The following is a 144,179-nucleotide window of genomic DNA, read 5'->3' on the forward strand; positions in this document are numbered from 1 at the left end:
AACCGATGCGCCGCTTCCGCGGGGAACAGGCGGACTAGGTGCTCCGCGCGCCTAAGTGGGTGCTGCTTCTTTTAATTGCGGTTCGACTAACCCTGAATTGAAATCCAGGCGGGCTACTGACCTCTAGCAAAGGTGAAATAGTAAAAGGGAGGAAACCTTGTGCATTTTGTATCACGAAGAAGATGCAGTAAGAAGCGCTCAACTAGTTTCTTTCGTGGGATGAATACGGTGTGAGCAGAGACGTAAGATTTGCACGAATAAGGGAAGAGGAGAACCTCTTTCTGCTGGCAGTGGTGTGTCCTCCTTCTGTTTTTCCAACGATCTTCTTGTTGTTCGCCGAAAACCAGAAGTTGTGGAGGACGGTGCAGCCTTGGACGAACCCATGGCCAAGTTGTTGAGTGTGGTGTGGTGGCCGTCTGTCGGCGGCGGGGAAGCAGATCCGAGGCGGCGAACGACGGCGTAGCGGGAACAACTCCGGTGCTGTGGACGGTTGCGACCGTGGATCCGCAGCAGTGAGGCGCAGGACGGCGTGGTCGGAGTGGTTCTGGTACGGCACACGTCGGCATCGGCGTCGTGGAGGCAGCTCTGCCTCGACTTCAGCTGCTAAGTCCTTGAGGGCGTTGCGGTTGTGGTTGCGTTGGACGACGACATCGGGGTACCGGCTCCGGCGTGATGGAGGAGGGCGGCGGTGGATTGGCCGCTATGGGGTGGAGGACGGAGGAGGCTGGGGTTTCGCGGCTGGTGGAGAGGGCGTTTTCGCGCCCATGGAGTATGAATGGGGAAGCGGAGGGAGGCGGGGAACCAAGGGGGAACAATGTTTCGGTTTGAGACGCGCTTGTTTGAAATTTGGGGAAAGTTACAAACTTTGCCCCCATCTAAAATTTCAGACATATTGCGGGTTGGGGGTAGGACAGTCATGTCAGGTGTCCCAAATGTGGGCGGGATAGATTTCGGCCGAGCGCATGGGTAGGCGTCCACGGCGTATGAATGCTTCTCGGAGGCGGTTGAGACAGGCGTCTTGGTGAAGTTACAAACCTACCCCGGTTTAGACCTTTGGACATCGGGCCAATAGGCTACACGGGCCAGACTCAGGACAGTAATTTCCTACCACCAAAATATTAGTCTCGCACGGTTTCGGGTGACCAGAGGCCTATTTGGCGCTTTGTTCAATATTTGGGAGCAGAAGCATTAACGTTTTCGGTTCTCTTGAATTGAACTTTCAGGATTTGTCAAACTTCACAAATCTTTACTCTTGAAAATCCTAAAGCTACGATTATTTTGGAATGGAGGGGGTACATTTGAATATACATTGTACACGAGTATATATTAAAAAATATGCAACTTACCTCAGTTCATGCATGGTTCCAGATATAATCTCCTTGGTTGCAAAAAAAAGTTAGATATGTGTATGAATATATATAGCATGTTCAAACTCACAACAAAGATTGATGCCCCCTTTTACATCTGATTTACAAATGCCATTATCTCGGGTTCAAATAGATGAATGCACTTCCTATGAATTCGAATCTTCGAAACCCCCTTTATGTTGAATTCGACATGTATTCTATTTCGTAGCTAGCAATTTGGAATGTATCCATACAAGTGACAAATGTATAAAGTGCTTCACACTAACAACATGGAGTGCACTAATTAATGTTTATATATGAATTGCAAAAGCATCCATTGCCTGTATTTCAAACCGCTCTCACTCTATGGATCGATAATATGAAATAAACACATGCACATGCTAGAATTCAATAGAGTATGGGTGTCTGATAGACCGATTTTCGTCCATACGCAATTTGCAAAATTCATGATCTCATCCAAAAATAATAATGCCATTTACATTTTATTTAATGCGTAGAACCGCCTTTTACACATAGATGCACTATGCCTCGCCCCGTTCTCACAAACGCGTTATATATCTCTCTATCTAACGCATAAGTGCACACACTTTATATACATCGGCATTTCTCTTTCACACATGCTCACAATCTCTCTCAGGGTGTCGGGGTGTCTCACGCACATGCTCTTTCTGTTTCTCTCTCTCTCTCTCTTTCTGACTACTATGTACCACTCTTTTCACTAATCTCAGTTGGAAAACACTATTTCTCTCACATGCATATATACACATGCACGGTCTCTACTAGCCCTCTATACGCACATATATGTGCCTATGTGTCTCCCGCACGCACATTATCTTTAGGCCTCTCTCGCACACATTGCCCCCCCCCCGACACACCTCTCTCTTAGTAGTTGGCAGATATGATTTCATCATATCATTCGGTAGGATACCCCTGGCTGTTAGGCTGGATGGTAATACGAGGCAAAGTTTTACCCTAGTTCGGATTGGACCCTTGCAGTTGAAGAAAGAGCCTACTCCTGGTACTGTATATTAGTGATAGGGGTGTGTATAAAGTACACGTGAATACCAGGCATTGTGCGTGTGTGTATACTATCAACGAACTAGCCCCCAAGCTTGTATAACATACTAAGGGCCTAGGGTTACAAATCATATATAGTCAGCTTATCACCAGTGGGGATAGAGTCCTCCGCGACTCTGGTAGCTTCGTGTTGTACGCCGAGTCCTCCACATGGGTCTTCGTATAACACGTCTCGGTCCAACCTATATGTGGCGCAGGATGGAACCGACCCATGAGTCTTCATGTTGACCCACCACAACTAGAAATGATGTGCCCACCACACCACACACGCAATCGGCCACTAAGAAAATAAGCATATACAATAGTACAACGGTATCTAGCTCACGATACGTCTCCATATTTTGTTAATGACACTGACGGACTTTGCATTTGATGCGTGCTCCGTATTTTGTTGACGACACTTACGGTCATTGTATTTGAAGCGAAAGCACGATATGGTCACTGGACTTCAGAATAAGCTCATCACGGTCACCACATACATTTTGTCGTGCTAACCAACATGTGGTTGGATGGTTAGAGGACAGTGGTTTCTTGAGCCCATCAAGGTTAAAGTCCCGGTGCTCGCATTTATCTTGTGTTAATTTCAGTATTTTCCGGCGATGTACGTTCAGTGGGAGGAGACGCTCCACTCGACTACGAGGCACCTATGGTGACTTCATAAAATCTCAAGATCATATATGCTGGCCCACTCTCTCGAAGGTGCTCATAGGGGTAGGGTTCACGTGTGTGCGCTTATAGCGGTGAGTGCTTGCGCGTATATATGAGCCCTTGCGTCTGTACCGTGTTAAACAAATACATATCATGATTATACGGTCACTGGCTCACCCGTACAACTCCGTATTTTGTTGATGACACAATCAATTGACCAGTCAAACGTTCCACGCGGCTCAACTAGTGTTGCACCATCGGGGCGCGTAACCGTGGGGCCCACCTGTCAGCCCGTATATGAAAGAAAGAAATGGTAGTTTGAGTCTGTACTGTGTTAATAAAATAGGAGTACATTTTAGGGTGATCATACGGTCACTGGCTCACCATACAGCTCCGTAATTTGTTGATAACACGATCAATTGACCAGTCAAACGGTCCACATTCAGCAGCGCACATTACCATAGGGCCCACCCGTCAGCGCGTATATGAAGGACAAATGGTAATAAATTAGTGGTTGGTGGGTATTCGAAGTCGTGAGACCTCTGGTTGGCAGTCACCGGCGGTTGGGGGCATTCATTGGGCGGTGGGGTGGGGATCCCGGAAGAAAAAACTGGGGGGGGGGGGGGGCTAGAGGGATGGCCGGTGCGGCGGTGGACCGGCGGTGGGGAGTGGTTTCGGGGAGGGCAGGCCGGCCGCGGGCGGCGGGGGCTGGCGGTTCGGCCGGTGGTGGCTGGCAGCTCAGGGGGGGTGGAGTTTGATGGTAAACTGGAGGCCCTTGATTTCGTATCCAACGGCTGGAAAATCTAATGACCAGAGATGAAAAAGTCAGTCGACTAACGTGTAGCCTCACCCCGCACGTACACATGCACGCACGCATGTAGGCGTGCAACACTGACACGTACACACGCACGCATGCTGGCGTGCAACACTGACACGTACACATGCACTCACGAACACACGCATGTACGCACCCATGCATGCAACACTGAAACGTACCCTTGCACGCACGCAACACTCGCACGCCTGCATGCACACAGCACACGACGCAAGACACACGCTCAACCTATACGTGCATGCACCCTTTGTTAAGGACATGGATTGTTACGGGTATTAATCAATCTTATCTGTGATAAGCAGAACATTGATGTTTGCAGCGGTCTTTATGAATCACAACGTATCGAACGGGCTATCAACATAGTAGGCTTATCTACATAAAAAGATGACGTCACACTCAATGAACAATCATCGGTTTATGAAATGCCCGCTTCTGACCGCCCTGGCCCACCAAAGGTTCCTCTGCTGTGCGCTGCCTGCGTTGGGTCACTGACATGCAGGCCATGCACCCAAAGAGCCCACACATCAGTGGAAGAACGGCGCGGTGTCCTAGGTCAGAGTCGAGGGTGCCACTCGCGGCACGCCCGGCTGAACACGCCTCCGTGCCGCATTCAAATGCCTCCATGAAACCCGCCCGTGTGGAAGCCGAGAAACCCACTCTGGACACACGTCCATTCATGACCGGGCCGGCGTTAAACGCAACGCCGGCCGAGCTCTTCCCGTCCGCCGTCTATTTAATCTCCTATTTAAACGAGGCCAAACGTCGGCCAAGAATCGCACACCTCCGCCGCTCCCCTATCACCTCCACCATTTTGTCCACTCTTACAATGGCTTACAAAGAGTAGTTATTCCGCATCCAAGCTGGCTGGGTAGCCCGCCGGATACGAGCTATGCAGCTCGCTGATCCACCTCCCTCCCCTCGCCCGACGGAGCCAGTTGCCGCCCCAAGCCGGCACGCGGTTCAGCAACTCGCCGCTCCAGGCTAGCTCGACAAGGAGCGGCGCACGGGCGTCGTTGCTGGCGTCCACGCCGCGCCTCGTACCACGTCTCCCGTTTCTGTGGCCGAGACTCCCATTCCGGCGGCCGCGCCATGCAAGCAGCGACAGAAGCCGGGTGCGCGGAGAGCGACGAGTCGGTGGCCAGCGCCTCCACGTCCGCCGCCATCATCGAGGAGAAGTAGAACACGGGAGGCCGCCGCCGCTTGGGTCCCATGAAGGCCACCGCGGAGGCGACGCCGGCGTACACAACAGGTGTCTTGCCGGATCCTTTTGTTGCGAGGACCTTTGTCGACCCCGCATGGGCTCCACGGAAGAGGGGAATGTTAGGATGAACTCGAGCCGGTGCCGGCCATGGCGAAGTAGTGGCCGGTGATGAACTCAAACCGGTGCCGGCCACCATCATCTTCGGCACCAGCCAATGATATCAGTTGGGCAGTGGGGAAGCGAGCCGTCCTTTGCGCTGAAGCATATACCTCCGGGGCTCCCGGCAGTCCGGTGATCGTGCTGCCGGACATGAGGAACACAAATCAATCGGCGGGCGACCATTTAGGCCAGGTGTTATATACCTGTGTTGTCCAGAACTAGCACTGCGTAGTTCATTTGAATGTAATGAAATCCGTCATGTTTGTATGAAAATCCGGTATTTTATATGATTTTCGTCGTTGTTTATATGAAATATCAGTTTGTCTACGTGTTTGCGTGAATTTCGTCCGGTTGGTTGAGTTGTTGTCATAATGTGTGCGACTACGGTTGGATGGCGTAATTTGCGGGTCACCGGTCGGTCTGCGGGTGGCTCGGGCGGCGTTGTGGGACAAAAAAACACAGCTCGTGCGAGCTCGTCCCCAACGTGCGCGCTGGAGGATGCATGACAGCATGAGCACCCGAGCCATTCCTCGTTCATCGGTGGCAAAGGCACTGGTGGACAAAAGGGTCGCCAATATTTTGGCTACCCCGGGCAAGATCCAAACAGCCCCTCCCAATAGATTCAAATCCCTCGTTTGCCATGGAATTTTGCCATGTGTTGTTTTCATGGACTAGCAAGATGCCCGTGCATTGCACGGAACATCAAGATGCATTTTTTTACAAACTCCCGCATGCATGCAAGGGATAATTAATGTCCTCCTTTGCTAGTACCACGAGGCAAACACCATTAATATTGCACCGATTAGTGTTAGTGGCCTTGTATATCTGCAAATTGTAATTTTGATAGTGGCCCCTTGTATATAAAAATGGAGGGAGAAAGATGAGAGATAAGGTGAGGAGGAGTGGGGCGTGGTGGTGACTGGTGGTCGGATTGGGCAGAGGCATGGGGATGGACGGCGCATTATGTCTAGGTTTGTATCTCTCTCACACACACCCACATAGGTGGGGGGCGTGGACGAAGAGAAGAGGTGCACACACGGCGCACGTACTCCCGTCTCTTTCCCAACCACACCCGCGCGGGTACACGGTGGAGCTCATTTCTGTACGAAAAAGGCAGCCCACGTGGTAATTTGGCACGTGTACTGGTTGTCCACTTGGTGGAGGGAGGATCGTCTACCACGGGTGAACAAACAAATTGCGACTTGACGCGTTATGTTAAATTAAAAAAAGAGGCAAACCATGTGGGGCCTACCTTAGAGGCAAGGCTCTATACACTGGAGTACTTTTGATGTGTCCCATCAACTCGCAGAACGAGGAGAAGCTTCCTTAGTACGCCGTCTCCCCCGCCCACGGGCGCGGTGGCTCGCAGGATGAGGTGAAGCTTGCTTACGAGTAGTAGTAGTAGTACTACTACTACTACTGTACGCCTTTACGCCCGCTCCCTCGCCCACGCGCGCGGTGGCTCGCAGCACGAGGAGAAAATTTTACTACTCCCTCCGTTTACTCCTCGTCCCTACTACGTACTTTGGTTAGTACTCCCTCCATTTACTTATACAAGGCCACTATAAAAAAATACATTTTGCATCTATATAAGGCCACAAATAGTAATTGAGACAAAAGTTACTACTCCCTCCTTTCCAGTTTATGGCTCAATTTCAAAATCTCTCCAACCAAGGTAGATGGTGAGTGGTCGAATTAATTTCGTAGTTTGCACAAGTAATTAGTACGCTCGTTTTTCTCAAGAAGTTATGTTTACCGAGGCATTAATTAGAACGAATGCATGAATGACCACTAAATTTCCATGAACTTGTACATGCATTGGTTAGTTTCCTCTTGACACTGCTTGCGTCGGGTGATCTAACGCACCTCGAAATCCAACATGTAATGGTACTACTACTAGTATAGTAGAATTGAAACTTATCAAACGGAAAAACGAATGTTTTTTAGATGAGCCCTATAAACCCTAGTGGGTACGTACTCCGTAAAAACAGATTTTCCCAAAACTAAGTCGCTCCCTTTCATGAATTCTGTAGTATACTCCTGCGTCGACGCTCCCTTTCATGAATTCTGTACTTCCTGTCGCCGACATGTGGGACATATAGCAACCGGGTCGACGTGTCAAGCACCAAATAACAGTGCAGAACAGCAGGGGGACGCACCCCACTCGTACCGGCCCAGTAGTAGTAATGAGCAATGAGACGTCAAATCACAATGCCGCACCTTCCCAGACGGACGAAGCAACCATTATTTCACACTTCGGTTTGCCATCATCTCAAACCACGTAGTATTGCTTCTGCCTCAAGAGGGACACGCGCATCGCCTTGGTACATCATGACACGTGGGACCGCATGACAGGCCATGCTCCCCCCCCCCGATCACTCGGTAAAATCACCTCATTTTTACTATACTTCCTCCGTATCGGTTTACTACATGGCATGCACGTCGTTCTAGGTTGAGAATTTAACTGGCTATATATGTGATGAACAGTACTCTAGCCTTTTAAAAAATGTATACTTTTGTATAGTAGTACTATCGATGGATTGCGCCATGGAGCAAAAATTGAAATTAAAAAAAAGGTGGTATATATAGAGAGCGCTCGTCGCCAAATTATGCATATAGTACTATTAAAAAAGCTAGTACGTGCTTAATTGGGGTGCTAAATTCTATTAAAGAAATACTAGTAGTATGTACATACTGAAGAGTTAAAGTAACGAGAAGAAACATAACATAGTTCTGCTGGGGGCTCAGCACAACACACCCCTCAAATTAAACTTAGCACACCTGAAATTAAACTATGCAACTAATCCGGTAGACACTGCATTAGAAGTTTAGAACCACCATGAGCAACGACACTGCCACCTTACTCGGAGTCCTCATCCACGTCCTCGACTTCGTCCTTGTCCCTCTTCCTCTTGGCCGATACTTCTTTGCTTGAACCGCACACTTGGCTGTTGCTCTTCATCCAACCCTTGTAGATATTGAAACAAAGGTAGCCATCCATTGCAGCGTAGTGGATGTGGTCTATATCTAGTACATTCCGCTGCCATGCATGACGATGAAATGTGTAATGAGGTTTCTCCAGTTTACGGTACGAAGGATGAACCATGGCTCCTGCCAGGGTCAGCATTGAAGGCTGACGAGAGGGCACCAGCCGATTCTTCTGGAGGTCGAAGGGGTTGCCTACAACGAGGCCTATCCGACCCAGGACTTCTTTGTCGTTCTTAAAGTCTACAGTAATGAATTTCAGTGTTTTGTCCTTGAGGAAGTTCTTAAAATCCTGGCACTCAACGTCGGCATGGCATATGTGGTAGACCAAGCAAATGTTATGTACGCAAACCTGGATCACGGCGGGCTTCTTCCTCTCTTCGTCCTTTAGATCCTTCTCTCATCCCAGGACTGTGGTGTACTCAACATCTAGCCCAGTGATCCACTCATCATCTGAGTTTTCGAACATGCGTCTGAAGCGAGAAAGGCATCCTTTCACCATCGCGGAAGAACGGGTGCAGATGACATCGAACTCATCGCCGGTGATGGTTCTAACCTTGTACTCACCGCCGATCGTGGAGATTTGGGACGGCATGGATTTGGGAGGAGGGTTAGGATTAGTGGAACTGCCGTAATGTGAATGGACGGGACGACTAGGAGCGAACCGCCGTAGTATTGAAGGACGTGCGGGGACGAGTAGGAGCGAACTGCCAGCGTGCGAACGGCAGGGTAGTGGCTTTCCATTATCCCATGATACGGGCTTCTGAGAGCCCTTGGATCTGAGATCGAACGGTTGCATGGCATGATTCTAGACCTATGGGTGAATATCCTATCCTGGAGGGTTATTCTGCAAATTTTCAGCAACTTAGCATGCGACCGTTTGATCTAAGATCCAAGGGTTGCCAGCAGCCCGTATCATGGTCGCGCCTACCACGACTGTCGCGTCGCTCGCGCGGTCGTGCCCTTGGAGATTTAACACGGTGCGTTAGGCTATCTGATGTTGGCATGTCATACATAGTCATCACTTAGTCACTCATACTACAACAAGGTTGGCTATAAGGTTGGCTATAAGTGTAATTTTTTATTCCTCTCTATCTCTTTCTTTGTACTCCCTCCGTCCCATAATATAAGAACGTTTTTGACACTAGTGTAGTGCCAAAAACGTTCTTATATTATGGGACACAGGGAGTACTAGTATTTATTGCATTTGCCAAGGAGTGACCTCTTCCAATGAAATAGTGTTGCTAAGTTTGCTTCATTTAATTAGCTATAGACTCAAAATTGTCTTTTCACCTAGGTACACGTGCTTAGCACCGTTTCTTCCTTGGGTCACCAAACTAGTCTCTCTCTTCTTGATTAACTTGCCACATCAGACTTTATGCCTATGTGGCAAGCTTAAGCACCTGTAGGAGCAAGTAAAAGTAAGTACAATAGTGCGCTTTACATGGCATTTTTGCATATGTGGAGGAAAGAGAGGCAAGGAAAAAGTGGAGAAGTGGGCTCTCATGCAAGAGCCAGCCTCTACTACATGGTGGAGCATTGGGAGAGGCACCTGTATGGAGGTGGTCAGGAATCGGGAGACTCACGCCGGTCGTAGCGCCGCAGTTAAAATGATAATGGCAAGTCAAATCACGGGGCCCCACCTGTCCAGCAGTAACTCGCTGTCAAATCACACAGCCCTACGTTTGCAACAGCCTACTCCCTCGTCTTCTCGCGTCTCTGTCGAACCGACTAGGCGGAACTGCCCCGCCTACCGTGCAGGAAAAGCCCCACCCTCGACTTTTAAATACAACTACATCCGCTTAAGAATCCAATTATATACTTTTTGTGACATAGTAACTCATATTTAGTTAGTCAAATGGATGACCTAGAACTACGTGCAGGCCCTATAAACCGAGATGCCTAAAAATAAAAAAACCGAGACGGAGAGGGTAGTTCAGCATGTATCTTTTTAGATCAATATAGTCAGGATTCACCAAGGAGCAAAACCAAGTGGTAGGCTGCTCCTGTCGTGTTGGCGTAGCAACTCAAGCAGGGTCAGTCCGCACACGAAATGGCGACACACTTAACAGGACCCCTTTGGCCGACATGTGGCTCATCCATCGTCTTGTTCCACGTGCGATGCACCAAATTACAGTTCGGAGCAGCGGTTGGAATTGGAGGCACCCCGGTCGTAGCGCCGCAGTAGTAGAAAATGAGCGATGAGGGGTCAAATCACAAAGCCCCACCTTTCCCGCATTAAGCTGGACGGACGAAGCAACCATCATTTCACTCTAGGGCACAAGAGCATAAAGAAAAGAGAAAACAATGATGCGTGCGGCAGCTACCTAGGGCACCCTAGGGTAGGCGTCTCCACTACAGATCCTTTTTTTAAAGCGCCTCCACTACAAATTGGCTTCTCCCTCGTCCTCTTGAAGAAAATCGATGATGAGTGCGGCGGTAGGGTTTGTAGGAGTACTACGGCGTGCGGGGCCACGTCGTAGTAAACGGGTTCGAGTCGACGCCTTAGATATGTGTGGGCCGCTTGGTTTTACGGGAACGAGGCAGCATTTTGGGTTCGGGGACTAGTGGAGATATAGTACGTACAAAAAATTGTGGACGTAGGTTCGACCGAAAGGCAATGAGGCATGGGCCCTGCATTTTGATATACCCGGGGCCGCGTGAAATTTGCTACTCTACTCAAAACTAGTAAGGTACACATGTATTGAACGCATGAGATTTCGAAACCAAATTACGAATAAATACACACTATAGCGTGTAAAGCTTTGAGTCATATATGCATGATGTAGATGTTCGTTTAGTTCTTATAGTTCATCTCATTCAAAATCAATTAGTTTTATAAAAATGTTAAGATTCATGGGGTTGTGCATTGTAAATCATAAAGTAAAAAACAAATAATGGCAATTCATTTAGAATAAATAATCAATTATGATACAGAAGATTCTAGAACAAAGGAGAAGTGCTTGTGTTTTGAGGTTTGTGCATTATGCTTAAGTTCAACCATGGAGTCTTCTAAATTGTACATGTGGCGGATCTGGTTGAATGTTGATGATATCCAACGGCCAGTAGTGCTCGGATTTGCCTATCTCTGCACTGTCGGGTTAGCTTCATCCAGCGACCATCTTTCAAAGTTATTGGCACACTATATAGTTCTTGTGCCATAATTGCATGTTTTGGAAAAAAGCTACTAGTGGGTTGTACTATCTATTTGGGAATAGAAGATGTATACATGGAAGTTGTAGGGGAAAGAGATGACATGGAGCATCTCAATTCCTATGAGTAGGGATTGGAAAAGAGATGTCATTTGGTTCACATCATAGGAACTTTTCTATTGAATCTAGAGATGACATGTATCTCAATTCCTATGAGGAGGGATTAGAAAAGAGATGTAATTTGGTTCATATCATAGGAACTTTTCTATTGAATATACACTAATGTTTATTTTCCTTTGAAATTAAGGGAGTATAGGAATCCATTCATATGAATCAAGTGGCTCTAAAGCTATAGAAATGATATCATGTTTATTTCCTTTGAAATGTGGAGTATATGAATCTATTCCTATGAACCAATTGGCTCTAAAGGAAAAAATCCTATAAAAATCATATCATATAGAGTTCCTATGATATTCTTCGACACTAAAAGATGCTTGAAATTGATGCGGGTGATACAATGGTCTTTCTTTGTAGACTCCTCACCCATCTTTATAGTTACCTCTCGAAGATGAATGAAATGATATATACATGGTATTCTACATGTGCAATTTGGTACACGAAAACTCGGTAAAAGTTTGCGAGGTTCGAATTTTCAATAAAGCTATATGCACTGCATTTTGGAACGGAGGGAGCATACGGCAGTTGCTAACACTCACGTGGAAGATTTGTGTGTAGGAGGAGTGGTTGTTTTGTTAAATGACATGGCAAAACTGACACTGTCGGATGCCGATCTAACGGTTCTTACGGCGTTCGTCAGGAAAAGGCATGTGGCGAACGTTTGTCGGATAATGATTTACGGACAAATGCATTGCATTGATATGTGCCCCCCTCTCTCTCACGCACACGCACCCTCACAAGTCACGACTCTCCCGAGTCCTCTCGCAGACTCGCACGTCGCACCCACCGGCTATCTGCAGGTAGACGTCACGCACATATGTGCTCTTCACACCCTACCCTCAGAACTTCTAAAAAACAAAAGACGGCGCGCACATTTTATTTTAGCTCACACGTCACACACTTATACTATTACTCTTGCGGCGAACGTTCTTTGGGCATAGTATATTGTACTCTCACGAAGAGAAGCGGTGCACGCACGCACTAGTTCTCTCACACCCACTCACGGGTACACGTAGGAGCACATTTTTTTGAAGCTGGTACAACAAAATCACTCCACTATATATAAAAGCAGGAGCCTTAGCGCTTGCTTTACTAGGGTTCCTCTCGTTCACTCTCTCATGCTCTCCAGATCTAAGCAACACATAGGCGGCCACACTCTCTCTCAGCTCACGGCTGGTCACAAATCCGGCCGGACAACTTCGACCGGGGCAGGGGTGTAGGTGCATCGTTCACGCTGTCGTCGGCGGCGAGGGAGGAGACCAACGGCTGCCCGCGCGTCCCGATCGGCGGCCGTGCCGTTCTCTCCGAGAGAGCGCCGGCTCGGGAGGGCCTCCGACCCCTTCTTCCTCCCTGCGGTATTGTGGCCAAGATGCGGCCTCCCGACGCCGTCTTTGCCACATGCCGACGACCCTCAGGTATATATTCCTTCAAAATCTGCCTTGCTCTACTGCCCCAACTCCCTTCGTGTGGATCCTTTTCTACTTCCGTCTGCTGTTCCAAAGCCACCTAGACTTCTACTATTATTAGAAGTAAAGCTAGTTCATACAGTCGACTCAAAGCGTTGGTTCAAACAGGGAAGAAAGTGGGAAAGTTGTAGCATGAATCTAGGACTTGGTTCTAAGAGGAAACGGGGGAAAGTAGTAATATCTGTCACTGTTTAAATAACTGTATTTCGTATTTGCGCAAACAGGGATGTCTGTCTCCGTATCGTTTCTATCCGCGCAATCAAAAGCACACACCTCAGTTTTAGTACAACTGCGCAAGATGAGATGGCTATCCCTCGTTGCCGTCGTCTAACCTCCCGTCTTCAAGGTATCCCTACATTGGTACTAGTAACTAAGGTAGAATGACCAACGCAATCTAAAAGAAGCTGATTCGTACGTTTTACTTCCTGATTGCAGTGCAGGGACGAGCGAAAACAACTGCACCCTAGTCCGGAATGCACTTTCTACCTGTTCATCCATGGACCGAGGACTAGCTGGCACGGCTGCACGGCGGTTTTTTGGGCAGGTGCGCGGACAAGAGGCATTGTGGTCTGCTTATTTCTGCAAATAGCGGTGCTTAAATTTAGTGGAATGCACAAGCATTTCAGCTGGTCAGTACACTGCATGGTTCAGTTCAGCATTCCAGCTGAGACCACAATTATAATTGGTTATTCTAGAATGAGAGAACCTAACCTTGAATGGTGGCAACAATAAAAAACTAGAGTGAACTCCAGGAAATTTAAGCCTGCCGGGAGGCCCTTTGCTCAGAGAAGCCTTGCTTGTTTTTTCCTGATTTGTAAACCTTCTCACAACTTTGTCTTTTGCTGTGAACTAGTATATGTTTGTTATGTTCTATGAATCATTGAGATGTATAAAATTTCTTAACTTATGCTTTTCAAGTTTTTTATGAAGACGAGTTTAATGTGAGTGTTCCACATGAGCGCTGGACTAGTGTGTGAACGTTTGGAATTTATTACATTGTGGCCTCAATTAACTGCATGAACCACTGTAACAACATACATAGTTGATTATATGTCAGACAGCAGATTGTTGATTGTTAGCTGGTCGATAGCCTAGTGTTGAAGCGAGCTGAGCCAATGTGCCGTGTTTTGCACAACTGCTTACAAGTGGGGTAGCACCAACAGTGTTTACAAGTACTTATGTATACGTCGGCGCACGGTTCTCGAACGAGTGCTCTATTTCATCAAAACACACACTGCTCGTAGGATAAACCATGACAACTTATGTCTTACCATGCCATATTCATGAAAAAACTAGTGAGGACGCATCTGTTTCGGCAACAATTACGATGGTTGTCACATGATTCACGGGCACACAAAAGTAGCAGCAGTTCCCATAGGCGGATTCAAACAGAGTACTAGCCCCAGAGGGGTCGATAACAGGCAAGGTTCGGATAATTAGACACAATCCAAACTACTATTAAACACTAGCTGGGGCAACTATTTCATGCCTCGATCTAATTTGGGCTGGACACAAGACGGACCTTGCCATGAACATCATCGAGGACGTCCCGCAGCAGCTCAATCTTGTGAACCTTCATGAAGACAACCTTGTGGCCTTGCCACTGATAAACTTGTTTGTGGAGGCATGCCACGTCGTCTTCCTGCGTAAGCTTGACAAGAACAGTATGCCTCACAAACGAAGGAGTAGCTTTGAACTTCTTGTGCTTTAGTACACCCTGGACAACACGCCTGACAACAGTGAGGCTGGAATACAACTCTTCATTGGTATAACCGCAAATGGCTTCCAGGATCCAACAGCCTAAGAACTCTGTTTTCCCAGTGCGTATATTCAGGTCGTCCGCCTCATAGTGAGTGACATGTACAACCACACAATCCTTGTCTGCATCAGGGCTCTAATTGAAATAGAAACAAATTCTGAATTACTTTTCAGTATAAGAAACACAACTTATTTAAACCACTATGTATAGCATGGCATCGAAGCTAATAAAATTTTGCATTATTAATCACCACATACTTCCTTTTCTAAAAAAATCACCACATACTTAGATGAAAAACCACAATCGAGATCGGCAAAGAAGGAAATCACCTTGGGCAGCTCAGCGGGGGGGACACATCCTCGAAGGGGGAAAACTGCTCGTGCAGTGCCACGGGGGCTGGAACCTCAAACGGGGCGTTGACCATCTCAGTAGTGGCCGTGAGCGTATCTGGGGTCGGCTCGGTGGTTCCCTCCATCTTCTTGGAGCTCTCTGTCTCGTGGGGATCAGCCTCCCGCGTCTGCTCCAATATCAGCAGATCTTTGCCTGGTTCTCCTTGGTCCATCATGAAATCGACGAATACTAGGAGACCACTGAAAGGAAAACACAATCGCAATGACAATGAAACAAAAAAGAGAGTGAGGATCGGTTACTGCTTTGCAAAAGTTTTTTTTTTCTCTGAACGAAAATATACCAACATCACAGATCCGCTTACCTTCCCTTCGTTCGGAGAGAAGAACAGTGGCAGATGCGAGTGTTGCCTTTCTTGAAGATGGTGAGGGAGAAGGATAGTCCGAGGGAGAAGGGGATTCAGCGAAGAGTGAAATGATGGTTGCTTCGTCCGTCAAACTTAGACTGCGGGGAGGTGGGTTTTTGTGATACGACGGCTCGTTACTGCCGCGCTACGACCGGGGTGACTCTCCGCCTGCATACTGCCTTCTAATTTGGTGGATGGCATTTGGGCCCGCGCGCTGCATGGCCCGCATGTCGGTGAACAAAAGTATAACGGCATTCAGTAGAGGGAGACATTTCAATGACCTAGGAGGAGCCAGAAGCGGTAGAGTGTCTCCACTTTACTAGTAGTAATTGTTTTTCTGGGTAGCTGTAGAGTGTCTCCACTGTACTAGTAGTAATTGTTTCTCTGGGCCCAAGACAAAACAGCCCATCCACACTAGTAAATAGTAAAATCAATTCAAAAGCCCATCCACACTAGGTGCTCTTCTTCCTCCTCGCTCCCACCCACCTCACGTTAGCTCGCTCCACTCATACCCCCAAATTCCTCACCTCACTCCTACAGAAAACCCCAGCTCCCCTTCTTCCTCACTCCTACAGAAAACCCCCAGCTCCCCTTCTTCTTCGCTCGCACTACAACTAGGCTCGTCATTCGTTACTCTGCTCAAATCCGTGAGCGCGACGCGACGCCCTCGAGGAAAATGGAGTCGGCTGACCCCAGCACCAAGAAGATGAGGCTCCCGCCAGCGGCGACGCCTCTTGTAGATCCCGCACCCGGCAGCGCGGGGAGAAGCGGCGACCCCGCCCCCACCGGATCCCAAGAACCTGTAGAATCTCGGATGGACCGCATCAGCGATCTCCCGGACGCCGTCCTTGGGGAGATGATCTCGCTTCTCCCCACCAAGGATTGCTGCCTCACCAAGTCGGTGGCACCCTCTATGGCGCGTCGTGCCCCTTAATCTCGACTGTCGTCAGCTATCTCTCTTCAATGATTTTGAAATCCCCAGAGCCATTATCTCCTCCCACCAGGGCTCCGTTCAAAGCCTCTGCATCCCGTCATGCTACCTGAGCAAGCATACCATGCCCTGCACGGTGGACGCCTGGCTGAAATCCCCTGAATTCACAGAACTACAGCTGTTTGAGTTCTACTATTCCCCTGGAAATCACATACCACATACCGAACGCCATGAACTTGTGCCCTCAGCACCGATGTCCATCTCGCGGTTTTCGTCCTCTCTCCACACCGCCACCTTTGCGCTGTGCTACCTACCAGACAATCTGGTACTAAACCTTCGACTCCCATTTCTCAAGAAACTTTCACTTGTGCGGGTTCGTATATCGGAGGCCTCATTGCACAGCATCATCCACTCCAGTTGCCCTGCGCTGGAGTGCTTGGTGCTTGTTTTCACAGTTAGAATCGGTTGTCTCCAAATAAAGTCGCCTAACCTTGTAAGAATTGGAATTTCTTTTGACGGAAGGCAGCTCATCATCCAAGATGCCCCTTCACTTCAAAGGTTGATCCTTGATTCTAGTTATTCACCGTTGCAAATAACCGTCCTCTCTGCGCCTAAACTGGAGACCTTGGGTGTAATACATGATCTCTGTGCTCATTTCAATATGGTGTTTGTCTGCACAGTTCTTCAGGTACTTTATATTATCATCTACACTTGTAACCATAAGCTGCATTTTAAATTTCTGCGCATAATTTATATATCATCTTGGAGTACACATTTTGTACTAATATTATGTTCTATGCTCAATGAAGAGTTTCTCCATGGATGGCCTATCAATGGTGCTGGATTCTGTCAAGATCTTATATATCCAAATGAATAGTTTTGATCTGAACAAGATTATTGGCTTGCTGCAATGCTTTCCATGTCTGGAGAAGTTGTATATAAAGGTGATAATTTCACGCACATTGGAAGCCCGCATATAGTGTACTAGAATTAACCGTTCAGTTGTTGCTCTTTCGACACTCTTCTTTTAGACCATAACTATTTTCAATCTTCATGTCTATTTAGGCAACAGGACGGGGTAAGAAAGTTATAACCAATCGGTGGATTCGTAAGCATCGGGATTTTCTCACTTCTCATGAGATTCGATTGAAGACAATAACGCTAGAACGATATGTAGCCAACCGTGCAAACACAAGATTTGTCACATTCTTCCTGCTGAATGCGAGGTTACTATTGTCCATCAGGCTTAAGTTTATCAGCACCATGGTTTTGACGGATGGGTATGTCGAAGAGCAAAAAAAAGGGGTTTCAGGTGGGCAAAAGAGCTTCTGAACGTGCCGGGCTTCTATTTACAACATATTGTGGTCATAATCCAGTAAACTTTACGACCCAAGATGTTCATTCTATGGACGTGACCAATCCATTTGACTGTGACTGCCGAAAACAGCGCTGGAGTTAGATGTTGTTGCCCTTTTCAATCTGGTTTTTTTTTGTAAACCTGATGAACAATTAACCCTCGTGCTTTTGTACAGTTTGTAAGCTGGAGTTAGATGTTCCTGCCCTTTTCAACTCGGTTGTGACTGTCATATTTTCTTTGAAACAAGGCAAATGGCTTGCCATTCGTTTAATTTAGAGTGAAATATTGTAACAAATCCCAACCAAGGGAAATAACATCGCTCTCGCCGGCTGCTTGAGCTCACTGTGCATTACAGAAGCCAAGTGATTAGCCCCCACCAGCACCCACAAACTTATTTCAAACTAGCACCTCAAATGGGCTGTAAATTTTCATAGGAAAGGCTGCATGACCGTGAACGATTTGGATTCTGACATTTGGGACCCGCGAGGAAATAGCCTATCCAAGGTGGTGTCGACTTACTAGCCAGTCAACAAACGATTCTGCCTACCAGCCGTTGGATTGACATCAACATCTGTCGTGTATCTTCTATCTCTTGTCTTCTTCTTCCTCCAGCCGCCCAAACCAAACCACCCTGTCAGCTCCGCCTGCTCCATCCTCCCATGGCTGGCTGCACCTCCGCCGCCCTACCGTACGTACCCTCCAACGTTGGCTAGTCCCTCCCTCTATTCCCCCACACGTCCTGTTATTCTCCGGCAACGTCAGCCCCAACACGCACCCGCGCCCGAACCAGTCAACCCTCGTACTCCCCTCCGCCTGCGACTGGACCGGCGCATCTTCAATGACTCCTGTTCGTTCCGTCCGAGGCCTCGCCGTCGTCCTCCACCTTGCGGCCTTGGTTCGCTCGCCGCGCGCGGTGCGCCGCCCTCTTGCATTGTCAATGTCGTCAACAACTGAGAGGAACAAGGAGATGACTGTACATGGAGAGGATGACAGTAAGGACCCACCAGCGTCATGGCAGTACGCAAGCAAGTGCCTCTATAGTATAAGCCCAAAAATATGGTTCCTCCTAATGGTTGGACATCTGGGGCTCACGCCATTGTCAACATAGTCAATAAACGAGAGAATTACACTACGAGAGGCTGACACCAGGGACCCAGCAAGTCGCGCAGTTTTTTTTGAGGAACATGCAGTTGTTATTTATACTAGTTTTAGCGACGGATCAGGGTAACAACGGGGCTGTGCGGGGGCTGTGGCCCATCTAGCCAGGGTTTTATTTATGTTTACCACATCATGAGCCCAGTTGTGTTTTTTTCTTGCTGAAAATGGCTAGCCTAGTTCTATTTTTTCTAAGAAATACCCAAACAAGGCCTACTTGCTTTATCGGCCCTGCTGGGCTGCAAATCTTTCAAGACGAGGAGAGTTTCATTCGGTTTGCCCAGAAATGGGTTGTACATTTTTAAAACACATCAAACCGGGAATTAGTTTCAATTTTTTTTCATTACAAGATCTTAAATTCCATTGATTTTTATGCGTGGACAATTATTTGGATTTTATATTTATATAAAATATTTTTCAAAATAGTTTGAATGTGAATCGATATTTCTGGATTAAAAACAGTTGACCGCACCGAAATATGCAAAATTTTGTATACTTTTTAACCGTGGCCACAATATGGGGTGTAATGCTAACAAAAGGAAGATGGGCTCCAAAAAAATTCTTAAGAATTAGCAAATGGGCTGTACATTATTAGAAATAATGGCAGATGGGATGTATGTTGTTTTCCATAGATTTGAGGCTGACTTGTGCGCCTACTACAGGTTGACGCGTATGCTTTCATAAAAAAAAGGTTGACGCACACACAACGCCCTGTCAACTTAGTCAACACACGAGAGCAGTGACTGTTGGATGTCCATCCAACGGCTGTCGTGCTTCTTCAATCTCTGCTCTTCATGCTCCAGCCGCTCAAACAAGCGCCGGCGGGACTGCCTGCTCCCTCCTCCCGCGACCGGCTATGCTGCCGCGCAGGCCTCACGGCCCCACCGTACTCCCATCGCTGGCCTAGCCATCCCTCTACTCACCCACACATGATGTTATTCTCCGGCGACGGCAGACGAACCAGTAAACCCTCGTACTCCTCCGCGTGGGAAACAACTGCCGAGTATTCCCTGGCTCCATGTCGTTCCCTTCCTAGGCCTCGCCGTCGTCCACCGCCCTGGTGCTCTCGGCGCGGCCTGGTCAACATGGTCAATGAACGACATCCATCAGAAGTGGACTGTACGTGGAGAGGCTGACAGCTGGGTCCACGGCCGCACGCAAGGAAATGCCTCCTTATTATCCGCAAAATAATGATTCCTCCAACTGACAGCTAGGACCCACGGGAAGGGCCTCTGTATTTCACGAAAAAAACGTTCCCCCCACTGACAGGTCGGACCCACCAGCTATATCTTCGCACGCAAGGAAGTGCCTCCTTATTACGCCCAAAAAAATGAATACCCCCTGCTAGCTGGGACCCACCATATTGTTGGGCTGACTTGTGGGCCTACTAAGTTGACGGGGACGGAGGGCTTTGTCAACTTAGTCAATACTCCAGTGACCGTATGATGTCCATCCAACGGCCATAGTGCTTCTTCAACCTCTGGTCTTCTTGCTCCAGCCGCACAAAGCAGCGCCGGTCGTGCCGCCTGCTCCTGCCTCTCGTGGCCGGCTGTGCTACCGTGGAGGCCTCACCGCCCCCGTACTACTCCCACCACTGGCAAGCCATCCCTCCACTCACCCACACCCCCTGAATGTGAGTCGAAATTTCGGGATTAAAAACAGTTCAGACCGCACCGAAACATGCAAAATTTCTTATAATTTTTTAATCGTGGCCACAATATGGGCTGTAATGCTAACAAAAAGAATATGGGCTCCAAGAAAAACCTTAAGAATTAGGAAATGGGCTGTAAATTATTAGAAATAATGGCAGATGGGTTGTATGCTGTTTTCCACAGATTTGAGGCTTTCCTAAAAAAAGGTTGACGCACAAGCACTGACTGTTGGATGTCCATCCAACGGCCGTCGTGCTTCTTCAATCTCTGCTTTTCCTGCTCCAGCCGCTCAAACAAGCGCCGGCGGGACTGCCTGCTCCCTCCTCCCCGCGGCCGGTTGTGCTGCCGCGCAGGCCTCACCGCCCCACCATACTCCCATCGCTGGCCTAGCCATCCCTCTACTCACCCACACCTGCTGTTATTCTCCCGCTACGGCAGACGAACCAGTAAACCCTCGTACAGTCGTACTCCCCTCCGCGTGGGAAACAACTGCCGAGTCTTCCCTGCCTCCGTGTCGTCCCCTTCCTAGGCCTCGCCGTCGTCCACCGCCGTGGTGCTCTCGGCGCGGCGTGGTCAATGTGCTCAACGACCGACTTCCATCGGAAGAGTACTGTGCGTGGAGACGCTGACAGCTGGGTCCACGGTCGCAGCAAGGAAGTGCCTCCTTATTACGCGCAGAATAATTATTCCTCCACCTAACAGCAGGGACCCACCGGACGGGCCACCGTATTTCCCGGAAAAAACATTTCCCCCCTGACTGCTGGGACCCACCAGCTACACCTTCGCACGCAAGGAAGTGCTTCCGGGCAAAAAAACAAAACGATTCGCCCCCCTGACTGCTGGGACCCACCAGCTACATCTTCGCACGCAAGGAAGTGCCTGACAGTCGGGACCCACCTGGTCGAAGCGTACGTAGCGTTGTCATTCTGGTCGCGAACGTGTACGTACATATATACTGGTGGATGTAGAGGCGCACACGTGTCATAGTAGAGGCGCGCACGTAGCATGTACACGTACGTACAGCGGCCAGGGTGCAAGAAAAAAATACGGCCACGTATGTGTACATACGGGCGGGGTCTCGAACGCCTACTCGCGCATACGTACGGCGAGGGCTCGTTGACATGGATGGGTCGGAACAGAGAAACAGCGTCATCGTCGTGTTCATGGGGAGGCAACGGAATGCGTCGTGTTCATCGGGAGGCAACGGAACGCGTGGGAGCCAACCGGCTGGGTCGGAACAGAATGCGTGGTCGTGTTCATCGGGAGGGCTTGGACGGAACAGGCGATGGAAACGAGGCCTGGCGTACCACAAATCGGAGGAAACGGCCTTGTGTTCAACCGGCCACGTTCGAAACGGGATCCTGTTCATCGGGAGGGGTCTGGCGTACCGCAAAACGGACGAAACGGACCTCCTACGGTCGAAACAGGGGTCGTGTTGATCGGGAGGGGTGTGGCGTCCGCAAAATGGACGAAACAGACCTCCTACGGTCGAAACGGGGGTCCTGTTGATCGGGAGGGGTGTGGCGTACTACAGAACGGATGAAACGGACCTCCTACGGTCGAAACGGGGGTCCTGTTCATCGGGAGGGGTGTGGCGTACCGCAAAACGGGACTCCACGGGATACTGTTCATCTCCACCGTCGACCTCCTCCAGCCTCCACGGGCTACCGTCGACCTCCTCCAGCCTCCACGGGCTCCTTTTCATCCAGCCTCCACCACGCGCTACTCCACTGGCTACTGTTCAACCACCCCTCCACGGGCACCCCTCCACCATCTACTGTTCATCCCGCCCTCCACACCACGGGGTCCTGTTCAACCACCCCTCCACGGGCACCCCTCCACCGTCTACTGTTCATCCAGCCCTCCACACCACGAGGTCATGTTCAACCACCCCTCCACGGGCACCCCTCCACCGTCTAATGTTCATCCAGCCCTCCACACCACGGGGTCCTGTTCATCCAGAGGCAACGCCACCGCTCACTGTTCATCCAACCCCCCCCCCCCCCGCAACGCTCACTGTTCATCCAATCGATCGGCTTCAGTTAGCAGCAGTAGCGAAGGAATCGCTCGATCGGGTTCAGTTAACAGCCATCGATCGATCGCTCGGGTTCAGTTAGAGCCCAACGCCTCGCACACACGCGCGTACGTGTACGAGAGAAACGCGCATCGCTCGGCCCCCGACCTCCCACCGTAACCGGGAACTCCCCGAAATTTTCCTCCCCCTCGCTTCTACCATGGTTTTTTCCGTCATGGACGGCCCAAAGAATGTCATGCAGCTGCGTCTCCGGCCCGCCCAGGACGAAAAGCCCATTTTCTGTCATGATTTTTTGTCATAGAAGTAGGATCCCACCACATCTATGATGATACCGGGTTTTGTCACAATTTTTTTGTAGTGAGGTTTGATGGCTCGTTCGATCATCTATAATGATGCTGTTTCAGGGGAGACTTTCTCCCCGGCCAAATTTTCGTATTCGGTGGCTTCGCACTGCGTGCCAACTCGATTGGCCACCTTGAGCAGATCGACAGCTACGCCCCTGGTCATCAGATCAGTTTCGGGAACCTAAACTATGTCGCCGATATCCGAGGAGACTTGATCTTCGAAGGGTTCATGGCCCCGACTGCCGCTCTGGCCTTAGAGGAGCAGACTACCAGGTCCGAAGACGGGAGTTTAGATCCCATCGGACTCCCTGAAATTATGGAACCTGCTACTTGAGATCTGAAGGGGACTACGTCACTAGCAAACCCAAAGATGAACCAAGCTCCCCTTGTCGCTATAGTGCCGGACTCTCCCTCGGACTCTAAATCTGAACTCTCGAGGTCCGCGTCAAGCGGGCGCAGCCAGGAGGCTCTCACCCCGATCAGCCCTGCAGACTCTCGCTTTTCTGTCCAAACCTCGCTCCTAAACGAGGCTCTGGACTTAATGCGATCCCTCACCATTACACAGGAATCGCTTCCAAATTACGCCCAGCACGGACTAGGGGCTGAGAGCGGGGGATTTTACGTCCCACCCACCACCCACTTCATAGCCACTGTCGAAGATCTAACCGACATGCTGGACTACGCATCCGAAGACATTGACGGCATGGACAACGATGTCGGAGACGAACAAGGCCAAGACCCTCCGTTTACCGGACGTTGGACGGCCACCTCCACATATGACGTGTACATGGTGGACACACCCAAAGAGGATGACGACGACGGCAAGAAAGATCCGGTTGAGGACAAGCCTGCTGAAGCACCTCCGAAGCATCGACTTAGCGGCGCCGCTCAAAATCGCGTCACGAAAAAGACAGCAACACCGGCACCGGAGACAATAACACTCCGTAGAATGCCGAAGACCCCGAAGCCCCTGTCGAGCCAACATCCGAACATGATGATTGGGAGGATGGGCAAGTTAACCCCGATGATCCTGTCGGGAACGAGGACTCGGAGGATAGTAACTACCTACCGATCTCCGAAGAGGATGGGAGCCTCGGTGACGAAGACTTCATCGTGCCAGAGGAACCCCTCGAACAAGAGCGCTTTAAGCGCCGGCTAATCGCCACTGCGAGAAGCCTAAAAAAGAAGCAGCAACAGCTTCAAGATGAACATGATTTACTCAATGACAGATGGACTAATGTCCTGGCAGCCGAGGAATACGGCCTCGAACGCCCAACTAAGTGTTACCCGAAGCGCAAGGTACTACCACAATTTGACGACGAGGCCCTTGAGCCAATACCGCCAAAGCATAAAACTGCTGACGAACCCGACCGACCACCACATGGACGGGACAGACCGGCTACTTATGCCGAACACCAGCCTGCGCCACCCTGTCGTCGAGGCAAGGAGGCAATGGCCTCGGGCTACACCTATGCAAGGACCTGCAAAATAGAGCCGGTCAGACAAGATCAATCTATGGACCGAGGGGGCGTGCTCCAACGCGAGAGGACGGCCATCAGGCCCGTGACAGGCACAACCTCACCCGGGCCGAAAACCGCATACGGACTTCATCCGAACTGCGCCGTGACATTGCCCGGTACAGAGGCGTCGCACACCCCTTATGCTTCACCGATGAAGTGATGGAACATCAGTTCCCAGAAGGGTTTAAACCCGTGAACATTGAATCATACAATGGTACAACGGATCCCGCAATATGGATCGATGATTTTCTTCTCCACATTCACATGGCTCGCGGTGACGACCTCCACGCCATCAAGTACCTGCCCCTAAAACTCAAGGGGCCATCACGGCACTGGCTGAACAGCCTCCCAGAAAACTCTATTGGTAGCTGGGATGACATGGGGGATGCCTTCAGAGACAACTTCCAAGGTACCTATGTTCGGCCTCCAAACGCCGATGACCTTAGTCACATAGTCCAGCAACCCGGAGAATCAGCCCGGAAACTCTGGACCAGGTTCTTAATTAAAAAGAACCAAATTGTGGATTGTCCGGACGCCGAAGCCCTCATGACCTTTAAACACAGCGTCCGATACGAGTGGCTCGCCCGACACCTCGGCCAAGAAAAGCCGAAGTCCATGGCAGCCCTTACCGCACTTATGACCCGCTTTTGCGCGGGAGAAGATAGCTGGCTAGCTCGTAGAAGCAATAGCACCAGCGACACTGGCACCTCCGAAGCCAGGGCAATGGCAAGCCACGACGCAACAAGCACAAGCGTCAAAGCAATAACGAAGGTACCGAAGACACGACGGTCAACGCCAGATTCAGTGGATCTAAACCCGGTCAACGAAAGAAGCCATTCAAAGGAAACAGAGATGGTCCATCTAGTTTGGACAGAATACTCGATCGGCCTCGCCAGATTCATGGCACCCCCGATAAGCCTGCCAATCATACCAACAGAAATTGTTGGGTCTTTAAACAGACGGCAAGCTCAACGCCGAACACAAGGGGAAAGGGCCGCCCAGCGAGGACGACGATGAAGAGCCTCGCCCACCGAACACAGGGGGTCAGAAGAAATTTCCCCCCGAGGTCAAAACGGTGAACATGATCTACGTTACTCATATCCCTATGCCATAGAGCCAGTCGCCCCAAAATTTAATCCGTGGTCAGCTTGTCCGATCACCTTTGCTCGCAGAGACCATACGACCAGTATCCGTCATGGAGGTTCGGCTGCATCGGTCCTCGATCCAATTATTGACGGATTCCACCTTACGCGAGTCCTTATGGACGGCGGCAGCAGTCTCAATCTGTTTTATCAGGACACCATCCGTAAAATGGGCATTGATCGATCAAGAATCAAGCCCACTAAAACCACCTTTAAAGGGGTAATACCCGGCGTAGAGGCCTGTTGCACAGGATCCATAACGCTGGAAGTCGTCTTCGGCTCACCGGATAACTTCCGGAGCGAAGACCTGATCTTCGACATCGTCCCGTCGCGAAGTGGCTATCACGCACTACTCGGACGAACCGCTTTCGCCCGTTTCAATGCAGTCCTGCACTACGCTTATCTAAAGCTCAAGATGCCTAGACCATGTGGCGTTATAACAGTCAATGGAAATATGGAGCGCTCCCTCCATACAGGAGCATACCGCGGCCCTCGCAACCAAGGTGCAGGGTCGCCTCGCTAAGCCGAATACTACACTGGCAGTCAAGCCCCCGGACACTATTACACGAGTCCGGTCTACCCTGCAGAACGACAGTCCGGCTCATCCAAAGCTAGATTAGCAATTCGGCCTCCATCAATGCCCCAGCCTGATAGCGGCATACGTACCGCGCTTACATAACTACGCGTTAAAAATACCATGGGCAAGGACGGACGCATGCTAAACATAAGGTCCACGGTACGGCTCGACCCTATCCGAACCTCCATATTGTTCCACCTTTTTCTTCTTGTTTTTATTTTTCAGGTTCTTTACAACCCACATCAATTTCTGGTGGTAACAAGGCCCCCCCTTCTAGGCCCCTTATGCATACTCGATTGTTGACCCTCTCAAAGGATCATATACCAAGGCGAAAAGCGGCGCAGATGTGCGGCAGAGTGTCCAAAGGATCTTCAAGATCATCTGTTTAATTTTAGGACCTGTATACAGCTTTCCCTTGTCCTCGGCATGTAAAATAGCCGTGATGCTTATCACATCTTCTGTAAAAATACGTTTTGACGTACCAATCAAACTATAATGGAAACAGTTTCACCCAACCCTGTTCGGTCTTGGCTTATTTTTAATCAAGTCCGAATTGGCGTATACACCTTGGTACGACTTAAATCGCCAGGGGCTCTATTCCAGCCATATACATATCCTCAACAATAGAAAGTCCGAACACTCTCAGAGTACACTTCGGCGTCCCGAATACTGCATTATATGCATCGGCTCCTAATCACGTCTTTGGTTAATAGTTGGGTTGTCCGGCTCCTGTGCTTGCTACCTTACGTTCCGTTTTCGGCTAAGGTGGTAAAGGGAGAACTACTGTGATTGTGTTTCTGGCTGGCCCGGTCAAGCACCTCAGTAGAGAAAGCCGAAAACTGACTGTCGTGATGCGGCGAGAGCTGGTCAGCAATTCGGCGACTTATTAAATCTCTAGCGATTTCTTCTGTATTACACGAAGGTCTGGCTTTTTTCAGTCATGCGTCTAAGGCATCTAAGTTCGATAGCCGCATACGCACCAGGGGCTATCTTACAACCCCATTGTCAAACTCCTATGGCTAAGTGAGAGTGGTAAAGCCACATAGTCCGATTGCCTCGTTCGCTACACTGACACCTCCTTTATGGACCAAGACGTTGGGTTAACGTGTGGTCATGTGCTATTCCGAACACCCCCGTAGTATCTACGTGAGGGCTGAAGCCGACGACTGGCAAACTCTCAGGGATACAAACAGCCGCACAGGAGGAACAACACTTTTAAAGACAAACAACATAAATATATTACAAAGCTTTGATTTATACAACATCCGGGCAGTTCAGACACATTCACTCGAACAAGATGTCCTTTGAGCACTGGCCCTCTATCAAGCGGGCACCTTCCAAAACGTCTTCAAAATAGCGCTCCGGCGTATGGTGGACCTTGCCTCCGGGCGGACCTTCAATGGCCACGCTGGCGGCCTTCATCTTGGCCTAGTGCATCTTGACACGGGCACAGGCCAGCCGCGCACCTTCTATACATGACGACCGATTGACCGCGTCAATACGGGGCAGTGCATCAACAAGTCGCTGCACTAGGCCAAAATAGTTGCTCGGAACGGGTTCGGTTGGCCACAGCAGGACTATGACGTCCCTCATGGCTGATCCGGACATCCTATGCAGCTCGGCCCACTGCGCCATCTGGTCATTCAGCAGTGCGGGGCGCTCCCGGGCCATGAACAAGCACCAGAATTGCTTCTCCGTCGCATGCCCCTCCTGGGCCTGGAAGAACTGCGCGGCGTCAGCAGCGCTCTTCGGAAGATCCACAAAGACATCTGGAGCACCCCACAGTTGCGTGAGTAAAACATATGACTGATTGCCGAATTTACTCTGTAGAAGAAAGGGCTTACCGGCAGCTATTTGTCCGGCTTGCTTAATCTCATCGCGCCCCGCTCGGGATTCGGCCCGTGCCTCCTCGGCCTTTTTAAGGGCCTCGGCAAGGTCGGTCTCCTGGGCTACTTCGGTCACCCGCTCCTCGTACTTGTCGGTGGCGTCCTTGAGCACCTGCTCTACTTCGGTCACCCGCTCCTCGTACTGGCAGCGGACAACCTGTTCGGACTTCAAGTCCTCGGCCGCTTTATCAGCGGCCGCCTTGTTCACCCTTGCCTGCTCCTTGGCCTGGGTAAGTTCACCCCTAAGGGCCTCAACCGCAGTCGCGCTGCCTGCAATCGTACACATAGCAGCGCATGAGCTTTAACTCCAGATGTACGGGCATGAACGAAATGTTTTAATAACATACCCTGTGCCTCATGAAAACCCTTGTTGATGTGGACGAGATCCTCATCGGCCAGTCCCAGCTTACGCTTAAGTTCGGATACTTCGGCGGCCTGGGCGGTCGCCGCTAACAGTGAAGCCTACATTTCAACATATGAAAGTATATTAGCTCCTGCGAAAATTATTGATCCTCTGTCTGCCCCCCTTTTTAACAAAAGGGACGATCAGAGTCTCAGGGGCTACTATCCAGGAATATTACATGGCATACCTCGAAGCCTGTTAGCAGGCTAGTGAAGGCCTCATTCAGTCCGTTCTTGGCGGACTGAACCTTTTCAACCACCACACCCATCAGGGTGCGGTGCTCCTCCACGATGGAAGCACATTGTAGTGCCTCCATCAGTGTATTCGGCGCCTCCAGATTAGCGGAGATTGGCACGGGAGTTGGCACTCCCCCCTCCCTCGAGGAGGGTTGCTTATTCGACTCCGGAGCCATTTGGGTTTCCGGAGTAGAGTCCGGGTGGTGGTCGGACTGGTCTAGACCCCCGTCGTCAGCCCTCAAGGGGATTGTCACCCCCGTGTTTTCGGCGGCTGGAGTGTTACCTTCTGGCGCCGTTTTGGTGGCTTCCCGTACCACCTCGCGCCCCGGAGAGGCCCTTCGGGACAACACCTCGGTGTCGTCCCTGGAGAAAGGCGGGGAGGCTCGCGAAGGTGACTCGCTCTCTATCATCCTCGGATCCAAATAGTTCCCCTCCGATGATTGTTGGGGAAGACCGCGGGCCGGCCTACACCATTCAAAACATTAATACCATAATCATGAAAACCGGACTTATGTATGACATCTTTGGATACTTACGATTCGGCAAGGGGCTTCGGCCTAGGGCGCCACTTGGGGATGGCCTTGGTGTCTGAATCCGAGCCGTCTGGGAGGGATATTTTTCCCCTTTTGGACGCCTCCACCTCTGGATCTTTAGAGGCCGCCCTCTTCTTCTTCTTCCCCTTCGGGGAAAGGTTGTTGTCACGTTCCTCCTTCTCTTCGTCTTCATCCTCCTCGGAGGAGTGGGTTTTGGTCTCTCCAGACACCGCGTCCGAAGTACCTTTGTGACGGAGGCCATCTTTGGCTTCCTTGTTCTTCTTCCGGACCTTTTTCTTTGGCGCTTGATAGGGCGTCGGGACCAGCATCCTCATTAAGAGAGGATCTGCTGGGTTTTCAGGCAATGGAGCTGGACATCTGATCCGTTCCACCTTCTTTGTCCAGCCCTGTTTTGCAGGATGGAATTCTCAGTGCATCCCCTCTTTTGATTAATGAACTATGTTATGTTCGGAAAAGTAGCACTGACTGGGGAGGCTGGATGATTGCAGTCAAGGCCGATGTCTTCAGACGTCCCTGGCCACGACTTTTGAGTCTTGAAAATTAGCTTCCAGATCGCTTCATGCATCGTGCTGAAGAATCGCTTCAGGGTCCGTGGCCCTTCCAGATTGAACTCCCACATGCGGAGAGGCCGGCGTTGGCAGGGAAGAGACCGGTGGATGAGCATCACCTGGATCACATCTGTGAGGCTGGTGTTCTTCTCTATGATATTTTTGATGCGCTTCTTCAACATCAGCACCTCGTCGGATGATCCCCAATCCAGACCCTTGTTGGTCCATGACGCAAGCCGCAGCGGGGGTCTGGATCTAAATGCAGGGGCAGCCGCCCACTTGGTGCCGTGGGGTTCGGTGATGTAAAACCACTCCTGCTGCCATATCTTGACGGTCTCCACAAAGGCCCCTTTGGGCCAGATAACTTTGGGAAGCTTGCTTATCATGGCACCGCCACAATCCGCGTGTTCCCCGTCGACCACCTTCGGCTTCACATTGAAAATTGTGAGCCACAGGCCAAAGTGTGGAGGAATGCCTCACACACGACGATAAACGCCAAGATGTGGAGGAAGGAATTCGGGGCCAGATCATGAAAATCTAGCCCGTAATAGAACATGAGACCTCGGACAAAGGGGTGTAGGGGAAACCCTAGTCCATGGAGAAAGTGAGGGAGGAATACAACCCTCTCACCGGGTTCTGGAGTGGGGATAACTTGCTCTTTGGCAGGGAGTCTATGTCTGATTTCCGCTGTCAAATACCTCGCTTCCCGAAGCTCCTTGATGTCCTTCTCTGTCACGGAGGAGGCCATCCACTTGCCTTGCGAGCCGGATCCGGACATGGCTGGAGTAGTTTGTGGCGAGGGGAAAGCTTGAAACTTGGGCGTTGGAGCGCGAGGGCGGATGGGCTGAGGAGGGAGAAGGTGTGGGTTAAAAGATGGATCCTTATCTTCTTATAAAGGCAGTGAATATCGAGCGCACCCCACGAGCCTTAAAACTCGCCTATTCCCAAGGGGTCCTGCAAACGGCACGGTTGGATTACCCAAACCCGTATTGATGAGAATCCCGCAATAAGGGGACACGATCTCTGCTTTGACAAGACATGTCAATGAGGACCGCGCCTCGAAACGCGAAGCGGGAGGCTAAAAACGGTTCAAAACAATAATAAGGCCAGAACACAACGCCTCGCCGGGAAAGCTGTCAGAAGACTTAACCTATTTTTGTTTAAGTATTTTGCCCTTGTGGTTCAGGGTTGTAGCTATTATACAGAGCCGGATATAGTTCTTTTAATCAACTACTTTGAAGTATTCGGAGGAGGAACCCGCCTTCCAATGCCGAAGACAATCTGCGCGCCGGACACATCGTCATTGAAGCCTGGTTCAGGGGCTACTGAGGGAGTCCTGGATTAGGGGGTCCCCGAGCGTCCGGGCTATGTGACATGGGCCGGACTGATGGGCTGTGAAGATACAAGATAGAAGGCCTTCCCCCGTGTCCGGATGGGACTCTCCTTTGCGTGGATGGCAAGTTTGGCGTTCGGATGTGAAGATTCCTTTCTCTATAAACCGACTCTGTATAACCCTAGGTCCCTCCGGTGTCTATATAAACTGGAGGGTTTAGTCCGTAGAGGCAATCACAATCATACAGGCTAGACATCTAGGGTTTAGCCATTACAATCTTGAGGTAGATCAACTCTTGTAACCCCTATACTCATCAAAGTCAATCAAGCAAGAAGTACGGTATTACTTCCATTAAGAGGGCCCGGGTAAACATCGTGTCCCCGCCTCCTATTACCTTTGATCTTCAGACGCACAGTTCGGGACCCCCTACCCGAGATCGGCCGATTTTGACACCGACAGTCTCCCTTCGAATTTGGCCGTTGTGGGATCCCTTCCCGCCGTCATTTTGGGGGAAGAGGACCAAGGCCACTATAATTATGGCCTAGCCACCACCATAGGGACGGGACAGACCATCCTCACCCTCACTAGCTCACACGAGCACAAGAACACACCCTCCTGAGGTTGTTCTTCCACTGTACCAGTTCATCCTTAGCCCACTTCGAGGCAAATCCACCACAAAGTAGGAGTAGGGTATTACACCGCAAGGTGGCCCAAACCTGGGTATACGTCCTTTTCCCATTTCCTTCCAGTTCATTGAGCTAGGTTGTGGGATCGATGGAAAGACAGACCGGGGAGGTTGAGTTCTTCACAGGCACCCCAGAGTTCAAATCTATCTTGGGTCTGCGGAGACCCAAATCCGACATTTGGCGCGCCAGGTAGGGGTGCGTCGAAGATTCACCTCTTTTCCTGCTACACCCCGCCCGCGCCGTTCGGCTCTCATGGCGGGCATCGTTCCCCCGACCGTACCGCCGAGTGCGTTCGGAGGCGCCATGGGCCTCCGGGCTTTCACCCCCGCCTTGCGGCGAGTGCAGTGGACGTGTCACGCCCAATATGCGATACTATCCTAAAGAGACTCGAAGGTCCCACCAAGGATAGAACCGCATATTGACACGCTTTTGCAAGGTGGATATCATTACATCAACAATACATAATATATGGGGATACATACAATAGGCATACAAAGCCACACGAATACATCAATACAACATACATAAGATCAACATCCGACTACGGATGAAACACAAACAGAAGCTCAAACGACATCCACCCTGCTAGCCCAGGCTGCCGACCTGGAACCTATCCCCTGATCGAAGAAGAAGCAGAAGAAGAACTTCACTACAAGAAACATCGCTCTCGCGTCATGATCATCGCAAAACCTGTACCTGCAACTAGTGTTGTAGTAATCTGTGAGCCACGAGGACTCAGCAATCCCATTACCATGGGTATCAAGACTAGCAAAGCTTAATGGGTAAGGAAGGGGTAAAGTGGTGAGGTTGCAGCAGCGACTAAGCAAGTATGGTGGCTAACTTACGCAAATAAGAGCGAGAAGAGAAGCAAAGGAACGGTCATGAAAACTAGCAATGACCAAGAAGTGATCCTGAACTCCTACTTACGTCAAACATAACCCAAAAACCGTGTTCACTTCCCGGACTCCGCCGAGAAGAGACCATCACGGCTACACACGCGGTTGATGCGTTTTAATTACGGTCAAGTGTCGAGTTCTCTACAACCGGATATTAACAAATTCCCATCTGCCACATAACCGCGGGCACGGCTCTCGAAAGTTTATACCCTGCAGGGGTGTCCCAACTTAGCCCATTATAAGCTCTCACGGTCAACGAAGGATATTCCTTCTCCCGGGAAGACCCGATCAGTCTCGGAATCCCGGTTACTAGAAATTTCGACAATGGTAAAATAAAACCAGCAAAGCCGCCCGATGTGTCAACAATCCCGATAGGAGTCGCACATATCTCGTTCTCAGGACACACTGGATAAGCGAAGCGTACAGGTACCGACGTAACCCAAGTTGCCAAGGGATGGTCCCGCACGGTGCTCTAGGTTGGGCCAACACTTGGACAAGCACTGGCCCGGGGGGGTAAAATAAAGATGACCCTCGGGATGCGCGACTCCCAAGGGAAAAAAAGGCTAGGTGAGGCAAATGTAAAACCAAGGTTGGGCCTTGCTGGAAGAGTTTTATTCAAAGCGAACTGTCAAGGGGGTCCCATAAATCACCCAACCGCGTAAGGGACGCAAAATCAAGGAACATAACACCGGTATGACGGAAACTAGGGCGGCAAGAGTGGAACAAAACACCAGGCATAAGGCCGAGCCTTCCACCCTTTACCAAGTATATAGATGCATTAATAATATAAGAGATATTGTGATATCCCAACATAAACATAATCCAGCATGGAGCAATCTTCATCTTCACCTGCAACTAGCAACGCTATAAGAGGGGCTGAGCAAAGCGGTAACATAGCCAAACAACGGTTTGCTAGGGAGGGTGACAAAGGTTAGAGGTTCATGGCAATTTGGGAGGCTTGAAGAGCAAGTGAATAGGTAGCGCAGCATAGCGATAGAACGAAGCAACTAGCATAGCAATGATAGTAATGAGATCCAAGGTGACGGTCATCTTTCCTGAAATCCCGCTAGGAAGAAGAACGAGTCCATGAAGAAGAAGAAGAAGCCACGAAGACGAACGAATCCTCACGATCGCAACGACACGGGAACTATCGAGAAGAAGCACACAACAAGGTAAACACACCAGACATGAACAAGGCATGATGCTCAACCAAGTATGATGCATGACAAGTCTATATGAAGCTACTCATGACAAGAGATGATGCATACAAGAGCAACACATCAAAGCAAGTTTAAATGAGGCCGGAAACAACATATAACAAATCCGGTAAGTCCTCATATGCAATTTTTGAAATTGGTCCAGAACTGAATAAACCTTATGTTCAAGTTGTTAAACAGCAAGTTAAGATGCACCAAGTTGATCTACACGAAATTCTAGTCAAGTTACATATAAAGTTCATTAGATTCGGAGCTACGGCCTAGAAGATTGAGCAAAACAAGTTAAATATGGCATTGATGCAAAATGCATACAAACATCAAGCAAACACCTCAAAACAAGGATACAACAAGGTAGTATGAAACTACATGCAAAACTAAGCAAGTTTCATATAGAGCATGCTCAAAACGGAGCAACGGGGCAACACATACACTCCAAACAACATGTAGCAACAATCTGTCCAAAACAGCAACTAGGCATCTTGCAATCATCAAAACAATATGCTAAAGCAACTCAACATGAAAAAAAAGGCATGGACGTGATGTACAGGTAAAGCATGACAAAACATGAACACTGAGCTATCTCCAGAAATCACTAGAACATGCTCAAAAGGACATCGCAAGATTGCAAATAATAACAGGTCACAGACTTGGCAGAAATTACTGAACATGGCAGAAATAACATCAGGTTGCAAAGTTTAGAGCTATTAAACAACATGCTACAGGAACATAACATAGCAAACAAAGGCATGGCATGAATCTAATAATTGCATAGAAAAAAAGTCCCTTACTGAACATTAGCTAAAAAGGTACAGAAGATATGATGGCACCCATGTAAACATAGCAAGTTATATGACAGATTCAGACTTGGTGAAAATAACAGGACATGGCAGAAACAACGATAAGTAGGCATGTTGGTGAGTTTGAACCACTCACTACATAGCATTACATGGCATGGCAAGGTAACGAGCAGCAAGAAGGCATAAATATGAAGCTAAGCATGGCAATAACATAGTCATAGGATACATGGATCACTAGTAACAACCATGGCAAAATTGATTAACATGTAAACAATCTGCCAGGAACATTTTATAACAAAAGTAGAGCAGGATAACAACAAGCTACAGCATGCCATAAATGCAGAAAAGGGCATGGATGGATAGAGAATAACATGTATAACAAAACATCCTTAGTTAACATCTCTAGATTAAACATAGAATGACTTGTAGCAGTAGGTTTACATGGCATCACAACATAACAGACTCAGACTTAGCAGAAATGACTAAGTCACAGAAATCAGCAACATTACGGAGGCTACTTTACATCCTTGTGCTAGTCACCACAGAGATCACAAAAATACAATACAAGAACCACTGTAAATATGGCATGATGTAGTCTAAAACACATGTAGGGCTCATGCTCATAGGATGGACACACAAAATGCAATGAAAAAGACAAATCACCAAGTTCTGAAAACAGACAGCAGTTAACAGCACATAGCACTCTTGTAACGATGATTATGGCATCAAGATGAACTCTAATGAACATGACCCAATGGAACAAAATTAAAATCATCTCACAATGAACATTTCGATATATCACACGCACCAATCGGAGCAGCATACATGGAGATATAGCATGATGAATAGTGCACCAGAATGCATGATTTTTGGGACTTCGCAGAAATCACCTCGAGGGGGGGCGAAGTCAACGCGGGTCAGAACTGGATCGGATCGGGGGCTCGCCGGTGCGGGCTTGAACTGGCCGGAGTCGGGAGAGGAGAGGGGAGGCCGGCGAGTGGCGGCGCTCGGGCCCTGCAGAGAAAGAGAGAGAGAGAGAGAGAGAGAGAGAGAGAGAGGCAAGAGGGAGAGGGACGACGGGGAGGCGCGACCTGGCGAGGTCACCGGCGGCGGGGCTCCGGTGGCCTGCCGGGGAGGGAACGAGGCGCGAGCGCTCGGGGCCACGCTGGCGGCGGGGCGACCCGTGGAGGCGAAGGCGGGGTCCGGTGAGGGGCGGCGCCTTCGGGCGGAGGGCGGCGCGAAGCGGGGCGCCTCGGGCCCCGATGGGCCTGGAGGGCCAGCCCCGGGCCTGGGCGGGCCGCGGCGGCGCGGGGCACAGGGGGGACGCGGGGAGGACAGGTGGCCGCCCCTGGTTGGCTCTAGGCGGCGGGGACGGTGGCGCTGGCCCATTGGACGGCGCCAAGTGGCGGACCTGGAGCGGGTGGCGCGGAAATGGAGGAGGGAGGAGGCTGGCGGTGGCTGATGATTGGGGGTGCGGTTTTCGAGGAGGAGGGAGGAGAAGGCCAAAAATGGCAAGGGGGCTGCTATATATAGCAGGGGGGCTAGGGTTAGGGGATTTGCTCCATTTCGGAGCCGTTCGATCTCGATCGGACGGTCCGGAGCGGAGGGGGGTTAGGCTGGGCCTAGGTGGGCTGTGAGAGAGGCTCGGGCTGAGAGGAGAGAGGAGAAAATGCAGCCCGACACGGTTTTCGGAGACCGAAAACGTCCGACGCAGGTACCGGAAGCGGTACCGCTATACGTTTAACGGTTGGGCAGTCAAACGGACTCCGAATGCGACGAAACCTGGCAGGCGGCCTACCTACACTAAAATAAGACCGCATGCCAACTTACATCCCATTCTGAGAACATTTTTATGCCACTTATAAAATAATATTTCGGAGGTGCCGCGGGTGCGTGCGAGTGTGTCTGGACTCCGAACGGACAACGGAGAGAACCGGGAGGACCCGAACGGATGCAAGTTTTGAAAAACATGCAGATGAAATGCAGATGATGACATGGCAAAATGCAACACGCAAGAAAATGACATGGCAACGACGGCGAATAACTTGGTGACACCTGGCGCATCGGATCCGGGGCGTTACAGGACGTCCAAGTTCAGGCCGGAGCTGCCGCCTCGATACGACGGCGCGGCGGATCCGGACGGATTTCTCCAGGCATATATGGAGGCTGTTTGGGCGGCCAGCAGCGTCGATGAGGCCATGGCGAACTGGCTACCCATGGCCCTTACGGGTGTGCCGCACCCTGGCTCCTGGGCTTGCCGGAGTCTTCAATGGCCTCCTGGGAAGAGCTACGTGGCCTCTTCATCGCGCGCTTCGCGGCGCCAGCGCCCCACGCCATCGCGGCCCTCCTTGGCGGCTCGCGGGCGCCGGCCTCGGACCGCCATGTCAAGTAGTTCTTCCGCCAGACGGGCGCCGCCCACGCGCAACGGGGAGCTCCTCCGGGCTGGGTGGCGCCTAAGGCCGACCTCACCTTCGACTCAAGGGACCACCCCGTGACAAAACAGCCGGTGCTGGCGCGCTCCCGATGCTCTGCACCCCCACCATCTGCAACGTAGCGGTCACCAGGACCCTCATTGACGGCAGCGCCAGCCTCGATGTCCTCTCCGTGGAAGCATTCGTCCTACCCCATGTGCCCCACGGCCGGCTCCGCCCCACCAAGCCTTTCTCCGGGGTCGTTGACGGCTCCACCTGCTCCCTAGGGCAGATCCACCTCCCTGTCACCTTCGGCACCCGCGACAACTACCGCATCTAGCTCATCGACTTTGACATCGCCCGCATCGGCCTTCCATACAATGCCATTCTCGGTTACCCGGCCTTGGCCAAGTTCATGGCGACAACCCATCCTGGCTACAACCTCATGAAGATGCCCGGAAGCAGCGGCATCCTCACTGTGGTGGGGGACACCAAGGATGCACTCTCGGCCCTCAAGCTCGCCTTCAGGGCCACGGCGGTCGCGCGGCCAAGCGGGGAGGGAGCCCCAGAGGGCCCGGGGGCTGCACCAGCAAAGAAGAAGCAGTTGTTCTCTCAGGATCGGGCCAAAACGAAGCAGATGCCAGTCGATGAAGACGGAGGGTCGGGATCCACCTTCACCATAGGCGCCGGCCTCCCTCCGGACCAAGAAGAGGCGCTGGTCAGCTTCATCCGCGCGAACAAGGATGTGTTCGCATCGGAGGCGGCGGACCTGATCGGGGTCCCACGTGGGGTAATCGAGCACCACCTGATGGTATGCCCCAACGCATGCCCTGTGAAGCAGAAGGTGCGGATGCAAGCCCGGGAGAAGCAGTCATTCATCGTCCAGGAGACCCACAAGCTGCAGGGGGCCGGAGTCATTCGGGAAGTGCGACACCCAGATTGGCTCGCGAACCCGGTCATCGTCCCCAAGAAGGGAGGCAAGGAGCGCATGTGCGTTGACTTCACCAACCTCAAAAAGGCTTGTCCTCAAGACCCCTTTCCTCTCCCGCTCATCGACCAAATCGTCAAGTCCACCGCCGAGTGTGATTTACTATGGGCGTGTTTGGTTGGTTGTGTTGCACCTGGCTCGCACCTCACATACAAAATTCGATGCGTCTGGTAGCCTGTGTGGCGTGCTAAGCCTGGCCCGCCCGATGCAAAAGTAGCCCTCTCAGCCAGGCTGAGGGGAACGCAAGAATCGGGCGTTTCCCAGAGTCAGGACAACGCCTGCGCCCGCGTCCTGACTTAAACGAAATGGTATGTGAGATTGCTCCTGATGTTTTCTAAAATTACATTGAAATTGCCACCGCAACCTTCCCTATTGCTCTTTCCTCTTTCTCTCTCTCACGCGCCAGATCGGATCGAGCACACCAGCCCACAGCCGCCGCCGCTGCCTTCCAAGCTCGCCTGCTCAGCAGGGAAGGCTTTGATACGACGCAGACATCGGGGGGGAGGTGGCAAGGAGGGGCTCGGCCGCCGGGCAGGCGAGGCGTCGAGGCGCATGGGAGGGGCACATCTTCGTGGTAGGGGAGGCATCGAGGCGTGCACCCTGCTGGAAGGGAAAGCGATGACGCACGCGGCCGTCGGACACGGGGAGGCCGGCAAGTTTCCATACGGAAGAGCACCACCACAATGCTCGGCCTCGTCGACGGCCTCACGGGCAGCGCCAAAGTGCTTCTCATGGCCGCCTTCAATTCTCCCTCTCCTGTCCACCAATACGTGTTGCAGGATGGTGAGGCACGGCTGTTGCCGCTTCCTTGCTAGAGCCTGGCATGGGAGGCGCTTCCTCGTCGTGCTTTGGGAAGTAGCTCACTAATTCTCTTGTACAACCTACGAAACATGCATCTCAGGTCCACCTCTCCATAGCTTACAAGCAACCAAACAAACATCTCAGTTCCTCGTTGCATTAGATCAGCCTGGCTAGACTCAGCCAGCATGGTAGATACGATGCAGCCTGGTATGACCTAGGCAACCAAACACGCCCTATGCTTCCTGGACGCCTTTTCGGGCTATCACCAAATCAAGATGGCGGTGCAGTACGTTGAGAAGACGGTTTTTCTGACCCTGTGTGGGTGTACTGCTACACGTGCATGCCTTTTGGGCTGCGTAATGCTGGAGCAACCTTCCAGCGGATAATGCACATCGCCTTCGGCCAGCAGCTCGGGAGGAACGCCGAGGCGTACGTCGACGACATAGTGCTGAAATCTGGGGAGGCGAGAATACTTATCGAGGACCTGGAGGAGACTTTCGCCAGCCTGAGCAAGGTAAACCTGCGGCTCAACCCAGAGAAATGTGTGTTCGGTGTCCTGTCTGGCAAGCTGATGAGCTTCCTGGTGTCGCACAGAGGGATTGAAGCCAACCCAGAGAAAGTCAAAGCCATATAAAGGATGAGTCCGCCGCAAACCTTCAAGGAGATGCAGAAGCTGGCAGGCTGCGTGACCTCGCTCGGGCGCTTCATCTCCAAGCTGGGGGAGCGCGCTCTCCCTGTCTTCAAGCTGATGAAAAAGAAGGGCTCGTTCGAGTGGACTCCAGAGGTTGACGCGGCCTTCCAATACCTCAAGAAGTACCTCGCCAGCCCACCGGTGATGGTAGCGCCGTGCCCCCTTGAACCTTTGGTGCTCTACCTGGCCGTCACACCTCACTCTGCCAGCGCAGTGCTAGTGGCGGTCCGCAAGGAGCGCCCGATCAAGGGCTCGCGGGGCAGCACCTCATGCCCGATTGAGGCGCCGCGGCCTCAGGACGACACTCCTGAGGCCTCGCCCGCCCCACCAATCGGCGCGGCTCCTGAGGATGGCACCCACGAGGCCATGGGAGCCCCGACAGATGACAAGGATCCTGAGGCCCCCCAGCCTCGGGAGGAACTGGACCACACCAATACATCCACCCTCGTCGAACACCCAGTGTACTTCGTCAGCACGGTGCTGGGCGATGCACGGGCGCGCTACCTACCCCATGCCGCAGAAGCTGTTGCTCGCGCTCATCATTGCCTCTCGAAAGCTAAGCCACTAGTTCCAAGGCCACCCCATCAAAGTTGTCTCAGCTTACCCCCTGAAGAGGGTGCTCTGGAGCCCTAACGCCGCGGGGAGGGTCGCCAAATGGAACATTGAACTGCAGGCGTTCCAGTTGGAGTTCAGCACCACCAAGATCATCAAGGGTGCAGCCCTCGCCGACTTCATGGTGGAATGGACTGACTTCCCCGACCGAGAAGTGGGCGAGGACCGTTCCCTATCGTCCGGAAGTGAAGCACCAGACGGTTGGGTGATGTACTTCGACGGCGCATTAGCACGACAGGGCGCGGGCGCTGGAGCCGTGCTCATCTCGCCCACCCAGGACAAGCTCTACTAGGCCGTGCAACTCTGCTTCTAGCAAGGCAAGAAGGTCTCCAACAACATCGCGGAATATGAAGGCCTGATTGCCGGCCTCAAGGCTACGGCAGCTCTGGGGGTAAGGCGCCTCACCATCACGGGCGACTCGCAGCTCCTTGTCAACTTCTCCAACAAAGCATACAAGCCAAAGGACGAGCACATGGAGGCCTACCTCGAGGAGGTACGCAAAATCAAGAAACGATTCTTGGGCCTGGAATTGCAGCACGTGCCACACGGCATGAACAAGGAGGCAGACGACATCGCCAAGAGGGCGTCTTGGCGACTACCTCAGGAGCATGGCGTCTTTGAGGAACGGCTTTCCAAACCATCGGCAGTTCCCCCCGCTGCGGGACCGGCACCGCCTCAGGAGGAGCTTCCCCCAGCACCCCCCTCAGGCGCCCCAGCTTGCGGCCCGACCTCGGGAGACCGCCTGCTCCTCGCACTTGAGCCTCAGGAGGGGTGTTGGACCGAGGAGTTCAAGGCGTACCTGCTACAGGGCACCTTGCTGGAGAAGGAGGAAGACGCAGAGCGTGTGGCCCGCCAGGCCATTGCGTACTGCATCCAGGACGGTGAGCTCTACCGGAAGCGACCAAACAATGTTTCTCTACGATGTATCTCCAGGGAGCAGGGATGCGAACTGTTGGTCGACATACATGGCGGGGACTGCGGGCAACACTCCTCATCGCGCACCCTCATGGGCAAGGCATTCCGCAGTGGATTCTACTGGCCCACAGCGCTCAATGATGCCACCGAGCTGGTAAGGTCCTGCAATGCTTGTCAGTTCCATGCCAAGCAGATCCACCAGCCTGCTCAGGGCCTCCAGACCATCCCGCTCTCATGGCCGTTCGTGGTCTGGGGGCTGGACATCCTGGGCCGTTCCCTCGAGCGCCTGGGGGCTACCGCTACCTCTACATCGCCATCGACAAGTTCACCAAGTGGGCGGAGGTGGAGGCTGTCCGCACCATCCCGACCGGCTCGGCCGTCAAGTTCACCAAGGGCCTCGCGAGCCGTTTCGGGGTCCCTAACCGCATCATCACCGACAATGGCTCGCAATTCACCAGCAACCTTTTCAAAACATATTGTGCTAACCTTGGAACACGGATATGCTACGCTTCGATGGCACACCCTCGGAGCAACGGCTAGGCTGAGCGCGTCAATGCAGAGGTCCTGAGAGGCCTCAAGGCAAGGACTTTCAAGAAGAAGCTCGAGGCCTGCGGAAGGGGCTACCTCAATGAGCTCCATTCCGTGCTATGGTACATCCGCACCACCGCGACCAAGCCGACGGACGAGACTCCATTCTTCCTCATCTACGGAGCTGAAGCGGTTCTCCCTCACGAGGTCAGGCATCGCCTCGCGTGGGTCTTGGCGTTTGACGAGGCACACCAGGACGCATCGCGGGGGATGGACCTCGTGTTGGGGGAGGAACGTCGCCGCCAAGCCTCGCTCCGAGCAGCGAGGTACCAGCTGGCGCTGCGGCGGTACCACTGCCGTAGCTTCCGCTCCAGGACGCTCGAGGTGGGTGATCTCGTCCTGAGGCGGGTGCTCTCCAAGGAAAGGCTGCATAAGCTCTCGCCCATGTGGGAGAGCCCGTTCAGGATCGCCCGCGTCTCCAGGCCTGACACCACGCGTCTGGAGACGCGGGACGGGATCCCCATCCAGAACGCCTGGTGATGGGGAACGTAGTATTTCAAAAAAATTCCTACGATCACGCAAGATCTATCTAGGAGAATGATACGTCTCCAACGTATCTATAATTTTTTATTGTTCCATGCTATTATATATTCTGTTTTGGATGTTTAATGGGCTTATTTATACACTTTTATATTATTTTTGGGACTAACCTATTAACCGGAGGCCCAGCCCAAATTGCTGTTTTCTTGCCTATTACAGTGTTTCGAAGAAAAGGAATATCAAACGGAGTCCAAACGAAATGAAACCTTCGGGAGAGTTATTTTTGGAACGGAAGCAATCCAGGAGACTTGGAGTAGACGTCAGGGAAGCTTCGAGGTGGCCACGAGGCAGGGAGGCGCGCCTGCCCCCTAGGCGCGCCCCCACCCTCGTGGGCCCCTCGTGGCTCCCCTGACCGACTTCTTTCGCCTATATATGTCCATATACCCTAAAAACATCGGGGAACAGAATAGATCGAGAGTTCCGCTGCCGCAAGCCCCTCTGTAGCCACCAAAAACAAATCGGGGCCCTATTCCGGCACCCTGCCGGAGGGGGGGATCCCTCACCGGTGGCCATCTTCATCATCTCGGCGCTCTCCATGACGAGGAGGGAGTAGTTCACCCTCGGGACTGAGGGTATGTACCAGTAGCTATGTGTTTGATCTCTCTCTCGTGTTCTTGATTCGGCACGATCTTGATGTATCGCGAGCTTTGCTATTATAGTTGGATCTTATGATGTTTCTCCCCCTCTACTCTCTTGTAATGGATTGAGTTTTCCCTTCGAAGTTATCTTATCGGATTGAGTCTTTAAGGATTTGAGAACACTTGATGTATGTCTTGCATGTGCTTATCTGTGGTGACAATGGGATATCACGTGATTCACTTGATGTATGTTTTGGTGATCAACTTGCGGATTCAGTTGAATCTATGCATAGGGGTTGGCACACGTTTTCGTCTTGATTCTCCGGTAGAAACTTTGGGGCACTCTTTGAAGTTCTTTGTGTTGGTGGAATAGATGAAGCTGAGATTGTGTGATGCATATCGTATAATCATACCCACGGATACTTGAGGTGACATTGGAGTATCTAGGTGACATGAGGGTTTTGGTTGATTTGTGTCTTAAGGTGTTATTCTAGTATGAACTCTATGATAGATCGAACGGAAAGAATAGCTTCGTGTTATTTTACTACGGACTCTTGAATAGATCGATCAGAAATAATAACTTTGAGGTGGTTTCGTGCCCTACCATAATCTCTTTGTTTGTTCTCCGCTATTAGTGACTTTGGAGTGACTCTTTGTTGCATGTTGAGGGATAGTTATATGATCCAATTATGTTATTATTGTTGAGAGAACTTGCACTAGTGAAAGTATGAACCCTAGGCCTTGTTTCCTAGCATTGCAATACCGTTTACGCTCACTTTTATCATTAGTTACCTTGCTGTTTTTATATTACCAGATTACAAAAACCTATATCTACCATCCATATTGCACTTGTATCACCATCTCTTCGCCGAACTAGTGCACCTATACAATTTACCATTGTATTGGGTGTGTTGGGGACACAAGAGACTCTTTGTTATTTGGTTGCAGGGTTGTTTGAGAGAGACCATCTTCAACCTACGCCTCCCACGGATTGATAAACCTTAGGTCATCCACTTGAGGGAAATTTGCTACTGCCCTACAAACCTCTGTACTTGGAGGCCCAACAACGTCTACAAGAAGAAGATTGTGTAGTAGACATCAAGCTCTTTTCTGGCGCCGTTGCCGGGAGGTGAGTGCTTGAAGGTATATCTTTAGATCTTGCAATCAAATCTTTTAGTTTCTTGTTTTATCACTAGTTTAGTCTATAAAAGAAAACTATAAAAATGGAATTGAGTTTGCCTCATACGCTTCATCTTTTTAATATCTTTCGTGAGAATGATGGAAAGGAAAATTGTGCTCAAGTGCTAGAAGAAGAAGTCTATAATGTTTGGCACTAAATCTTTGAATGATGAGCATGATTGCAATGTTGTTAGTATGAACTCTTTGAATATCCATAGTACTAACGATGATTGCACTAGTCATGATGAGAATGTCTCTTATAAGCATGTCAATTTTTGTGGAGTGCATAGAGCTTGCAAGTACACACCAATTAGGGAAAATAGATTTTGCAAGAGGCATAAGTATTTGGAAACTAGATGGTTGCAAGAAAGGCTAGATGTTTGTGCTGAAAATTTAAAATTTCTTCGCCATACTTGTGAACTTTGCAATGAACATGGTCATTTAAATATCAAATGCAAATTGTTTCATGATCGAATCGTGTCCAAAAATTGTGATGACTTGATTTCCCTTGCACATCATAATGAACTTAGTTTGCTTTTGGGTTATGAAGAAATGAAACGTAAAACTAAGCATATTCCAGAATATAACCTTGAGAAATTCCTCGATATTGATCTAGAAGAAATTTATATGTATTGTGCGGTGAATTGCATTGAAAATCCTTAAATTGCCAATTACATAAAGAAAAGAAAACAAATATAAGATGAAGAGAATACTAACGAAAGGGAAGAGACTTCCCAATATTCTCCTATTATTTCTTATGATGAATCAGGTAACGAGGAGGAGCCTTCTATTCAACCAATCTCACTAATAAGGAGCTCCAAAAAGAGGATTGAACCCACACATGATGTGAAGAAGAAAAAGAAAAGATGGAGAAGCAAAGGTAGAAAGGTATCTCTCCCAAATGATGTTGCTCCTATTACTCATTGTGATGATGATAATTGCTATACTATTGGTGCTATCCATACTATTAATGATGAGAGTGATTATGCTTATGATATGAAAAGGCCCAAGCTTGGGGATGCTATGTTTGATGAAGATGATGTTTTTGAGAATATATTTGCTGCAATTAATGTTTGTCCCAAGCTTGGGGATGCTACGTTTAATAAAGATGATATTTTTAGTCTCCCAAGTTTTGATATGCAAATTTATAATGATGAGAACAAAGTTTCTACTTATGATTATTATTGTGATGAAACTTATGCTATAAAAAGTAGTGATGATTATTATCGGCGAGAAGTTGCAATTCCACCTTCCGGGGGCGTCGAATGTGCAGGGGGGAGATCGAGGTATTTGCTGGGGGAAGCGGCCATCTTAGCTGGGAAGATCCAGAGGGTGTCAGCTAGGTCAATGTGCTCGCAACGAATAGGAAATACTTCAATCTTGCTGATGGTCGTTCTTAGACCAGTGGCATCGGCGAAAACATCAAGGATGTGGTGGATGGCTGATAACTTCTCCTTGTTTGGGTGGCAAACATTCCGGCATCATCTACGTATAGAGGAGTTCTTAGTCTAGCATTACGAGGCTAAACAAGCTTAAGAACCCCCAAGCATGGTGGGATGGGGGCGGAATCCCGTTAAGAAAAACGCGAGAGGTCAAGGATGACAGGAACAAAGAAATCCAGTCGCGCATGTTCTGGCCAAAACCCAGAGCTTGCAACACCTCAAACAGGTACGGCCAATCGACTGAGTCGAAGGCCTTAGATATATCGAGCTTTAAGAAGTGGTTGGGTTCTTCTTTGTGTGCAAAGCTTTGATAAGATTCTAGACATGGAGGATTATCGTGAATGCATCGTTCCTAGATGAAGGCACTCTGCCTCTTTGGTACTATGTTGCCAAGCTCAGACCCGACTCTTGGCAAGGAGCTTGGAGATGCCATGGATCAAACTCATTGCTAGTAGTCACTCATATTTTGCGCATCAACAGACTTAGGGAGTAGGACAATATTGGCAGAATTGACGTCGTTTGCATAATCGCAGTTCGAGCTAGCAAGGTGCTGAATGACAGTGGTGAGATCATTTCGATAGTTTTCCAAAAAGACTTTAAGAAGCTCCGATAAAGCCATCCGGACCGGCGCCTTGACGGAAGGTAACTAGAACACCGCCTTTTTTATCTCCAACTCGTGGAAGGGGCATCTTGTTTATGATTTGTCTAAGGCGAAATATTTATATTTAAATCATTTATGATGACAAGCAAATGATAAGTAGTGTAGAGTAGAATAAAATGGACTTGGACATTTGTGGTGGGTAATTGGGGATGCCCTAGATGAACACCATGGTGAAAGGTGCTCATATCATTTGTCTACCCACCTCCCAAAGTCCCAACAGACAAATGGAGATACACATGTCTCTTCTTCCTTTCATCGGTATGAGACAAGAAGCAATGCTAAGATGCAACTTTCGCCACTCTATCAATCTAAGGAAAGAAGCACAGCGTGTGAAGCGCTGCGACCATTTCTTGTCAGCGAGAGATTCTTTGCAAGCCTGAGCTCTTCCATGTTTCCCTCAGCTTCAGTTCACCTCCCCAGGGAATTCTTCGTTTCTTGCGGAGACCCAACGCTACCAAAGCATCTCAGGACGTACTAATCCAATCCCTACAAGAACACGTAAACAGAACGAGATAACAATCACGTCCGCCTCTCGTCCTCGTCCCGACCGACCCAACGGCAGCAGCAAGCAATCTGGCCTGCCGGGACCGATGGGCTGCTCCTCGTCGAAGAACCTCGACGAGGAGGAGGCCGTGAAGACGTGCCACGACCGCCGGAGCTTCGTCAAGAAGGCGATCGCGCAGCGGGACCTCCTGGCCTCCTCCCACGTCGCCTACCTCCAGTCGCTCCGCCGGGTCTCGCTCGCGCTCTTCTACTGCCTCGCCGAGGACGAGCACCTCTACTTCCTGCAGGACACGGCCGCGCAGTGCACCCACCGCCCGTGCTCGCCGGAGAAGAGGGCCGTCCTCCTCGTCGTCAACCGCCTGAGGCAAGGAGGGGCGCCCGTGCACCCGCTGGTGGGGCGGTGGGACGGCGAGGCTGGAGCTCCAGAGGCCGCCGTGGTTGATGGGTTCTTCGGCGTGGATCCTCGGCTCTTCCGTCCCCCGGCGAACGACGTTCCGGTTTCCTCGCCGTCGCACCTGCCGTCGGCGTGGGACGTGTTCTGGGTCGACCCCTTCTCTTCGCTGCCGACCGATCGCGTGGGCTATGTGAATCACAATCACGGCGTCGAAGAGGTGAGGAATGCTGATCAAGAAGATGGTGAGATGCTGGAGCTGGAAGAAATAAGCGAGGATGGCAGCAATGGTGAAGACGAATCAGAGAAGGAGGAGGCGCATGGTCATGAGCAGGCAGAGAGAGCGCAGGTAGTAGTGGCGCCAAGGGAGGAAGAAGAGAAGAGGGTGGTGGGTGTGAGCAAGAAGCTGAGGGTGCGGGCGAGCGCCGAGGTCGAGCAGCAGAGCACCCCCGGCCGATTCACCGTGTTCGTCGACAGGCCGCCGGCGAGCGTGGCGGAGGCCATGAGGGACATCAAGGGCCATTTCTCGAAGATCGCCGAAACCGCCGCCGAGGTCTCGGTGCTGCTGGAGGTCGTCCCCTACCAGAAGAAAGGTAAAGTCTGAACATCTGAATTATGCCCTGTCATGTCGGTTGCTCTTCTTCAAACTACTAGAACAGAGTGAATCATTCAGGCATGTGGTAGAGCTGTAGCATTGATCATTCCTATCTTGTACATAGACAGTTCGACCACCTGCTCAGAGAGGGGACGTCGAGGGGGGCGACGGCGACGAGCAAGTCGGCACCCGTGAAGCCTCGCCGGAGCCATTCCAGCTCTTCCAGAGCCACAAGGAGAGCCTCGACAGGCTCTACGCGTGGGAGAAGAAGCTCTACGAGGAAGTCAGGGTTCGTTCGACCGATCACACGCGCTTCTCTCCGAATTCCACTCCAATTCTCGTATAATCGTCAGAAGTTCAACACCGGTTAAGATGAAGTTGTGATATGAAATGTATTTCCAGGCAGGGGAGCGCGTCCGGCTGTCGTACGAGAAGAAGGTGGCGCAGCTGAGGAGCCAGGACGCCAACGGCGCGGAGCCGTTCGCCATCGAGAGGACCAGGGCCGCCATCAGGGACCTCCGGACCAAGCTCAACATCTCCCTCGCCTCGGTCGACGCCGTGTCCCGGAGGATCGTCGCCGTCCGCGACGACGAGCTGCTGCCGCAGCTCGCGGAGCTCATCCGAGGGTAAGTGTATTTATTATGGCGTGCTCTATCGATTCCCAAGATAATGGTGACGCCGCAGGTGTTTGATTGATGTTCCTCGTTGCTTTGCTGTTCAGGCTGGCAAGGATGTGGCGGGTGATCGGCGACGCGCACCGGGTGATGAAGCGCACCGCGGACGAGGCGAGCGCGCTCCTCTCATCCTCGGCTGCCGGGGCGGAGGGAGGCATCAGGGGCCCGCCGCCGCCGCCGGGGCCGACGCGCGCGGCCACCGCGGCGGGCGCGCTGGCAACGGAGCTCCGCGGCTGGCGCGCGGCACTGGAGGCCTGGGCGGAGTCGCAGCGCGGGTACGCGGCGGCGCTCTGGGGCTGGGCGCGGAGCTGCGTCAAGGACGGCGAGGACATGCCGCGGCTGATCGTGGCCTGGGCCCGCGCGGTCGAGGCCGTGGACGTGGACGCGGCGACCCGGGCCGTGGAGGGCGTCGCCGCGGAGGCGGCGGCCATCGCGGCGGCCGCGAGGCGCCGCAGCAGCAGCGCCGAGGAGGAGCCGCCGAACGAGGAGGAAGGGAAGCGGAGGGTCTGCGTCGGGCTGGCGGCGGCGCTGGGCGCCATCGCCGAGGCCGGCGGCCTGGCCTCCGCAGCGTACCGCGAGCTGGTGGCCGAGATGAATGACAGGGAGCGCGAGGCAGAAATGGCGGGAAGGGACGACGAGCCGTCCATCCAAAACAATCCACCGTAGCCTGTAAATGAAATGGCGGGAAAGGGAAGTGTACCGTGTGTAATCTGTAAATGAAGCTTACCACTGACTGACAGATCACAGTTAACTGACATGGTCTTACGTACCATTACATGTACTCTGGGTAGAAAGTTCCATTACATAGCTACTAGGCACCCCGAAGACGCAGAGTTATTACCGACTGACGCGACACGAGAGGACTCTGAAAAACTCAAGTCCATCAAGAGTTTTCATCAGCTCAAACACTTCGACATAGGTAGGTACGCAGACAGGGAGGAACGTGCATGGCTTCACTTGGACATGGCGCCGTTGGAGCTGGAGTCCCAGCCCCAGACGTCGACGGCGTCGGCGCCGCCGCCGTGCTGCATCCGGCTGCTGTGCTCGAGGCTCTCGAGGCTGGCCATGCTCTGCATCGGCGAGCTCTGCACCTGCTCAGCCGGGGACAGGCTGCCGAAGCAGGCGTCGTCGGCGCCGCCGGGGAGGAAGTCCAGACCGGCCAGCACGTCCGGGACGCGGCACGGGTTCAGCGCCGCCGGGGACAGCCCCAGGTGGCCCAGCCCGCACGACATCGCGCCGCGCGCCACCATGTCCTCCGCCAGCTTCACCTTCACCCGCAGCGCCTCCACGTCCGACTTGAGGATCCGGTTGTCCGTCACCGCCGTCGTGAACTGCTGGTTCGCGTCCGTCAGCTGCTTGAAGATCGACGCGTTGTCACCCCGGAGCTGATCCACCTGCAGCTCAGCCATTCACAAGTCAGAATGAACTCAACTGAACCTTGAAAATTACTAGTCAGTACGCACGCCATAGTGTAGCTTACCTGCGTCTCCAGCTCAACCAAGTGAGCTTGCTTCCTCTTCCTCGACCGCCGCGCCGACTCCCGGTTCGACACCATCCTGTAGTAATTGGCAAACAAGGGTTTATGGTTTGACCAGTGAATGAAGAACAGAAGGGGAAAAAGGCATCATGGCTCGTGTTTCTTGATGTACCGTCTCATCCTCTTAACGTCCGTTGGGTTCGTGCCGTTGTCGCACAAGCCACCGTCGTCGAACATCGACTCGCTGTCGGAGTCCGAGCCGCTCGTGCCTCCGAATGCTTGGCTCTCTTTGATACTCAGATTGGTGGCCGACGTGGGACTCGCTGCTGCTGCATAGATAGAGAATTCAACAGTCATGTGTTGTAACTGAGTCTGGTTTAGACGCAACAGCACCTCACATCATGTGCCTCAGTGTGCAGTTTAGTACTGAAAACCATCGCACACAACAGTAAACCATTCTTCTTCTAAACACAATCATATGAACTCACTGAAAACTGTGGAAGAGGAACTATGTTGGGTGTGTTACCATAGAATGACGACTGCGACTCGATTGTCGTGGAGACTGCGGGATGCCGTGCGCCGAGGTTCGGGGACTGAGGCCACAGGTGATTCTGAATGGTTCCATTGAGGGCCTGCTTAATTGGGGAAAAAACGAAAGAAATTCAGTACAGTGAAAACAATCGCCCAATGGAGCTCTACATCAGAACATCTCATGCATAGCAAAGCTGTATTATTCGTTTGCATCTTCTAGGAGTACTACTAAGAAAAGCAAGCTCAAGTCCTCGGTCGGTGACAGTTATAATGGAATGTTGAAGCATAATTCAACTGTTTGTCAAATTTTGGTAACTGTTAGTTGAATTTCAGCCAGAAGTTTTGGTGACACTTGACTATGGTAGACTGTAGCAGAATTCAGATGTTTGACAAAATTTGGTAATCTTTTGGTTGAATTTCAGTCAAATTCAAACACAACTTTTGGTGCTGGCCGAATTGAAAAAGCCAAAATCACCATAAAAGCCACTGATTTCAGTTGATGACCGAAATTCGAATGAAAGAAAAGAAAGACTGAACACACACACACACACACACACACACACACACACACACACACACTCCTAATTTTGGCATATGGGAATCTTTCAGCCACCTCCAAAATATAGTCATTTCTTTCTCAAGGATGTTAAGCATGTTGCTAAGAAGAAAAGGCTAGGCCGCATGGCCCGCATCACATCCACAAGCCGCAGGTGATTAAATTAATTCTAGTCGGCACACGGCAGGGATCATGCAAGCACCATCTCATGACATCAAGGGAAAAAATATATGCTTGTGTCGCGTATGATCATCAGAAATTCCAAACATGCCATGCCATAACCATCCAAAAATTCTGTACTATGTACGCGCCACAGTTTCATCAGCTCCTCTGCTGCGCTACGTACGTTAACAAGAGGAGATCGATCGAGGACGACGGACTCACCGAGTCGGCGAAGCCGAAGGCGCTGGAGAGGTCGGCGGCGGAGAAGAGGCCGTAGGGACCATTCGCGCCCGCGGCGGCGCTGCCGGGCTTCTGCTCGGCGGCGAGCCCCCGCCCGCGGATGAAGGCCTCCAGCTCCAGCTCCGACGCGCACTTCTTCATCGCCGATCGCTCGCTCGCTCGCTCGCTGCGGGGAGAGTGGGGGAGGGAGCTGAGCTGAGTTGCGGAGGAGGAGTCTGGTGGGTGCTCCGGTACGTGGCGTCGGCGTCCGGTGCTTTTAGAGGGGAGATGCCGCGGTGAGGCGGAGCGCTGGAGAAAAAGCTCTTTTCGGCGGTCGATCGATCGATCGATCAATCGGATAGAAAAAAACCAAAGCGAAGGAAAGGTGGCTGGCTGGCTGGAAGGAGTGAAGTCGGGCGTGGAAAGCGGTTCGGCTCGTCTATCGGACGCGTTCTTCCGGATATCTACGACTCTGCCACTCGACCGGCCGTATCCAGGCCAGACACGCGGGACCATGGATTTTTTTGTCTGAAGGATCCTAGTCACCGCGAAATTGCGAGGCAGCGCAAGAGGAAGTGACGTCCGTGCATGGGTGTCGAGCTCCGGTGGGTTCCTTGCTTTGAAGGAAATAAAAACATTTTATAAAATATTTTAAAACGCTCTAGAGCATCTGCAACCAGACTTTACAAATTTTGACCCACAATATGGCACTCCTCATTTCTCTGCCTCCACAGCCGAACCCTCGCATCAGAACCTTCGCGATCAAATTGCATTTTTGCGGCGTCCGTGCCGGTTGTCCGTCTCTACCGAGGTCAAGGGCTCGTGGATGACGTCGCGGAGGAGGTCCTCACCCGAGTCGCCGAGCGGCAGCGGATCTGAACAACACGCTGCTGCCGGACCTAGTGGGTCTGGTCACTTGGTCAGCGCGGCGAGTGGCCCGCGCCTATTACTAGGTTCTGCGGGGACGAGCACCTAGCGGCGTCTAGGATGAGCAGGAGTTGGAGGTGACTGGCGCCACTGGCCACTCGTTGCCTCTTCGAGGAGGGCGCGGAGCATGGGCTGCCCCTCCAGGCCATCGGGGAGGGCACAGAGCTCGAGTGCACGCCCCTTATCCATCGGCGAGGACCGGCGGACGGTGATACGTAGGGCGAGCTATTCGTTGTTCAAGGTGGAGCTCGAATCCAACATGGCGGCGAGGGCATCCCAGCCGAATGGGGCCAGCCTAACTGCCGGAGCCGACAATGGTGGTGGGGGAGGGGAACAGACAGGAAGGGGACGAAACGGAGAGGAACGGCCGAGAGGGGCGGCGCCAGCGGCGAGTTGCACGTTGTGTATGATGTGAAGCTACAGGACACGCATGACAGCACCATGGACACTAGCGAATGCTAGCGGAGTGCGACTAGAGTTGCATGTCCAACTTCTCCTGCACGGCGTATGCCACATCGGACATCAGTGGTTTGGCTGAGTTTGATTGGCACGTGCTTCATCGATAGCGAGGAGCATGTGCACTCGTAGAGGCCCATGATAGCTGAATAAAACTGTTGCTTATTATTGATTTGGTGCGGCATACAAGAGTATATAAGAGGGTACAAACCGACTTGGGGTAGGGGTACAAAACTGACTTGGACTAGAAGTCGTATACCATAATGACTACTCTAACATCCCCCCGCAGTATCAACGGCAGGCTCGACGACGTTGAGACTGAAACAGATATCTTGAAACGGCTTAGTAGGCAGTGCCTTGGTGAAAATGTCAGCAAACTGAGCCGTAGAGGGAACATGAAGCACCCGAACCTGACCAAGAGCAACCTTTTCACGAACAAAATGAATATCAATCTCAATATGCTTTGTGCGTCGGTGTTGAACTGGATTGCTGGTCATGTAGACTGCTGATATGTTGTCACAGTAGACAATAGTGGCCTGCTCAATAGGCCTGTGTAGCTCGGAGAGTAACTGCCGAATCCAGATTGTATCTGCAACGGCATGTGCCACAGCGCGATACTCAGCCTCGGCCGACGAACGTGAGACTGTAACCTGTCTTTTCGAAGACCAAGAAATCAAATTGTTACCAAGAAAAACACAAAAACCGGAAGTGGACCTTCGAGTGTCAGGACAACCAGCCCAGTCTGCATCAGAGTATGCGGTAAGCGAGTTTGGAGAAGAATTATTGAGGTGGAGACCATGATTGAGAATTCCTTTTAAATACCGAAGAATGTGTTTAACATGATTATAGTGAGGAACCCGGGGATCATGCATATAGAGACATGCTTGTTGAACAACAAAAGAGATTTCAGGACGAGTAATGGTGAGATATTGGAGAGCACCTGTTAGGCTACGATAGAGAGTAGGATCGGAAAAGGGTTCACCGGTAGCCGAAAAAAGTTTAAAACTAGTATCGACAGGAGTGCGAGATGATTGACAGTCAAGCATACCAGCACGATTAAGAAGATCAAGAATATACTGGCGTTGGGAAAGAAAAAGGCTGGAGGAATCTCGAACAACAGCAATGCCTAAGAAATGATGAAGGAGTCCTAGGTCAGTCATAGAAAATTCAGATCTAAGAAGAGAGACAATATGATCTAAGAACTTTTGAGAGGAGGCGGTAAGAATGATATCATCGACATAGAGAAGTAAATAGGCAGTGTCAGAAGTTTGATGATACACAAAAAGAGAGGTGTCGGAGAGAGATGGAGTGAAGCCTATTATTTGAATGAAGGAGGAGAAGCGTTGAAACCAAGCTCGTGGGGCCTGTTTAAGACCGTAGAGAGATTTCTGAAGAAGACATACATGAGTTGGAAAGGATGGATTTTCAAAACCCAGAGGTTGCTGGCAGTAGACAGTTTCTTGAAGGGAACCATGGAGGAAAGCATTTTTAACATCAAGTTGGTGAATGGGCCATGAAGAGGAGACAGCAACACTAAGAACGGTGCGAATGGTGCTAGGTTTAACAACAGGAGAGAAGGTTTCTTCGTAATCAATTCCTTGTTGCTGAGAAAAGCCACGACAAACCCACCTGGCTTTATATCGTGAGAGGCTCCCATCGGAGTGGAACTTTTGGCGAAAAATCCATTTGCCAGAAACAATATTTGTATTGGGAGGACGAGGAACAAGTTGCCAGGTGTTGTTTTGAAGTAAAGCATTATATTCTTCTTGCATGGCAGTGGCCCAATTGGGATCAAGTAGAGCAGTTTTGTAATTCTTTGGAAGAGAAGTGAGAGATACGGAGGTATGAAGGTTTAGGCGGTCTTGGGGTTGATGAAATCCTGATTTGGCCCTAGTACGCATGCGATGATCATTAATCGGGGCTGCTATAGGAATAGCACGAGGGGGTAAGGTGGGTACTGGTGAGTCCGGCGCAGCGGAAGAGTCGGACGAAGGAGTAGGGCTGGGTGGTGGAGTGGGAGTAGGGCTGGGTGGTGGAGTGGGAGTAGGGGCCGGGGGTGTTGGGGAGGGAGCAGGGGTCGGGGGTGTTGGGGACGTCTCGGGTGGGGTGAGTGTATGGTTGGGATTGGCTATGGTGGGTGTTAATGGTGGTGGTGATAAGTTGTGTTCGGCAGGTAGGGTAGTATATAGTTGGAAAGGACGGGGAGAGGGGGTGTTTGCGGAGCTAGGGGTGTTGGATGGTGTAGTTGTTGGAAATATGCCCTAGAGGCAATAATAAATGGTTATTATTATATTTCTTTGTTCATGGTAATTGTCTATTGTTCATGCTATAATTGTATTGTCCGGAAATCGTAATACATGTGTGAATACATAGACCACAATGTGTCCCTAGTAAGCCTCTAGTTGACTAGCTCGTTGATCAACAGATAGTCATGGTTTCCTGACTATGGACATGGGATGTCGTTGATAACGGGATCACATCATTAGGAGAATGATGTGATGGACAAGACCCAATCCTAAGCATAGCATAAAAGATCGTGTAGTTTCGTTTGCTAGAGCTTTTCCAATGTCAAGTATCTTTTCCTTAGACCATGAGATCGTGCAACTCCCGGATACCGTAGGAGTGCTTTGGGTGTGCCAAACGTCACAACGTAACTGGGTGACTATAAAGGTGCACTACGGGTATCTCCGAAAGTGTCTGTTGGGTTGGCACGGATCGAGACTGGGATTTGTCACTCCGTGTGACGGAGAGGTATCTTTGGGCCCACTCGGTAATGCATCATCATAATGAGCTCAATGTGACTAAGGCGTTAGTCACGGGATCATGCATTGCGGTACGAGTAAAGAGACTTGCCGGTAACGAGATTGAACAAGGTATTAGGATACCGACGATCGAATCTCGGGCAAGTAACATACCGATTGACAAAGGGAATTGCATACGGGATTGATTGAATCCTCAACACCGTGGTTCATCCGATGAGATCATCATGGAACATGTGGGAGACAACATGGGTATCCAGATCCCGCTGTTGGTTATTGACCCGAGAGGCGTCTCGGTCATGTCTGCATGTCCCCCGAACCCGTAGGGTCTACACACTTAAGGTTCGGTGACGCTAGGGTTGTAGAGATATGTGTATGCGGAAACCCGAAAGTTGTTCGGAGTCCCGGATGAGATCCCGGATGTCACGAGAGGTTCCGGAATGGTCCGGAGGTGAAGAATTATATATAGGAAGTCAAGTTTCGGCCACCGGGAAAGTTTCGGGGGTTACCGGTATTGTACCGGGACCACCGGAAGGGTCCCGGTGGTCCACCGGGTGGGGCCACCTATCCCGGAGGGCCCCGTGGGCTGAAGTGGGAAGGGAACCAGCCCCTAGTGGGCTGGGCGCCCCCCCATGGGCCTCCCCCCATGCGCCTAGGGTTGGGAACCCTAGGGTGGGGGGCTTCCCACTTGCCTTGGGGGGCAAGGCACCCCCTTCCCCCCTTTGGCCGCCGCCCCCCCCCCTTGAGATCCCATCTCCAGGGCCGGCGCCCCCCCCCCAGGGGGCCTATATAAAGGGGGGGAGGGAGGGCAGCAACCTACACCTTTGGGCGCCTCCCTCCTCCCTTGCTACACCTCTCCGTCTCGCAGAAGCTCGGCGAAGCCCTGCCGAGACCCGCTACGTCCACCACCACACCGTCGTGCTGCTGGATCTCCATCAACCTCTCCTTCCCCCTTGCTGGATCAAGAAGGAGGAGACGTCGCTGCACCGTACGTGTGTTGAACGCGGCGGTGCCGTCCGTTCGGCACTCGGTCATCGGTGATTTGGATCACGGCGAGTACGACTCCGTCATCCACGTTCATTGGAACGCTTCCGCTCGCGATCTACAAGGGTATGTAGATGCACTCCTTTCCCCTCGTTGCTAGTATACTCCATAGATGCATCTTGGTGAGCGTAGGAAAATTTTAAAATTATGCTACGATTCCCAACAGTGGCATCATGAGCCAGGCCTATGCGTAGTTACTATGCACGAGTAGAACACAAAGAAGTTGTGGGCGTTGATGTTGCCAATTCTTCTTGCCGCTACTAGTCGTTTTTTGTTTCGGCGGCATTGTAGGATGAAGCGGCCCGGACCGACCTTACACGTACGCTTACGTGAGACAGGTTCCACCGATTGACATGCACTAGTTGCATAAGGTGGCTAGCGGGTGTCTGTCTCTCCTACTTTAGTCGGAACGGATTCGATGAAAAGGGTCCTTATGAAGGGTAAATAGAAATTGGCAAATCACGTTGTGGTCATACGTAGGTAAGAAACGTTCTTGCTAGAAACCTACAAACCACGTAAAAACTTGCAACAACAATTAGAGGACGTCTAACTTGTTTTTGCAGCATGTGTTATGTGATGTGATATGGCCAAAAGATGTGATGAATGATATATGTGATGTATGAGATTGATCATATTCTTGTAATAGGAATCACGACTTGCATGTCGATGAGTATGACAACCGGCAGGAGCCATAGGAGTTGTCTTTATTATTTTGCATGACCTGCGTGTCATTGAATAACGCCATGTAAATTACTTTACTTTGTTGCTAAACGCGTTAGCCATAGAAGTAGAAGTAATCGTTGGCGTGACGACTTCATGAAGACACAATGATGAAGATCATGGTGTCATGCCGGTGACGAAGAAGATCATGGTGCCCCGAAGATGGAGATCAAAGGAGCATAATGATATTGGCCATATCATGTCACTATTTGATTGCATGTGATGTTTATCATGTTTTTGCATCTTATTTGGTTAGAACGACGGTAGTAAGTAAGATGATCCCTTATAATAATTTCAATAAAGTGTTCACCCTAACTGTGCACCGTTGCGAAGGTTCGTTGTTTCGAAGCACCACGTGATGATCGGGTGTGATAGATTCTAACGTTCGAATACAATGGGTGTTGACGAGCCTAGCATGTACAGACATGGCCTCGGAACACACGCAATACACTTAGGTTGACTTGACGAGCCTAGCATGTACAGACATGGCCTCGGAACACGGAGGACCGAAAGGTCGAGCATGAGTCGTATAGAAGATACGATCAACATGGAGATGTTCACCGATCTTGACTAGTCCGTCTCACGTGATGATCGGACACGGCCTAGTTAACTCGGATCATGTTTCACTTAGATGACTAGAGGGATGTCTATCTGAGTGGGAGTTCATTTGATTATATGAACTTAATTATCATGAACTTAGTCTAAAATCTTTACACTATGTCTTGTAGATCAAATGGCCAACGTTGTCCTCAATTTCAACGCGTTCCTAGAGAAAACCAAGCTGAAAGATGATGGCAGCAACTATACGGACTGGGTCCGGAACCTGAGGATCATCCTCATAGTAGCCAAGAAAGATTATGTCTTAGAAGCACCGCTAGGTGATGCACCAATCCCAGAAAACCAAGACGTTATGAACGCTTGGCAGCAGCGTGCTGACGATTACTCCCTCGTTCAGTGCGGCATGCTTTACAGCCTAGAACCGGGTCTCCAAAAGCGTTTTGAGAAACATGGAGCATATGAGATGTTCGAGGAGCTGAAACTGGTTTTTCAAGCTCATGCCCGGGTCGAGAGATATGATGTCTCCGACAAGTTCTTCAGCTGTAAAATGGAGGAGAACAGTTCTGTTAGTGAGCACATACTCAGAATGTCTGGGTTGCACAACCGCTTGTCTCAGCTGGGAGTTAATCTCCCGGATGACGCGGTCATTGACAGAATCCTCCAGTCGCTTCCACCAAGCTACAAGAGCTTTGTGATGAACTACAATATGCAGGGGATGGAAAAGACCATTCCTGAGGTATATTCAATGCTGAAATCAGCGGAAGGGGAGATCAGAAAAGAACATCAAGTGTTGATGGTGAATAAAACCACTAAGTTCAAAAAGGGCAAGGGTAAGAAGAACTTCAAGAAGGACGGCAAGGGAGTTGCCGCGCCCGGTAAACCAGTTACTGGGAAGAAGTCAAAAGATGGACCCAAGCCCGAGACTGAGTGCTTTTATTGCAAGGGAAGTGGTCACTGGAAGCGGAACTGCCCCAAATACTTAGCGGACAAGAAGAAGGCCGGCAACACCAAAGGTATATGTGATATACATGTAATTGATGTGTACCTTACCAGTACTCGTAGTAGCTCCTGGGTATTTGATACCGGTGCGGTTGCTCATATTTGTAACTCAAAACAGGAACTACGGAATAAACGGAGACTGGCGAAGGACGAGGTGACGATGCGCGTCGGGAATGGTTCCAAGGTCGATGTGATCGCCGTCGGCACGCTACCTCTGCATCTACCCACGGGATTAGTTTTAAACCTCAATAATTGTTATTTAGTGCCAGCTTTGAGCATGAACATTGTATCTGGATCTCGTTTAATTCGAGATGGCTACTCATTTAAATCCGAGAATAATGGTTGTTCTATTTATTTGAGAGATATGTTTTGTGGTCATGCCCCGCTGGTCAATGGTTTATTTTTGATGAATATCGAACGTGATGTTACACATGTTCATAGTGTGAACACCAAAAGATGTAAAGTTGGTAACGATAGTCCCACATACTTGTGGCACTGCCGCCTTGGTCACATTGGTGTCAAGCGCATGAAGAAGCTCCATACAGATGGACTTTTGGAGTCTCTTGATTACGAATCATTTGACACGTGCGAACCATGCCTCATGGGTAAGATGACCAAGACTCCGTTCTCCGGAACAATGGAGCGAGCAACCAACTTATTGGAAATCATACATACCGATGTGTGCGGTCCAATGAGTGTTGAGGCTCGCGGAGGATATCGTTATGTTCTCACTCTCACTGATGACTTAAGTAGATATGGGTATGTCTACCTAATGAAACACAAGTCTGAAACCTTTGAAAAGTTCAAGGAATTTCAGAGTGAGGTTGAGAATCATCGTGACAGAAAAATAAAATTCTTACGATCAGATCGTGGTGGAGAATATTTAAGTCACGAGTTTGGTGCACACTTAAGAAAATGTGGAATAGTTTCACAACTCACGCCGCCTGGAACACCTCAGAGAAACGTGTGTCCGAACGTCGTAATCGCACTCTATTGGATATGGTGCGATCTATGATGTCTCTTACCGATTTACCGCTCTCATTTTGGGGTTATGCTTTAGAAACTGCCGCATTCACTTTAAATAGGGCTCCGTCGAAATCCGTTGAGACGACACCGTATGAATTATGGTTTGGGAAGAAACCTAAGCTGTCATTTCTAAAAGTTTGGGGATGCGATGCTTATGTCAAGAAACTTCAACCTAAAAAGCTCGAACCCAAGTCGGAAAAATGCGTCTTCATAGGATACCCTAAGGAAACTATTGGGTATACCTTCTACCTCAGATCCGAAGGCAAGATCTTCGTTGCCAAGAACGGGTCCTTTCTGGAGAAGGAGTTTCTCTCGAAAGAATTGAGTGGGAGGAAAGTGGAACTTGATGAGGTGATAGTCACCCCTTCCGAACCGGAAAGTAGCGCAGCGCGGAAAAATGTTCCTGTGGTGCCTACACCGACTGGGGAGGAAGTTAATGATGATGATCATGAAGCTTCGGATCAAGTTACTGAACTTCGTAGGTCCACAAGGACACGTTCCGCACCAGAGTGGTACGGCAACCCTGTCCTGGAAATCATGTTGTTAGACAACGGTGAACCTTCGAACTATGAAGAAGCGATGGCGGGCCCGGATTCTGACAAATGGCTAGAAGCCATGAAATCCGAGATAGAATCCATGTATGAAAACAAAGTATGGACTTTCACTGACTTGCCCGATGAGCGGCGAGCCATAGAAAACAAATGGATCTTTAAGAAGAAGACGGACGCAGATGGTAATGTGACCATCTACAAAGCTCGACTTGTCGCTAAGGGTTATCGACAAGTTCAAGGGGTTGACTACGATGAGACTTTCTCACCCGTAGCGAAGCTGAAGTCCGTCCGAATCATGTTAGCAATTGCCGCATACTATGATTATGAGATATGGCAGATGGACGTCAAAACGGCATTCCTTAATGGCTTCCTTAAGGAAGAGTTGTATATGATGCAGCCGGAAGGTTTTGTCGATCCTAAGAATGCTAACAAAGTATGCAAGCTCCAGCGCTCAATCTATGGGCTGGTGCAAGCATCTCGGAGTTGGAACATTCGCTTTGATGAGATGATCAAAGCGTTTGGGTTTACATAGACTTATGGAGAAGCCTGTGTTTACAAGAAAGTGAGTGGGAGCTCTGTAGCATTTCTCTTATTATATGTGGATGACATATTATTGATGGGAAATGATATAGAATTCTTGGAAAGTATAAAGGCCTATTTGAATAAGTGTTTTTCAATGAAGGACCTTGGAGAAGCTGCTTATATATTAGGCATCAAGATCTATAGAGATAGATCAAGACGCCTCATTGGTCTTTCACAAAGTACATACCTTGACAAGATATTGAAGAAGTTCAATATGGATCAGTCCAAGAAGGGGTTCTTGCCTGTATTGCAAGGTGTGCAATTGAGCACGGCTCAATGCCCGACCACGGCAGAAGATATAGAAAAGATGAGTGTCATCCCCTATGCCTCGGCCATAGGGTCTATTATGTATGCCATGCTGTGTACCAGACCTGATGTAAACCTTGCCGTAAGTTTGGTAGGAAGGTACCAAAGTAATCCCGGCATGGAACACTGGACAGCGGTCAAGAATATCCTAAAGTACCTGAAAAGGACTAAGGATATGTTTCTCGTTTATGGAGGTGACGAAGAGCTCGTCGTAAAGGGTTACGTCGACGCTAGCTTCGACACAGATCTGGATGACTCGAAGTCACAGACCGGATACGTGTATATTTTGAATGGAGGAGCAGTAAGCTGGTGCAGTTGCAAGCAAAGCGTCGTGGCGGGATCTACATGTGAAGCGGAGTACATGGCAGCCTCGGAGGCAGCACAGGAAGCAGTCTGGATGAAGGAGTTCATTACCGACCTAGGGGTGATTCCCAATGCGTCGGGCCCGATGACTCTCTTCTGTGACAACACTGGAGCTATTGCACTTGCGAAGGAGCCCAGGTTTCACAGGAAGACCAGGCATATCAAGAGTCGCTTCAACTCCATTCGTGAAAGTGTTCAAAATGGAGACATAGATATTTGTAAAGTACATACGGACCTGAATGTAGCAGATCCGTTGACTAAACCTCTCCCTAGGGCAAAACATGATCAACACCAGGACGCAATGGGTGTTCGATTCATCACAATGTAACTAGATTATTGACTCTAGTGCAAGTGGGAGACTGTTGGAAATATGCCCTAGAGGCAATAATAAATGGTTATTATTATATTTCTTTGTTCATGGTAATTGTCTATTGTTCATGCTATAATTGTATTGTCCGGAAATCGTAATACATGTGTGAATACATAGACCACAATGTGTCCCTAGTAAGCCTCTAGTTGACTAGCTCGTTGATCAACAGATAGTCATGGTTTCCTGACTATGGACATGGGATGTCGTTGATAACGGGATCACATCATTAGGAGAATGGTGTGATGGACAAGACCCAATCCTAAGCATAGCATAAAAGATCGTGTAGTTTCGTTTGCTAGAGCTTTTCCAATGTCAAGTATCTTTTCCTTAGACCATGAGATCGTGCAACTCCCGGATACCGTAGGAGTGCTTTGGGTGTGCCAAACATCACAACGTAACTGGGTGACTATAAAGGTGCACTACGGGTATCTCCGAAAGTGTCTGTTGGGTTGGCACGGATCGAGACTGGGATTTGTCACTCCGTGTGACGGAGAGGTATCTCTGGGCCCACTCGGTAATGCATCATCATAATGAGCTCAATGTGACTAAGGCGTTAGTCACGGGATCATGCATTGCGGTACGAGTAAAGAGACTTGCCGGTAACGAGATTGAACAAGGTATTAGGATACCGACGATCGAATCTCGGGCAAGTAACATACCGATTGACAAAGGGAATTGCATACGGGATTGATTGAATCCTCGACACCGTGGTTCATCCGATGAGATCATCGTGGAACATGTGGGAGCCAACATGGGTATCCAGATCCCGCTGTTGGTTATTGACCGGAGAGGCGTCTCGGTCATGTCTGCATGTCCCCTGAACCCGTAGGGTCTACACACTTAAGGTTCGGTGACGCTAGGGTTGTAGAGATATGTGTATGCGGAAACCCGAAAGTTGTTCGGAGTCCCGGATGAGATCCCGGACGTCACGAGAGGTTCCGGAATGGTCCGGAGGTGAAGAATTATATATAGGAAGTCAAGTTTCGGCCACCGGGAAAGTTTCGGGGGTTACCGGTATTGTACCGGGACCACCGGAAGGGTCCCGGTGGTCCACCGAGTGGGGCCACCTATCCCGGAGGGCCCCGTGGGCTGAAGTGGGAAGGGAACCAGCCCCTAGTGGGCTGGGCGCCCCCCCATGGGCCTCCCCCCATGCGCCTAGGGTTGGGAACCCTAGGGTGGGGGGCTTCCCACTTGCCTTGGGGGGCAAGGCACCCCCTTCCCCCCTTTGGCCGCCGCCCCCCCTTGAGATCCCATCTCCAGGGACGGCCCCCCCAGGGGGCCTATATAAAGGGGGGAGGGCAGCAACCTACACCTTTGGGCGCCTCCCTCCTCCCTTGCTACACCTCTCCGTCTCGCAGAAGCTCGGCGAAGCCCTGCCGAGACCCGCCACATCCACCACCACGCCGTCGTGCTGCTGGATCTCCATCAACCTCTCCTTCCCCCTTTCTGGATCAAGAAGGAGGAGACGTCGCTGCACCGTACGTGTGTTGAACGCGGAGGTGCCGTCCGTTCGGCACTCAGTCATCGGTGATTTGGATCACGGCGAGTACGACTCCGTCATCCACGTTCATTGGAACGCTTCCGCTCGCGATCTACAAGGGTATGTAGATGCACTCCTTTCCCCTCGTTGCTAGTATACTCCATAGATGCATCTTGGTGAGCGTAGGAAAATTTTAAAATTATGCTACGATTCCCAACAGTAGTAGTGCGTTGTGAGAAAGGAAAAATGTGCTCAGCAAACGTGACATGACGAGAGACATGAACGTGTCCGGTGTGAAGGTCGAGACAGCGATAGCCTTTGTGCTCGTCAGAGAAGCCGAGAAAAGCACATGGGATAGAGCGTGGTGACAATTTATTTGCAGAAGTGGCGTAGGCATTGGGAAAACAGAGACAGCCGAAAACACGAACCGCGGAGTAGTCGGGGTGGGAAAGAACGAGGGAATAATAGGGAGTAGTGTTGGGTTTAGTTTTAGAAGGTCGAATATTTAGAAGGAAGGTGGCCATGTGTAGGGCTTCAGCCCAAAACTTGGGAGGCATAGATGATTGAATGAGGAGAGTGCGAACTATATCATTGAGAGTGCGAAGAGAGCGTTCTGCTTTACCATTTTGAGGGGAGGTGTAGGGACATGAGAACCTAAGCAGGATGCCATGTTGTAAGAAGAAAGTACGATTTTTAATGTTATCAAACTCGCGACCATTGTCACATTGGATAAAGCGAATTGGGAGGAAGAAGTGAACAGACACATAGCGTTGAAAATTAAGGAAAAGAGAATGGACCTCGGATTTGTTGCGTAGAGGAAAAGTCCAGACAAAGTGGGTGAAATCATCTAGGATAACAAGGTAGTATTTAAAACCCGAAACACTTGCAATGGGAGAGGTCCATAAATCACAATGTATTAATTCAAAGGGATAAGTGCTACAAGAACTAGAGGAACTAAAGGGAAGACGCACATGTTTGCCTAATTGACAAGACTCGCAAAACACAGAATTATGAGAGTCCCTATTACATGGTATGGTAAATTCACTAAGCATAGAAGCTAAGACGGCGGGGTTGGGATGGCCCAAGCGACGATGCCAGAGATCGACGGAGGCCAGCATGGATGTTGGAGGGGTGGCGGCAGGAACTCCATTAAGAGAATAAAGATCACCGGAGCTATTGAAGCGAGCGATCTCGGCCTTGGTCAGGTAATCCTTTACAGATAAACCAAAAGGGTCAAATTCAGCCGAAACTAGATTGTCGCAAGTAAATTGGCGAACAGAGATAAGATTTTTAATGAGGGCGGGTGCAACTAGAACATCGCGAAGTAAAAGAGGTTTGGTGGAAGAGGGAAGTTGAGCCTGACCAACACAATATATAGGAATAGATGATCCATCTCCAAGGATAATGGAAGGGAAAGGAGATTTAGTGCAAGAAGATAACCAATTACTAGATGCAGACATATGACTAGAGGCCCCTGAATCAAAGATCCAATCCGTATCTGAGTTTCCTTGTGCAGCAAAGTTATTCATGGCCTGGAGAAAGGCAGCTTGATCCCAGCTCGGCGTCGCAGGTGAGGGTGGCATCGGAAGCAGTGCCGGCGGATACGATGGTGAAGGCAGTAGGGCCGGCTGGGGAGTGTAGTAGGCATTGGCCGGCTGTGGTGGGGGTGGCGTCGGGAGCAGGGCCGGCTGAGGTGTGTAGTAGGCGCCGCCGTCGGTGCTGTAATGACCATAAGGAGCATACGTCGGGGCGGCGTGATAGGCATTGGCCGGCTGTCGGGGGTTGAGAACACTGGGAGCACCAGTAGGCGGCCGAAGGCCGGGTTGCCAGGCACTTGAGTATGCCGGCGGAGCACCGAGGGTGGACGGAGCGGACCAGGGCATGGGCCATGCTTGAACAAGCCCCGTCCAAGGATCATGAGGAGGCCGGCATGCAACCGCAGATGGAGTATTGGTGGGTGGTGCAGGACTCGGTGCTGGTGATGTCGTAGGCGGAACCGAATGAGTCGACGGCGGCCTGTAGATAGGGTTTTTGCCGCGGTAGTTCGGACTAGGACGCCAGCCTGGGGGCGGTTGAACAGATGACGATGCGGACGGCCTGGCGGCAGGAGCCGGCCTGGAAGGCGGCGCTGGTGTAGACGACAGAGGAGGACGAGCCGCAGCATGAAAGACCTTGGGGCGAGAGTCCTTGCGAGCTTGTGTTTCCGCCGCGAGTTGTAGCAAGGAACGAACTTCAGCGAAGGTAGGAGGGGGCCGTATCATCGGTATGAACGAGGCTTGCTTGTCAGAGTCTTCGCTGAGGCCGACGACGACGATATTGATTAGCTGTGAGTCGCTAACTGTATCGCCGAGTTCGCGGAGCTCATCACCAATGGTCTTAACGCGCTGGCAGAACAGATTCACCGGGGCGTCTCCTTGCACCATATTGCGAAGCTCGGTGTGGAGAGCATTTTTCCGAGCGTCGGTGTTGCTTTGGAAGAGCTGACGGAGGGAGTGCCAGATGTTGGCAGCGGTGGCGCCGTCGTGATCGAGCATGTTGAAGATCTCGGTGGTGATGCGGGTGTAGAACCACTGGACAATCGCGAGATCGTCTTTCAACCATTGCGGATCGTCGGGGCGGGGAAGACAGTTGGCGGCGACATGCGAGTGCAGGTTGCAGCGGCCGAGGTGGAGATCGAAGAGATGTCTCCAATGGTAGTAGTTGTGGGCGGCGAGATCAAGAACTATGGGGATGTAGGGGCTGACGTCGGAGATTGTGTCAGCAAGAGATATTGGTGCGGCGAGGATGGGTGCAGGGTAGTTTTATGGAGGTATGGTGAGGGCCGAGAGAGAGGCGGCCGCGGCGTTGGCAGCCTTGGCGATGAGTGCGGCCCGGCGCTCGAAGTAGCCGGGCGGCGGCGGCGGCGGTGGCGTTGGCGGAGTCATACCCTAAACTCTGGGACCGGTATCTGATACCATGATAGCTGAATAAAACTGTTGCTTATTATTGATTTGGTGCGGCATACAAGAGTATATAAGAGGGTACAAACCGACTTGGGGTAGGGTACAAAACTGACTTGGACTAGAAGTCGTATACTATAATGACTACTCTAACAGCCCACGCCCTCATCCGTGTTCGCGGCCTCAACTACTCCCTCCGTTCTTAAATACTTGTCTTTCTAGGCATTTTAAATGACTATCACATACAGATGTATGTAGACATATTTTAAGTATAGATTCACTCATTTTATTTCGTATGTAGTCACTTGTTAAAATGCCTAAAAAGACAAGTATTTAGGAACAGAGGGAGTAAAACACTGAGGCGGAGTTCAAGTCGCCTCGACGTGATTGACGAGCATATTCAAGTGTAGAGGCGCAAGGACCGTGGCAGTCAAACCAGTGATGTGTCAAGATTGGTCAAAACCACTATCCAAAGCAGTATGAGAAACTAGAGTTATCCGGTTTGAAAGTTAAGGGCGGTTTGAAAGTTAAGGGAGTAAGAGTTGCCGGTTTTTTAGTTGACGGACCATCCTAATACTTTTGAAAAAGTCAAAAAGAATAATTCTTCCCGGCCCATTTAAAACTTCTTACAGATTTTATCCAACGATAATGATTTTGTAATGAGTTATGTAAAGTTTGGTTTCAGACCCGCCGGACTGCATTCTGCGTGTAATAGCGTCAGAAACTCCTGATGTTTTTGAACAAAAAAACTCAGTTTTTATCCTAAGAAAATATAAATATCTGTGGAGATGGTAGGAGGTGGGGTTTATTAATATTTGTGTTTCTACAATGTACTAGCTTTATTACAATTTTTCCAAAACAAAATTATTGTAGACGAGTCTAGACACTCTGCACGACACAACGACCCTTTTCCTTTCGAGAAAATTTGAACCCAGTGAACGTTCCAATAGCTGCTTCACGTCTAGGTTCACAGAAAACACATTGAACCCAGTGAACGTTCCAATAGCTGCTTCACGTCTAGGTTCACAGAAAACACAGCTCGCTGGCTCCTACTACATACTACTTCCTCCGTTTCAGAATAAATGACCCAACTTTATACTAACTTTAATACAAAGTTGGGTCATCTATTTTGAAAAGGAGGGAGTACCACATAGTAGCACACTCCGTTTCCGAAACGACTGTAGTATCTTTGATGTCACCTTTCTTCCACGCACGACCGACGTGTATATCTTTTTTACGCCCCACCCCCGCCCCACACGCACGTAACGCGATAGAAAAGAAAAGATGCCGGTCGACCGAGGGCATTCTCGGCATCCGCATCCGATGAGATCGCCAATGCCCCCGCTAGCGACCAAACTCAGCGAAAAGACGAGGTCGGCGGGGCGAGCTGGACACCACGAGGACGGACCACGACGTCACCGGTGCAAAAGCCGGTGCACAGGTGTGAACGAACCCAGCGACAGCGAGCGGGGCATTCCGGACAATTCTCGGCCGCCGAGGAATGGGAGCTGACTCGGATCCGCACCGACCTCCGGGGCCGCGAGGGCCGAGCACGTGGACTCCTCCGTCCCCGGCCACCTGATTTTCCTACCCGACCGTCCACTGACATGCGGGCCGGAACTGGTGGGGCTAGACATCCATTGAGACGGGTGGGCTCAGGCGTGGGGGCAGAAGAGCGAGGCAGCCATCGCATTGGCCATCACCGGCGGGAAGCAGGTACGCGTCAGCGTCCCCGGATCCTCTGCGGCCACGCGGACGCAGAGACCCCTGCTGCGCGCGCACGTGTTGCGAGGCTAGTGGAGGGAATCAACGGCGCGGTGCAGGCTTCGGAGACCGGGGCCGCGGTGGAAGGCCGCAGAGGATCCGGTGGGAGGTGGAGACGGGACGGGAGCGGTGGACGGGGGACGGGGGCGTCCGAGTCAGGTGACGCACTTGGCCGAGTTGGCTGCTTTGTCCTCTTGCCCCCCTCTCGCTCGCACCGTCGCACGTCTCACCAAACCAAACCCCTCCTCGCTCTTGTTTATTTTGGATTGGATGGAGGTGCCTCGTGTGTCTCTTTCATTTCCTTAGCTGATGCTTCGTGGTCTAGAAGCCTTCGGCGACACGCATCCGACGCAGGCAAAGTGACAAGGGAGCGTGAGTGTGCGTGTGTGGATCGGTGACCGTCTGCTTGACGCAATGTTCCCGTTGACGCAAGCTTTATGTCGTGTAAAATAAACACGGCAAGGGCTCCTCTGAATCTCAAATCAAAGGAATTCTATAGCATTTTTGAAGGATTCAAGTCCTTAGGAGTTTTTCCTACGCCGGCCTTTGATTTATAGGAGAAAGTCCTTTGTACCACGTTTCATAGAAAATCGAACATCCACTCTAGCCTTTTTACTTTTATTTTATAATTTCTTCTTTTCTCCCGTGGCATCAAACACTCATTGCTAGTCCCATAAGTTTTCACTGGGCATGCCACTTTAATCCTATACATTTTCTATTCCTAAATCTTTGGAATCATGCGGATCAAAGAGACCCTAAAGAGGTTGCGTCATTTAACTGAGATAGGAGGGAGTAATATTTTCCCCTTGCTATGCCATTCCAAGCTACTGGTAAATGATTCTTTATTCTGTATATAGTCAAACTTTCCAAAAGCAATCCAACAAGGTAAAGTCAGCAGGCCATAAGGAGTAAAGTATTATATTTTTACCGAGTTGGATGAGAGAGAAGAGGAGAGAGAAAAAGGAGAATAGTAGTACTTCTTAGTAACTAAGCTAGTATAATGTTTTTGTTGATAAAAACTACTATACATGTTGACTATATATGACGTGGCAACTTTATACATCTGTTATCGACTATACTATTACCAATGCTCTAGAAAATCATATCAACATTCATATTATGAAATTAATACCGCTAGATGCATCATTAAAATATTTTTCATACTATATAACTTTAATACTGCAGATGCTAATATTTTTAAGTATAAATTTGGTTAAACTTTGCATAGTTTGACTTTAGATAAATCTTGCATGACCCGCAAAAAAAAGATAAATCTTGTATGCGGATTAAAAGAAAGACGAAGGGAATACTGTTAGGAAGTTGTTGACTTCTTTCGGCAAGGCGATGATTGTGCATTATGCCCGGGAAAGCAGTGTTGCGGCATTCGTTGGCCAGAGCTAGTTACAAGGGAAACTTTTTGTGGAGTGACATGATCATCCTCCTGACTTCTTGATCTCCTCTCTTGTAACGGACATGACTATTGTTCAATAGATCTCCCCGAAGTGAAAAAGGGACTTCAGTGGTCCTGAGATTATTGTTGTTGAAATATATTGTACGATAACAATGTGATAGCAAATAAATGAGTAGAAAGAATAAGGGTCTCTTTGACTCGCAAGATTCTCAAAATGTGAGAATAGGAAAAATCCAGGAATAGAGTGTAATTAATGTTCTCTTGTACCCTACAAGATTTGAAAGAGTGTTTGACAACACAGGAAAAGCAAAAGAATGCAACAAAGAGGTTTGAGCGGATGAAAGTTTCCTCCAACATGTAATATAAATGAATCCTATGATTAAGGACTTCCATCCTACGAATCAAACGACCATCATAGGGAGAGAAATCATAAACTTCCAAATCCTTGAAAAATCCTATGGAATTCCTTTGTATCAAAGGAGCCCTAAGCTTCAAGACCGGAACATGGGAAAATTGGCACACTCTACCATCTCATCTCAGAGTATGTCTAGCCGAACTCCTAAAACAGGCACCCACATATACACACGCACACTCATCCCCATAAATATAGGCACACACTAAGATAGCATCAGAGAACCTGAAACAAATTTGAGAAATATACGAGCACCCGTGTCAAGTTTAATTTGAACACGAATGAGATGATTTCACCACAAGAAATCCAACATCTTAGTTCATATTCATATGTGAGCACTAACGTTTTGATGCACTTTTGAAAAGGAAAAAAAATCATATTTCCTTTGACCAATAAAAGAGTAAAAAATATATTCATATAATATATTGTACTCTGTTCTCTCTGCCTGTAACTTCATAATATATTGTACTCTATTCATATAATATATTGCACTTTTGAAAGGAAAAAAAAAATCATATTTCCTTTGACCAATAAAAGAGTAAAAAATATATTCATATAAAAGAGTAAAAAATATATTCATATTTCCTTCGAGAGCCTCACAATGATCACTTGAGGGTGGGCTGAGAGCGCGTCAGTTGGCGCGCTCTCAACCGCCGCCACATGTCGTGCCCTCTTCAATTTGTTTTTTATTTTCCGAACGCGTTATCGGCTTTTTGAACGGTTTCTTTTTTTGGGGTTTTTTCGACTTTTTTGTTTTCCACCGGTCTTCCTTAGCTTTTGGGCAAAAAAAATTCGCATTTCCTTTATTTTTTGCTACTGCAAGAGGACAACTATGCCTCTTGGAAACAAAAAAAAACGTGTTTTTTGTTAATTTTTCTTCTGCGAGAGGCATAGTTTTTCTTCCGCGCGAGGCACGATTTTACTTTTGCGAGTCTCCAATACGGAAAAAAATGTGTTTTCTGTTTTTTTACTTTAGTGAGAGGCATAATTTTGCTTTCGCGAGAGGCACGGTTGTGCTTTCATGAGAGGCACGATCGTGCCTCTCGGAAATGAAAAAAAACATGTTTTCTTTTTCTTTTCTTTTCGCGAGAGGCACGGTTTTGCTTTCACGAGAGGCATGGTTTTGCTTCTGTGAGAGGCATGATTGTGCTTTCATGAGAGGCACGGCCGTGCCTCTCGAAAACGGAAAACGCGTTTTTTTTTCCTTTCACGAGAGACACGGTTTTGCTTCTGCGAGAGGTACGGTTGTGCTTTCGCTAGAGGCATGACCGTGCCCCTTTCAGAAAGGGAGAAAAATATGCTTCCGATTCGGTTCCTTCGTATAATTTTTTCATGAAAAAAAAAACGTTCATCAAAACTTATTGATATGTGATCTTATTTTGAAGATCTCGACGTGAGAAATCCAATGGTAAAGCCGGTTTAAGATTTGAATGCACAGTTTAAAAAATAATTTTTTTGAATAAACAGATGTACGAAAAAGAGAAAACTCACGTGATCACAACCTAAAAAGATGAGAGTGATCTTTTGAAGAAGTATAATTTCGAAAAATAGGGGTGCCTCCTGTTCACGGGCCTGTAACTTCGTAACACTCTGTTCACGGGCCTGTTTTGTCGAGGGAGAAAACGAAATTTATCCGGCCGAGCGAAGTCACAGGCCCGTGAACGAACTGAATAGGTCTCACCACTCGCCGGCGTGCGGCCCCCGCTCGATCAGCCGCCGCCTCCCGCCCTCCGCCCGTCTCGTCCTTCCCGCTGCCAAACTCCTCCGCCGCGCCGTCGCTTCCACCCCGCGAGATGCAGGTACTTCTCTCGAGCTCGTCCAGCTAATCAGACAGTTCACCATCTCGGCTGCTGCCATCCGCGGTTCCGCTCGATCGCGGCGCGGATTGCTGCGATCGTATGAGGTCACCCTAGGTCACCGGCTAGGGGCGCGTCTCCGTGGTTTGACTCGGGGTGGTTGCCTGCATTAGCTGCACTGTTCACGCATCGAAATTGTTGTGGAACCGAGCCACCCGTCCATCCCTCACTAGGCATCAGTCACTGTGCTATCACGTGTGCATTTGACACCATGTTACCACATCTCTTGGTGCTAGGGCCGACATCAACAGCTCTGATTTCCAGAAGTCTTGTCATCGTGTTATTTGTTTAAGATTTACCCGCGCTTTCCTTTCTCGGTGAATGCGTGGAGGATGGATCAAGTATGAACTGCCAAGGGTAAATTATGGAGGCTAGATGATTCGGTATTGTCGCATTGATGTAGGGAACCAGGGTGATGTGTATGACGATGCTTACGGTAAATGGAAACCAAACACTCCTGTAGGTGTGTGCTTACTATCTTTGTACTGCCAGTTCAAAAAAAAAACTATCTTTATACTATTATACTAGTATTTTTATTCATATACTTACTAGCATCATACGACTACAAGGTGGACACAGATTATAGGTGAAGGAAAAACGACGATGCGGTTTGTTATGCATGTCTGAAGCTATACACCATATTTGCCTATTTGGGAGGGGGAATACTAGGCCCTAACAGAGTTGATGCTATCTAAGTTTCCATGCTTTTCCCCCCTTCAAATTGTACCCCTTAAGCCTCCCGAAGACCATGACTATGATCAGAATCATTTTCCCCTCATCGCTCCATTTCCCAACAAACCCATATGAAGCATCCTTGCAGTGTAGGTCTTGTTTCAGTAACCTCTTGCAGCTGTAACCCATCGAGAAGCCCACGTTTCCATATGCACTGCAATATAATCAGTCATCAGATCAGCCAGAAGTTCAGTAATGATAATCATGGCAAAAATAACCATGAGTTTCTCTTAAGAATGTAGTGGATTTCAGTGACTTGCCTTACAATTTCAAACAGTAAGCTGAAAACATTGAAATTAAGTGGATCTGTGGTCAGTGCTTCTCGCTCAGTGATGCAAATTAGCATGACAAAGATAGCCAAATAAGACAGCTGGGACAAGATCCAGTCCTCCAATAGCCCTTTTCTGTTGTATCTCTTCTCATCCTTAGAATACCGATCATCATAATTGGTGAAAATTGATGTGTAGCCAGGAAGGTACCTGATACAAGTTGGTGCAAACATGCGTTAAGAAGTATAGCTTAACATTAGTTCTTCTGAATGATAGCATACATTAGATAATCTGATGTCTCTTACTCTATTATATGAGATAAAGCTATTTGTTAAGTACTCCCTCCGTCCCAAAATTCTTGTCTTAGATTTGTCTAGATATGGATGTATCTAACACTAAAACGTAACTAGATACATCCGTATTTAGACAAATCTAAGACAAGAATTTTGAGACGGAGGGAGTACGACATATTTGCATATCATTCAACCTAGTCAATAGAACCCCTATTTGCCTAATGTAAGGTCGCAGTAAATTCAGGAATTTTTTTACTAATGTAAGTGCTGCAGTAAATCCAGGCAATTTTCTTCGCAATGAGCAATATTATTTCCGGGAGAAGGTTAGAGAAGGAACTTACATCATGACGATGTATAGGACTATTATTGCCGAAGAGATGCTTGACAGATCCACAATAGTTTCACCAGCATGCCTTGCATTGGTTGACTGAAAAAGAGCACCTACTATCTTTTGATAGCTGCTCATTTCCTGCAAAGCCTCGGAGCTCCATTCCAAAGCGCAAAACAATATGGTTTGCAGAATTATGAAGCCCACAACAGTTAAAATTAAGCAAGCACACTTTCTTGTACTCATAAGATGCCTGTATCCGATGGCGTTTGCATGCTCAAGAATGTAACACCATTCTTGTTTCCCGGTAATCTTCTGGAGTGACCACACCATGAATCTCAAGCATGGTGCAAATAATGTATTTCCTACTAGCATCTGAGGAATAATTAGCAATAGCAGACCGGAGTTCTTCTGGAAGATAACCATATTCTCGTTTACTGGAGTGAAGCCACAGTTTGCAACCGAGGATATAGCTGTAAATACAGAAAATAAAAAGAGCCCAACCCCTTTTCTCTTCAGAACTTCTTGTGCATCTGGTACTAACTTAAGGTAGAGGTAAATAAGTAAGGAGCTCCCTAAGTTTGTTATTAGAAGATAGACCGTCACTGCAGTACCTAAAAGTACAGTTGTCTTGGGATCAACATGTTGTTTGTTTGCCAGGCGGATTTCAGAAAATGAAACTGCATCTTTTGTGCCATGGCTAGTGTTGGGATCAAAGTTTGCAACATTAATAGATTCAATATCAATATGAGATATGTGGTCCCTTGTGTTGAGTGAATTTTCTTTATTGAATTTAGCCCTCATGAAGTGAAGACCAAGTACTGAAGTGAACACCTCACTGCCAATCAGCATTAAAATTGCCAAAACCCAGAGTTGTTTGCTTGAGAATTCCTCCATTTCAACAGTAGCCATGCTTGAGACAGTTGATGCAGATACAGAAGTAAACAACACGTCTAAGTTTTTCAGAGTATTTGACTTATCTTGAGAGTTAAGAACCTTCAGAGCTTCATATCCAGCAAATGAGATCAAGGTGAAATAGGTGACTTGGATAAAGAGCGGGTTAGTTTGGCAGATGAACCGGCAGGAGTATTTCATAGATTGCCATGCAGATTTGGCAAAAGAAGAGAATTTGGTGGATGCAAATGCACAGAAAGTTTGAAGACTTTTTAGGTATACTACAAGAGAATTATTCATTCTTTTCTAGTACTTGTGTGGCACTTAAAAAGAATGTTTTCTCCTTTGGAGCGGTTAGGCGGGGAAAGGGGGGAGGGGGTGCTGGTTCCTTACTTGCGCAGTCACACTGAGTACTGTCTATTTATAGTGGAAAAAATATATTCTCCCTTCAACTTTGTACCTATGGTGTTTCGTACAATCTGTGCTATACAGAGGAATTATAAAACAGTAGTGGATTTATGTGGACAAGTATGACCGAAGAATCAAGGCTGCTTCATGGATCCCATCATTCAAGATAGCTTTGCCATAGTAGTGGTAAAGGATTCTGTTTTCTACTGAATTTGTGTCAATAAATAGTCTACAGGCTAGTGAAAATGCAAAATTAAGAATGAGCACTCTGAGTGCAAAGTTATTTCATTCTGTGCTCTGCATTATGTCTTGTTCACACGATAGATGTTTTTTCCTTCTTCGAGCCTCTCCGAGTTAGACCTTGACGGCATGCAGATCCAGTTGGAACTTGGAAAGATTAAATGTGTTCTCAGCAAGTGGTTCGTGTCCTTTCGGAAGCTAAGGTGCTATCAGGCTCCATTGTCTTACTGAGTTCCCTATGTACCAGAAATGAACCCTCGACATGTAGAATTCATTCTGAGGAATATTTGACTCAGATCTATCTTGGATTTCAAATTTTGTAACGCTGAGTTAATCAGAAGTTGCAGTCATAAAAAGATGTACTTGCATGTCTCTCTTGGAAACATCATAATGATTGTGCACACTGTACACTTAACGAAAATGTTTTTTTAGCCGGGCATCAGTATGCTCCCCCTTACCAGTTACCATGTCTGTTTTCTTGAACTGCGAAAGGAATGTGGGATACCTGCGAGGAGCTAGATATCCATTTAATGAATAAGAATAGACATCCAAATCTTAGTTGAAGAGGACTCGAGCCTGGTTCAAAGGGCGTATAATCACACCTCCTGCATTACTACATGCATGTTCTTCTAGACGTGTATCAGTTCTTTTCATGTACTCCCTCCGTTCCTAAATACAAGTCTTTGTAGAGATTTCACTATGGACTACATACGAAGCAAAATGGATGAATCTACACTCTAAAATGCATCTACATACATCCGTATGTGGTTCATAATGAAATCTCTCCAAAGATTTATATTTAGAAACGGAGGGAGTAGTATGCTAAATATGTACATCGGTATATATATGACTCTTGTCGTGGCATCAACAATATTGTTTACTCATATTGGTTTTCAGGAAGAACCGAAGAAGTAACATCATGCGTTCTCGTTTCATAAGCAAACACGTGTAATCCACATTTGGGGAATTTGATTTTATTCTTCTCACCAAGGGCAAAGCATTTGGTACAACCGAATTAGCTCTTCATTGTTGATATGGAGAAGACCGATAACTAGATTTTATTCTTTAAGCTTTATCATCTGAGTGGATATGGAACAAATTCTTTTGATGCTACATAGTTGCTCTGCACTGGCATATACTACCTATGCAGACTAGGTTAAATATGCTCTGCTAGTTCCGTGTGGCAGCAAAACACCTTTCAATAATTATAGGGTTGCATTCAGCTTCTATGGTGCTGTTAATTGACTCGTGGAGCAAGATGACCTCCATAACTTTTCCTACATGCGCTGTTCACACTAATTCGATTTTTTTCCTCTTTGTTCTTTCTGAGATAGACACGTTGAACTTTTGCTCACACCATTTTTGTTAGTTTGACAGTAACTAATTTGGAGGAAATTTCAAGGTTACACACATCTCTAATCTAGACATGTATTATTGTTTATGCAAGTTAGTATGATATCTGTGGCATCATTATACGGCTAAGAAGGTTTAGCGATGAACTCATGATCATATGTACAAGACGACCTGAATCAGTGGCTTAATAACTTATTTAAAAGATAATAATACATCTCCGTCAAAATTAGAGATGTTGCTGATTCAGATGAGCCAATGACAAATGAAAATAATATAGTGTCATAGAAACCGATCAAGTATTTTCTCGCTACCCATTAAATCAGCATCATGTAATTCCATTATTTCCAAAAGGAGGAAAATTATGCACTGCGTAACATTAGGTAGTTGATTTTCTGTGGTTTAGTGAACATGAGTTGCCTTCTTTTGCGAGAAAAATACGATGTGCCCTTGATGGGGCATTTTTTGAAAAGAACACGTCATTTATCTAGAGTGTTTGCCTCTCAACTATCTCCCTCCGAATCCCATCTTAAAGTATGAACTGGGTTCTGTTGGAGAAGCCATGTTCGGATTTGCTCTAGCCACATGCAGAATATATTTGAAGACGGAGATAGGTACTTAAGCGAGAACATATGTGGCAGCATGCCACCAGGCCCACCATGTGAACATATAGTATGGAGAACTCTATGGGCCTGTTATGATAGTTCTGTTAGTTTACAATGAATTGGCAAATGTGGACGTCCCTTCCCTTGCAAAATGCTGGGATTACCGATCATGTTAATAAATCATGGTAATTTTAAGGCCAGATCATGTTATCTCCCAGTGCCAATTATGGGATACTCTGTCCTCTTTAGTGAATACGTACCATTTAACATGCTAATTGCGTTACTTTCATAGATTGCTGTTGTATTTAGTTAGTCAACATATTCCACTGTGAGCAAAATGCACACACATTAACCTCTCTGCTACAGGCGGCGAACTTCAGTATCAATCAGCTGACCTTCCATGGCTGACAGACACACATGCATGGTGATTGGCGACCTTGTTCAACCTGCCGAAGAACAGAAAGCCATTATGGAGAGCGTCAGTTCATTGCTACATTGCCACTTTCTTTTGAGCAAAAGCTACATATCCCTGAATGGTGGCCCGATTCGACTTTGCGGCTCTCGTGGTATTAGTGGCCTCACCACCTACAATTTGAGCATCTCAGATCCGTGCCGTATATATCCTGGGAGCACTTTCAGAGATTTGTTCTCCATTATGTGACCGATGATGCTCAAAATGCAACTGAAGCAGGTCTGGGCTGGCTCTGCTCAACTGCATACTGGTCTTGTGCTTGCTGATAGGGAGATGGTTATCTTCTTTTGGTTCTGACGCTGCGCGATATGCTAACATCGACGCACGTAGTATGGCATGACCTTCCTCCATGCATGACAGACATGAACGCATGGTGAATGGTGATCTTGTTCAGCCTGCTGAAGAACGCGACAACGGACAGCTATGATGGCGAGCTTCCCTTCATAGCCCCTGAAAGGTGGCCTGATTCTTTTCCTCGTGGTATTAGTGGCCTTACCACCAGGCACCTTTAACTTGTACGTATCCTGGGAGCACTTTCAGATATTTGCTCTCCATTATTTGAATGATGATGCTCAAGGTACAGCTGAAGCAGGTCCGGGCCAGACTCTGCCGCTGTGAATACTGGGGTTCTGCTTGCTGATAGAGGGAATTGCCTTCCTTGCGGTTGAAACGCGGAGTGGTGGAGCGATATGTTAACGTTGGGTAGGATTGAGTTTTAAGCTTCCAGTGTGTCCTAATAACACCGTCAAGATTGAATTTTAAGCTTCCAGTGACCAACTGAAGATCGTGACCACAAGGGAACATGGTAATGATGGTGGCGCAGGGTACCGGAACAATAATGTGGGTGCACGGTGGAGATTCCAAGTTGAGTTCGGCTAGGCACCTGCGATCTGCATGCACATGCATGGACCATACGGATGTACCACCAGAGTTTGATTTTGCCTCAGGAGACCATGTTTCTGCTGTGATTTACCTTAGTTTAGAACTGGAAATGTACTGAAATGCCACCTATAAATTCTGCTATCCCTCAGAAGAAGTTTGTTAATGGATATTTTTACCCAGGCCAATTAAGCGTTTAACATGCAGCAAATCTCTTCCCGAAACTTCAGGATAGGACGCGACATCAAATTTCTTAGCTTAAGTGCTAGCATAGTTACCCCTGCTCGGTACAGAGAAATGCAATCACGCTCAAGCAGTGAACATCTTGCAGTGGACATGACCCCAAAACTTTCTCCCTCTCTTTTATTCGACCCACAGTTCAGAAACCTTTTTTTTAGTAATTACTCTATGCTTTCATTCGCTTAAAAGATCATTTAGATCTCTATGCTCTCTGCTACTACAAACTGAGGATCAGCTTGATGGCATCACGCAGCTCGGTCGGCTAGGCCGCCGCGACGCTTGGGGAGAAGGACATCGGCGCAGAGCACGGCGAGGCCGAGTAGCTGCTGGCTCTGAGGGCTTCTGATCCGCACTTTTCAGCGTGGTCGTCCATGAGCATCTGGTGGCATCGGCACTCGGAGCTGCAGAAGGCTTTCTCCCCCCTGCAGTTGCAGGTCAAGAGCAGAAGAGAGGTAAGCGTGTGGTTAGTGTACTGTTCCTTGTCACTAAACTCTGAAAGTACTATAGACTGAATTCACCAGGAGCCATGCTTTGCTTGCCATTTAAAAAGATGTTTATGCGATGTGCTATGCTGGGATGAGTGATACTACTTATTAAGGTGAAATGTTAGATAAAATTCTACACCTATGACAACTTATCTGTCTTCTGCTTTCCTAAGGATAGCTGAACTAGGCTCTGCTCCAGGAATACATAATCATGGCATCCTTCAACCGAAGGGCTAATGAATGGCTACAGGGCCAAAGAGTGGTTATTGCTACTTTGAACTCATAAGCACATTTGATATCTCTTAATATCAGCTGTAGACCTACCCCTAATTGTTCTCTGAGAAAGGAAGGTGAAAAAAAATCCCACCTAAATAAAACAAGAAATTAAGGCCCTGTTTGGAGTCACTCCAACTCCTAAAAATACGAGGAGCTGGAGCATCTCTTTCCCAGCTCCGTGCCTTTTGACTCCAACTCCGGGAGCGGAGTGGTGGAGTGGCGGGTCTCCGAACAGGACCTAAGATGTGATGTACATCAAGCTTTGCTTGGTCCAACAGACATGAAGGCTCACTGTCCACACAACCAAAATAAAAACAAGGAAAGGAGATCCCTAAAGGATGGTGGCTAGCTAAAATTCTCACAAACTTCTTAGGAAAAAAATGGTAGGAATGTATTCCATTCAAATTGATACTATGATCATGTGAGATTCCTGAAGGATTATATGCATCTTGTAGCTTATTTGTTTCAGTATGGCATCAGTTATTAACTCCCTGCGATATGAAGTACTGCTCGTCAGTTGTTGGTTGGTTAACCACTCACCTATACATGTAGATGTCGAGCCCATCAAGCCTCTTGTTGCAGAGGCAGCATCGGCTCAAGAAGTCGTCCGCCCTCGCCGGCGCCTCCTCAGCGGCTTCCACGAACCAGCCGTCCCCGCCGTCGCCGAACCCGAAGTAGACGCGCTTGCGCATGCTGCCGCCCTCGCCGGCGCCGGCGGCCATGTGCGTGATGACGCACGTGTAGCTCTCCGAGAGCTCGTCCTCCTCGCGCGCGCGGCGGCGTGCGGCAGCGCCGATCGCTATCGGCTGGGCGGTGAGGCACGCGCGGCTCATGGCCGCGACGATGCCGAGCCCGACGACGCCCTCGGCGTCGAAGCTCCGCCTCGGCGGCTTGGGCTCGGACGAGCTGACCCGGAGGAAGATGGAGAGCAGGTTGCCGAAGGACGACGAGGCCTTCTGCTCGGCTGCCGGCTCTGGAGACCTCGTCATCATTTTCTCGCGGGAAGAGAGTGGGAGAGAGAGAGGTGTGAGCTTCAGTTTTGTACTGCTCTCCACACTCCCGTCCCTCTTCTCTTCCCTCCTAACCACCTGTCTCACCGATGGAGAATACTATGGAGGAGGGAAGGGAGGGAGGGAGGAGATGGTGCTGGTGGTGGAAGGTGTTTTAAAGGGATAAATGGTTTGTTGTAGTACTACTAGTACTCCCTCTGTAAAGAAATATAAGACCGTTTAGATCACTAATGAATCTAAACGCTCTTATATTTCTTTACGGAGGAAGTACTATATTTTTTTCTTAATAATTAGTGGGGGTTGCACATGTAAAAAACCACTTTATTTCTTATAATTGTAGAATATTCCATGATAATAACAATACTAATTTCCCAATGAGAATCAATAACTTGTCCTTTTTCATCTACATAGGAGAATTAAATATAACTACATAGAAAAAAAAAGTAGACTAAGGCATAGCCTAGTGATGAGAAGGGGCTGATGTCTTTCCACCCACTCAGGTTTAAGGTATGGTACTTACAATTTGGGTTTGTTGTACCAATTATACTGTAGGGGTCTTTTAGTAAAAAAACATAGAAATAAATAAAATCAAGGCCAGGCATGAGAATCAAGTGCTTGTCCTCTTGTGAAGCTGAGCACTTTAGCTTCCACTCTATGATTTCTTTTTTCACTAGAATTAGTTGTCTCTGGATGCATTAGTAGGAAAAGTTTCATGTGTACCAGTAGCTTGTTTATTCAGCTTTTTGCCATATATAGCCGACTGTCCATGTTGAGCAAACCTTGCAAACCTGCTTTCCGGCGGTTCCACCCGGGCTTTTGTCCGGCTGCTCGTTTACGGAATGCAATTAGTTCTTCAGCTACCTTCGCCTGCCCCCTCTCACATGCCTTTGTTTTCATTTATTCTGGCGTTGCGCAAAGAGGCTCGTGAACTTTCTGAAAGCACCTGGCGGATTTGGGGAAAGATATCCTTTCGCGATCGATCGATACAATGCGGATGGGTCTCTCTCTTTTCGCGCGTCGCGATCGTCGTGGAAAGAATAGAGGGGCGAGGTTTATTGCGGTGGCTAATCATCATGCAGAGGCAATTAGTAGTTGTTAAGTGGTGCTACTTGGTTACTGTTAATGTTTATAATAGGAACCCAATGCTTAAAGTTGTCATCATCATGAGAGATATGCCCGTAAGCACTTCAAGAAAGCCAAAAAGGCAACGCGTACCCTAAGGCTCGTCGTCCGCGATCGGCGTGAATTTCGCTGAAATACACGCTAAACTGAGAAATTATGGTGACTGTTTGAGATTTCAAACTAGGCCTGTTTTTGAAAGGCGGGTTCAAGTGAAATTGTTGTTGTATTTCAAGTAGGCGTCATGTCTTCTAAAAAGGTAGGCCTAAGGTTTGACAAATCACCCTTGTTTAGGACTCGGTTAGTGCCAATCTTGAAATTTCTTGGGGTATAGGAAGCACTACTGAATAATTATGGTCATGCTTAGAACAATGTAGTATTGTCTTCTCAAATTTAATTCTGAAAATAGGAGATATGATTGCTTGTTTTACTTTGCAGGAGAAATATGATTGCTTCTTGATACAGTGCTACTACCCTTTAACGATCTCAGGCAGCAATAGCATCCGTCGTTGTCTGCTCCTTCTCATGGCCGGCACACCTAACAAAATAATTTATAGCCCCCATCATGCATGCCCAATATACTTGAGATTTATGGTCCAGAGAGCTTTCCTGTGACCTGGGCTCACTGTTAACCAACCATGAAGGACATCCCTTTCCCTGTTGACCAGACAAGGTACATGACCTTGACATCCATGCATATGTGTTTGCCTGCCTATGGAGAGGCAAACATGGCAGCTTGACCTAGAATTATTAACATATAGTGTTAAATTTGAGTTGGTTGGTGCAGCTACCTTAATATTTTTGTAAGAAATGTATAGAAATGCATTCTCAAATGAAATCTGTCATATGTAAGGCGACTAGTTCTGAGTTTTGTTTTGTTTTACAAGTTTTTTTTGTTTGTGTGTTTCATTGGTGCTCAAACTAGACTTGATGATTTACTACGTACATGCAACTTTTTCTAAAATTGAAAGATTCACAAAAAATATTATAAAAGAAACCAAGCAGGACGTTCGGGAGATGGGAAATAATTATCCTCAACTTGTCAAAATCACACTTAATTATAGCCGATGTGGCAAGCATTAAGCGTTATCACAGGGTAAACAAAGGAAGTGGAGAACCTTTCCATGTGTGGTTGAGTTGTGACTTGTCTTTTGATGGGTGTTAGATTTGTGCCTTGCGAGGGCACAACTCTATTTGTATCAAAGAGATAAAGAAAACGATGTTCTCTTTACCTTCCGTCAAGGCGCCGGGCCCTAATGGATTCATCGGAGCTTTTTTCTAGTCTTCCTGAAAAATTGTCAAAGATGATCTCACCGTTGCCATTTTGCACCTTGCAAGCATGAATGGTGACTATGAAAATGTCATCAATTCCACCAACACAGTGCGGCTCCCTAAGTTCGTCGATACGCAAAATGTGGGAGACTATCGCCCAATCAGCCTGATTCATAGGACCTCCAAGTTTTTATCTAAACTCATTGCCAATAGAGTCGCACCCATGCTTAGCAACATTGTCTCCAAGCGCCAGATTGCCTTCATCTAGAAACGCCACATCCACAATAGTTTCCTACATGTCTAGAATCCGACCAAGGCTTTGCACACAAAGAAAAACCCAATTTCTAACTAAAGCTCGATATAGCTAAGGCATTCCACTCAAGCAATTGGCCATACCCGCTTGAGGTGTTGCAAGCTCTGGGTTTTCCTCAGAACATGCGCGACTGCATTTCCTTGTCACTAAAAGTGCTAGTTATCGACTAGAGGGGGGTGAATAGGCGTTTTTTATGAAAGTCTTCAAAACACGGGGGCTTTGAAGACAAACGATAGAAATGAACCTATTGATATGCAGCGGAAAGTAGACTACACTAGACAAGCCATAGACAAGAGAGTAATGAAGTGAAAGCACGAAGACTATTAGCAGCTAGGTAGTATAGATCAGGATGGAAGATAGTATGAAGCCAAACAACAATAGTCGTCACACAGTGAAGTCAAACAGATCAAGCAAGCAGGCGATGACTTCATGAAGACAAACTGTATGTAAAGAGAGGGAAAAGATAGAACCAGTAGCTTGGAGAGGACATGGATTTGTTGGACCAGTTCCAGTTGCTGTGACAACTGTACATCTGGTTGGGGAGGCTGAGATTCAACTCAGAAGACCGCGTCTTCACCTTATTCCTCTTGAGTTAAGGACACTTAGTCCTCGCCCAATCACTCTGGTAAGTCTTCAAGGTAGACTTCCAAACCTTCACAGACTTCGTTCACCGGCACTCCACAATGACTCTTGGATGCTCAGAACGCGACGCCTAACCGGCTGGAGGATACACAGTCCTCAAGTGTAATAAGTCTTCAGATCATGCGGACAGAAAGACTTCAGTGATGCCTAACACTTTTTGGCTCTGGGTGTTTTGGGCTTTGTCTTCGCAAGGATCTCTCTCTCAAATGCTTCGGAGGTGGGTTGCTCTCAAACGACAAAAGCCGTGCACTAACTCTGAGCAGCCACCAATTTATGGTGTAGGGGGTGGGCTATTTATAGCCAGGAGGCAACCCGACATGATTTGTCCGAAATGACCCTGGGTCACTAAGGAACTGACACGTGTCTAACGGTCAGATTTCAAACACACGCGGCAGCTTGACTTGGGCTACAAGTAAAGCTGGCTCATCCAGCTCTGGATAAGATTTGCTCTCATTGTCTTCGCTCGAAGACATAGGATTTGGTTGAGCATCACATCAGTCACTCTGACTTTGTTCACTTGGACCCCACTTAACAGTACGGTGGTTCCTATGACTCAACAAAGAAGAAAAGGAAACTACGAAACAACTATGTCTTCGCACTCCATAGTATTCACGTGAATGTCTTCTCAAGTCATAATCTTTGTTGTGAATATCTTCACATACCATCATTGTCTTCAATGTCTTCACACATTTTTAGGGGTCATCTCCAGTAGGTAAACCGAATCAATGCGGGACTACTACCTGTGTTATCCTGCAATTCTCACAAACACATTAGTCCCTCAACCAAGTTTGTCGTCAATACTCCAAAACCAACTAGGGGTGGCACTAGATGCACTTACAATCTCCCCCTTTTTGGTGATTGATGACAAATTGGTTGAAGTTTTCAACGGGGATAAAAGTATGTGAAAGTTTAAGGATTAGGGCATTGTCTTCACAAGTGGCAAAAGGCTCCCCCTGAAGATGTGCATATAAGTAGTTTGCTTTTGAATGCAAATGCACATGGCAGGTTTTGCTTTGTGGAGATCCTCTTCAACTTATGAAGACGATTCATCATGCATATAAAGATATAGCGAAGATAATGACATGCATAATGAAAAATGGACGTCTGCGGAATGACTTCATGCGGAATTTATCATCGCATCACAGAATAGCAATCAAAGTAGCAGACGACCATCAATTTTAAGTGTTACAACCCAAAAGAACCAAATGTATAAAAAACGAGAGTTGTAAACACTTAGCAAAAATATAGCAACCACCCATATGGACCCGCTTGAAGACTATCAACTCACATGCTTCTCCCCCTTTTGTCAGTAAGGACCAAAAAGGTGTGAAGACATAGAGTATCTATTCGTTCCCATCAGGAGTAGATGAAGGTGCAGGGTCGATGTTGGAGTTTGGTGGTGCAGAGGGGCCTGGTGCAGTGTCGAGATGCGGCGAAGTCATGGTTGGGGAAGTTGCATCGTCTTCTTCATCAACGACTCTCGCAACAACAGTTGCAGCCGAAGAGGAATACTCCGAGTCTTCTAAGGATGGAGTACGACGCAAGACAGCATTCCGAGGAGGCGTGGAATCAAACTTGTAGCGCTCTGTGAAGCCATCTTCGCGAAGATCATCTTCGGAGCTTAGCAATGTCAGACTTTTCCAGGACCTCCGACAGGCTTCATGTGATACGAAGGCATTCTTGGTGGCAAGATTTCGAATGCGATTAACATCCACCAAGAGGCTCTGCATCTGACGCTTCAGCCAGTCATGGTTCTTATCCTGTTTCTGATGCAAGGCCACAAGAAGCTCTCGGTCATTGAGAACACGAGATCGCTTGCGAGGCCTTTGAGCAATGGTGCTTTCAGTGGCTTCAGTAGTTGCACGATGAGGTGCACGTGTGTTGCCAGCCAGAGGATAAACACGAGTTGCAGCAAGAACTCCCTCAATTGGTTGCTAAAAGCTTTGTCGATCGACATTGTGAAGATAAATTGGCTCCTTGGCAGGCTCAGGGTAGATGGCTTCGACGGACATATCAACCTCTGGCAAGAAGATAAGATGGTTGCGCGCAGAGGGCTGATAGTTGACAAAAGAGTGAAGCTTGATTAAGCGCATCACCCATGGAGCATAAAACTTCAGGCCAAAGAGATCAATTCCAGATGCAGCAAGTTGCCTGATGAAGAAATCTTGAGCATTGAAGCTGATGCCATTGAGAATATAGAACACCAATGTCTTCATCGTGCCTTCAAGCTTGGCTGCAGGAGAATGTCCTTTGACGGGCCATAGAGTTCGCCTTACAATGTGATAGATGGTACGGGGCAGATACTCGAGGTCTTCGACAAAGAATTCCTTAGGATATTCGGCATCTTGGGGCAATGGCTTCATCATGCTGAGCATCTGACTCATGTTGGGTGCAGGCTTCTGAAATATGCTCGCCAATGCATTTCGGTGTAGCTAACAACCAGGTTCATAGAGTTCACCTGGAGTGGGCAGGGAAGTGAGCTCAATGATATCTTGAGCTTTGGCTTCATGGTGCACATCACCTGCCATCCACTCAAGGACCCAAGTCTTCGGATCCCTGTTGTAGCCACGAATGTGTAGAGTGGCATAGAATTGCAGCAGAAGCTCCTCATTCCAATGCTCTTTGTCAGTCACGAACGGCAGAAGACCAGCATCTCTGAAACAGTCTAGAGCTTCTTCTAAGCAGGGCAGACTAGCAATGGCTTCACAATCCAGACGCATGTGAGGAATGATTCACCCTTGATTGTATAGGATACATGAGTAATAACTGCGCTGCTGATAGCTCCAGAAACGGTCAGACGAGATCCTTGGCTTTGAGTATGGGTTCTTGGCACTGTTAAAGAATTTGTTGTGTGCCCTGAAGCTGTTTACATTGAATGAGCCTGGCGATGTTGCAGCACCGGGGAATCTTGGTAGTCTGGGCTTTGGCTTCTGGACCTGAGGCCTGTGCTCCACATGGTAGTCAAATTGTGGTCCGGGAGCAGGAGGAGGAACCAGAATAGGCCATCGGACAGTGACAAGTTCTCCACGATTATAGGCCTGCTCAATTGTGTGAGGCCTTGGTGGTGGAACTGCAGCATCGGTATGGACCGGGGCTTCAAGTTGCACACTGGCTTCAGGAGCAACATTACCTTCAGGCGCCATAATGACAACGTCATTGGCTTCAACAGTGTTGTTTGTGGCCGCCTCAATGTTTTCAACCCCCGTTTCAATAACAGGAGGGTCGGGCACTGACTCGTTCTCCTCGAGAACAGCTTCTTGAGTGACAGGGGGTGTGGCAACTCTTTCTTCTTCTCTTGGTTCTTGATTGTCATCGGCTGATGCAGCCGGAATGTCTTCAGCAGCTTTTGCTTCGGACTCAGAGACATTCGCAGTTGGAGTGGCTTCAGGAAACACTTGACATGCTACTGAGTTGTGTTGCACATCTCCTTCTGGAATGCTCGGCATGGCGACCTGTGGCCTAGGGCCTTTGCGAAGCCTGCGGAAAGCGGGCGACGCTTGTGGTGATGGAGTGGTCTGCACCATGTAATTGTCGTCGTCAAGCACCGGAGAGGTGACTTGAGGTGGTGGAGTTCTTGGGGTTTCATCTTGAATGGGGGAGTCTTGAGGGCGATCGGCCCATGATGCATCCTGAGCAATTGGCGTCAAGGGACGACCAATGCTGATGAGTTCACTGTTCGTAAGAACAGGCGATGATACCGGTTGGTGCTCGATTTGAGGAAGGACTTCATCATCATATACATTGTCTTCACGATCAATGTCTTCAGCTGTGATGGAGTCAACAACTGGAACTTCTTTATCTCCATGAGCCTCTGTGGAAGCAGGCTCGTGTACAACAAGACGACGCTCTTGGTTGGTGGAGGCAGGACGAGCAACTGAGATGGGCTCAACAACAAGTGGCTATGTGGCACCAGCACGTTCTTTCCGCGAAGACTTTGTCTTCGGCTTCTTTGTTGATGGAGCACCATCAGAGGCATTCTTGTGCTTGCGCTTCTTGGCTTCAGCCTCAGCTTCCCTTGTTTTCTTCAGCTCTGAAGCTGCTGTGGGGACCTAGGCTTTGAGCCTGTCATGCTGGCAGGGAAGACAATGCGAGGTGCTTCCTGGCTTGATGCTTCAGCTTGGGCCACAACAGGCTTCTTTTTCAGTTTGGCAGCCATCTTGGAGTCGATGCCTAGAGCCCAAGAGCCTTGCGCTTTTCTGCCTCATTGTGAGCTTGAACACATTTCACTGCGAAGTATTTCATCCGCTCTCTTGAACCTTTTGCTTCCTCACGTTTCTTATGAAACTCTTCCTTGAGGTCATGCAGCATCTGCTTGAAGCTTTGCACATCAGCCACACTGAGCTTGGCCATGTGCTTCTTGAATTGAGCCTTCTCATAGTCAATTTTGTTCTTCAGCTCAACGATCTTCTGAGCTAGAGCCAGCTCATTAGCAATGGCTCCATGGAAGGTGACGCTGATATCAACTGGCAGCTGAAGATCATCAATGCTGAGGCTGGGGTTGTCAAACCACTCATCGATGAAGTTATTCAAGATATCCACATCAAAGAGGGGCAGATCATTGAAGATCTCCGCCTCTTGCTTGCTCTTTATCAGTAGCTCAAGAGCATCATCACCAAGATCTTCGTTGCTTGACAAATCGATGGTTTCATCTTCGTTCCTCAGAACGGCAGCTGGAGTTAGGTCATGCCCAGAAATCTTCATGGGCTTCTTCTTCTTGGGCTTCTCCGTCTTCTTGGACACACAAGAAAGATCTTTAGATTGCATACTGGATGCAGGAGGAGCAGTTGCCAACGGCTTCGCACGCGAAGCTTTTGGTGCGGCGGGGGGCTTTGAAGCCTTTGATTTCTTCTGCTTTTGCGTCTTAGGTGGAGCTGGCGCTTCATCAGAATCTGCATCATCACCTGATTGCTCCACAGTGGCCCTCTGAGCAGCAATGTAAGAGAGGAGACCATCAAAGTTGTCAAAGGGGCCGATGACATTGGGGTTAGCATCACGTGTGCCATTAGCCCTTGGAGCATACGGAGCAGGGTTGAAGTCGCACCCAAGATTTTTCTTGTTTTTCACAGCAGAATCTTTGGCAAACTTATAGTTGCGCTTGAACAGATTGTCATCGCGACACCATAGCAGAGAGGATGGGTCGGCATTCTCAGGCTGTGGTCCTCGGACCTTGCAAGGGTAGAAGCCTTGAGCAATGGCTTCGGACTTGGACTTGGGTTGAAGATTTTTGTAGAGAATATCTCCCCACGGTCGCTTGATGGCATTCTTCTCCGCATACTCAGCAGTCACATATCTGTATAGAAACCATTGTTCCGCCCAATATCTTCGAATCCATTGGATTCGAGTCTTGCGCTGGCCATAGCTCTCTTCAGGGTCTGTCTTGTACAATTCATACAGATCAGGAGGTAAGTCCTTAGATGTATCTCCTCGGCGCTGTCTACTGCCCTTTCTAGCTGACTTCTCTGTAGCCATTGTATTCAAGATGAATGGCTTCAAAACTGTGAATGGCTTCCTTTTGCTGGTCAGACAGGAACTGGCTTCAGGAGAATTGATGTGTCGTTGTAAGAATTCTGCAAATGAATGCAGACTATGAGAACCAAGGGATTCTCCCACGGATATGTACCTGTGACAGCATTAGAGGTGTGAGGGAAGGGGAAGAGGTCAGATGCATTCTCAGAAGATTTTGAAGATAAATCAGTTTGAAGACATTGACCTCATAGCGCGAAGACATTCACTTATTTGGTGAGAGTTGGTTCCAGATTTGTACGAATCCAAGAATAAGTAGAAATGAGGAATCTAACTAGTTGTGAAGCATAAGTGAATATGCTAGGCAATATATGAGATTCAGAACAAGATAGATCCAGATATGGAAGTTAAGAAACCACTTTTGGGTAAAGTGGATGGATCAGATGGATCAAAAAGGCAGTAAAAGTAAGATTTAATTACCGCACGAAGAACTGCTAGACGAAGTTGAGAAGGAGGTCGAGCATTTCAATCTCCCATGCCCTAACTTGGCGGTGGAAGACACCTACGGCGGCAGCGGAGAGGACGAGGTCCGCGGCCGGCGTGAGGATGGCGTCGGAGAAGTCGCGACAGCTAAGCGCTTCGTCTCCGGCGACGCGAGCTAGCGGAGGCACTAGGGTTTGTGCGAGGTGGCGAGGTGGAAGAATCGGTTATGACCGCGGTGAGTTGTGTATATATAAGGAAAGGGATTGCACAACGTAATTATGCAGGTGCCCCTGGCGGTTCACATCTGAAGGACACGTGGCAAGCATGCAACACATTGGAAGTTGTTCCATGTTCCCACGCACGCCTGGACTGTCGGGTGGTCGTTCCGGCTTCTCCGGGTTTCAGGCAATAAGGACATAGCATTAAAACAGATTCAACTTTTGTCTCTTTATCTTCTGCTGACAAGGATGCAGAGAAGACATTCGACTGTTTCAATAGAATGCATATGATTTGGATAGATAGAATCTGAGATAAAAGCATAGAAGGGGTTAGGGTCCGATCACATTCACTTAGATAAAAAGATTCAAATAAGAAGACATAGCTATAAGTGAATGTTGTAGAGGACAGAACACAAGTATATGTACATATATCAGTATAAGACCAAATCAACATTGCGAAGATAAACATGAAGTTAAATCAATGTTGAAGACAAATCAAATGCGAAGACTTTGCAAATGAGACGCCAAATGAAATACTTCAAACAAAGGTTTGGTGGTGGCGTTACCCACCGTATAGGAAGTATTAGACCCAGACATGGCGCACAATTATCGTGGTGCTCCGAAGTCAAATTCCGCGTTAATGTATTCACACTTAGAGTGTATGTCTTCATTGATTGAAGATATACGTTACTTCGTGTGTTGCACATCTAAGTCATCAACATGCATAAGTGTTAGGATGTGTGTCCAATCACAGGACATTTGAGGATTCTAAGATATTTAGCTCAGACCGCAACTTGCAAAACCTTTTCTCATCCAAGGGCTTTGTGAAGATATCTGCCAATTGCTCTTCAGTGTTGACGTGAATGATATCAATATCTTCCTTCATGACGTGATCTCTGAGAAAGTGATGATGAATTTCAATGTGCTTGATCTTCGAGTGCTGAACTGGGTTGTTGGCAATCTCGATGGCGCTCTCATTGTCGCAGTAGAGTGGCACATGCTTCAGGTGGATACCATAGTCCTTGAGTGTTTTCTTCATCCACAGAAGCTGATCGCAGCAAGATCCAGCAGCAATGTATTCAGATTCAGCAGTGGAGAGAGATACACAGTTCTGCTTCTTTGAAGACCAACAGACAAGTGATCGTTCCAGAAAGTGACATGTGCCTGATGTGGACTTGCGATCAACCTTGTCACCAGCATAATCAGCATCTGAGAATCCAACTAGATCAAACTCTGAGCCCTTTGGATACCATAATCCTAGCGTTGGGGTGTAAGCCAAATATCGAAGAATTCGCTTCACAGCTAAGTGATGCGATTCCTTTGGTGCCGCTTGGAATCGGGCACACATGCAAACACTAAGCATTATATCTGGCCTAGATGCACATAAGTAGAGTAAAGAACCAATCATGGAGCGGTATACCTTTTGATCAAACTCTTTACCATTGGCGTCGGGACTCAGATGACTTTTGGTTGGCATTGGCGTCGTGTATCCTTTGCAATCTTGCATTCCAAACTTCTTCAGGCAATCTTTGAGGTGTTTCTTTTGAGATATGAAGATGTCGTTGCTCTGCTGACGAATTTCAAGACCAAGGAAGAACTTCAGCTCACCCATCATGGACATCTGATATTGCTCTTGCATCATGTGCCCAAACTCATCACTGTATCTCTTGTCGGTGCAGCCGAAGATAATGTCATCCACATAGATTTGGCACACAAACAGTTCTCCATCATATGTCTTCGTGAAGAGTGTAGGATCTAGAGAACCAGGTTTGAAGCCTTTGCTCTTCAGGAAGTCTTTGAGTGTGTCATACCAAGCACGAGGGGCTTGTTTGAGGCCATACAGTGCCTTGTTGAGCTTGTATACCATATCAGGATGTTTTGGATCTTCAAAACCAGGTGGTTGTGCAACATACACTTCTTATTCAATCTTGCCATTGAGGAAGGCACTCTTCACATCCATTTGATACAGAAGAATGTTGTGATGGTTGGCATAGGCTAGTGATAACCCACAAGTATAGGGGATCGCAACAGTTTTCGAGGGTAGAGTATTCAACCCAAATTTATTGATTCGACACAAGGGGAGCCAAAGAATATTCTCAAGTATTAGCAACTGAGTTGTCAATTCAGCCACACCTGGATAACTTAATATCTGCAGCAAAGTATCTAGTAGCAAAGTAATATGATAGTAGTGGTGACGGTAACAAAGGTAACAGTAGCAAAAATAATATTTTTGGTGTTTTGTAGTGATTGTAACAGTAGCAACGGAAAAGTAAGTAAGCGAAGAACAATATATGAAAAGCTCGTAGGCATTGGATCGGTGATGGAGAATTATGCCGGATGCGGTTCATCATGTAACGGTCATAACATAGGGTGACACAGAACTAGCTCCAATTCATCAATGTAATGTAGGCATGTATTCCGAATATAGTCATATGTGCTTATGGAAAAGAACTTGCATGGCATCTTTTGTCCTACCCTCCCGTGGCAGCGGGGTCCTAATGGAAACTAAGGGATATTAAGGCCTCCTTTTAATAGAGTACCGGAACAAAGCATTAGCACATAGTGAATACATGAACTCCTCAAACTATGGTCATCACCGGGAGTGGTCTCGATTATTGTCACTTCGGGGTTGCCGGATCATAACACATAGTAGGTGACTATAGACTTGCAAGATAGGATCAAGAACTCACATATATTCATGAAAACATAATAGGTTCAGATCTGAAATCATGGCACTCGGGCCCTAGTGACAAGCATTAAGCATAGCAAAGTCATAGCAACATCAATCTCAGAACATAGTGGATACTAGGGATCAAACCCTAACAAAACTAACTCGATTACATGATAGATCTCATCCAACCCATCACCGTCTAGCAAGCCTACAATGGAATTACTCACGCACGGCGGTGAGCATCATGAAATTGGTGATGGAGGATGGTTGATGATGACAATGGCGACGAATCCCCCTCTCCGGAGCCCCGAACGGACTCCAGATCAGCCCTCCCGAGAGGTTTTAGGGCTTGGCGATGGCTCTGTATCGTAAAACGCGATGAATTCTTCTCTCTGATTTTTTTCTCCCCGAAAGCAAATATATAGAGTTGGAGTTGAGGTCGGAGGAGCTCCAGGGGGCCCACGAGGTAGGGGGCGCGCCCTAGGGGGGCGCCCCCCACCCTCGTGGACAGGGTGTGGGCCCCTGGTCTTCATCTTTTGCAAGGATTTTTTATTATTTCCAAATAGACGTTCCGTGGAGTTTCAGGTCATTCCGAGAACTTTTGTTTCTGCACATAAATAACACCATGGAAAGTTTGCTGAAAACAGCGTCAGTCCGGGTTAGTTCCATTCAAATCATGCAAGTTAGAGTCCAAAACAAGGGCAAAAGTGTTTGGAAAAGTAGATATGACGGATACGTATCAGCTAGCAGTATGCGAATGGCTTCAAGACTAGCCACGGGAGCAAATGTTTCATCGAAGTCAATCCCTTCAACTTGAGTGTATCCTTGAGCAACAAGACGAGCCTTGTTTCTGACAACTTGACCATGCTCATGTTGTTTGTTGCGATAGATCCATTTGGTGCCTATGATGTTGTGCTTGCGAGGATCAAGACGATTGACTAATTCCCACACATTGTTCAGCTCAAACTGTTGAAGCTCTTCTTGCATAACTTGAATCCATTCAGGTTCCATGAAGGCTTCAACAACTTTCTTGGGTTCAGATATTGAGACAAATGCAAAGTGCCTACAGAAATTTGATAGCTGTGTTGCTCTTGAACGAGTGAGTGGACCAGGTGCATTGATGCTATCAATTATCTTCTCAATCTATACTTCATTTGCAACACGAGTATGAACTGGACGAAGATTTTGCTCTTGCTGATCATTGTCTTCATTTTGAGCATTGGCTTCAGGCTAAGCAGTGTCTTCGGGTTGATTAGGCGCAGAAATGATAAGTTCCTCTTCAGCCTGTGCCTCTGAAGGTATGATTTCTCTAGTTCCCATGAGCTTGATGGATTCACTAGGTGGGACTTCATCTAGCACATTTGGCAGGTGCTCTCTTTGCGAGCCGTTAGGCTCATCGAACCACACATCCACAGTTTCAACCACTTTATAGTGAAAGAGGTTAAAGACTCTGTAGGAGTGCGAATCCTTTCCATAACCAAGCATAAAACCTTCATGTGCTTTCGGTGCAAATTTTGAAGTGTGATGTGGATCCTTGATCCAACACCTAGCACCAAATACTCTGAAGTAGCTTGCGTTTGGCTTCTTACCAGTCAGGAGCTCATAAGATGTCTTCTTCAGAAGCTTGTGAAGATAAACACGGTTGATGACGTGGCATGCAGTATCAATAGCTTCATGCCAGAACTTCCTTGGAGTCTTGTACTCATCAAGCATCGTTCGAGCCATCTCAATGAGTGTTTTGTTCTTGCGCTCCACGATGCCATTCTACTGAGGTGTGTATGGAGCAGAGAACTCATGAGTGATGCCTAATGTATCAAGGTAAAGGTCGAGGCCGGTGTTCTTGAACTCTGTGCCGTTGTCACTTCTGATGTGCTTGATCTTGATGCCATAGTTCGTCATGGCACGATTGGCAAAACGTCTGAAGACATCCTGCACTTCATTCTTGTAGTGGATTATATGCACCCATGTATATCTTGAATAATCATCAACAATGACGAAGCCATAGAGGCAAGCAGTGGTAGTAAGAGTAGAGTAGTGAGTAGGACCAAATAAGTCCATGTGAAGCAGCTCGAAGGGTTGAGATGTCGTCATGATTGTCTTCGAGGGATGCTTGGCCCTTGTCATCTTTCCAGCTTCGTAGGCACCACACATATGATCTTTCTTGAACTTGACGCCCTCGATGCCAACGACATGTTTCTTCTTCGCGAGAGTGTACAAGTTCCTCATGCCAGCAAGCCCTAGCCTTCGATGCCAAAGCCAGCACTCTGAAGCTTTTGCTAGAAGACATACGGCCAACTGTGGTCCTGCTGAGAAATCTACCATATACAGATCATCTTTTCGATATCCTTCAAAGACTAGAGACTTGTCAGACTCCATTAGAACAAGGCAACGATATTTTCCAAATATCACAATCATGTTCAAATCACAAAGCATTGAGACAGACATTAAGTTGAAACCAAGGGATTCAACAAGCATCACTTTATCCATGTGTTGATCCTTTGAGATTGCAACTCTACCTAGACCCAATACCTTGCTTTTACCAGTGTGAGCAAATGTGATGTGACTCTTGTCAGATGGACGTAAGGTTGAGTCCATGAGAAGACTTCGATCACCAGTCATGTGATTAGTGCATCCACTGTCCGTAATCCATTCTAAAGCATGTGGTGTCATACCCTACAGTACAGTTAGGGGGATAGGCTTCACCAAGGGTATTGTGAAGCATAAACATTTGACGAACAAGCGGATTATCAAAGCTCAGATCCAGGTTAGGGCTGATAGGATGATTGGCAAGAGATTCAGGAACAAAATACATAGTAAGACCATTTGGGCATTTTATCTTGCGCCCCACTAGATGTTTTAGGTCCCCAGCATAAGCATCAGAAGCCTTTGATTTCCGGCTGGAGACCTTTCCCTGCAAAAGAGAGTTAAGTTTTCTTAACCACCCACATTTTCAGGGGTGGCTTCGAAGCAATGAGTCTAAGTGCAACATATGAGAACATCGGCTTTGGAGCCCTAGCAAATAGCCTTGCAGGAGGTGAATAATACTCATATGAATAAGCAGAAAAGTTCTTAGTTTTATGAACATAGCGGTTTGAGGAAACACGCTCATATTCATAGGTCTGAGTATGATTTCCCTGCAAAACATTGGCGTTAGGGTGACTCTGTTGACTCCTCTGTCTGTATGAAGCCTTTGGACCATATGAAGCCTTTGGTCTGGGGTTTGTCTTCTTCCCAGGTGGTGTCATGATGACATTCACTGGAAGATTCTCAAGACAACTTTTGGGTACCCAGATCTTCTTCATAGGTGGCCCATTCCTGCAGTTAGTACCAATATACCTGGCAAACTCTTCACCATTATGATTCTTAAACAGTTTATAGTTTGCATCAAAGGATTCATCAATGATAATCGGGTTAGCACAAGTGAAGCCAGATAAGGTGGATGGATCCACTGAAGGTCCCTTTGCAGCAACCCATGTGGTTTTGGGGTACTGCTCAGGCTTCCAGTAAGAACCATCAACATTCATTTTCCTCTCGAACCCAACACCCTCTTTCCTAGGGTTTCGATTCAGAATCTGCTTTTTGAGGACATCACATATTGTCTGATGCCCTTTGAGACTTTTGTACATTCCTGTCTCAAGCAATGTCTTCAGCCTGACATTTTCATCAGCAATAGTAGTGGCATCCTCAGCAGAGGGGTTAGTTACCACATCAGCAGTTGAAGATATTGCAACAGTAGCAGTAGTGGAACATTCAGCAACAGAAGTATCGTTATCACGCTCAAGGCATTTTAGACATGGTGGTTCAAATCCTTCCTAAGCGGGACTGATCTGTTGAGCGTGAAGTGACTCGTTCTCTTTTTGAAGATCTTCATGAGCAGCTCTCAATTTCTCAAGTTCTTGCTTCCTTTGAAGATAATCGTAGGAAAGCTTTTCATGAGTTGTTGAGAGCGTTTCATGACGACTTTCAAGTTCCTCGTACTTAACATGAAGATTTTTTATGTCTTCAATTAAGGACTAAGATCGGGTCATTTCCGCGTCCAACGGGTCATCGCTTTTGTCTAACAATTTTTTAATATGTTCCATAGCTTTATGTTGTTTAGTTGCAATTTTAGCAAGTGTTTTGTAGCTAGGTTTGGATTCACATTCAGAGTCATCTTCACTTGATGTTTGAAAGTAAGCATCGTGTGAGTTTACCTGGCACCACATGCCATGAAGCAGTAGGTGGGGGCAGAGTCATCCTTGTCATTAGCATCAGCGTTGGTAACGGAGCCATTGTCTTCAGTGTTGAAAATGGACTTGGCAACGTAGGCTGTGGCTAGAGCCAGACTGGCAACGCCAGAGTCGGACTCCTCCTCAGACTCCACCTCAGCCTCCTCAGAAGCTGACTCCTCCTCGGAATCATTCTCCTTGCCAACAAAAGCACGAGCCTTGCCAGATGAACTTTTCTTGTGTGATGAAGACTTGGACGAAGACTTGAAAGAAGACTTTGATGATTTCTTCTTCTTCTTCTTGTCATCAGAATCATATTCCTTGCTCTTCTTCTACTTCTTGTTCTCATTGTCCCACTGTGGACACTCAAAGATGTAATGACCAGGTTTCTTGCACTTGTGGCATGTTCTCTTCTTGTGGTCATGAGTAGAAACTTCATCATTTCTTGAGCTGGATCTTGAAGACTTTCTGAAGCCTTTCTTCTTGGTGAATTTCTGGGACTTCTTCACAAGCATAGCAAGCTCCTTTCCAATGTCTTCAGGATCCCCAGAACTGAAGTCAGATTCTTCTTCAGATGAGGAAAAGGCCTTTGCCTTCAAAGCGCGAGTTCGGCCATAGTTGGGACCATAGATATCTCTTTTCTCAGATAACTGGAACTCATGTGTGTTGAGCCTCTCAAGTATGTCAGACGGATTGGGAGTCTTGTAGTCAGGGCATTCTTGAATCATCAGGGTTAGGGTGTCAAACGAGCTGTCAAGTGATCTCAGGAGTGTCTTGACGATTTCATGCTTGGTGATCTCAGTGGCGCCAAGTGCATGAAGCTCATTTGTGATATCAGTGAGGCGATCAAACATGAGCTGGACATTCTCATTGTCGTTTCTCTTGAAGCGGTTGAAGAGGTTGCGAAGAACACTGATCCTTGAGTCTCTCTGAGTTGAGACGCCTTCGTTGACCTTGGAGAGCCAGTCCTAGACTAGCTTCGAAGTTTCCAGAGCACTCACATGGCCATACTGTCCTTTGGTCAGATGACCACAGATGATGTTCTTGGAAGTAGAATCCAGTTGAATGAACTTCTTGACATCAGCAGGGGTGACACCTTCACCGGCCTTGGGAACGCCGTTCTTGACGACATACCAGAGGTCGACATCAATAGCTTCAAGATGCATGCGCATCTTATTCTTCCAGTAGGGGTAATCAGTGTCATCGAAGACAGGGCACGCAGCGGAGACTTTGATTATCCCTGCAGTCGACATTGCTAAAACTCCAGGTGGTTAAACCGAATCACACAGAACAAGGGAGCACCTTGCTCTGATACCAACTGAAAGTGCTAGTTATCGACTAAAGGGGGGTGAATAGGCGATTTTTATGAAAGTCTTCAAAACACAGGGGCTTTAAAGACAAACGATAGAAATGAACCTATTGATATGCAGCGAAAAGTAGACTACACTAGACAAGCCATAGACAAGAGAGTAATGAAGTGAAAGCACGAAGACTTAGCAGCTAGGTAGTATAGATCAGGATGGAAGATAGTATGAAGCCAAACAACAATAGTGATCACGCGGACAGAAATACATCAGTGATGCCTAACACTTTTGGCTCTGGGTGTTTTGGGCTTTGTCTTCGCAAGGATCTCTCTCTCAAATGCTTCAGAGGTGGGTTGCTCTCAAACGACAAAAGTCGTGCACTAACTCTGAGCAGCCACCAATTTATGGTGTAGGGGTGGGCTATTTATAGCCAGGAGGCAACCCGACCTGATTTGTCCGAAATGACCCTGGGTCACTAAGGAACTGACACGTGTCTAACGGTCAAATTTCAAACACACGCAGCAGCTTGACTTGGGCTACAAGTAAAGCTGACTCATTCAACTCTGGATAAGATTTGCTCTCATTGTCTTCGCTCGAAGACATAGGATTTTGTTGAGCATCACATCAGTCACTCTGACTTTGTTCACTTGGACCCCACTTAACAGTACGGTGGTTCCTATGACTCAACAAAGAAGAAAAGGAAACTACGAAACAACTATGTCTTCGCACTCCATAGTCTTCACGTGAATGTCTTCTCAAGTCATAATCTTCGTTGTGAATATCTTCACATACCACCATTGTCTTCAATGTCTTCACACATTTTTAGGGGTCATGTCCAGTAGGTAAACCGAATCAATGAGGGACTACTACCTGTGTTATCCTGCAATTCTCAGAAACACATTAGTGACCGGTAAGCCAGATGCTTCGCGAACCACCGGTACATTTCGTTGCACTTAAATCACCCTCGTAAGTTTGTCGTCAATACTCCAAAACCAATTAGGGGTGGCACTAGATGCACTTACAGTCACTATCATCCTCTACCTCTCGCGTGCTACTAAACGGGATTCTGGGCCAGCGGCCCACCATTCTTGGGGCCTTCGTCAGGGAGAACCACTATCACCCATGCTTTTCATCCTCGCCATCGACCCACTTCAACATATCTTGTGCATGTCTACTGACCTGGGAGTTCTCAAGCCCGTTCAGGATTGAACGACCAGACTCAGAACTTCCCTCTACGCATACGACACAAGAAGTTTTGCCAACCCAAGCAAGCACGAGCTATCGGCCACCTGCCACATGCTGGATGTCTTCGCGATGCCACAGGCTTAAGGATGTACCTCACCAAGACTAAAGTCTTTCCCAATCGTTGTGAGCACATTGACCATGCCGACACCCTCTTTGTTTTCCCGGCTAAATTGGCTGCCTTCCCCGACAAATACCTCTGTCTTCCCCTACACATTCGGCGCCACCGGAAGGTGGATTTGCTACCACTCATCAACAAGTTTGTTGCTCGCATTCCTGGTTGGAGGGGAAAAGACCTAACACGGGCTGGGTGGGTCGATCTGGCAAAGTCTGTCCTCACTGCTATACCACCTGGCGGTCACCCCGCTCCCCAGATGGATGCTCAAGAAGATGGACAAGTTGGCCATGATTTTTTTTGGAACAATGCTGACTGTGAGAACGCCAACAGTTGTCTCTCCGTGGTCCATTAGAAGATTGTGTATACCCCTAAAGACTTGGGAGGTCTTGGGGTGGCTGATCTAGATCGTTTTGGTCGGGCCTTGCGCCAGAGGTGTCCGTGGTATGCGTGGGTTGTCCCCGACCGACCATGGGTAGGCGCCAAGCTGCCCTGCAGCGACTCTGACATGGCGCTCTTTCGAGCCTCAACTACTATCACCATCAGACATGGGAAACGTCCCAACTTTTGGAACAGTGAATGGATCCGGGATTCTCCCCTATGCAACCGCGCTCCTGAGCTATACAAGATTGTGGCAAGGAAAAATAGAACACTCTTTTATGACATTGAGGGGATAGATGGATTAGTGCCATTGCCCTTTTGAGCATCGTGGACTAGCTTCACGAATTCCTCGACATTTGGTAGCTTTTGCAGGGCCCAGATATTGACCCCTTTCGTTCGGACTCATCCATTGGAATTGACGAGCTTTGGGGAATACTCCACCAAATCTGCCTACTTGGTGCAGTTCTCTAGTCGCCCGGGGCCATTTTGCCCTGCTAAGGTTTGGAAAGCTCAAGCCACCCCAAATGCAGTCTCTTTGCCTGGCTGGTTCTACACAGGAGAATCCTCACAATGAAGAATTTGGCAATTCGTGGATGGCCCCCATAATCCTACCAGTCACCTTTGCTTTGCATCCAAGGAGACCGTCGTGCATATATTGCCCATTCTCAGAGTAGGTTTGGAGGACTATCAATGCCGCTGAAGGGATGCTTAACCCGAGCTCGCCAGATGCTGAAATTTCCATCAACTTGTGGTGTGAGGGTATCCTTGCCAATGCCTCGGGATGGAGCGTGGTAGAGCGTACTGATACAATGGTATATTCACTTTGGAATCTTTGGAAGGAGAGGTACTGCCGTGTTTCCACCAACAAGAGGATGACCTACCGTGAAGTGGCTGACCTAGCTTTAACGAATAATCACTTGCACATATAGTTGAATATTTGAACAATTTTCCATTAACTTTAATCCATAAAACGGTAGATAAAACATGATAATCATAATAGAGATGGTACTCCAATCCTTAACATATAGTGTTAAACTTGACGTGGGAAAAAGAAGAGTTGGTTGGTGAAACTGTCTTAATATTTATAAGAAAAATGTAGAAATGCATTTTGAAATGAAATTCGTCATATGTCAGGCGACTAGTTTTCAGCTTTGTTTTATTTTACAAGTTCTTTTGTTTGTGTATGTAATTTGTGCTCAAACTATACTTGATGAGTTACTACATAAAACTTTTTCTAAAATAAAAAGATCCACATAATAATAAAAAAATATAAAAGAGAACAAGCAGGGCGGAGCCTAAAGCCCTGGATACATCTAGTATATTTTTTTTATCTTTGCCGGTTTTGGACTTGCATTTTTATTTTGGGAACTGTTTTGGACCTACATTGTTGGTCAAACTAAAACCTTCAAAAAATTAATGCCCAAGTTAACCTCTTCACAATACACTTTAACAAATGATGGAGTTGTACCTGCTGATCAGAAGATGGGAAATAATTATCCTCAACTTGTGAAAATCACACTTAATTATAGCTGATGCGGCAAGCATTAGACGTTATCACATGGTAAACAAAGAAAGTGGAGGACAACCTTTTCATGTGTGGTTGAGTTGTGACTTGTCTTTTGATGGATGGTAGATTTGTGCCTTGTGAGGGCACGACTCTATTTGTAAGTTGAAAGCACATATTTGCAACCTGACATATATGTACTAGTTTTTCTAAACATAACACAAATCATATCACATATTGGTTGCTCTTGTAACTCCCGTAAATAATATGATCATGTGTAACCTTGTGAAAATCACAATATGTAGTTAAAAAATTTGCATTGCAACAATTTTTCTGCTCCTAACTTGCAAGTTTTTGGTACATTTCAAAACTTACATATACTATCTTTTGCCAAGTTTACAAAAAATTAGTTTGTAGGCCTCAAGGTTCCGAACAACACTTTCGTGAACCTAAGTGATTGTTGTCTTGGGCTTAGTTTGTGGTTGGCGGTCTTTACTGTGTTATACTTTATACTTCGATGCAGTAACAAAAATCACAAAATAAGCAAAGTGGACCAAGCAAACTATAGAACATGCAAAAACAAGCTGGTCAAACAGGATTATGATATTCCTTTAGGTATAGACTTTTTTTTTGTATAGACTTTTGTGAGATTCATTGACCTGTTTTTATTGTCAAACAATGATAACTGAGCCAGGGCCAACTAGTAGACAATACCTAATGGGGATGTGGCCAGCCCAGGTTCGAATCTCACCTATGGAGTTTCTCCTAAAAAGTGACGACGGGTGACTTCTAATTCCTATTCGTTCTCTCGTTCTTTTTGTCATTGTCAAATAATTACATTCATGTGTCACGGAGACCGGTAAGCATGCGTGCTGTGACATGCGTATACATCATCTGTAGTGAAGGAAAATAAAAGGATTTTGCTACTCCCTCTGTCCCACAATATAAAACGTTTTTTCAAGCTTAAGAACTATCCGATGTAAGCATGAGATCCATAAAAACACAAAATATATAAAAATGTTTTGATCAAACGGTTACCAATATTGACTAAGAAATAGCTATTGAACTAAATCGTAGACACTTCTAAAAGAAAATATCCACCCGTGATGGCACGACTCAAATTCCAAGGGCACGTACAATGGTAGGCGCTAGGAGTGAGCGCCATGATTAGTACCCTGCCCAATCGACAGTTAGATCGACAAATCTTGACGTCTAACCCAGCATCGGCGCCAAAGCTGGAGGCGAGCGCTAGCCTTTTTTTTCTTTGTCCATGTGAGTTGAAACAGTTTGTGCAGGCGATCGCTAATCACCCGCTATTAGCGTCTGCCGTTGGAAGGTAAGCGCTAAATTTCTGGGATATTTGTTTTTTTCCATCATAAGCGCAGCTGCTCGCGTCTCCCATTGGAGATGCCCTAAGGATTCAAATATGTGTATTCTCTTTCACATGCAAGCGAGGTTTTTCAATTTTGGATGATTGAAAGTGAATCTACTTTCAAATCCGCGTCTCTCGTAACCCCTCGTCCGCCCCTCGTACGCCCTCGTCTCGCCCCTCCAGGGTGCCCCCTTCTCTTCCCCCTCGTCGTCCCCAGAGACGTGCGCTACTCGTGATGCGGACGGCGGGGATCTTGGCTGTAGCTCGGCTGTCTAGAGGGACGGGCGGTGCTAGATCATCCTCTGGCGATTGTCCATCCCGGCGGCTCGGCTCTGCTCCGGGGGATTCGTGGGGAGGGTGGATCAGGAGGGGATGCGGTCGATCGATGACGCATGATCCCCGGAGCGGTGGCTCCGGTCATGGCGGTGGCGGCGTCCTCTCTGTCAAGGACAACAGGCCAGCTGATGGATCCTTGTGCGGCGTCGGTGGCGGTGGATCTCGGGATCCCGTTCCCAGGGACGTCGTAGGACACGCGTGGTGGTCGGAGCTTCCTCCGGCGTCTACGAAGCTTGATGTGGGATCGCAGCGGCGGTTGCCATTGTATGGGCGACGACAAACGGCTGGCGTGATGGTGGGTGCTCCCTATAGCGCCCGGGATCGGGGCGGCGACCCCTCTTCTTCGATGAGACGGACTCCGTGGTAGTGTGGGCATCTTGGAGTCCGGATCTCAAGGTGGTGACGACCTTTCCGAGGCTGGCAACGGTATGGGACGTCCCCTCCATCAACAGATCGGGTTTGGTGCAGCCCGAAAGGTGACACATGCGTCTCTTTCGGAGTCATCGGGTAGTTCCTGTCGCCGACGGTGAGGCCTCGGCGAATGTGCCGCCGGTGGATGCCACGCACGACGTCACGTGCAGAGGCGACAAGTCATGCCTGCTACCGGCACGTGCTACACGGTGACTCTAGCAGAGGTGTCATGTCTAGCCTGCTGCTGCTAAATCGAAGGTGGTGCGACAATGGCGGTATGGGACGTCTGTCTTCTGATGTCTTCTCCATAGGTATCCTGTTATCGAGGCATCGGTAGCCTGATAAGGGATGATGGTACATACGGCTTCAACGACGACTTTATGCAGTCCGGTGGAAACACAAGATCTCTGATTAGGTTATGTCGACGCGCGTCTTTGTGGCGCCCTTGCTGAAGGTGGTGGATTGAAGCTTGGCTTCGGGGATGAGAATCCGAAGTTCAACCTTATGTTGGACTCGTTATCGTTGGTGCACATGCGGCGATTCCTTCGAAGACATGGCCTAGGAGTTGTGTGTTTTTCGTTTTGATATCGTTTTGTATCATAGGGTTAGTGGCTGAGTTACTGTCACGAGGCGTGTGGCCTCGATTTTTCTCTTTGCTTTTATCCGGACCGATGTTGTTCGGCCTCGAATATATGGCTGTGTGCATCGCTGGATGACCAATGCTATTCTTTTTTTTCTAAAAAAATAGACATGTCTTAAGAGGACACACAAACACAACCGGATGTGTGATGAGAAGGTATGCGTGCACACGTAGACTCACTCCTGTGCTAACAAAGAAAAGAAAATATGTCAAAAAACTGTCATTTTTGTACCTATGAGATAGGGTCCCGTTCCGTTGTCTTTTTATTTGTGTGAAATCGATGTCTACGTGGCCTTCATGGCCTCTGGAGAGGGTTACCGGAACTAAGACACGTTCTCATTATTTAGAAAAAAAAAGCCCTCTGAAGATGGATCTCTGTCAGTCAGCCTGTCGACATAAAGAAACGGCAGACGCATTCGTACGGGAACACGCCACGTACGTGTATGGAGGAGCAGGAAGGAACAGACGTCGTCTCTCTGCCTCCACTGATTGCCTTGCCGCGCGTCCTGCTCTTTTACGAGCCTTTCACTGGCCCACGCGCGGGTGCCGGTGCTGTGCAGCTGAACGTCGCTTTCGGGCCACCGGAGAGCGACGCGGCTCCTCCGATGCTCCTATGTGGGTCGCCCATGTCTCCGCCTTGCTGGGCCCCGCGGCCACTCGCTGAAAACGACGGAGCGGATGGTCCTCCTTGCATTAGTAGGGAAATTTTTATTTACAGTAGTCTTTATTTCAAATTACATGATTCTCCACGCACTGCTATGATCCAACGGCTCCATTTATTACAAATTAACATGTTTGAACCGTGAGCCATCCGATTTAAATGATCCAACGGATGTCATTCGTTCTTATAGGCACACTACATAGGACTAGTTGACTGCCCGTGCGTTGCTACGAGAGAACAAGCGGATACATAGAGAAACTAATAATATTATGCTACCCGCCGTTATGTCACCTCCGTCATGTCACCTCCCCCACATGATATGGATTTGCAACTGAAATCCACTATATATCCCATTATGTTCGGTGTGCAATCAGTGTGCAACTTCTAAATGTTGGTATCTTTTTCTAACGCCCATTCCTTTTTATGGGAAAACATTATGAAAACTTTATTCATTGGTATAAATAGTTACATCAGCTATCAGATCAATATTTAAGTCATGCATATCCTCATACCAAACATGATGATGTCCCTCTGCATTAGAAGTTGAAGTTTGAGCCACTCTATTGATTTATTTAGGACTAAACACAAAGATTAAATTGAATAAAACCTCTGTCAAGAAAAGTGCACTCTTCATAAATCATCGCGCTTGGCTAATAGAGTTTCCTCCACCCTGCATGATCTCAACCACCTCCATGCAGTCGCTATTGACAATTAGCTTGTATTGCATCCTACTTGTAAATCACAATATAAATTGGTACTTGTACTTAAAGCTTTGTGCTTTCCATTTATATAAGAAGTAAATAGACGTATACAAGCACACAAGTATCACGTGAGTAAGCTTATCCAACATGGTTCATCTTATTCATAGGTAGCACTCTAATGCAATAGTAACTATTCTACCAAACAATGAATCTTGTCATGCCATGTCATTTTGACTTTTGGGAAAACATATATCCATCACTATTGTGAGATGGGAGTTTTGTAATGGAAAAAAAATCACATGTAAGAGGTTAGTCACGCCTCTTTCATGATCTGAGATGTTGAAGCTAATCATGTTCGTACTGCAAAATGAAGAGCAACCCAATGCATCACGATAGCAAACAAACGTGCACTGTGTACTTACGTATCAACAGTAGTTCATATTATATGGCCATGAGGATAGAATATAAGAGCATGTCCAGCAAACGTGCAAGATTAGCCACGCGCTTAAAAAACGACTATATTGCGCGTGCGATCGAAACTGGCACTCCAGCAGACGCGCTAAAATCCCGCGCGCGGCAAAGTAGATTCAGCGCACTGGGGAAAATGGCATCGCGCGCTGCTTATTTGGTACGCCCGCTCGCGCCCTACAAAATCTGGGCTGCTGCAGGTGGGGCCGCCGGATTGGGCACCGTGTTTTTGCGCTTCTGGTAAGCAAAACACCAGTCCAGCGCGCTAAAACGTTATTTCCGTGCTGCAAAAAAATTTAGCAGGCCGCACAACCGCGCGTCTATTGGAGATGCTCTAACACAATATAGGTAGTGTAGTAACTAATCAAGGGTAAAATAAAGTGCAATGCTGCATGCTTAGCCCTTGGTCTTAGGTTGTTAGCAAAACAAATATCACGCTCTCTTTTCAAGAACGGAGTGTAATTAATATCTACACAAAAAAATAGTTAGGCTTATGAAAATGAAGAGCAAACACTGCAAAATTCATGTCTAGGAGAGCCATGCTTACTTTTGAGCATATAGAGAAATGTAACATTGAAACTATATTTTTTCAACAAGTTGTTTCAAATTTCAGAAAGTGATAGAGATTGATCTAGCTCATGTTTATCTTATGTAGATGGACGTGGTAACCATCCCTTACAATGGTACTTCCTCCGTCCGGGTTTATTAGGCCTAAAGACAACTTCTCTTAGACCAAGACACATAGTAATTTGCTCACATTAATTCTTCTATTCCACTCCCAATGCACTCTCTCACTGCATGCAGCCAATGAAAAAGCACACATGAAGTGTATTAATTTTCCAGCCATGACACCAACAACAATGGCTTTCAATGCAACTAACCAATGGTTGCATGCATGCACCTTTCCAAAGCGAGGCCTTATAAAATAGGACATGCTTGTGATGCTAAGAGGCCTAATAAACCCGGACGGAGGGAGTACTATGTAATTCCAGAGTTTTTCTCACTTCTTGAACGATATGGTACATGCAACAGAGGAACTTGATGCGGCAACCCATGCTCTCTTGATGCGACATTAGAAACGGCGACAAATATAAATGCCATGTGTTTCTTTGGTTCTGCAAGTTATGTTAACAATTTTATCTTCAGGTTCTCTTATAATTCGTCCAAAACTAATGTGCTAACAAATACAAATGATCTAGGAGATGTATCTCAATAGGGTAACAAAAAATGGAAATTCCAAACAAAACGCAAACTAAAAATTGTGTTGATCCCACTCTTAGGAGATGTGTAAATGGCAGGTCTGAGAAGAACAAAAGTGACTGGAAATTATATGGCAGATATTGCAGTAATTGACATAAAATCAGCAGATCTAATGCTCTATATTATCTCATTTCACCCTTGAAGTTGGTTGCAGAACAACAAAAAACAAGAGTCAAGAAAAAGTAAGTGTTCAAAGGAGATGCACAAACATTGTTTACAAGTATCATAGTTTCAGAGCTCAATACATATTTTTAAAGTGGTTTTGGGCTTTTGGCCTCTGGTTGAAACACACAAAACATGCAATGCATTAGTCTCAGTAGAACATCTCAACTGCTTCTCTAATAAAACAAGGTATAGAGAAAGAATAATACTGCTATTAATTTACCAAGAACGTATGCCTATAATCTGTTGCTTTGATGATGAACATGTTCCTTTCAGAAATAATAATATGTATCAAGCACACTTATATAGTCTAATTCCAAACACAAGCTCGGAAGTTGGATCAGAAAATGTTAGCATGTTTGAGATGATTTGTTGTAGCATCTGAGGCAGAAAAAAACACTACTTAATATCTGATTCATTGTAAATAAAAAAGGAACTCCCTTGTGTTAAGTTGGTGAGGAAAAAGAAATGAATAAGAGTTTAGTTACTTGAGTGCACACCAAAGTGTAGTTGTTATGCAAGTAGTATTAAGTCCATTGTTGGGGATTGCGAGCTAGATAAGAATTATCTAATCATCGGATCTCTGATTTCATCAGTATCAAACATGTGGAATGCACATGCAGCCTAATACAATCTACTTCAGGTATGCATCTAGCCAAATTTAAAAAAAGTTCAAAGAATGAAAAACAAAATACAGTCCAAAAAAGTGAGACAATGATTTTTCTAATGATACAAGGGAATCTTAAATTTTGCCCTTACACTTGGCTTTCATGCCATATTCAGACAACTACATGGAAGTATTCTCTGTTGCTATAATCATGATCAATATTACATGAAATAAATGATAAATAATATAGCCTTGACAACTCATAGCTCATAGGTGAAGCCATTAGTGACATCTCAACTCTCTGTAGTCATATTATTCACCAGCAGCTCTGATTAATTGTCGCTGCATTGTCTTTGTTGTTCGTAGAAGGAGCATGACATACCGGATCCCACTATGAACCGAACCACTTGTTGTACTATTTACCTATTTTAATTGTATGATGCTTGCGACAACAGTAGAGGGTGAACTTACTATAAACTTCAGGGTTTCAGATCAATGACTCTGAGCAGAGGAGGCAGATGGATATTCACATTACCAGAATGTAAAGCCTAGGGCAACGTCGAGCTGCTTCCAGGAGCGCACCTGTCCTGGATGTGGCATCCGCACATAGTTGGTCGTCGGCATGGAGTTAGCTAGCTATAATCAAAGCCAATGAATTAGCAATTGCATTAGCCACAATTCATTCATTGAACTCCAATGTATTAATATAATATTTCTGTACTGTACAGTAGGTTATCATCTATTAAGGATAAATTGTTATATAATACATGGGAGCTTGAACAAGATGCAATTTTTTATACCTCAGAGATTAGAGAGATGCACATCCAGACCGACTGACGTGTCTTTTAAGACGTTAAGGATCTGAAACAGACACGAAGACAAAGTTCATCAATCAACCATATATTTTCACGGACAAGCACAACCTCAAAGCAAAAAGGAAAAGAGATAGATCCATGTGAGAAGCTTGTTCAGGTAGCACCCAGGGGCGTTGTCGAGGATGTGGTCGTTGCACGTGTTGGTCTTCCCGGACACGCGTGTCGTGCCGTGCGGACCAAGCGCCATTGGCCATCACGATTGCAGACGTGGGAGAGTGGCGGCAGGTACGGGTCGACCTCTAGCTCCTCGTCCGTCGGGTGGAATCGGTAGCTCGACCGGCACCCCCGTCGTCGCCATGGATGTGACAGGGGCGGCGACCATGATGTACGACCCCAGCGTCATCACGATGACATGTCCACAGCCAGGCTCCCTGCGAGAGCATGCAGGTTGGAGAAGACGCGTGCCCCATGGCTGTGAGAGTAGTGGCGCCCTAGGTCGAGCCCACAGACGAATCCCAACGAGGTGTCCAGGCGGGCATGCTTGGACGGCTGCGCCGGCGCGTCCCCCCGCGGTTGCCGGAGAGAGAGAGAGAGAGAGAGAGAGAGGAGACCCTTGAGGTGCGACGTCGAGAGAGCAGATCTGGGTGGACGGAGACGGGATGGTTCGGGATTTGGGAGAGAAAGGCCTGGGAAAGATCGGCATGTGGGGGAGGGATGGAGAAGGTGGAGAACGTGGGGACTTTTTTCCCTAGCTTTTCTTTGGCTTGGAACGTTGGTTTTCTTTGGCGATTTTTTTTCACGCGAGGGATCGTGCGAGGGGGAGGATGGTTGTCGTACGTGAGCAGGAGAGGTGGTGGAACCAGGCCGGGAGGTCGAACCATCACGATGTTCGATCCCCTTTAATAGAAATGATTTGTTTTCATTTCTTACTTTTTAGCATCTCCATGCATGGGTCTTGGTTCTTAGGGTGGTTTTGCACCGTCAAAGTTTCGAAAAGTAGAAAAAAATCGCGAACGCAAGGCATGCTGCAGATTGGGAACCTGTAAAATGAACGATTATAAATTCCTAGCTTACATTTATACCGCAGTCTAAAACTATGGTAGACTTAAAGTTAAACAATTTACAAAGTTTAAGGCTTAACAAAGAAATTTTTATAGTCAGAGGCTCAATGAGACATGGTACTTTCTCCATCTGGATTTTTAAGCCCCCCCCCCTTCTCATATAACATTTTCCTTAGGAGTCATTTTGCTAGGTTCCATAACAAAATTACCATCCACTCTGACCTTCATGTGAAAAATCCTATCTTTTTCTTGCGCATAATCAACCATCCACACTAATTCTGGGTGACGTGCCATTGCATATCTGTGTTTTCCCCCTATTTTTGCATTTCACACATCCGACGAATAAAAAAGGCCCTCAATTTTCTTACTCGGGATTCCTGAGAAAGCCCGTATGTTGCAAGGAGAGAAAAAGAAAGGAGAAGCCCATTGAGAGAGAGAGAGAGAGAGTTTGTGGCCCAGGCCGGCACCGAGAGGCCGAGACCTCGACACGTGCGGTGGCGAAGGGCGGGAGCTATGTCTCGCTTATTGCGAGACGTAGCTCCAACTTGCCTCTTACTCGAGGCTAGCTGCCTATGCATGAGCGCTTTTATTCTTTTTTGGTTTTCATTGTTTTATTAGTTTTTTTGTGCCTTTTTTTGTTTTTCACTCTTTGCTTCGCTTTTTTCTTTGGTCTTTGATTTTCTTTGTTTTTTCCCCTAGTTTCACCGGTTTAATTCGGATTTTCATTTTTATTTTTCCTTCATTTCAACACATATATAATTTTTTTCATACACGTTGTACACTTTTGTATACATCACAATCAATTTTTAAAACATTTAACATTTTTTGAATACATGATTTTTATGAAATAAATCTTTGGATTCCAACTTATTTCATACACATTGTACATTTTTTGTATACAAGTCAAATATTTGTATACACTTTAAATAATTTCTTAAAATACATAATTAACATTTTTTAAATACACTCACAAAAAGTATTTTTTTAATAAATGTTCTGATCATTTTTTGTGAATATATTTTATATATTTTTCAAATAAACATTGTTTTTTTGAATGATATGGAACTTTTTTACATTCATAATTTTTTAAATGACATAAACATATTTTTGAAATGCATGCTTTTTCTAAATTTTATTATTATTTTGAATGGTAGGAAACAATGTTTTGAATTGCACGAACATTTTTTAAACACGTTTGACATTTTTTGAATAAACGATTTTGTTGATATATATCTTTGGACGTCAACTTATTTCATACACAATGTAACTTTTTCGTTTCCATCTAAATTATTTTTATACACTTTAATTTTTTTGAAATAAATTATTAACATTTTGTTAAATAAGCTCACAAATTTACTTTTTAAAATAAATGTTGTGATCATTTTTGTGAATGCGCTTTAAATATTTTAAAATAAACATTGAAACATTTTTTGAATGATATGGAACTCTTTACATTGATAATTTTTTGAATGACGGAAATATATTTTTGAGACGTATGATTTTTTAAAATTTTAATATTTTTGAATGGTACGAAACAATGTTTTGAATTGCACGAACAGTTTTTACATTTTATACCATTTTTTAAATTTCCCATATTTTTTCTAAGCCCGCGATATTTTAAGGACACAAACATTATTTTCGTATGCTATCAACATTTTTTGAAAAATTACAATAGCAAAAAGGTTACACTGGATTTTGGCTGCCACTAAGAGGAGGTCGAGCGCCTTCTCACCACGCGCTTCACCCTGTGGTGGTTGCTAAGAGGTTTGGGTGGGGCGTGTGTGGCAGGGCTATGGTGTCGCTAGATTCAGGTCATGAGAGGAAAGTGCTAGAGGTTTTGAGTGGTGGGGCGAGAAGGATCCAAAACGAAAACATGTCTCGGGGAACCGTAGGCCAGGAGTCATCACGACTAAACCTCATTTATGCCTTATGAAAAAAATTGGCGGAGAAAGGAGGGCGGACGAAATCAGACGCAAAAGGCTGGTGTGGTAGGAAAATGAACCTTACTTATTTTTTAAGCAAGCAAATATATCAAGATTTATTTTTTTACAGACCATGAATTTATTTCTATTTGTTGGATTATCAAAGTTGTTTTTTAATCAAAGGGGTTCCCCGCGCCAACTTTTATTAAAAGGATTATCAAAGATGACTGGTCGGTATTAGAGTTTACCATAAAAAATGGTGAAGAATGGGAGGGCGGACGAAAAGGTGGTAGAAAGAAAAGTTGACGCAAGAATCTTTACATTCTTTTTAAGTAAAAAAAAAGTAGAGATTTCTGCATTTTACAAATCCGGCGAATCAAAGAGGCCCTCAGTTTTTTTACTCAGGGAGAAACTGAGAGGAGAAGCCCATGAGACATCGAGAGAGAGGGTGTGTGGCTTCGTGGCCCAGGCCGGCACCACCCCGAGGCCCGAGCCGAGAGGCCGAGACTCCGAGACGCGCTGTGGCGGCCGAACGAAGACAGTCATCCGCAAATGACTGGCTGAGAAGAAGATCATGGACGAGCCGCGGAGCCCTTTCACTCCACACTTTTTACAGCGTACGCACGCACACGCTCATCTTCTCGGCTCTCTCTCTAGCTCACCTGGCCGACTGGCAGCCACGTACACGGAGCCGCCGCCACCTGCTGCGACATGGCCGTCCTTCCTTTCAGGCTGCGGCTGCGCACGGCGGCCATTTCCGGCTTGAGCCCCTCGACCTCTGTCGTCTGTCCTAGCAGGCAGCACAGAGACGGCGGCTCCTTCTCCTGCCGTGCCGCGGCGGCAGCCGGCGGACCGATCATCGTCTCCGGGGATCCGCCCACGTTCGTCTCCGCCCCCGGCCGCCGCATTGTCGCTGGTGCGTATACTATCGTCTGTTCGCTTTTCTCTCTCTCTCTCTCTCTTTTTTCTTTCTTTCTGATTCTGAAGAAATAGACAGCTCTGCGTATCCGTTCAACGGCCAAGCGCCGAGCCATTTGTAACTGCATGCTTGTGCTTGCCAGTATCCTGCCTGATCACACATGTGCTCGATCATCTCTTTGGTTAATTAACTTGGTGGGAAATTTTGCCAATAGAAAAGAAGAAGAGTGACACGGTCATGAGGAATTTATCTTTCACAGCGTCATCATCTGAACATGAACTTTGCGTTGCAGTTGGGGACCTCCATGGTGATCTCCACCAAACGAGAGCTGCTCTGGTGATGGCCGGTGTCCTGAGCGCGGAATCAGATTGTCATGTGTGGACAGGCGGGCAGACGGTACTTCTACGTTTACACCACACATTTCAAGTTTTATTTATTATCCGTTTCTTTTTTGAAATTTCCATTTCTAGGTTCTTCTTAGGGATTGACTAGATAGCGCTTTCTTGTAGAATAATAGCCTTGGTAACCTACTTGCCAAAATGTAGGGCATCTTTGGATTTTACCTTTTTTTTAGTAGACAATGGTCTTGTTGGTCCATTCTGAATCATGAATTGTGGTGCTTGGTTAGACTAGAATCCTTAAGTTTGTATTTATATTTGATTCTGAATGTTCTACAACCGTTTATCCTGAACTCTAGCCCACTTTTGGTTAATGGTTCTGCATTTTGGGGTTTCTCGAAACTGTAAGAAAACATAAATATAGGGAATGCTCTGAAAGTGTAACCCACAGACACTATGACTTCTGTGTGTGCAGAAAAAACGACAATAGATAAAGATTACTTTTGCATTTTTTATGACACAGATAATCATATTTATTAATGAATCTTTGCAAGTTCTCATTCCATAGCAGTTCTTGCTTTCATTAACACTTTCAAATTTGTCGAAACTTCGGAGGTCCAAAACCACCGTAGCGGATAAGGTTTTGGGGCCTTGTTTGCCTATCAAAGGTTCCAGGAAAATCCTGTTATAGTAATTTCCCATACCAATATGATCATTCTCATTCCATACAAAAAACGCAAGAGATAACTGAATGTCTCTTTTTTCTCACTGGATACAAATATTCATATTTTGGGATGACGTTATGCAGGTTACTGTTTCATTGCATTTTCCTACTACAGGAAACTTTTAATATTTTTGAAAGGCAAGAAATACAAAACATTATTAAAATCAGACAAGGATTTAAGCGGTTTTGGAAAGTGTATGACCAATATTGACGGTTTCGTAGTCAGGCTTAAAACCGAACCAAGCACTACTTTAGCATACTGTGTCTGTGTTCTCTACTGCTCTCAGGTGGAGTGTGTTTAAAAATTGAACCTTTTAGACAAATGTGTGATGTGCTTGTTTTTATTTTATTTCACAAAATGTGTGTGATGTGCTTGTGTACAGGTTCTGGTTCAAGTTGGGGATATCCTTGACCGCGGAGAAGATGAAATCGCAATACTGTCCCTGTTGAGTTCACTCAATGTGCAAGCAAAATCTCAAGGCGGTGCTGTGTTTCAGGTTTGACCATTACATCATGTCCTTCTAAGTACTCTACAACATTGTAATACTTACGAGAAAATGTTAGGTAAACGGAAATCATGAAACAATGAATGTGGAAGGCGATTTCCGGTACGTCGATCCAGGATCATTTGATGAGTGTATACGCTTCCTGGAATACTTGGAGGAATTTGATGGCGAGTGGGATGATGCTTTCCTCAACTGGGTTAATGTTTCTCAAAGGTGGAAGGAAGAATATCGGGTGTCGCCTAATGGTGACTGGCTTCCTTTGAACTTTGTCAAGGTAACAAAGCATTGACTGTCAATGAATAATGACTGAGCTTGTTCAATTAACCACATTCGGATATACAATGTTCATATTGTTATACGTACATTTCCAATTTTACTACATCGGTAAGTACATCCCAAATCTACAACAAAATGAAAATAAAAGAAATAACCAGCAGCATTTCATTCAATGAATAGCCTTGAAAAAATGGGTAATGATGTATTCTCTTCTGCTTCTGAGATATTTCCCTCCAAATGCCGATACAGAAAAATAAAGGGTTCGCTGCAAGAGCATCACTTTTTAAGCAAGGTGGACCATTAGCTTGCGAATTGGCACGGCATCCTGTTGTCCTGAATGTCAATGATTGGATGTTTTGCCATGGTGGCCTTCTTCCTCATCATGGTGAGTCGCTCAAGAGATTGTGCGTTTTGAGCTCAGCATTTACAATTCTGCTTCTAATATAAAAAACTGCACCTAGTATGTTCCACTTGATATCACATATTTCTGTAATTGGTCTGTGTCATCTAAGATTCTAAGTCCATTTCCACTCCATAGTTGAATACGGGATCGAACGCATCAACAAGGAAGTATCAAATTGGATGCAATGTTCAAATGAAGACAGCGATGATACCAATCTCCCCTTCATGGCTACCAGAGGATATGACAGTGTAGTATGGACTCGTTTGTACTCTCAAGATTCAGTCGAAAGGACGCGGCGCTCTTGGGATGTGAGAAGATCCAACCCACTAAACATATGGTTTCATTTTTCACCATGGAAAATGTTTGTTAGTTACAGAACTGTTGTCACGTGCTTAACATAATTATCATACAAATATTTTTGTTGGTTTCAGCTATCTTCTATTATCGCTGAACAAACATTGAAATCTGTTGGAGCTAAAGGAATGGTCGTCGGACACACTCCCCAGACTCGTGGAGTGAACTGGTATACATTGTTCTCAATTGGGTAAAGAAAAGATACCAATATTTTCTCAAATAAGCTATAGATGACTGTCTCTTTGTTCCCAGCAAATGCGATGGTAAAGTTTGGTGTATTGATGTGGGCATGTCTTATGGTGTACTGCATTCGAGACCAGAGGTAAATTTATTCCTTTTGGCCTAATTCATGACATCCCTTGTTTTGTCCTAAGTATTGTGCTCTTCTACAAACATTTAGTGTTTGCTACGTTAGGATTAATTTGCTAAATCCATAGTGTGGTTAATTGTTGTAGGTCTGCCGCATTATATATTTTTCCAGTTTTAATGAAGAAATGACTTGATTTCTCGAAAATTTAAGCCTGCATGACTAGTAAAATTTCATATGTTGATGCACATAAACGTGTTTTCCTTATTGAATGATAAGGATTTAGGACAAAACAATTTTTTGGTGTCTGATGTTCAACTCTAATGGCTAGGTCCTAGAAATAGTCAATGACAGACCAAGAGTTCTAAAGGGCCAGAGGGACTCATACGATGAGATGGAAGTGCTGGACTATTTATGAAAGCTCGAAATTTATGTAAGCACTCTTAAATTCATCTCTCCTCTTAGTCCTCAAAACTGGGTAAATCATCTTTGAAGAATCTGCGAAAATAAGAGTTTTATTATTTATTGGGACAATAATTTGTTACAGGAAACCTACAAATTTCATTTTTATTTATTGCTTGCCATGCCTGAAAAATTCATGAGTGAAATAGGTATGCTATTGCAGGTATATAACAGGCAGCATTTTACTGGGAAAGATATTATAGAAGACAGTTTTGGGTGGACACCCGGTTGACTAAATTCTTCAGGACATATATACATCAAAAGAAACCAACCGGCTTTCCATAACGGTTAGTACATTTTCTGTTGACAAAACAGCATACCTCTTTGAACGTATGTGATTCAATCATCTAGCTTCACAAACTTGAAATTACTTTTCATTCTATGCCCCTACTGAAATATATGGTCTTCCAAAGTAGCTAATTTGAATTCAATGATTGAATCCACCATGTAAAACCTGTGTGTGTAAGTTACAATTAGGAAGAACAACTCCAGAATACATGAAAGTGATCATGCTATATCTTAAAGCAAATGCAGAAAACAGAGTGATATTTAAAGTTTGATGTATTCAGCACCCAAGGTTTGGGTTTTTCTGCACCTTCGTATGCACAGAAGGGGGTGGGGGTAAGGGAGGGCGTGGACAACAAATATCTGAATATTTTCTTTTTCAGTACTTTCCAGGACTGTTCACTCAGTCTTACATCGCAATGTATCGGCTTGCTCATGAGGAAGGAACATAATAATAAATCATGAGCAACAACACTGTTATCATCTTCAAGTGTTCATCAAGAAGGCGAAGGACAGCCGGGCACTCATCCATAGGAATTGGGGTAAAGTTGTGTGTGCCATACGCATGGAGGAGAGCACAGTATGGGCATTTCGCTTCTTCTGCTTCGCCAACAACCCGGCTGGCCTTCACCTAGAATGTTAATGTCTATGATGCTCATGATGTTAAAGATTTGAGATGTCAAATGAGTATTGCCACGGTGGCACTTGTATATGTATGCTACGGTGCTATTGTGATATCCATTAACTATGCAATGGTGGTTGAACATTTGTTATGTTTGGGTATGTTTGATTTATATGAATTATGTTGTGGGTCTATGTTCAAATTAAAATTCTGACCAATTTGCTTATTGCATGGATTAAATTATGCAAAAATTACGTTCGACACGATCCAGAAAAACAAACCATGTGCAATGGACAACCATAACACAAACGATTGAATCAAAGTGCGCAATAGACCAAATAACGCACATGTTCTACCATTAAAACATCGTGTGTGATGAATCAGTATAACACACACAATTGTGCAATGCCAACCATATGCGATGCACGACACTGACACACATGTTTTCTTTGTAATGAATCGTGTGGGATGGATGTACAATCGCACATGTTCTGTTGAGCCAATTGTATGTGATTGTCCGTGTCACTGCACACAATTCATCCACGGCAAACGTGTGGGATGGTGACCCCATCGCACATGATTGTCCTTCCATCTGCAGTGAACCCCCAATCGCAAACCCACGCAACCACATGGTTATTGAAATTGTGTGCTATGGGGGTGGGGGTGGGGGGGGGGGGGGTGAACCATGTGGGTTGATATGATTTGCACTAGTGGTACCATGTGAGAACTAGCCATTTGATAATTATAATCATAATGGTGGCAACCGTGCCAAATTAAAGTTAATAGTATGTGTAGAAATTATGGGTAAGCGTCTCAATCTCCATACATGGAGACCCCTAGGTATATATTGATATGTAGCGTGATACAGGAGGTAGCAACGTCGAGGCTAACCACAGGAGATATTACAGGAGGTGGAGGTTTAGAAGATAGAGATAAAACTTAACAGAAAATCTATCCTAACTACTCAAACGTGAGGGCTAAGGTTGGTTCGGCTGGCCCAAGAGTCCTGTAACGCAACAATATGTTTAACATCCTCCCTTAATATGAACTTCTCAAGTTTAGATTACGCTTGAATTCCTCAAACGGTCCAGTAGGCAATGCTTTTGTGAACCCATCAGCAACTTGGTCCTTTGAAGGAATAAACCGAATCTCCAGTTCTTTACTAGCAACCCTCTCTCTAACAAAGTGATAATAAATCTCAATATGTTTTGTTCTTACATGAAAAACAGGGTTAGCAGAGAGGTATGTGGCACCAATGTTGTCACACCAGAGACATGGAGTTTGTGTATGATATATCCCAAGTTCTTTAAGCAAAGACTTAACCCATATGATTTCTGCTGTTGCATTGGCTAGTGCCTTGTATTCTGCCTCAGTACTTGATCTTGACACTGTTGCCTGTTTCTTTGCACACCAGGAAATTAAGTTGGGTCCAAAGAAAACTGCAAAACCACCTGTTGACCTTGTGTCATCCAAACAACCTGCCTAATCAGAATCAGAAAAAGCACTAACAAGTGTAGAGGTTGACTTGGTGAAGGTTAGTCCAACACTTAGGGTGTTCTTCACATATCTCAGTATGTGTTTGGCAACAGTCCAATGAGAAGAGGTAGGCGCATGAAGAAACCGACACACTTTATTTACTACAAAGGAAATGTCAGGCCTGGTGAGTGTCAGATACAGAAGTGCTCCTACCAAACTTCTGTATTTGGTACCATCCTCTTGACTCAGAGGTACACCCTCTGCAAGAGATAATTTTTCTGAACTGGAGAGTGGTGTTGGTGATGACTTGCAGCCCTGTAACCCTACCTTGTTCAAAAGATCAGACGCATATTTTTCTTGAGAAAGATGAAGACCACCTTCCCTGTTTCTCTTTACCTCAATGCCAAGAAAGAAGTGCAAGTCACCTAAATCTTTTAGAGCAAAGTCTGGCTGCAAGTCTTTCAAAAGTGTTGTGACTGCCTCATTAGATGAGCTAGTAACAATAATGTCATCAACATAAATGAGCACAAAAATAATAGTGTGGCATCGATGATAAATAAACAGAGAAGTATCAGACTTGGAGGGAACAAAACCAAGATTCTGCAGTTTTGAGCTCAACCAAGAGTACCATGCTCTTGGAGCCTCTTTCAGGCCATAGAGTGACTTATCAAGCCTGCAAACATGGAATCGTTTATGAGGATCTTCAAACCTAGGTGGTTGCTTCATATAGACTTCCTCTTCCAGAACACCATGAAGAAACGCATTCTGCACATCTAGCTGGCGGAGACACCATCCACGAGACACAACAATGGACATAACAAGGCGAATAGTGGCAGCTTTAACAACGGGACTGAAGGTGTCCTCATAGTCAAGTCCATACCTCTGCTTGAACCCTTTGGCAACAAGTCGGGCTTTGTAGCGATCTATAGCACCGTCAGACCGTAGCTTGATGTGGAACACCCACTTGCAGTCAATTACATTTGCACCAGGCTGTGAAGGAACAAAATGCCATGTATGTTTTTTGTGAAGAGCTTCAAATTCTTCAACCATAGCTTGTTTACATTGAGGATCAGCAAGGGCTTGAGAAACAGTACGAGATTCTCCTGGAGCAGCGTCTGGAACAATCAGACCATATTTAGTTTTATAATTTATAGGTACAAGAGTCCCTATTTGAAGGCGAGTGTGAGGCAGCGTAGAAGGCACAAAAGATCCAGCAAGAGCTGCTGCACCCCGGCAAGCATATCCAGCTGATCCCGAGGAAGATGGCGTGTCCAGACCGCCCAGATCTTCCGTGGTTGGCGCAGACAGCGGTGAAGACAAATCCGGCGTAGAGGATCCGGCGGAGCCAGCCGTATCCGGCGTGACAGGCGCACTGTGCCCGCCTGGCACGTTGGAGATGGAGCGCGGGGCCCGCAGGGTGTATACTCGCGGGGTTGGCGCGTAGCACACGGGCGACCGATCCCTGACCGGTGATTGGTGCATCGGGCCCGTGGGGTCGGACGCCGCAGCGCTAGGCCGTGTGGAGGGTGTGGGTTGGTCCGGGCTGGACGCGGCCAGTGCGTCGCGATCCTCCTGGCACGGAGGGGATCCCGAGGGTGATTCAGGTAGGTCTGGCGTGGCCTGACGCGTCGATCCCGAGGAAGATGGCGCCAGATCTCCTGTGACGACGTCAGCACCAGTGGGAACAGTATTTGGAGCACAAAAATGACAGTTTTTTGCACCATTGGAACTGCAATTTCTTCCTGTATCAAACTCAGGTATGGGATTAGGAGCATTAGTCATAGTATGATCATCACAATTATCATCAGCCACACGAAGATGAGGTGGAAGGAGAATGATTTCTTTTCGAAGAAGAGCACTGGCATTGGGATGAAGTTTTTCGAAAGGAAATTGTGTCTCATCAAACACAACATCACGAGAGATGTATACGCGACCAGTCGCAACGTCAAGGAATTTAACTCCTTTATGTTGAGCACTGTACCCAAGGAAGACACACTATTTGGAGCGAAACATGAGCTTACACGTGTTATAGGGGCGGAGATTGGGCCAGCATGCACAACCAAAAACACGTAGAGTGGTGTAATCAGGTGTAACATGCAAGAGACGTTCAGTGGGAGTTTCATGAGATATAACACGACTAGGCCACATATTAATAAGGTGAACTGAAGTAAGAAAGGCTTCATCCCAAAATTTAAGTGGCATGGAAGCTGAAGCTAGGAGGGCTAAACCTACTTCAACAATGTGACGATGCTTACGTTCCGCAGAACCATTCTGTTGATGAGCATGTGGGCATGAGACATGATGAGAGATACCACTCTTTTGAAAAATAAGAATTTAGCTTTTCATATTAACCACCCCAGTCTGACTGTATGGCAAGAATTTTGCTATCAAATTTACGCTCAACAAGAGCTTGAAAGTTGTGAAATACTTGGAACACATCGCAACGTTTTTTAAGGAGATAGATCCATGTGTACTTGCTATAATCATCAACAAAGCTCACATAGTAGGTATGTCTACCAACAAAAGTGGGTGCTGGACCCCAAACATCAGAAAAAATAAATTTCAAAGGCTTGGTTGACACACTAGTGGAAACAGGATATGGCAATTGAGGACTTTTTGCTCTTTGGCATGAATCACAAATAGTTTAAGAATTTCTCTCACCAACAACTGGGAGTTTATTTCTACTAAGAATTCGATAAACTGTAGTAAATGATGGATGACCTAAAGGATCGTGCCACCGTTCAGCGGAAAGCTTGATGGCACCAAGCACTTGTTTATTGGACTGGAAATACCAGGGAAGCAACGCATAGAGCCCTTGCACACACACACCCCTATGAAGGATTCTCCTCGTGGCTTGATCCTTGATCAAAAATAAGAACGGGTGAAATTCTAGAAAAACATTATTGTCAAGAGCAATACGATGGATAGACAACAAAGTTTTGGAAGCATCCGGAACATGCAAGATATCATTGATTTCAAGATCTTTGTGTGGTGTTTTAATAATTGCTTGACCAATATGACTAATGTCCATACCTGCACCGTTTGCGGTGGTGTAAACTTGATCTTGGCCACGATACTTCTCATGCATTGTGATCTTTTCCAGTTTGCCAGTGATGTGATTTGTGGCACCCGTGTCCATGTACCAATTGGTGTCAACACCATAGGACATGTCGGCTGCAGCTGCAACTTTTTTTCTTTGGGGCAGTATCATCAGTGTAACGCTAATCACAATCTTTAGCAATGTGATTTGTTTTTTTACAGATTTGACATTTACCCTCATAGCCCTCGTAGCCTTGGAAGTTGTATCCCCTGTTGTTGCTGTTGGGGGGCGCCGAGGGTTGTTGTTGCCGTTGGGGAAGCCCTAGTGATAGTAGACGCCGCTACGAGCACCGCCGCCTTGAGTGTTCTGGTAGTAGCCGCTGCCACCGTTGTGGCCTCCGCTGCTACCACCATAGCCACCGATGTGGCCGCCGCCGCCGCCATAGCCACCAGAACCACGGGATCCACCACCGTTGCCCTTCTGGTTGGGGTAGTTGCCCTTGTTACCTCCTTGCCAGCCGCGAGAGACAATGTTCGCAGATGATTTGAAGGCACCGTTGCCGTTCCCGTGGAACATCTCGACTCTCTGGTCGAAGTTGGCCACCATGGAGAAGAGTGTATCGACAGTGATCGGTTCCGTGTGGACATCCAACACGGAAACAATCGGTTGGTACTCCATGTCCAGCCCTGCGATTATGAAGGAGATGAGCTCGGGCTCTCCGATGGGTTTGCTCGCCGCCGCAAGTTCATCAGAGAGCGAGCACATGTGGCCGAAGTATGCAGAGGCGGATTGAGATGTAACACCCGGATGTAACTTTCCATATTTGTAACTCCAACTCTTGCCATTTTCGGCTATGTGTTATGATTTTCCCTTCGTGGTCGGGTTTTGTCTTTCGTTTTGCATTTTGTTTTGTCATGCATCTCATATCATGTCATCACGTGCATCTCATTTGCATACGTGTTCGTCTCATGCATCCGAGCATTTTCCCCGTTGTCCGTTTTGCAATCCGGCACTCCCACCTCCTCCGGCGCACCCCTCTTGTTTCTTTTCGTGAGCGGGTGTTGAACGTTCTCGGAATGGACCGAGTCTTGCCAAGTGGCCTTGGTATACCACCGGTAGACCACCTGTCAAGTTTCGTTCCATTTGGAGGTCGTTTGATGCTCCAACGGTTAACCGGGTAACCGCAAAGTCCTTTGGTGTGTTACAGCAAAACCCCCCTTCAAACAGCCCAAAACCCCTCTAAGTCCCCTCCATGCTCTAGGCCGTTCGATCACGATCGTGTGGGCGAAAACCGTGCTCCATTTGGAGTCTCCTAGCCCCCTCTACCTATAAAAACACCTCTCCCCTCCGAATACCTTCGCAGACCAAACCCTAACAAATCGCCTCCGCGCGCCGGACGTGTCCGTCCCGCACCGGACGGAGCCGCCACCGCTCGCAGCCAACCACCGCCTGACACATGGCGGCCGTACGCCGCGCCGCCGCCGAAGCCCGCGAGCCCGCGTTCGGCCCCCGCCGACCCGTCTCTTCCGCGCCCGCGCCCGCGCGCCCGGCCCGCGCGCCGCCGCCCGTCCCCTCCGCCGGCGCCGCCGCACCCCGCCGCCCCGCCTCGCCGCCCTCCGCCGCCGTCGTCGACAGCCGCCGCCCGGAGCCCGCGCGCCGCCGCACCCCACCGCGCCCGTCGCTACCTCCCCGACCGCGCCTCCCTCCGGTCGCTCCTCCTCGCCCTCTCCCTCCTCTCCACCCGAACGCCGGCCACAGCCTCTGCTCCGGCGAGCCGCCCCGGCGAGCTCGAGCTCGGCCCGATCCAGATCTCTGGAGGTTGACTTCTTCTCCCCCCGAAAATATTCCAAGTCCTGAGATTTTTGCAATACATGCTCATGTTCATCACATCATAACCCTCTCCATATAGCTCCGTTTCGTTTGTGTAATATATCGAAATGTTCGTTACGAGATGCTCTTCATTTTGTTCCATTATGCCATGTTCATTTGAGTCCATCTTGATGCCCAAATCTCTGGTGCAAGAGTGCTATATGCTGTTAACTGCTGTTACTTATCAGAACTTGAGGATTTGTTATTTTGTTTGCATTTAATGTGTGCATCTTATGGACATGAGCTCTACATGTGTTTTGATGTATGCCATGCCATATTTACAGAGGTGTATGCCATGTATTTTTGTGATCTATGTGGTGACTAGCACAAGCATGCAAACTAGGCTTCGTGATGTTTCTGTTTTCAGGGACTTAGTAATTTTGCCAAGTCTGTGACTGCTGTTATTTTGTTGCCTTGTATCCATGTGTCTACAGAGAGATCCATGCTCTTTTTGGTTATGTTCAGTAAGTATGTTTTGTAGATATAGTTGTGCTCTATCCATCCATGCCTTTGTTTGAAATTATGGAGTGCCATAGCATGTCTTAATCTTCCTCTAATTTTGCTATAAAATGTTCCTGGCAGATTGTTTACGTGTTATTCAATTTTGCCAAGCTTGTTGTAGTTGATCCTTTCATGCTATGTATTTGATCTTGCCATGGATAGCTTCATAAACATGCCATCTTACTGTAGGTATGCTTGTTTTGTCATGCATTGCTTTGTGCTGAGTGAATCAAGCTCACCAAGATGCCTTCATATTACTGTTTCTGCCATGCTCTGTTTTCGGCCAAGTCTGGAACCTGTTAACGAAACTTGCTATGTTTACATGGGTGCCATCATATCTTCTGATCCTTTTTGGCTTATGGTCAGTAAGGGATTTTTGTTCTATGCATTTAGTAGATTAATTCCATGCCTTTTTTATTATGTTAAGTTCCTGTAGCATGTTGATTTCTTGCTCTGAACATTGCTACCTGATGCTGTTTCTGCCATACCTAGTAATTTCACCAAGTCTGTGAACCTGATATCTTTTGCACTTTTTCCATGCTTGTTTGAACCTGTTATGTTGTGATCTAGCCGTAGCTCAGTGTTCATCTTTTGTCAAGCATCTCCTGTATATTACTGTCATATGCTTTGTTGCTATGTTGGAGTGCTGTAGCATAGTTATTTGTTGCATTCTAAGTGCTATCATGCTGTTAATCGCAGATTCGTGTCATTCCTGTTTTGCTTGCCATTTGCAAATCGTGCATCCGTTTCCGGTGATCTTTATATCGATTTCGAGCGAAATCATCTCATCTTTCCAGTGGCATACTTGGTTTTGCTAAGTTACTGCCTTGTTCATCCTTTTTCTTCCGGAGCACGCATACGCATCGCATATCATATCTCGTATATCATTCATGTATTGCATCATATTGTTTGTGCATTTCCCGTAATTGATTGTGGTTCCATTGCTTGTGTTCTTGCTGTGGGTAGAGCCAGAAGACGAGTTCGTGAACGAGGAACCTGTTGAGTACGCTTACGAGGATCAAGCTTTCGTCAACTCTGAGAACCTTGCAGGCAAGATGACCATACCCTCGAAATCACTTCTATCTTTGCTTGCTAGTTGTCCGTTCTATTGCTATGCCGCGTAACCTACCACTTGCTTATCAAGCCTCCCAAATTGCCATGAAACCACCTCTAACCTTTGTCACCCTTCCTAGCAAACCGTTGTTTGGCTAAGTTACTGCTTTTGCTCAGCCCTTCTTATAGCGTTGCTAGTTGCAGGTGAAGTTGAAGATTGCTCCATGTTGGAACATGTTTATGTTGGGATATCACAATATCTCTTATTTAATTAATGCATCTATATATTTGGTAAAGGGTGGAAGGCTCGGCCTTATGCCTGGTGTTTTTTTCCACTCTTGCCGCCCTAGTTTCCGTCATACCGGTGTTATGTTCCTTGATTTTGCGTTCCTTACGCGGTTGGGTGATTTATGGGACCCCCTTGACAGTTCGGTTTGAATAAAACTCCTCCAGCAAGGCCCAACCTTGGTTTTACCATTTGCTACCACCTATCCCCTTTTCCCTTGGGTTCTGCAGACTCAAGGGTCATCTTTATTTTAGACCCCACTGGGCCAGTTCTCCTTCGAGTGTTGGTCCGAACTGAGCTGCCTGCGGGGCCACCTTGGGGAAACTTGAGGGCTGGTTTTACTCGTAGCTAGTCTCATCCGGTGTTGCCCTGAGAACGAGATATGTGCAGCTCCTATCGGGATTTGTCGGCACATCGGGCGGCTTTGCTGGTCTTGTTTTACCATTGTCGAAATGTCTTGTAAACCGGGATTCCGAGACTGATCGGGTCTTCCCGGGAGAAGGTTTATCCTTCGTTGACCGTGAGAGCTTATAATGGGCTAAGTTGGGACACCCCTGCAGGGTATTATCTTTCGAAAGCCGTGCCCGTGGTTATGTGCAGATGGGAATTTGTTAATGTCCGGTTATAGAGAATTTGACACTTGACTTAATTAAAATACATCAACCGTGTGTGTAACCGTGATGGTCTCTTTTCGGCGGAGTCCGGGAAGTGAACACGGCTTTTGGGTTATGTTTGACGTAAGTAGGAGTTCAGGATCACTTCTTGATCATTACTAGTTGACGACCATTCCGTTGTTTCTCTTCTCGGTCTTATTTGCGTATGTTAGCCACCTCATATGCTAGTGCTTGCTGCAGCTCCACCTCATTACCCCATCCTTTCCTATAAGCTAAAATAGTCTTGATCTCGCGGGTGTGAGATTGCTGAGTCCTCGTGACTCAGAGATACTTCCAAACAGTTGCAGGTGCCGACGATACCAGTGCAGGTGACGCAACTGAGCTCAAGTGGGAGCTCGATGAAGATCTTGTTCGTTGTGTTGTTTCGTTTCCTGTTGATCAGTAGTGGAGCCCAGTTGGGACGATCAGGGATCTAGCATTTGGGGTTGTCTTCTTTTATTTTGGTTCCATAGTCGGACCTATGTGTGTACTCTGATTGATGTATGATTTATTTATGTATTGTGTGAAGTGGCGATTGTAAGCCAACTCTTTATCCCATTCTTGTTCATTACATGGGATTGTGTGAAGATGACCCTTCTTGCGACTAAACCACAATGCGGTTATGCCTCTAAGTCGTGCCTCGACACGTGGGAGATATAGCCGCATCGTGGGCGTTACATGAGACCCCTTTTGTGCATTGGTGAGTGCAGCTTGAATATTGTTGGCACGGGACAAGGAGATGGCGGGGAACATGTTTGCTAGGGCACTCCAGATCGCATGTGATTTCTCAAGAGATGCAACCTAGACAAGGACCTCCTTGGACAGATTCCTAAGGAGATATGCTACAAGTTGCTGGTCCTGGATCAACTAGGGGGCATAGGCAGGGTTCACGACAACCTGATCCTTGCCGTCGGTGGTTTTGGTAATGATGGTTTTGGGGGGTTCTTCGATGGTTTGGTCGAGGTAGCCGTATAGACCGGCTCCCATGATTTGTGATCTAGCTTGAGCACGCCATAGGATGTAATTGGTGCGGGTTAGGGGTTCAGATGTGTTGTTGTTGAGACCAGATGAGATGGCTGAGGAAGACGACATGGTGGATGAAGGAATTGATGAAGGCGCTAGATGTGATGGAAGGGATTAGGCTCTGTATACCATGTAGAAATTATGGGCAAGCGTCTCAATCTCCATACATGGCCCCGCAGGTATATATTGATATGTAGCATGATACAAGAGGTAGCAGCGTCGAGGCTAACCACAGGAGATATTACAGGAGGTGGAGGTTTAGAAGATAGAGATAAAGCTTAACAGAAAATCTATCCTAACTACTCCAACGTGAGGGCCAAGGTTGGTTCGGCTGGCCCAAGAGTCCTGTAACACAACAATATGTTTAACAGTATGATCAATAAACCATATGACAATAAATAACAAGTCTCTAGTCATGTAATGTAATTGAGGTCGAGATGGCTCCTCTTCCTTCTACCCCTTCGCCCCCCGCGCGCCGCTCCCCTCCTCCCCCTGCCCTCACCGTGTCCCATGGCTCCCCCTCCCCCCTCCTCCCCTCCCTTCCCTCCCGCTGCCCCCCCGTCTACTGCGAGTCGGGATGGCTCTCCCTGCTCCTCTTCGGCGGCGTCCTTCCACGGATCGCGTTTCTGGGTGCTGGGCGACTCGGTGGAGTCGGATTCTGACTCGACGGAGGATGCCTCGTTGGGTGTGGTCTCGCTGATGCCGTCCGTGCTGGCGCCGGGCCGCGTCCGGAAATTTGCTCCGGGGGGCAGGGGCCGGCCGGTGTCGTTTCCCTCTGGGTCGTCTGGGTGGTGGTGCGTTGGCCGGCGTCGGCGGCGTGCGGGACGGGGCCCGGCAGCCTCTCCTGAGTGTGGTATCCTCGGCTCCTCCCCGTCCGCTGGCCTGCTGGATTTGGATGTTGGTGCTTCTCCGGTCGCCTGTCCTATTCGCCCTCCTCCTCGCCGACCTGGGCTGGTGACGGCGGCGGTGGCTTCGCCGGTGTGTGCGGGGACGGGCGGTGGCCTAACCCTAGACCTGGTCTGTTCTTTGGTCGATATGGGCCTTGGTGAGCTCGTGGACCAGGTGGTGCCTGGTTCGTCTTGTGCTGGGCCGCCCGGGCCCCCGGCTCTGTCGTCCCTCATGTCTTTTCCCCCCCTCTCGTCTATGGGCCCGGGGCAGATGGCTGTGGCCACTGTTCTGCGTCCGCCCCCTTCCCGAGCCTGTGATCCCGTTACGGCCCACTTGGCCCTCTCTGGCCTGGCTTGCGGTGAGTATTTATGGGTGCGTCGCGGCGCTTCCCCCCCTTCCTAGGGTTTCCGGCGTCCGCTGCTGATATCCGCAGGGTGCGTCGTCCTATTCGCCAGTTCTCCAGATCCGCTCCCTCCCCATCCCCACTGCTTCTCTCCTTCGCTGAGGTGGCCGCCATGGACAAATCTCGGGGTTCCTCCTCCGAGGCCCTTTCGGGTAGCAAGCGTGCCCGTGAAGTGTCGCCGGGCGATGGGGTCGATCTGGCCTATGAGGCGGAGCTGCGATCCAAGCTCGCTTCGGAGCGGGCGGCGCGCGTGCTGCCTTCTGAGCGGGAGGAGCGGGAGGCGGGGGCGGGGCGCTCCGTGGCCAGATCTGGGTTGACGGTCCCTGGCGCGGGGCTGGATCCGTGGGAGGCCGCGGCTGCTTCGGCTGGCGGTGGTTCTTCCTCGTCGATGCCGCGCCCCGCTCCGGCCAGGGGCCCGGTCCCTCCGCCTCGGCCCCCTCCCCGCTTGTTTGCGGCGGGCGGTGCTTCTCGCTCGGGGCCGCGCTTCGGGCCTGGCTCCTCCTCTTTGCACGCCGGGGATCGACGTCGCCCTCCCCCTGCTGCGATCCGTGGCGACGGCATCCTGCCGCCGCCGCCTCCCCCTCCTCGCCAGCATCCTGCCTCTTCGGGCCCTTCACCGACCCTGACCTGCTTCGCGTGCCACCGCCCGAATCACTTCCAGTCTAGATGTACTAATCCACCCTTCTGCCTCATCTGCCGCTCGGACGGCCATCTCACTGTCGACTGCCGTAACCGTGCCCAGATTCCCTCTTTCATCCAGTTTGGCTTGGGTATTCCTGGGTGTTCTTTCTTCGCTCTCGATGCTGATGTTCCTGTGGTGATGGCTGCGCCGTCCCTCTCTAACGCGGCCATCGTCACGGTGTGTGGGTAGCTGATCTCTCCGCAGATCCTCTTGGACGGCTTGAAAATTTGGGACGATGGTGGTTGGGATTGGCAGGTGCGCCAGCTTTCAGAGTATGAGTTTGCAGTGGTTTTTCCCTCTAAGGACTGTCTACGGATGATTTCCTCGTGCACCAGTTTTACCCTACCCCTCAACCAGCTTGTGGTTTCTGTCAAAGCAGCTACTTGTGGTGCCAAGGCGGTGGGCCCGCTTAGCAAGATCTGGGTGCTAGTTGACGACGTGCCCATGGGGCTTCAACCTGTGGAGTTCATGATGGCGTTTGGTAAGCTCATTGGCAAGCCCATGGAGGTGGATTCGGAATCCCTGGGCAAGGTTGGCCCGGTTCGTCTCAGTGTCTGGTGCATCGATCCCGCTTGTGTTCATGGCTCTGTGGATGTCTTCCCTTCTCCTGAGGGTGTGCGCCTTCGGGTTCGGGTGGAGGGGGCAGATCGTGCTCCTCCTCCACCCCCGCCTCCTCCTTCCAAGCCTTCGGACCAGGACAAGGATGACACGCAGGGGGATGGGTCGGCTGGGGGGCAGAACCCAAGTGGAGGAACTGAGCCGCGCTTCACTCAGTCTGAATGGGATAAGCTGGATTCGGATGAGCGCGAGCTGCTCAAGGACAATGCCCCTGCCCCTAACCCTCAGAAGGAGGACCTGGCCTCTCATGCCGCTGGTGCTGGTAAGGGGACCCCCATCTCTGGAGTCTGTTCCAATGTGCCTACTCGCCCGCAGTCTCCTTCCTTCTCTGGGATCGAGGACCTTCCAGCTTCCCCCTTGCGCACCACCGAGCCCTCATCTAAGCAGAAGAAGAAGTCTTCGGTCCGGAAATTTTCGGCTAAGAGTCGGGCCTCCTCCACCTCCAAGCTGTCGGCGACGGGTCTGGCGCGGCGTCTGGACAAGGACCTGGGCTCTGTCTCGGGGTCTGGCCTTGGGCCGACGTCGCCGATTCGGTGCTCCCCTATGCTGCGCTCTCCGGCATCCACGGCGCGGAAGGGCCGGCGTGTGCGCGATTCTGGCGTCTCGGTGGCGGTGCGGGCGGAGCGGCGTGCCGCGGCCAAGGACGTCCCTCTTTCAGGTTCGTCTGCCCAACCATCTATCCCTCTCCTGTTCGCCTTGTTTTACCAGCTCTGTCAGATGACCATTTGCTGCATAACATGTCTGATATTGGGGTGGCTGCGATGTCGGGGATGAGCTCCCCTTCTCACCTTCTTTCTGTCATTAGGGCCAATGAGGCAGCCCAGGCTGCCATTGCTAAGGCCGTTGAGGCTGCGAAAGGTGCTGGTCATGTTGATGCTCAGGGCCAAGCCGGGGGGCTGGAGGCGACAAATGGTTGTGGCCAGTCGTCGGCCCCCCCGGTCCTTTCTAAGGTGGGGCGTCCCAAGCGATCTAAGCCTTGTGGGGCTCCGTGCAGATCGAGTCTCCGTATTAAAAACCTTTCCTGCAAATGAAAGCTCTGTTCTGGAATATTCGTGGTTTCGGTGCTAGGGGGCGCCGTGACCAGATTCGTGACTTGGTTTGTGGTGAACATATTGACATTTTAGGGCTGGTCGAAATGTTCAAGGAATCCTTTTCCCCGTCTGAACTATCTACGATAGCTGGGATGGATAGGTTTGATTGGCACCTTCTCCCCGCCTCGGGCCACTCTGGGGGAATCTTGATTGGGTCCAAGCGGGACGTTTTTGATTTCATTACTTTTGATCATGGCATCTTTTGGGCTAGCTGTGTGGTTCATCATCGTCAGCTCAACACTTTGTGGGAATTTATGGTGGTATATGGCCCTGCGGATCACACGCTTGCTCCTCTCTTTTTGGACGAACTATCGACTAAGATTGAAACTTGTTCTATTCCTCTTCTAATTGGGGGCGATTTCAATTTGCTATGTTCTCCGGCCGACAAGAACAATCCTAATTTCTCCTGGCCTCTCGCCAATGCTTTTAATGATTTCATCAGTAACTACGCGCTGCGTGAGCTCCCTAGGGTGGGGGCGCGTTTCACCTGGTCTAACCATCAATCCTCGCCTGTCCGGTCGCTGCTGGACAAGGTTTTCGTTTCTGTGCAGTGGGACTCGCTATTTCCGCGCGCGTTGCTTAAGGCTAGGCCTGCGGTGGGCTCTGATCATGTTCCCCTGATCCTGGATGCGGGTATCCTTTCTCTTGTTTCTCCCTCCCGTTTCCAGTTTGATGCTTCCTGGCTTGTTGTGGAGGGTTTTTGTGACATGGTGGCTTCTAATATCACTAATTTTCTCTCCTCTACTCACCGCTCCTTTGGCCCCTTGGATGATTGGCACAAGCTATCTTCTGTTGTGTAAATTCTTAAGGGGGTGGTCTCGGAACAGGGCGGCCGAGTTGCGTAGAGACAAGGAGTCCCTCGAATCTCAAATCCGGGAGTTGGATTTATCTGCTGACACATCTGGGCTTTCACCTTCTTAGTGGGCCTCTCGCTACTCCCTGGAAGACGCTTTGCTGCTGCTCCACCAACAGTCAGAGATTTACTGGCGCCAACGAGGTGCCCTTAACTGGACCTTAAAAGGGGATGCTATGATAGCCTATTTTTTTGCGATCGCGAATGGCAGACGCCGCAGGTGTTTCATTGACACTCTGTTGATTGACGGTGTTAGAGTTTCTGACCAGTCCCTCATTATGAATCACATTGTTAGTTTCTATTCTACTCTACTCGGTTCTAAGCCGGACCCTGGGCTTGGCCTTTGTCCTGACTTTTGGGGTGAGGGGTCTAAGATCTCTCTGGACGAAAATTCGGACCTGATTGTTCCCTTATCTGATGATGAGATTTGGCAGGTGATTAGCTCGGCTAACCCGCAGGCTGCTTCCGGCCCTGATGGTTTCTCGATCCCCTTCTTCAAAAAATTCTGGCCGCAGTTGCAGCCTCTCATTTGTTCGATCATCCAAGGGTTCTGGTTGGGTACGGTGGACATTTCTCTCCTTAACTACGCTGTCATTACCCTTATTCCTAAAATCAAGGGCACAAATTTGATCTCGCAATTTAGGCCGATCGCCCTTATTAATAACTTCGCCAAGTTTCCGGCTAAAGGGTTAGCCACTCGTCTCTCCCCCATCGCCCACCGTACCATTAGCCCTTTCCAGTCGGCTTTCATCAAGGGTCGTTTCATTCTAGACGGGGTCCTCTGTTTGCATGAAATCGTTCATGATCTTAAGATTCGTAAGTTGAAAGCGGTGATTCTAAAATTAGACTTTGAGAAGGCCTATGACTCGGTGGGTTGGCATTTTCTGCGTAGAGTTTTACTGGCCAAAGGGTTCGAGGGGCCCCTTGTCCATAGGATTATGCAGTTGGTCTCGGGAGGCCACACTGCCATCAATGTTAATGGTCAGCTTAGCAAATTCTTTGCCAATGGTAGGGGCCTGAGGCAAGGCGATCCTGCCTCTCCCATCCTATTCAATTTCGTTGCAGATGCTTTATCTCGCCTCCTTTCTAGGGCGGCTGCCACTGGGCACATTACTCCGGTTTTCTCTAATCTCATTCCCCATGGTCTCACCCATCTCCAATATGCGGACGACACTATTATTCTGGTCGAGATGAATGAGGCCTGCCTTGCCCACCTCAAATTTATCTTACTCTGCTTCGAGGCTATGTCGGGGCTTAAGATTAACTTTGCCAAGAGCGAAGTAGTTGTGACTGGTGTGGACGGGTCGGAAGCCGCGCGAGTGGCCCACCTTCTTAATTGTAAGCAGGGCTCCTATCCGTTCAAATACTTGGGGTTGCCTATTTCCCCGGATGTGCTACATGCAAAAGATTTTGCCCCGATAGTCACTAAGGTGGGAAACAGGGTCCTTCCCTGGCGGGGGAGATATAATACGAACGCTGGTAAAGTGGCCCTAATTAATGCTTGTCTCTCCTCCCTCCCCATGTTCCTTATGGGCTTCTTTCTCCTGTCGGCTGGGATTCATGCTGGTTTTGACAAACACCGTGGGGCGTTCTACTGGAATGCTGCGGACAACCGCCGCAAATATCGCTTTGTCAAATGGAAATTGATGTGCAGGCCCAAAAACCTTGGGGGGTTAGGGATTCTCAATACTTCCATCATGAACCAATGCTTGATGATTAAATGGTGGTGGAAGATTATGAGCGCTGAGGAACAACCCCTTTGGTTGGCGATCCTTAAGGCTAAATATTTCCCATCCTCTAGCCCGATGTTCGCTCTGCCGTGTGGTGGCTCTCAGTTTTGGAAGTCTCTGGTCAAAGTTAGACCTGTTTTTCAATCTTTTGCTAAGTTTGTTGTTGGGGATGGTTCCTCTATTCGGTTTTGGCTTGATTGGTGGTGTGGAGATTCACCTCTCTCGGTGACCTTCCCTACCCTTTTCTCTTACTGCTCTGACCCTAATATTTCTATTGCGAAGCTTGCTTCCCAGGGGTGGAACCTGGCCTTCCGCCGTTCTCTATCGCCTGTAGAGTTTGAAGATTGGCAACGTCTTACTGCCCTCTTCCCTATGCTCTCGATGGTCAGGGACTCGGTGCTTTGGCCGCTTTCTGCTTCTGGGCGGTTCTCTGTTAAGTCGCTTTATTCTAAGCTAGTTGGTGGCGCACCTACCAGTCGTTTTTCCAAAGTTTGGAAGGCCCGTATTCCCCCTAAGATAAAATTTTTCTTGTGGCAAGCCTTTCGAGGCCGGCTGCCCTCGGCTGATCAGATTCGTAAGAGGAACGGGCCGGGTTCCCAGTTTTGTGCTCTTTGTGGTGAGGTAGAGGACTCGGATCATATCTTTTTTCACTGTCACATGGCTAAGCTTATTTGGAGTTGTGTGCAGGACTGGATTCATGTGTCTTGGGCCCCTGCCTCCTTTGCTGAGGTGCGCAGCCTGGCATCCAACCTCTCCGGTGTTTCTAGACGGATCTTTTGGGTGGGCTTGGGGGCTTTATGCTGGTCTCTGTGGACTACTAGGAACAAATTTACTATCGAGCACGTGTTTCCGACTAAACCGGCTGACTGCTTATTTAAATCGTGTGCTTTCCTGCAGCAGTGGAAATCATTGACTAAAGCCGACGACCAAGAGGCGCTATCTATGTTGATCGACAAAATCCGGACCACGGCGTCTCAGTTGTGCAGACAAGAGCACGTTGATTGAGGTTTTCTTTTGGGCCTGAGTCTTTAGCTTAGTTGGTTCCTTCTATTCCGGCCTGCGTGCCGTGTACTGGCGTGGGCGCCATGTACCATGACTTTATTCGCGTTGTCCTGCCCAACGTTGGGGCTTGGGTGTGTTTGATACGTTTTGGTGTTGTTCTTGCTACCTGCCTTATGGTTTTATCTATAAAGTCGGGCGTATGCCTTTCCTCTAAAAAAATGTAATGTAATTGAATGATGGTGGCAGCTAGCACACACCAATATACTCAAAATGGTAATGAAAATGCCATGACCTTTTTGTGTAGTGCGAAGAAATAACTATATATATATATTTGATAAGTGTCCAAATCAGATGAGAGGGAATAAGTTTTTTGGAAAGGAGGTTGAAACCCCTGGCCTCTGCATCCTTATTAAATTATTCAACAGAGTCTGACAAAACAAAAACATGGATCAATCCAAAGCCACCTTCCTTGTGGCCTCTGAGCTTGACGATGTGCACTGAGCTTGCATCAACACATACCATATAACCCGGTGGCCTCGCCAAGCCGTTCCACGACGGGCCGAGAGCACCAACTGGTCTAGTAGACCCTTAGCGCGTACCACACACACACGCTCTAGAATCCGACGCCGCTATCTTCCATCATCCAATCTTCAAGAGGGAACAACACATTGACCTTGCCAGGCCCAACTGCCATCTACGCCACCACGACGCCAGACAACGCCACCATCCTGCGCACTGATACGTCCATTTTGCATCATTTTTTCCTACTATTATTGATTATGTTTTGGTTCATGATGTAATTCTAATGCATTTTCTCTCTTATTTTGCAAGTTTTACATGAAGATGGAGATTTCCGGCAGCTGGAATTCTGGATCAGAAAAGGCTACAACATAGATAGCTATTTTGCACAACTCCAAATGACCTGAAAATTTATGGAGAATTATTTTGGAATATATAAAAAATATTAGCGAAAGAATTACTAGAAGGGGGGCCACCAGGGAGCGATGAGCTCAGTGGGCGCGCCCCGTGAGCTCGTGGCTCCACCAGCAGGCCCCTAAGGCTCATCTTCTCCTATAAAATGTTATTTGCCCTAAAAAAATAAAGAGAAGATTTTTGGGACGAAGTGCCGCCGTCTCGAGGCGGAACCTGGGCAGGAGCACTTCTGTTCTCCGGTGGAGCGATTCCGCTGGGGAAACTTCCCTCCGAGAGGGGGGAATCGAAGCCATCGACATCACCAATGATCCTCTCATCGTGAGAGGACCAATCTTCATCAACTTCTTCACCAACACCATCTCATCTCAAACCCTAGTTCATCTCTTGTATTCAATCTTTGTCCTAAAACCTCAGATTGATACCTATGGGTTGCTAGTAGTGTTGATTACATCTTGTAGTTAATCCTAGTTGGTTTATTTTGTGGAAGATTATATGTTCAAATCCTTAATGATATTCAAGACCCCTATGACCTTGAACATGAATATGATTTGTGAGTAGTTACTTTTGTTCTTGAGGACATGGGAGAAGTCTTATTATAAGTAACCATGTGAATTTGGTATTCGTTCAATATTTTGATGATATGTATGTTGTTGCTTCCTTTAGTGGTGTCATGTGAATGTCGACTACATGACACTTCTCCATATTTGAGCCTAAGGGACGGAATTGTGGAGTAATAAGTAGATGATTGGTTGCTAGAGTGATAGAAGCTTAAACCTTAGTTTATGCATTATTTCGTAAGGAGCTGATTTGGATCCATATGTTTCATGCTATGGTTAGATTTATCTTAATTCTTGTTTCGTAGTTGCGGATGCTTGCGAGAGAGGGTAATCATATGAGGGTTGCTTGTTCAAGTAAGAACAACACCCTAGCATCGGTCCACCCACATATCAAATTATCAAAGCAGCAAACGCGAATCAACTAAACATGATGAACGTGACTAGATGACAATTCCCATGTGTCCTCGAGAACGCTTTTCTTATTATAGAGAACATTTCGACTTCTCCTTTGCTATAAAAAGGATTGGGCCACCTTGCTGCACTTTGTTACTATTGTTACTTTCTACTTGCTATGAATTATCTTGCTACAAAACTATCTGTTACTAGTACTTGCAGAGAATACCTTGCTGAAAACTGCTTATCATTTCCTTCTGCTTCTCGTTGGGTTCGACACTCTTACTTATCGAAAGGACTATGATTGATCCCCTATACCTGTGGGTCATCAAGACTCTTTTATGGTGTCATTCCCGGGGAGTGAAGCGCCTTTGGTAATTGGAATTTGGTAAGGAAACATTTTTATTACGTGCTGAAATCTATTGTTACTTGTCACTATGGAAAATAATCCTTTAAGGGGCTTGTTCGGGGTATCTTCACCTCGACTGGAAGCAATAAGAGTTGCTCCTCAATCTACTAAAAATATTTATTATGAGATCCCTTCGGGTATGTTAGAGAAACTGCTAGCTAATCCTTATGCAGGAGATGGGACAATACATCCTGATATGCACTTGATCTATATAGATGAAATTTGTGGATTGTTTAAGCTTGCAGGTTTATCCGGGGATGGAGATAAGAATAAAGTATTCCCTTTATCTTTGGGGGGAAAGGCATTGACATGGTATAGGCTCTTGGATGATACTGGAACATGGGATTGGAGTCGTTTGAAGCTGGAATTTCATCAGAAATTTTATCCTATGCATTTGGTTCATCGTGATCGAAATTATATTATTTTGGCCTTGTGAAGGAGAAAGTATCGCTCAAGCTTGGGGAGGCTGCACACATGCCCCAATCGTGAGCTCTCAAGAGAAATAATTATACAGAACTTTTATGCTCCGCTTTTCCATAATGATCAATCCATGCTCGATACTTCTTCTGCTGGTTCCTTTATGAAGAGAACTATTGAATTCAAATGGGATCTTCTGGAAAGAATTAAATGCAATTCTGAAGATTGGGAAATTGACAAAGGTAAAGAGTTAGGTATAAATCTTGAGTTTGATTGTGTTAAATCTTTTATGTAAACCAATGCTTTTCATAAGTTTAGCACTAAATATGGACTTGACTCTGAGATAGTAGCTACTTTCTGTGAATCATTTGCTACTCATGTTGATAACCTAAGGATAAGTGGTTTAAATTTCATCCACCTATTGAAGAAATGTTTGAGGAACCTGTTATAGTTAAAAGATGAAATAATCATTTATAATGTTGATCCGGTTGTGCCTACGACTTATATTGAGAAGCCTCCTTTCCTTGTTAGGATTAAGGAACATGCTAAAGCTACAACTGTGGTTAATAAGAGTAATATTAAAACACCTAGACCCTCTGAACAAATTAGAGTTGAACCTAATATTGCAATGATTAAAGATCTTTTGCTTGATAATATTGATGGACATGTCATATACTTCTGGAGGAAGCAGCTTGGATTGCTAAGCAAGAAACATCCGAGAAAAACAAACTTGTTGTTGGCATGCCTGTTGTTTGTGTTAATATACGAGATTATTGCTATCATGCCTAGTGTAAGTGCTATTCCTTTTACTTTATATCAAGAAGTCATGAATTACATTGCACCTGTTGAGATAGAAGACATTGATGTTACTATTAAGCTTGCAAACAGAGATACTATTTCACCGCTTGGGATAGTTAGAGATGTTGAAGTCTTATGTGGTAAGATCAAATATCCTACTGATTTTCTAGTTCTTGGATCTCCACGATATTATTTTTGTCCCATTATATTTGGTAGGCCGTTTCTGAATAGAGTTAATGCTAAGATTGATTGCACTAGGGAAACAACCAGTGTTAATTTTGGCGATGTATCTCATGAATTCATTTTCTCTAAATTTTGTAGACAACTTTATGATAAAGAATTGTCTAGCAAAGATGAAATTATTGGTCTTGCTTCTATTGTCGTTCCTCCTACTGATCCTTTAGAATATGGGAAGAAGAAACAACATGAGACGGTGCCCGAGGGGGGCACGAGGCAGGGGGGTGCGCCCCACCCCCCTGGGCGCGCCCCTGACCCTCGTGGGCCACCCGTAAGGTAGTTGCTGCTCTTCTTCGGCCGCAAGAAAGCTATTTTTCAGAAAAAATTCTCGGCGAAGGTTTCAATCCAATCGGAGTTACGGTTCTCCATATATATACGAAATGGTGAAAGGGCAGAAGACAAGAGCGCAGAAACAGAGAGAGACAGAGAGACAGATCCAATCTCGGAGGGGCTCTCGCCCCTCCCATGCCATGGAGGCCAAGGACCAGAGGGGAAACCCTTCTCCCATCTAGGGAGGAGGTCAAGGAAGAAGAAGAAGAAGGGGGCCCCTCTCCCCTTCTCTTCCGGTGACGCCGGAACGCTGCCGTGGCCACCATCATCATCACCGCGATCTTCACCAACACCTCCGCCATCTTCACCAACATCTCCATAACCTTCCCCCCGCTATCTACAGCGGTCCACTCTCCCGCAACCTGCTGTACCCTCTACTTGAACATGGTGCTTTATGCTTCATATTATTATCCAATGATGTGTTGCCATCCTATGATGTCTGAGTAGATTTTCGTTGTCCTATCGGTGGTTGATGAATTGCCATGATTGATTTAATTTGCTTGTGGTTACGTTGCTATCCTTTGGTGCCCATCATATGAGCGCGCGCGTGGATCACACCATAGGGTTAGTTGTATGTTGATAGGACTATGTATTGGAGGGCAAGAGTGACAGAAGCTTCAACCTAGCATAGAAATTGATGCATACGGGATTGAAGGGGGACCAATATATCTTAATGCTATGGTTGGGTTTTACCTTAATGAACGTTAGTAGTTGCGGATGCTTGCTAATAGTTCCAATCATAAGTGCATAGAATTCCAAGTCAGGGATGACATGCTAGTAGTGGCCTCTCCCACATAAAACTTGCTATCGGTCTAGTAAAGTAGTCAATTGCTTAGGGACAATTTCGCAACTCCTATCACCACTTTTCCACACTCGCTATATTTACTTTATTGTGTCTTTATCTAAACAGCCCCTACTTTTTATTTACGCGCTCTTTATTATCTTGCAAACCTATCCAAAAACACCTACAAAGTACTTCTAGTTTTATACTTGTTCTAGGTAAAGCGAACGCTAAGCGTGCGTAGAGTTGTATCGATGGTCGGTAGAACTTGAGGGAATATTTGTTCTACCTTTAGCTCCTCGTTGGGTTCGACACTCTTACTTATCGAAAGAGGCTACAATTGATCCCCTATACTTGTGGGTTATCATGGCCCCCCTCACTTACCTCTTCATACCACATCATCACTTACCTCCGAAAAAAATCGCCATTGATGTCTCTTCCGTGTTCTTGAGCTCAAACCCGCGGATTTCGATCTCTTTGCTCGAAGCGCCGTTTCCGAAACTGTTTTGGGGGATTGTTGCTTGGTATGTGACTCCACCATTTGTCCAATTAGTTTTTGTTTTAGTGTTTATACTTTGAATAATTAGCTACTCTTGGTGCTGCTGTAGATGTGCTTGCATGTTGAATTCTTAGTGTTCTAAGTAGTTTGAATGCTTGCTATGGCCTCTATGTATCCCTATGAGTAGTTGCTATCAATTTTGTAAAGTTTTGTTGACAAATTTTTGTCACCCCAAAATTTTTATTTTTGGAAAATTGTACGCGGACATGATGAACCTATTTGGAAGGAGTTCTTCGAGGAGACGATCCTCGGGGGCATCCTCTAGTGACAGTTCTGCTCACCGGTCTTATGTTGAACCAAGTGAAAGTTCCACGCGAGATGCCGCCACCAAAACATGCTTATGGCCTTGCGATGAACATATGGTGCAAGTGGGCATCAAGGAGGAATTTGAGCAATATGTTCATAATGCCGGTCTCGGTCCCTACCTTTCAGATAAGTGTGAACAACGCCATCTTCTCACTGAATCATTTGTCAAAGGATTTAAATATTTTCCACATGAGTCTAGGGTGTCGTTTATGCTTTATGATGAACCATTTACTATCCCACTGGAGAATTTTGCGTACCATTGCAAACTCCCATTTTGGGGTTCGCTTGATGAGCTACCAAAGGCTGAGTATGAGTCCTTCTTGACTAGCCTTTGTTACAGTGAAAATACAGTGAAAATAGGGGAGTGAGACAAGGAAGAATAAAGAGCATTCACTTTCCCGCAATCCAGTATTTTGCATTATTTAACGGGAAATGCATAGTAGGCAAACAAGACTGTAGCATACTTTGTGCGCCAGACTTGAGCCTCATTTACACCGCTCTCACTGGTGAAAGGAATTACAACCTTGGAGCAATTGTTGCACGTAGACTTCAGCATAACGCCAAAAGTGGCTGGTTCTATGGTGGAATTTATGCCACACGTCTAGCACGAGGGCTGAGTGTTTCACCTTTACCCTTTTATCCTATCCTACCCACGCAGTATTTAGATTTTGAGACCTTAAAAGATCATAAGATTCTCAAAGGAAGGGCTGATAACTTCACTTATAATCTGTTGTTTAACCAATCACATGTTGTGGACACATATTTGCCTGCTCCTACTCTTTTTGATTATAACAGTAGGGGAAGATATTTTGTTCTTGAGAGCGAGGCCCGAGCTCATAACACAGCAGTAGTGGCGGTACGGCGTGCTGAGGCATATGCACCGAGAGCCTCTGTGAGCTACCACGCTGACTACTATCCTCCAGGCTACTAATCGACTACCAACTTAGGCCAAAAGCCTAAGCTTGGGGGAGTACGTGTTTCTCACCAACATTATATTCATGTTCACATATCATTCCATTTGTCATTGCTCACACTTTTTCATTGTATCATCCATGCTTAGATTTATTTTCTTGCTTTCTTCTTGTGTGTTCGAAAAACTTTAGAAAAACCAAAAAAATTAGTTGTAGTAATTTACTTTCTATGCATGCTTAGTAGTAAAAAAAATCCAAAAAGATTTCCTTGTTCTTCTTTTGCTTGTTGGGAGCTTTCCCGTGTAAATAGTTTTTCTCATTTTTGTTTTTCCCTTTTATTTGCTTGTTGAAGAAAACCAAAAACTCCAAAAATATTTTAGTGTGTTTCTCTGAATTTCTTTTCCTTTTTTTTAATTCGAGTCTTACCGAGGAGAAGACCATGATGAAAATGTTGAGTGGCTCTCATATGAATAATTGTTGAACTAATAAAGAGCACATTTTACCTTGTCTTCTCCTATTGAATAAAATGTTTTGCAGATTCCAGCTTAGTCCACGACATTCTTGCACTATTAGTATTTTCATATCATTCGGTCGTGCAAGTGAAAGGCAATAATGACGACATTCGATGAACTGGCCGTGGCAAAGAGAAACTAGTATGAACTCGACTTGTTCTGTTTGTGTAAATATGTTTAACCTAGTATCCAGGCTTCAGCCCGTTATGATTAAACATGTTTGCAATGACAATTAGAGATTATAGTTTCTCATGCCATGCATAAGTAGCTGGGAGTTGATAATGATTTATCTTGGATATCAACATAGCGCTAAAATGATTGTGATGTAGTATGATGCTATGGTATCCTCCTCCGAATGTTCGAGTGGCTTGACTTGGCACATGCTCATGCATGTAGTTGAATCAAAACCAACATAGCCTCTATGATATTACTGTTCATGGTGTTCATATCTGTAAGTGCATCTAGTGCCACCCCTAGTTGGTTTTGGAGTATTGACGGCAAACCTGGTTGAGGGACTAATGTGTTTGTGAGAATTGCAGGATAACACAGGTAGTAGTCCCTCATTGATTCGGTTTACCTACCGGTGATGACCCCTAAAAATGTATGAAGACATTGAAGACAATGGTGGTATGTGAAGATATTCACATTGAAGACTATGACATGAGAAGACATCGCGTGAAGACTATGGAGCGCGAAGACTTAGTTGTTTCGTTGTTTCCTTTTCCTCTTTGTTGAGTCATAGGAACCACCGTACTGTTAAGTGGGGTCCCAGTGAACAAAGTCAGAGTGACTGAAGTGATGCTCAACCAAATCCTATGTCTTCGAGCGAAGACAATGAGAGCAAATCTTATCCAGAGCTGGATGAGTCAGCTTTACTTGTAGCCCAAGTTAAGCTGCCGCATGTGTTTGAAATCTGACCGTTGGAACACGTGTCAGTTCCTTCGTGACCCAGGGTCATTTCGGACAAATCAGCTCGGGTTGCCTAGTGGCTATAAATAGCCCACCCCCTACACCATAAATTGGTGGCTGCTCAGAGTTAGTGCACGGCTTTTGTCGTTTGAGAGCAACCCACCTCCGGAGCCTTTGAGAGAGAGAAATCCTTGCGAGGACAAAGCCCAAACACCCAGAGCCAAAGAGTGTTAGGCATCACTGAAGTCTTTCTGTCCGCGTGACCTGAATACTTATTACACTTGAGGACTGTGAATCCTCCAGTCGGTTAGGCGTCGCGTTCTGAGCATCCAAGAGTCATTGTGGATCGCCAGTGAACAAAGTCTGTGAAGGTTTGGAAGTCTACCTTGAAGACTTACCAGAGTGATTGGGCGAGGACTGGGTGTCCTTAGCTCAAGGGGAATAAGGTGAAGACACGGTCTTCTGAGTTGAATCTCAGCCTCCCTAACCAGACGTGCAGTTGTCACAACAACTGGAACTGGTCCAACAAATCCTTTGTCCTCACCAAGTGACTGGTTCTATCCTCTCCCTCTCTTTACTTACATTTTGTCTTCGTGAAGTCATAGCCTGCTTGCACTACCTGTTTGACTTCATTGTGTTACTACTATCGTTGTTTGGCTTCATACTATCTTCCATCCTGATCTTTAGTACCTAGCTGCTATTAGTCTTCGTGCTTTCACTTCATTGAATACTTGACTATGGCTTGCTTAGTGTAGTCTACCTTCCGCTGCATATCAATAGGTTCATTTCTATTATTTTTCTTCGAAACTCTCATGTTTTGAAGACTTCCATAAAAATTGCCTATTCACCCCCCTCTAGTCGATAACTAGCACTTTCAATTGGTATCAAAGCAAGGTACTCCCTTGTTCTGTGTGATTCGGTTTAACCACCTGGAGTTTTAGCTATGTCGACTGTAGGGATAATCAAAGTCTCCGCTGCTTGCCCTGTCTTTGATGGAACTGAATATCCCTACTGGAAGAATAAGATGCGCATGCATCTTGAAGCCATTGATGTCGACCTCTGGTATGTCGTCAAGAATGGTGTTCCCAAGACTGGTGAAGGTGTCACCCTGCTGATGTCAAGAAGTTCATTCAACTGGATTCTACTGCCAAGAACATCATCTATGGTCATCTGACCAAAGGACAGTATGGCCGTGTGAGTGCTCTCGAAACGTCGAAGCTAGTTTGGGACTGGCTCTCCAAGGTTAACGAAGGCGTCTCAACCCATAGAGATCAAAGGATCAGTGTTCTTCGCAACCTCTTCAACCGTTTCAAGAGAAACGACAATGAGAATGTCCAGCTCACATTTGATCGCCTCACTGACATCACAAATGAGCCTCGTGCTCTCGGCGCCACTGAGATCACCAAGCATGAAATTGTCAAGACACTGCTGAGATCACTTGACAACTCGTTCGACACCCTTGCCCTGATGATACAAGAACGCCCTGACTTCAAGACACTCGATCCGTCTGACATACTTGAGAGGCTCAACACACATGAGTTCCAGCTATCTGAGAAAAGAGATATCTATGGTCCCAACTATGGCCGAACTCGCGCTTTGGAGGCAAAAGCTGTTTCCTCATCTGAAGAAGAATCTGACTGCAGTTCTGGTGATCCTGAAGACATTGAAAAGTAGCTTGCTATGCTTGTGAAGAAGTTCCAGAAGTTCACTAAGAAGAAGGGCTTCAGAAAGTCTTCACGATCCAGCTCAAGAAATGATGAAGCTTCCACTCATGATTACAAGAAGAGAACATGTCACAAGTGCAAGAAACCTGGACACTACAATCTCTGAGTGTCCACAGTGGGACAATGAGAACAAGAAGAAGAAGAGCAAGGAATATGATCTTGATGACAAGAAGAAGAAGACATCCTCAAAGTCTTCTTCCAAGTCTTCGTCCAAGTCTTCATCACATAAGAAGAGCTCATCTGGCAAGGCTCGTGCTTTTGTTGGCAAGGAGATGGATTCAGAGGAGGAGTCTGCTTCTGAGGAGGCGGAGGTGGAGTCT

At 47.6% G+C, this 144,179-nt stretch overlaps 4 protein-coding genes and 1 long non-coding RNA gene across 9 annotated transcripts; 2 read left to right on the forward strand and 3 right to left on the reverse strand.

Moving 5' to 3' along the window:
* Positions 1-46,544: 46,544 nt before the first annotated feature.
* LOC109772338 (uncharacterized) lies at positions 46,545-49,158 on the forward strand. Its single transcript, XM_020331018.4, has 4 exons — positions 46,545-47,743; positions 47,874-48,034; positions 48,148-48,371; positions 48,467-49,158. Exons 1-4 carry the CDS (start codon positions 46,846-46,848, stop codon positions 49,083-49,085), a joined length of 1,902 nt encoding a protein of 633 aa, XP_020186607.1. The 5' UTR covers positions 46,545-46,845; the 3' UTR covers positions 49,086-49,158.
* LOC109772339 (bZIP transcription factor RISBZ4) lies at positions 49,126-51,740 on the reverse strand. Of its 4 annotated transcripts, none has more exons than XM_020331020.4 (5): positions 51,368-51,740; positions 50,423-50,528; positions 50,069-50,225; positions 49,900-49,975; positions 49,126-49,813 (listed from the first exon to the last, which is right to left on the reverse strand). In XM_020331020.4, the coding sequence occupies exons 1-5, from the start codon at positions 51,524-51,526 to the stop codon at positions 49,373-49,375; spliced, it is 939 nt and encodes a 312-aa protein (XP_020186609.1). In that variant the 5' UTR covers positions 51,527-51,740; the 3' UTR covers positions 49,126-49,372. The 4 variants fall into 4 exon arrangements, with proteins under 4 accessions (XP_020186609.1, XP_020186608.1, XP_020186611.1 ...); XM_020331019.4 differs by having other exon boundaries at positions 50,423-50,531; positions 51,368-51,735; XM_020331022.4 differs by having other exon boundaries at positions 50,069-50,222; positions 51,368-51,730.
* A 20,639-nt stretch (positions 51,741-72,379) lies between these two features.
* LOC109772336 (cation transporter HKT1;3) lies at positions 72,380-80,547 on the reverse strand. The gene is made up of 6 exons (XM_073501834.1): positions 79,899-80,547; positions 78,861-79,019; positions 75,280-75,376; positions 73,523-74,709; positions 72,880-73,098; positions 72,380-72,773 (listed from the first exon to the last, which is right to left on the reverse strand). Exons 1-6 carry the CDS (start codon positions 80,348-80,350, stop codon positions 72,575-72,577), a joined length of 2,313 nt encoding a protein of 770 aa, XP_073357935.1. The 5' UTR covers positions 80,351-80,547; the 3' UTR covers positions 72,380-72,574.
* A 27,331-nt stretch (positions 80,548-107,878) lies between these two features.
* On the reverse strand, positions 107,879-109,589 carry LOC120966291 (uncharacterized). The gene is made up of 2 exons (XR_005759719.3): positions 108,722-109,589; positions 107,879-108,557 (listed from the first exon to the last, which is right to left on the reverse strand). It is a non-coding gene; the product is annotated as an uncharacterized lncRNA (long non-coding RNA).
* A 2,656-nt stretch (positions 109,590-112,245) lies between these two features.
* LOC109772334 (shewanella-like protein phosphatase 1) lies at positions 112,246-117,066 on the forward strand. Of its 2 annotated transcripts, none has more exons than XM_020331013.4 (11): positions 112,246-112,635; positions 112,931-113,034; positions 114,084-114,197; positions 114,265-114,480; positions 114,732-114,867; positions 115,021-115,193; positions 115,317-115,408; positions 115,492-115,561; positions 115,878-115,979; positions 116,158-116,295; positions 116,677-117,066. In XM_020331013.4, exons 1-9 carry the CDS (start codon positions 112,431-112,433, stop codon positions 115,962-115,964), a joined length of 1,197 nt encoding a protein of 398 aa, XP_020186602.1. In that variant the 5' UTR covers positions 112,246-112,430; the 3' UTR covers positions 115,965-115,979; positions 116,158-116,295; positions 116,677-117,066. The 2 variants fall into 2 exon arrangements, with proteins under 2 accessions (XP_020186602.1, XP_020186601.1); XM_020331012.4 differs by having other exon boundaries at positions 116,172-116,295.
* The last annotated feature ends 27,113 nt before the right edge of the window (positions 117,067-144,179 follow it).

Source organism: Aegilops tauschii, chromosome 6, assembly GCF_002575655.3.
Source record: "Aegilops tauschii subsp. strangulata cultivar AL8/78 chromosome 6, Aet v6.0, whole genome shotgun sequence".
Lineage (NCBI taxonomy): Eukaryota > Viridiplantae > Streptophyta > Magnoliopsida > Poales > Poaceae > Aegilops > Aegilops tauschii.

Coding starts and splice junctions, on each gene's coding strand:
- LOC109772338 (XM_020331018.4), top strand. CDS start 46,846: ATGGGCTGCTCCTCGTCGAAGAACCTCGACGAGGAGGAGGCCGTGAAG. Junction 47,744..47,873: donor CGTCCCCTACCAGAAGAAAG/GTAAAGTCTGAA, acceptor GTACATAGACAG/TTCGACCACCTGCTCAGAGA. Junction 48,035..48,147: donor AGCTCTACGAGGAAGTCAGG/GTTCGTTCGACC, acceptor ATGTATTTCCAG/GCAGGGGAGCGCGTCCGGCT.
- LOC109772339 (XM_020331019.4), bottom strand. CDS start 51,526: ATGAAGAAGTGCGCGTCGGAGCTGGAGCTGGAGGCCTTCATCCGCGGG. Junction 50,226..50,422: donor GTCGCAGTCGTCATTCTATG/GTAACACACCCA, acceptor CTATCTATGCAG/CAGCAGCGAGTCCCACGTCG. Junction 49,976..50,068: donor GACGTTAAGAGGATGAGACG/GTACATCAAGAA, acceptor CAATTACTACAG/GATGGTGTCGAACCGGGAGT.
- LOC109772336 (XM_073501834.1), bottom strand. CDS start 80,350: ATGATGACGAGGTCTCCAGAGCCGGCAGCCGAGCAGAAGGCCTCGTCG. Junction 74,710..75,279: donor TCTGGTACATAGGGAACTCA/GTAAGACAATGG, acceptor CACAAGTACTAG/AAAAGAATGAATAATTCTCT. Junction 73,099..73,522: donor GTCCTATACATCGTCATGAT/GTAAGTTCCTTC, acceptor AACTTGTATCAG/GTACCTTCCTGGCTACACAT.
- LOC109772334 (XM_020331013.4), top strand. CDS start 112,431: ATGGCCGTCCTTCCTTTCAGGCTGCGGCTGCGCACGGCGGCCATTTCC. Junction 114,481..114,731: donor TTCCTTTGAACTTTGTCAAG/GTAACAAAGCAT, acceptor ATGCCGATACAG/AAAAATAAAGGGTTCGCTGC. Junction 115,409..115,491: donor CAGACTCGTGGAGTGAACTG/GTATACATTGTT, acceptor CTTTGTTCCCAG/CAAATGCGATGGTAAAGTTT.